Genomic DNA, 129,131 nt, shown 5'->3' with positions numbered 1-129,131 from the left:
TATTTAATAACCTATTATATCATATTGGTTGAAATTAGCTTTTATAATGTTAATTTTCTAATAACACTTTACTAGAAAAAACTATTTTTTCAGAATTTTTTAAAAACTAATTAATATTATATATTTTTTGTTATAGTACATCCTGTTAGAAAAAATTTATTTATTTCTAATGCTTATATTAAAAATGAAAACAAAATTTAAATTAGTGAATTTTAATCTATAATATAATAAAAATATAGTAATTATTTTATATATTGTACGAATATAAATTAATTTTTTTTATTTGTAAAAATTTTAAGAGCTTGTTTTATATATATATATATATATATATATGAATGTGATATATTTTTTTATATAAATAATTTTAAAAAAAATCTAATTGTTAATCTATTACCTTTTTTGTTTTAGTCCAAATTAAATATTTTTTATTATTTTTGGAAAGAAAAATTTTTGAGGAATTTAATAATATGTGATGAGGAACACCGAATAAATTATACAGAAATTAATTAAAATACAACATGAAAACATCTTTAACAAAAGATAAAATAGACGTCTTTATCTGAGTGGCCACCTTAATTTTCATCTTTCGTTGAGATATATTTAATTTCCATAAAAATAAAATAAAAATAATAAAAAAATTAAATTATTCTTACTAATCTAACCCTAATTTTTTTATTTTTTTTCTTTTTTTGTTTTACGTTGAAATGAAATTTTAATAGAAACACGTCTTCTTTGCCTCTTTCCCAAATTCATGGAAACTCCAACGACGCCAGCATTGTTTCACCGTTGATTTGAGTTTGTACCACCATCACGCACTTCATTTTAGAAGGAAAATGTATTTCAATCCTCTTTTTTTGTTCACGTTCATATTCCTTCTTCTATTACTGTTTTTGTGCATTTTGATCTCTTTTGCGTATGTTTGTGTTTCTTTTTCTACCACTATTTCTACACATCTCAATCTCTTTTTTATTCATGTTCATATTCATTGTCTATTTCTTCTTTCATTGTCGTCTCTTATTTCTCTTTTTATCATATTTTAATCAAAATATTTTAATAAATTTAAATATAAAATAAAAAATAATATTTTATTATATTTATATTTATTTAAAAAATTAAAATTTAAAAATTTTAATTAAAAATATTTTAATAAATTTTAAAAAATAATATAAAAAATAATAATCTATTTATATTGTTTAATATTTATATACAGTTTTTTATATATATTTATTAAATTTAGTTATTAATATTTTAATTAAAAATATTAAGGACATAAAGTATACAAAATAATAATAAAAAAGGCTGACAAACTCATCTCACAACACACTTTAAGAAACTAAACAGCAGAACTCCGTTCCAAAACTGACCCAGAATCATCCTCATCGTTGTGTTTATTACAAAGATTTTAGTTGACCGCAAACTATGAAGTGTGGACATTTTGTTGAATTGTCGTGTTCACATATTGGATACATTTTGGATATAATATTTATCGACATTCGGCCGACACACGTGTCTATTGTGTTCAACCATGTTTTATTAAAAAATAAAAAATTCTTTTTCGAACACCAATTAAATACCATCATGTGTTAGCGTATCCAGTCTAATTCTTAATATATATTCTTAAAATAAATTTAAATATAATATATATTATTATTTATTAAAACAAAAAATATTTTAAATACTTGATAAAATTAAAATAAGACATTAAAAATAATTAAAAATTAATTTATATCTTAATATCAATAAAATATCAAAATATCATTACGATTTGTTTCCATGTTACATGTAAGATGTTGGCATGTCTCCCATGTCGTGTCGTATCAGTGTCGGTGCATCATAGACGGCAAAGCTTGCAAAGAACCAAATATTTAAGGCTTCCTTCCTTTAAGCATTCTAATTAGTAAGAGAGTCCTTGAGGGTGTTGGCCACATCAATGACAAATCGATACCTAACATCATTATTTGGGAGCCTCTCTAACGCAGTTCACGTACTCCATTGCTATAACCTCAACCTCCGCAGTCACATTATGATTTGCTGCAAAATCCACCATCTCTTGCATCTCTTCAATACCTCCTATATTACTCCCACCAACCATCTTCCTCCCTGTATATACCATCATCATTTCATTGATTATAGAATTAATTAAGTCCCATTCCACATACATATATCTAACATATGGAGACTTACCCATAAGCAAAGTTTGGGCTGACATCTCAAGAGGCAAGGGAGGTGCTCCCACAAATATGAGTTTTCCACTTGTTTTCAATAAACCAAGCGATGGTTCAACCGAGTGATTACCAGAAACTGTGTCGATAATACCGTCATTGTACACATAGCATCCTAATTAAACACGACAAATTGTTATGGCTACTAGCTATCTATCTGGTTATATTTAGATCATGAAACAATGTCAATAATTTATGTAAAAGAGTTTACCTGCAACTGTTGATGATCATGACTGATCAAGAATGCATCGGCACCAAGCTTCTCCAATGCTTCCTTCTTCTTGCTAGGAGAAGTGCTTATTACCGTGACCTTCATATTAAAGGCCTTAGCAAACTCACAGCCACGTGACCAAGGCTCCAAGTCCAACCACGCCCACGTGCAGGCCCGGCTCAGAAAGCCCATAATATTTCAATGGGCTGTAAACTGTGATTCCAGCACTAATCTGTGTAAGTCGATTTTGTGTCTAGAACTATTTTCATTCGATATCAATATTTTTTCTAATATGTTATTTTTTATTTAAATAGATGTCAAATTCGTGATGAAATTAATCTTTAACCTATTGACTATTGAGTTGGGGATATCGTAGACAACAAAAAAAAATATTGTACATATTTATTATTATTTACTCATTGATGGCATATATGCATTAATACTGTTCACTATTCGTCTATACATGTACTTTATGATGTGTATTTTCGGAAAACGAAAAACGAATTCCAAACACACAAAACTAACCGGCAAGTGCACTGAGTCGTATCAAGTAATAATAACTCACGTGAGTGAGGTCGATCCCACAGGGATTGAAGGATTGAGCAATTTTAGTTTAGTGGTTGATTTAGTCAAGCGAATCAAGAGTTGATTTGAGTGGTTTGTGTTTGACAGAAGCTAAATTGCATGAAATTAAAAAGGAGAGGGACAATTGGCAAGAATTTAAAGTGCAGAGAAATTAAAGAGGCTGAATATTAAAGTGCAAGAAATGTAAATGGCTTGAATTGTAAAGGGAATTGGGAACGGGATTTGCAGAAATCAAACAAGGAAAAGTAAAATGCAATAAACAGAAAAGTAGAAGATGACTTGAATTAAACCGGATCTAAAACGGAATTGAGAAAAAGCTTGGTGTAGCGACGAAATAAAGAAATTGAAATTGAAAACTGTAGATCTTAGGACTCAAGAGACTAGATAGCTGAGTCTAGATCTCACTGCCTTCCTAGATCCAACAAGAACGATGCAATCGGAAATAAAGAAAAGTAAGTTGCAGAATGAGTAGAAGAAGAAGCAATTAACAGAAATGGAAATTCAATTGTGCAGAGATTTAAACAAGATCTCAAGGTGAGATTGAAACAGAATTTCTTCAATTCTCCACCCAAGATCCAAAACAAGAAAAGTAAAGAGTGCTGAGCAAGAACAAGGAAGAAGAGAGATCAATTCTCCTTCCCAATTCTCTAGAATTCTAAAGCAACAATTCAAAAATGTAAAGGTGAGCTCTCTGTAAGTGTTCCCAAATTCTCTCCGGAAAAGCTCTCCTAAAACTTAAATCCTAAGCTATTTATACACTTTCTTCAAATGGTCTTCAAGCCTTGAATTGGGCCTTTGCTCTTGATGGAATTGGGTTGATAAAGGCCTTGGTTGATTGCTCTTGGAGTTGGAGAAAGATCCATTGTAAACCGGGTTGAAATCATGAAAGTTTGAGTAAAAGTTTGAGGCAAACTTTTACTCAAACTTTTTATACCAGATGGCTTCACTTGCTGCTACCAACGTTTGGGCTAAAGTTTGAGGTCAAACTTTTGCTCAAACGTTGGCCCCTTGTGTATATGTGTGGCGCCAACGTTTGCCAAAAAGTTTGAGGCAAAGTTGGCGCAAACTTTTCTCCTCCAGGGTGTGCAAGTGTGGCGCCAACGTTTGCCAAAAAGTTTGAGGCAAACGTTGGCGCAAGCTTTTCTCCTCCAGGGTGTTGGTTTTGTGATGCCAACGTTTGCCAAAAAGTTTGAGGCAAACGTTGGCTCAAGCTTTTCTCCCAAAAGTTTGAGCTAAAGTTTGAGGCAAACTTTTGCTCAAGCTTTTTTCCTCTGGAGTGTTTTCAATTCTTCCAAAAGTTTGAGCTAAAGTTTGAGGCAAACTTTGGCTCAAACTTTTTTTCTCTGGCATGTTTTCAACTCTTCTAAAAGTTTGAGCTAAAGTTTGAGGCAAACTTTGGCTCAAACTTTTTGTTCTCTCTTGCTCCTAGCCATTCCTTCTTCCTTCAACCTTCTTCAAAACTCTTTCCACCTATCATCAATCAATCAAAACAATCAAAGCTATGCCCCAAATCATGAGATTGTGTTTCTTTCATAATATATGACAATTATGGCATAAAATCTCATGAAAGTGCATGAATTCATACATGGTTGATTGAATCAAAGTAAACATGGAAATCTACCCAATTGGCTTGCTTATGGCTTAAGAAAGTGCATAAAATCAATTGAAAACAAAAGAAAAAGGCTAGTGAAACTAGGCTAAGATGACTTGTCATCACAACACCAAACTTAAAGCTTGCTTGTCCCCAAGCAAGAAAAGAATTATTGAGAAGAAAGAATGAAATGGAAGAGGATGTTCATGCTAGCAGAGTATTATTGGTAGTTCATGGGGTTTTATGTGGATATGTAAACACTCACTTCTTATTGACTTTTAGGCCTAGAAAGTCTCCTTCAAGCATCAAGCAACACACTGCTATGACCTCTCATTATTCCTTTGTCCTTGACTATTACTTTTTTCTCTATAAGCTTTAGTTCAGTGTCATGTGTAACAAGTTCTTTTCTTTCTTTATACTTGACGCATTATTCACTATAAACACTTGGCTCACATTCCTTCTTAAAACATTGATGCCCAACACCTCTTTGGGTTACTAAATGCCTTGTAGTTAGGTTGCTCTTGATAGTGGACTTTCAGCTGATGATCCCGGGTTAGTTAACCCAAGTCACCAAGTGTTGATGCACTCCAAAGAACTTAATAATCCAAGCAGATCCTAGTACAAAGACACCACAGGCATATATTCTAAGGTTCAAGCTATTGGTGTCTAGCTTTGTTTCTTTTTTTTATTTTCTTTTGTCTTGTTGCCACTTTTTGGCTATTTCTTTTCTCTTTTTTTTTTCTTTTTAACCAAGGACTTTTATTTGATTGAGAGTCATAGATAGTAGGCCACTTTCTACTTAGAAGGAGACATCCTAGTTCTCTTATTCACTAAAAGTGAGCTATCATACAATCACACATGCATACCACCACTTACTTTTATTGTACTTCTATCTAACAGAGAACTATCTCACTTCACATTCAAACATTTCTTTTATTGAATTAAAGATGCAGACGACAAAGCATGCTTTTTGTTAAGTGAAAGTAAACACACAAGCACACACTTAGACTAGCTTACTTATTGCAAAAAAATTGATTCTACTTGAACTAGATAAACACTTTAGCAAGACATAAATCAAAGCATTTCTTAACAGCAAGAGTTAAGTATAGATACAACCTATTGGTTTGCAGTTCCTTTGTCCTTCCTTCTGTTGTGCCCCTTTTGAGTTATGATGCATAATGTCTTCAAATGGTGGTTAGTTCCCTGCACAATTCTCAAAAGTTTCTTGCTTCTCAAGCCCTTAGGTGACTGGTTAGTATGCATGAATCGAGTGTGGCTTTTGGATTTAATTTGGTGTGGGAACACCAAACTTAATTCCTTGCCACTGTCTCTAATGCAACAGGTTGTACATTTATAAATTCTTTTGGCCTTGCTAAAGGTTATGGAACCAAACTAAGAAGCAATTAACTGGTTGAATAATTTGTCTGATTGCTTGGAGCTATCATTATGCAAGAGGTGAGAGTATGCTTTTAAATGAGATTTTGGTGGAACACCAAACTTAGAATCCTTCATTCTCCCTTAAATTGTTTTGGTGTGCAACACCAAACTTAGATCCTTGCAATACAGACAAAACTACTCAACCTTTTTATTGAAACAGCTATGAAAAGAAAACTACCTCAGGTTGGGTTGCCTCCCAACAAGCGCTTCTTTATTGTCATTAGCTTGACATCTCTTTCTTTGATCATGGAGGCTGAAAAGCATAGTGCCTCAGCTTTTCTCCTCTTACTGTGAACTTCCTTCCGGTCTCCTTTTTGATGATCTCTAGGTGTTCAAGTGAAAGGACCCGGTTCACAGTGTAGTATTCAGATGATTGTGGGGACACCTTCATTGGTTGGGTGTTTAACACTACTTTATCCCCTGGTGAAAAGCCTTCAGTAGGGATCTTCTTGTTTCTCCACCCTCTTGGCCTCTTCTTCTTTTCTTTCTCAAAAGATACTCCCTGCCTTGGTGGTTCCTTATCTGAGATGTTGAATTTCTCATCTGGAGGTTTTGGATCTAGTTCCTCCTTGATTTCTTTGGTCTGTTGCACTATCTCTACTTCTTTCAAGCATGGATTTGGAAGTCTTGGAGCTAACTCATTGACTACCTCCTTCAAACTTTGATCTCTGGCCTTATCCTCCGTACACTCTTCTTCTTGAGTGGGCTCATGTGGGGTTTTAAAAACATGGAATGCTAGGTGCTCATCATGCACTCTCAGCAACAATTCCCCTTTTTCAACATCTATCAGTGCTCTGCCCGTAGCAAGAAAAGGCCTCCCTAGGATGATGGGAGTGTTAGGGTCCTCCTCCATATCCAGAATGACAAAATCAGCTGGGAGAAGGAATTTCCCCACTTTTACCAGTATATTCTCTACAACTCCAATTGCTTGCTGGATGGATTTGTCAGCCATTTGAAGGAGTATTCGTGTGGATTTCAGCTCACAAATTTGAAGTTTCCTCATTAGAGACAAAGGCATCAAGTTTATGCTTGCACCAAGGTCACAGAATGACTTTTCAATTGTTATGTCTCCTATGGTGCAAGGTATATAAAAACTTCCAGGATCATCTTTCTTCTCTGGTAACTCTCTTTGGAGAATAGCACTACATTCCATTGTCATCTCAACAATTTATCCTTCTTTTAGGGACTTTTTCTTTGTCAGCACTTCCTTCATAAATTTGGCATACACTGGCATCTGTTCAAGTGCTTCTAAGAAAGGAATATTGATGCTGAGGGTCTTGAATATGTCCAGGAACTTTGAGTATTGCTTATCCTCATTCTCTTTTTTAAACCTCTGAGGTATGGAAGTTTGGGGATATGTGGCTTCACCCCTTCCTTCTTCTCTTGTAGTTGTGTTTCAAGAATGTCCTTATCTCTCTTTGAGCTTTTTGCATTCTTGATTTCTTGATCTTCTTCACTTCTCTCTTCTGTCTCTTTTTGTGGAACTTCTCTGTTGTGTTCTTCCTGATTGATGGCTTTCTTCTCACTTTCCACTATAATTGTTTTGCACTCCTCCCACTTTGTAGCTTTTCCTTTGTCCCTTGAGTGGTCTTGAGTGGCACTAGGGGATACATTTGATTGCTTCTCATCCATCTCTGCAATTCGTTTAGCCATTTGTTCCATATGCCTCTCAAGATTTTTACTTGTTATGGCTTGATCCTTCCGTGCTGCTTCATGATCTTGTCTTGCCATCTCTTGATTTTTTATGAGTTTCTCCACCATTATCTCTAGATTAGAGATTCTTTGGGAGTCTGGATTTAGTTGTGCTTGTGTAAAGTGAGATGGTTGTTGCTGGAAGTTGTTTGAACTATTTGTGGGGTTGTTTTGTGGGTGGAATGTGGACGTGGAAGGTGGATGATGGTTGTTTTGGTTAGTGACTGAATTATTGGGTGGATAATAGCTGGAATTTGGGTGGTCATTTTGGGGTTTTCTATATGGATTGTGGGTTATGTTTTACTGGTTGTTGTTCTGGTTGCTTCTTGAGTTGTTTTGGTTTGAATTCCTTTGCCATGGTTGTTGGTTTTGAGTGTGGTTATCTCCCCATCTGAGATTTGGATGGTTCTTCCAGGATGGATTGTAGGTGTCACCATAAACCTCATTTTGGCCTGAACCTTGGTTGTGCACATATTGAGGTTGTTCCTGCTGCTGATCTTCTTGGTTTTCTTTATTTTGCCCCCATGTGGTTGATGGTTGGCTTGTATTCACTGCTGCAACTTGCAAGCTATCAATCTTTTTAGCCATCTGCTCAAATTGTTGTTGAATCTGCTCCTGCATTATCTTGTTTTGAGCTAGGAGGGTGTCAACCCCTTCCATTTCTAACACTCCTTTCCTTAGTGATGGTTGGCGTTGTCTCTGATGGCCAAAAAAATATTGGTTGTTAGCCACCATGTCAAGGAGGTTCTGAGCCTCTTCAGCTGTCTTCATGAGTTGCATTGAGCCTCCTGCTGAATAGTCAAGTGCCTCTTGAGCTTTCATTGTCAGTCCTTCATAGAAATTTTGGAGTTTATCCCATTCATTAAACATCTCAGGAGGGCACTTCCTGATTAGAGCTTTGTATCGTTCCCATGCCTCATACAAGGGTTCAGCATCCATTTGTGTGAATGTTTGTACTTCAGTCTTCAATCTAATAACTCTTTGAGATGGGTAAAACTTGGCAAGGAACTTGGTTACTAGATCATCCCAGTTGTTGATGATGTCTCTTGGGAAGGATTCCAACCATTGAGTGGCTTTGTCTTTGAGGGAAAATGGAAATAGCAGCAATTTGTAACTGTCAGGATGCACACCATTGGTCTTCACTGTGTTACGTATCCTCAGGAAGGTGGATAGGTGCTGGTTTGGATCTTCCAAGGGGCCTCCTCCATAGGAACAGTTGTTCTGCACCAAGGTGATGAGTTGGGCCTTCAATTCAAAGTTATTTGCATCGACATTTGGGGTAAGGATGCTACTCCCACAATGCCTTGGATTAGCAAATGTATATGAAGCCAAGACTCTCCTCTGGGGTTGACCATTGTTGTTGGCCATTCTCACTGGTGGATTTGTTGGATTTGTTGAGTGTTCCTCCAATTCATGATATTCTTCATCTGATTCTTCCTCTCTAGCAACATTTTTTTCTCTTGCTTCTCTTCTTAGCCTTCGGAGGATTCTTTCGTCAGTTTCATGAAAGGTAGGGATCTCTCTTCTTGTATCTGACATACAAGCAAAACACAAGAATCACACAATACCAGAAAAGCAATAACACTTCAATCCATGGCTGAAGTGAAATATTAGTTAGCTTAGGCAAAAATTCAAACAGTTAGCGTGTTAGTCAAAAGTTAAAGAAACAGAAAAGAAAAAGTGCTTGATCTAGATCTCCACTTCACTTAATCATTGTCAATCTAATCAATCCCCGGAAACGGCGCCAAAAACTTGATGTGTATTTTCGGAAAACGAAAAACGAATTCCAAACACACAAAACTAACCGGCAAGTGCACCGGGTCGTATCAAGTAATAATAACTCACGTGAGTGAGGTCGATCCCACAGGGATTGAAGGATTGAGCAATTTTAGTTTAGTGGTTGATTTAGTCAAGCGAATCAAGAGTTGATTTGAGTGGTTTGTATTTGACAGAAGCTAAATTGCATGAAATTAAAAAGGAGAGGGACAATTGGCAAGAATTTAAAGTGCAGAGAAATTAAAGAGGCTGAATCTTAAAGTGCAAGTAATGTAAATTGCAGAAACTTAGATTGCAAGAAATGTAAATTGCAGAATCTTAAAGTGTAAGAAATGTAAATGGCTTGAATTGTAAAGGGAATTGGGAACGGGATTTGCAGAAATCAAACAAGGAAAAGTAAAATGCAATAAACAGAAAAGTAGAAGATGACTTGAATTAAACCGGATCTAAAACGGAATTGAGAAAAAGCTTGGTGTAGCGACGAAATAAAGAAATTGAAATTGAAAACTGTAGATCTCAGGACTCAAGAGACTAGATAGCTGAGTCTAGATCTCACTGCCTTCCTAGATCCAACAAGAACGATGCAATCGGAAATAAAGAAAAGTAAGTTGCAGAATGAGTAGAAGAAGAAGCAATTAACAGAAATGGAAATTCAATTGTGCAGAGATTTAAACAAGATCTCAAGGTGAGATTGAAACAGAATTTCTTCAATTCTCCACCCAAGATCCAAAACAAGAAAAGTAAAGAGTGCTGAGCAAGAACAAGGAAGAAGAGAGATCAATTCTCCTTCCCAATTCTCTAGAATTCTAAAGCAACAATTCAAAAATGTAAAGGTGAGCTCTCTGTAAGTGTTCCCAAATTCTCTCCGGAAAAGCTCTCCTAAAACTTAAATCCTAAGCTATTTATACACTTTCTTCAAATGGTCTTCAAGCCTTGAATTGGGCCTTTGCTCTTGATGGAATTGGGTTGATAAAGGCCTTGGTTGATTGCTCTTGGAGTTGGAGAAAGATCCATTGTGAACCGGGTTGAAATCATGAAAGTTTGAGTAAAAGTTTGAGTAAAAGTTTGAGGCAAACTTTTACTCAAACTTTTTATACCAGATGGCTTCACTTGCTGCTACCAACGTTTGGGCTAAAGTTTGAGGTCAAACTTTTGCTCAAACGTTGGCCCCCTTGTGTATATGTGTGGCGCCAACGTTTGCCAAAAAGTTTGAGGCAAAGTTGGCGCAAACTTTTCTCCTCCAGGGTGTGCAAGTGTGGCGCCAACGTTTGCCAAAAAGTTTGAGGCAAACGTTGGCGCAAGCTTTTCTCCTCCAGGGTGTTGGTTTTGTGATGCCAACATTTGCCAAAAAGTTTGAGGCAAACTTTTGCTCAAGATTTTTTCCTCTGGAGTGTTTTCAATTCTTCCAAAAGTTTGAGCTAAAGTTTGAGGCAAACTTTGGCTCAAACTTTTTTTCTCTGGCATGTTTTCAACTCTTCTAAAAGTTTGAGCTAAAGTTTGAGGCAAACTTTGGCTCAAACTTTTTGTTCTCTCTTGCTCCTAGCCATTCCTTCTTCCTTCAACCTTCTTCAAAACTCTTTCCACCTATCATCAATCAATCAAAACAATCAAAGCTATGCCCCAAATCATGAGATTGTGTTTCTTTCATAGTATATGACAATTATGGCATAAAATCTCATGAAAGTGCATGAATTCATACATGGTTGATTGAATCAAAGTAAACATGGAAATCTACCCAATTGACTTGCTTATGGCTTAAGAAAGTGCATAAAATCAATTGAAAACAAAAGAAAAAGGCTAGTGAAACTAGGCTAAGATGACTTGTCATCACTTTACAATTCAAAAAAAATGATACTATTTGCAAACACATAATTACTAAGAAATTCAGTACTATTCACAAATATTGTACTATTCGCAAATACGCCATTTGCATGTTTTAAAACACCATTCGAAATCAATATCTACTTAATTGTTCTCAAGTTTGGTATCTATTTAAAATATAAAAGTTAAGCAATTCAATACACGAGGCACAAAATAGTATTCCCCCAATTTAGTATCATTGGTGGTGACGATACGTTGCAGCAAAGAACAGTGTTCCTTCCGGTGCGTCGAAGTAGCGGAGATTTTTTTTTTGCACAATTCCATTCTCAAAATCAAATTGCTGTCTTTCCTTTTATTTTTGGTGACTGAAAATTAAAAAACAACAAAAAAAAACTTAATTTTTTTTCATCTCACCACCCCCGCCACCCCTACATCTTCTGATCCTCCTCTTCCTTTTCATTTTTCTCTTCATATCACCAACTGGAAATTGTGTTTCAAGTCACCAAGATCGGCTGGGCAGTCCCGTTCATCAGAATAGAGTTGCAAGTTGCAAATGTGGCAGCAAGAAAAAGCCTTGTGTCGAAAGAGAAAGAACTGAGTGAACCCAGATAAAGAAGAAGTTTTAGCAGCAGAGACTATAGCACAAGGTGAAGAGAGCAGCGGACGGTATCCCAGCAACCAGTAGGGTCGAGATTGTAGCTGAAGATTTGAAGTTTATCTTAAAAGTCAGACTAAATGGAAAAGGAGATTTCGAAAGTCCAGAGAAGTAGGGCGACCTAGAGATGGAAGAAGCACGATGGGGAAGAACGTGCTACCGCAGCAATAAACAGAGATGGGAGAAGTGTTGGAATCTGCTGCATGTCATGCGCTTGAAAGCAGGAAAAGATCCTTGTATACTTCTTCTTCTTCCTCCAAATGCATACTGTTTCTACTGTTAGTTATTTATTCCAAAGTGGGATTAACACTATTGGGCTTCATGTTTCAATACTTTGTGTTCTTTTCTTTTGCTGACTTTTTCAAGGATTCATTTTTTTGTTTTGCGGTTTAGGGTTTCACACATATTCAAACGAGTTACAACTTAAAGTGTTGTCGGTAATGGTTCTATAATTCACGGGTAAGCATTGGATTCTTGCATAATTCAAGCGCCTCGATCATGACATCAAATTCCTTTGGGTTCTTTCTTTCTTTCTTATAATTTTGATTTGCTTACTAATAAAATGGAATCTAATTTTATTGCAAGCAAACTTCTTTGCAAGTTCTGAATTATCTGTTATTCGTCAGAATTTCTTGCCAAGTTTATTGCTATCCATTTTTCTTTTAAATTCATTTCCTGTGTTTTCTTAAACTATGCAGGAAAAATTGAAGAGAAAGCAGATAATGTGTATCATTTTATTAATATCTCTGCCTCTCTTTTTTTTTTTTTTTTTGTTCTTGATCATTTTCCTTATCTTCCCTTAGGAGGAACAAGGTGTAGAACATCTCTTCAAACACTTGTAGGATTTTCCAGACAATACGTCACAACATTTTGATATTGTGTGCATTCTTTTTTTATTTTCTATCATACCTATTATTCATTTGTTTGCTTCAAGTCATTCATGTTTGATAAAGATATGTTTCCAATAAAAATTGTGATCAAATAGATATCTATTTAGAATCACTCCTATAGTGTTTTGATAAATCCCAATTCAATTTCTAATTGGTTTGGCTCACATACTTGAATCTTATATGCTTTTTATTGCTCTGTAATACATTCCATTATCACATATAAAAAGTTCTCATCATTTCATCAAGTTTATCTATTTATTTATTTATTTAAATTCTATTATTTTGGTGACTTTGTTTTAACTGATATTGTGCATGCTCTGTTTTCAGGTCCTTTATTTATTTAATTAATTTTGTTCATTGCAAGAGATCCGTTAACCCTTTCAAACCTCTATATTTAGGAGGATAGGTGGAAATATGGTAACTAATTTCATCCATTCTAATAAATTTCTTTCATCAAATCTATAATTGTCCTTTATTTATATTTTTGGTCATTTATTTGTGTTTTGGCTTCCAAAGGTTCAAGTTGGAGGATAACTTTGTACAAAGTTGACAGTAAATTGGGTGAAGGTGAACGTCTATTGCAGCCTCTGAATTTTCAAAGTTATTTGAAACTTTTGGTTTGAGATTAATTTTGGTTTTAGTTGACTTCTATTTTTTATTTCTCAAATGGCACTAAAATTTGGGATAAGATCAGCAAAGGCAAAACATATCTTGATTTGGCAATAAATTTGGGCACTATAACTATAGCCCTTCTTATGAGTGGCAAATTCATTATATATTCCTTTAATATCTTGATTGTAAATATCCTTCATTACACATTTCTATATTGAGGAGGTAGAGGATACTAGCAGAGATAGAGACAATTGACAGAAAAAGGTCAATAAAGTTTGTTGTCATGTCTGTGTATTACAATTTTCTTCAAGATATGTATCTTTTTAAAATGAAATTTTATCCGAAATGATTGTATATTTAAAAATATTAAAAAATACTAATTTTTTTTTCTTACAATAAAATACATAACAGAAAATGAGTGAAAATAGAAAATAAAAATGCCAGATAAAAAGAGATAATACTGATAATTTTTTATCAAGGATCTAATTCATTTAAATTAAGAAAAAACAACAGTAAATATGGAAGAATAATTTGTAACTGATGATGTTATTGCAACAATTGATGAACTCAAAGAACTTGAAATGCCACAATGTGGTTACTATTTTGTTTCATTATTTATTTTTCATTAGTTGAAATTAAAATGATGGCATTGATTATTTTTAACCTTTTCTTCCTACTAGGTGCATCTTTGATTGGTTCATTTGTCAAATCAAAAATTCTTGCTGCATTTTCTGTTCCTACTGGAAAGAATTATTCATGCAATATTTTGAAATACAAGAGTCTGATCTTGAAGTAATTTCAAGACCTTTGCTATCTTTTAGATTTCATTTGATATATACATTTTCTATTTAAGAGGCATAATCTATTGAATTTGCATTTATGCATTATTAGGTAAGTACTTTAATTATTATGTCTCTTTGATAGTGTGATTGCTTGAATTGGTGGCATGTTTTTTGGCTATGATACCCAGGTATTTATTTCATTTCATTTTGGATTTCATATACATGATTAAAAAAAAACCATTATTCCTTCTTTAAATTCGTGTTTATTATGCCACATCTGCCCCAAATGATTCTTTCTGTTTCTAATTGTGTGCATCAAAGTTACTGATTTCATCTGATTTCTTACTTATAGTAGTTCATTGTGAAATTCTAATGTGTGTTGACTGAAGATATGAGAGATATATCAAGGCATTTTTCCCCTTCAATCATACTCCAAGTGTAATTAATAACCAAAATTTCTATTTTACAATTCATTCTATTTTAAGTAAGAACTGAGTTGTCACAATATCAAAACAAGAAAATTTTGATGCAGCTTTATCTTTGGTGCATCTATTCTTTTATAATATTTGTTTTATACATAAAAGAGAATTGTAATCTTACTTTAAGTTACTTACATATATCATATGTCTAGACTGATAATAAGGTAAGTAAGGTGATATAGAGTTTAAAATAGTTAAATTATGTTATTCACCTAAGGTCCCGTACTATCCCATCTAAATTGAACATTGCTAATTGCTATTATAACCGATGCAATTTTCAATTCTCATGGCCGCAATCAAGTTTTTTTTTTTTTTTTTACATTTTTTAACTTCTTAAATATAGTTTGTTTATTTATTGTCATTTTGATTGGTGTCTAATGACTAATATGTGATTAATGACCCAGCTTTGTCAGGTTGAGACTTAATTGGTCACGAACCTCATCTCGCACATGTTTAATGAAAATGCTCCCTACACGTTCACTGTGTTATGATTTGAGTTACGGGCTCTGAAAACATTGTTTAAGTGGCTAAAATAAATTACAAATTCCATAAAAAAAAAATTTTTGTTAATTTCATGGTTTAGTTGCTAGATGCAGAGGATGATCCTTAGTTGATAAATCTAATGGCTTCTTAAGATATGCGCTTTTTTTCTAGAGAACATTGGAGGCCAAAAAACAGGCAGATTAAAGTCCACATGATGCTTCAAATGAGCCTTAGGTAAATATTGCAAGTTTGTTCTTTCTTTTTGTTTCTTTTTCTTACATTTAATTTTTGTATTTTTAGGAATACACGCTAATGCTCTATTCTTGATGATGACTTGATTATAGAGAAGTTCTCCGCAGCAATTAGTGCGTCCATTATTGGTGTAATTGGAATGGAGACATCACTTGGAAGATATGGCATTAGGGATGTTTTTTGTTTAGTTTGTGTATAATTTTATAGGAAAAAATTTGGTAACCAAAATTTTTCAGCCATAATCAGCCAAAACTTTCCATATTTTACTTCATTTATATCACTTAATAACAGTTTTATTTTTTACTTCACTCTCTTATCATTCTACTTATCGTTCATTCTACTTATCACCGTTCTTATCAAATCTGCTAATTAATGATATTAATTAGAAAATCATATCCCTTTTTATTAGGCACTATTGTAATCAATACTTAATATTCCTTTTTATAATTTGATTTTTATATATAAAAATACAATAAAGATTAATAATAATTATATTTAAGAACGATAATTATAATATCAATTACATTAAATAATTGCAATTGATTCTTTGTCCGTTATGGTATTCATTATCAATTATTTAAACTATATTTTATTATGTAGTTCAAATTATTTTACATATATACTAATAAATCATGATTCAAAATATTTTAATATTTTATTTTTGAAGACATTATACATTTAAATCAACCTATAATTTTTTAAATCACCGTCTTTGATAATTTAAAATTTTATTTCATGTTTTTCAAAGTGAAAATGATTTATTTTAATTCACATATATTTCTAAATTTTAATATAATTAGATTTGAAAAAAAAAATGTCAAATACCTAAATTAATTTATTCAATTGACAAATTTATTCATAACATCCACAAGTTCATACACATAACATCCATAATTAAGTAAGATACACATAACATCCAAAATTTTATATTAATAACATCCATAATTTCATACTCATAACATTCATAATTTCATACATATAATATTTATAATTAACAAATTTTTACAATTAATATTACCAAATTTTAAATTATGTGTCTTGTTATATATTTCAAATTATCTTACATGTACACCAAAGGGTTATAATTTTAATATTTTTTATTTACTATTCATATGTATACTTATTTATTGATTTTAATACGACGAATTAATAATTATTTTTTAAATTTTATTTTTTAATTTTAATTTTTTTATTTTATAATAGCCTATATGTAAAATATGAGTTGTATACCAGAAGTTGTTAAATTCTCTAATTTAACATCCATATTTTTATACGTATAATATTTATAATTTTATATATATAATATCCATAATCAATAAATCGGTGCTAATTTATTATTTTATTTTGCAGGTCATGAACCAACAATTTTAGATATTTTTAATTTTCAATAAATAAAAATTGATCAAATTTAAAATATTTTATTTTTTATAAAATGTGTTGAGGTGATTTGAGTTTTTTTTTAATTAAAAATATAAGAATTTGAAATTTTTATTTGGAAGAAAAAAATTATACAATTATAAATACATGTAATAATAATGAAGGAGAAATTTTCGCAATCTGATTCACATTAAATTTAGAATTAACTTTTAGTATAATTAAATAAGGAAAGATAATTAATGATAGAAAGAAATTAATTGCATCAATTAAATTAGGAGAGTGATTCACACTCTCTTATAAACGCAAATACTATTAGTCATATACCTTTATTTATTATCTATAATATTTTGGTTACGTAGCATTGCCCAATTTTATATTCCATGAATTATGTTCTTTTGTTTCCAACTTACAAAGTGACTACACGGAAGAGTATGTTAAACAACAATGTTGAAAGAATGGAGTTAATTTTGAGGGTGTTTGAAAGTTTTAAATAAGTTAGAGTTTAATAAAATGTTTGAGAGAATTGAATTAGTTATGGAGAGAATTCTTTGATTAGGAACCAAAAGAATATAATTGAAATAAAACATGTAGAGTGTGTTTGAAATAATTATTTTGTCCTTTTAACTATTACCACTAACTCTTTAGTAAGGATAATTTTGGTAATATCATAGCTCATGAGAATACAATTGAAAATTAGACTACTTTTTGTGTGATTTGATTTAAATTAAATCATAAAAATTGAATTCTTACTATAAATCAAATTTGCGTTACTTTTTACTACTTAAGTATAAAAAAGAATTCTAACACTGGAGTGAATTGAAATCATAATGGTATTATTCATATTATCACTGCATCTACAAATAACATTAGAATAGTCTAATGTTCTTCGTGTCTTCTTTTTTTTTAATTAAAATGATTACAATTTACTTTAAATTTTACAAATATTTTAAAAATAATAAAGATGATCGTTTCTTTTTTATGCTAGATAAAATAACCAACAATTCTTTTTTCTAATCTTGCTTGTTCTGTAAATATTGAATAATGGGTGAGTCTCTTGTGGCTAACATTGTTGTGGTTAAGTGTGGCTAAGACTTAAGAGTTGACCATTCACTAAATAAACGGCACCTGGTAAGTTGGTTTCAGATATTTTTTTTCCCCTCTTCTTCTTATAAAACAAAAAACATTATCAAGAGAAAAAGAAAACTGTCTTCAAATTTCTGAAATTTCAACCTCATCACTTCCTCTCTGTCAGCATCTCAAATTTCATATACATATTTATCACTAAGGCTTGAAGTTTCGATTGGGATGATAAAAAAGAAGAACATCAAGGGCAGTGTTCTCCGCAAGCAATCCATAACCCCATTCAAAGCTACCAAGAACAATTATTCCTCCAACAGCAGATGCAGCATCACAATCCATATGGCATTGGTATCTATGTCGGTGGTAGCATCAGCAATGGAAGAGGGTTAATGTTCTCTCCTGAAGCCTCTCCAATCATGCAATCACCATGGTCTATGTCTTCATAATACGACTCTTTACGATATTGTACTACAACAAATAAGGGTTTTTGCAACAGTCAAAAATTGTTACCGTAGAATGAAAAACCGTTTCTAAAACTTTAGGCGGCAACGGTTTTTGACCTGTGGTATATGCGGCCGTTGCCAATGCTCATAGGCAATGACAACCGAAAAACCGTTGCCATAATTACTGGAATAGACAACGGTTTTGAAAGAAAATTTTAAACATTTTAAACAACGGTTTTGAACTGTTACTCGATAAGCAACGGTTTTAAACCGTTCTCTTTCATGATCCAACAGTTTAAAACTATAACTGGATAGACAACGGTTTTAAACTGTTGTAATTTTATTATTCACAAAGCCAACGGTTTTAAAGCGTTATCATTGGTGTCATTTTTTGGCAACGGTTTTAAAACGTTATCATTGATGTCGTTTTTTGGCAACGGTACGGTTTTAATACCATTGTCATTTTATAGTCGTCTTAAGACAACAGTTTTAACACCGTTTTTTTTTTTGTGACTTTTGACAACGGATTTTTGTAATGATATAATTCTTTATTTACAATAGTTTTCTCATGTTGCATTGAAATTAGTTCCAACTATTTTTTTAATTTAGTGTCAATAAATAAGCTTAACTATTTAAATCAAATCACTAAAGAAAAAAATACATAATAAAGAAAAGTAGTACTCATTGCTTTGCATCATTTTACAACTTAAAATACACCAAACAAAATTCAAATCCAAATTAGAATCAATTAATTCATTGATTGCACACTCAAAAAACTTCAAAGTTTATAATCTATACATGTTGACACTAGCCAAGCCATTACCGATTAAGAACTTGATGTAGCAAGTAGCATTCTCAATCAACATGTAACTGCTAAAGTAACTAAAAGAACATTGATTAGCATCAAACATAATGCAAACTACAAGAAGCATAGAAGAGAAACATGCAACACAAAGCATATCACAACTTTGATCTTAGCAACATTGTTTGCTCTCTCTTTATCTGATGAGGAACTCCTAAGGATTTGGATCTTAGACAAGCCGCGAAATTTGTTTCCAAGTCTGCTGCCACCGAGAATGTCCTCAGCTGAGTCATCAAACAAATTTATTCCCTGAATATTACCATAATTTAAACACTCATTTGTGAAACACTAAGACATCCATTGAGAGAATCAACTCGAAATTCTCAGCCACTTTACATGCTAACAAGATAAACCAACCAGCAATTAAAAAACAACCATTAATAATAGAAAATAAGCTTAATCCAAAACTAAATTGAATTCAAACAAAACTTCTATGCTTAACTTTTTACATAGAGAGAACATATTCAGCTAAATGACTCTTTGATTTATAATAGAAAATAAGCTTAATCCAAACACACCAAACCTCAGCGGACCAAGTGGGGGACAGTGCAGTGGACGCAAGCAGAGAGGAGAGCACGGAATAGCAGTGGATGACAAAGTAGGAACCGATGACGACGCAGAACTATTTTCTCCTAACATTGCTCAGAACAAAATCTCATTAAAGAAAAAAAATTCAATCAACAAAGTAACTAATGGCAGAATAAACCAACATCATCATAGCAACAACCAACAAAATTCATAATAAGCGAAACCAATTCATAAACCAAACAAAATGAAATCATGGGGTTCTTCCCAAAAGATTTTACCATAATAGAAGAATAGTCTTTATAGTTTATACCTCAAAACAAACAGGGCAATTGTGATGCATTGTTTTTTTCAAACAGTGATGACCAGCTTCCAATAATTTAGAGTAGTAGCACCCTAAAACATATAATGATTAATTTACAAGGATCAAGAAAAAAAGATATAACTATGCAGAGAAAACAGGAAAAAAAATAAGGAACAATGAATAAAACTCACCATATTTCTCACCTCAATTCACCATTCCTAGCAGTATCATTAACCAATTACTCACTTAATCAAATTATAACTCAATAGCTGAATAACTAAAAAAAGCTATACCTGATGCTTATTGATGCAGGCAGGCGACCCACAATCAATTTTATTTGCATTGAACAGTTCCAGCCAAAACAGAATTAATATTTTTCCTATTTTGAATCAATGACCAAAACAGAGCAGTGACCAAAATAGAAAATGCATTCCAGCCAGAGAATCAGTGACCAAAACAGAAAATGCACTTCTAGCCAGAGAACCAGTGACCAAAACATGCAGTATTATACCAAATCAATATTCAAATAAAAACAGAAACTAAATCAATTAAAATAATAGAACAAGAGACACTTATGTTACCTAAACAGAGGTTGAGCCACAATGAGGAGGCAGAGAACCAGTGACACGGCACGATTCAGAAGCAGCGACATGCAGATTGTAATGCCCCCAAAGAGAAATACTTGAAGCCAAATCAAGCATGAAACACAACCAAAAAAATATAATACAGATTAAAAGCCACAATACAATGAACATAACTATTGAAATATCCACATAAACTACACATAACTTCTATCCACTAAAGTTGCTACTTTCATCAATACGTGGGGAGAAGCTAGAAATACCGGGAAATGGTTGTTTCACTTTAATGGTGCTGTTATTTCTCAATTCATTCAATTAAATGAACATATTGTATACCTAACCGCACGCCCAATCAAATTCTAGCAATTCAAACAAGTGATGGTTCTGTAGTAAAATAGCATCCCTTGAGTAAAAAAAGTAGGAACAGCACAATTGCACAACATACCCCTGAACTAAACTGCAGACAACTACAACTAACTTCAATGAACCATATTCTGGATACAATGATGTTTTTTTCTAGTACCTTGTTAGGGGATTACATTCTATCAAATAATCCAACTAATCCTAACAAAAATCATAGACTACCGTTTATGTTTAGACAATAATTTGAACAATATTCGATCCAATGTCACAACACCTAATCAATTTTCCTTTTTGAATTGAAAAAAAAGCAGCTAGTGTAGCATGAGTAAGAAAGGGACTTGCAGAAAATACGGTTACAAAGTAAAAAATGGACACATGAATAACTGTACTAAGCAACAGAGAGAAGAATTAGAAGAAAAAGAAACTCACTCTGCATGAAAGAAACGGGTCTTCGAAAATGTAGGACAGCAGACGACGGCGTGACTGCAAAAGCAGCAAAGCAGAAGCAGAAGAGGTGACAACCCACAAACGACGGCGAAAAGCATCGACGGCCAGGGCAATAACGACGACGGCGACAACACGCAGCAGCAACTCCGTCTTCCTCGCGCGACACATTTCTCTCCTCAACGATGACACGGGTGACGGCTGCAGCAGGACGCAGCGGCGAGCTGGGCGCGACGGGGTGCGGTGGCGGCACGGCTCCCTCCCCTCTTCTCCCTTCTCTCTTTCTTTTCTTTCTTTCGTGGGTGTGTTGCCATGTGTGTTGTGTTGTGTGTGTGAGGAGTGTGGCAGCAATGTGAGGAGGGAGGGAGGGTGAGTGTGAGTTAGAGTTAGTGTCAATTAGGGTTTTGTTTTGGGAGAAAAGTGTTAGAATTAGTAGGTATTTTTAATAAAAATAGGAATAATTTAGAAATTAAAAATTAATTTTTTATTTAACAATAATATTTATAAAAATATTATTTAATTGTTAATTTATAAATTATTTTTAATTAAATACACTAATTTAATAATTAGAGATAATTAGATTAATTTTTTTAAATTATAAATACAATTTAAAATTTAATTATTTAAATTAAAGTATATAAAATTTTTATTATTTTTCAATTAGTAAAATTTTTATAAATAAAAAATATTTAATTAATATAAAAAATTTTGAAAATACAATTTTGAATAAGTACAATAAACCATTTTTATATGTATTTTTTAATTTATATAATTATTTAAATATTAAAATTGTTATTTGATAAAAAAATTATTGTAATGTTTATAAAATCGTTTTTTAAAATAGTCTAAGAGAACGGTTTTATTTTGTTGTTATAACGTAATGAAAAATTGAACTTCAACTGCAACACTATAAAAACTGTTGTCTAAGACTATCTAATAGAACGATTTTAAAGTGTAGCAATTTAGGCAACGGTTTTTAAGCGTGTCATTTGTACAATTATTTAAATAACATTTACAAACCGTTGCTTAAAACAAATCCTTGTAACAATTATAAAACTGTTCTTTAAAATAGTCAAAGAGAACGATTTTATTTTGTTGCTATAAAATAATAAAAAATTAAATTTCAACAGTAACATTATAAAAAATCGTTGTCTAAAATTATCTAAGAGAACGGTTTTAAGCCGTTGCAAATTTTAGTGTTGAATTCGAAAATTTTTCATTTTTTCGATTTATTGCTGTATCGATGATGTCCAATCTTTCTCAGTTTGGATGTTAAAAATTTACAAATGTGTCTCTGATGATTTGTCAATGGGTTCAAATAAATTGTTGACTACTCTTGTTAAGTATGATTTTTGTAACTCCACATATGGTCACGTGTCTAAATTTGATTCGTTTTTGAAATTTAGCCGTCTTAGCCACATTTACTTGGCCACCAGAAAATCACCCTTGAATAATACCTATGTTTTGAATGGTTTGAGAGATTCTAATTAAAAAATCATAGCTAATTACAGTGACGTTAGCGGTAGATGTGTGTGGTTATTTCAGTTAGAGATGATACTAGCCAAATGTATAGGTTACACGCTGTTAATCTACTATATCACACTAAAAAAAGGACTACCAATAATAAAGATGAAGCCGTCCAATATATAATATTAAATTAAATTCGAATCTAAGAACTCTTTGTATACTGAACTAGTTATTAAATTTTAATATACAACTTTGTGGAGTATAGATGTATTGTTTATTTATTTAGTTATAAAATTTATTTTGTTATCTTTTTATATTTTTTAAATACAGATATCGAATCAAATCTTAATCTTTCAGTTTTTTAGTAAATATTGGCTATTTGGTGAGTCTTTAATTTCCAATGATAGTATAATTTGTGTTGTAATTTTTGAAATTCTTAACTCAAATTAATTCTTCATATATGATAGGCAAGATTTGTCATGTTTATTCAATTATGATAGTATTACATATTTTTATAATATAAATTTTGTATCAGTAATAAATAATAAAGGTAACTTAAAATTATATGTTTATAAAGAATTAAAGGTGGATGAAAAAGAAAATGAATAATAAAGAAAAAGATAACTTAGTAATATAACAAACATTTTTATTAATGCAAAAATAAATTTCTTCATTTTAAAACTCATGGACCACTGGTTTTATTTATTTTAATACTTTATGATGCATAATTAAGAAAATAATTCTCCTAAGTTCACTCTTTGATACATGAATCACGTAAATTTATTAAGAACTTGGCTTCAATGTGTTTCCAATGTTGTGAGGGAGAGAGAAAGAAAAAGAAGGCTAAGAAAAGGAAGGCTAAGAGTTATTATAGGAAAGTTTTATTTTTATCCGTTGAAATTATAGCATATAACCACTATATAAACGTTTGTAGAATTTCAATTCAATAATCATCAACAATAACAACTACATTCACATCTTCTTTTCATATTATTATTATTATTATATTTTATTTTCTTTTCTCTTTAGTAATTATATAGCGAGTGCATTATTGTGAGTAGTGTTCAATTTCATATTACTTTGTAGCTATTAGAAGTCAAAATTCCGCTGCAGACTCAACAATTGGTATCAAGAGCTAACGTTATATTATTCATTATTTGAGTGGTAAAATTCAATTTTGAATATAATGGCTTCTACTAGTAGTAATGTCAAAGTAGGCAAATATGAAATCGAGAAGTTCAATGAAAAAAATGATTTTTCCTATTGGAGGATGCAGATGAAAAATCTGCTTATATCACAAAAGTTACACAAGGCACTAGCGGGAAAAGAGAAAAAGCCGGAAGGAATGGAAGATGAGGATTGGGAAGAATTAGATCTTGAGGCACGGGCTGCAATAATCTTATGCCTTGAGAGGGATGTTGCTTTCCTGGTGAACGAAGAAGCAACTGCAGCAGGCGTCTGGTTAAAGTTAGAAAGTAACTTCATGACAAAGACTCTAACTAACAGGATCTACTTAAAATCCAAATTGTATACATGCAAGATGGAAGAAGGCACCTCAATCCGAGAATATATCAATAAGTTTGAAAGGATCATATCAAAATTAAAGGATATAGATGTGAAGGTTGATGATGAAGACCATGCACTCATATTGTTACTTTCATTACCGAAGTCCTATAAAAATCTGGTGCAGACATTGATGCTGGTGGGTGACACTTTGACCATGGATGAGACGAGGGCATCACTTTTAGCAGATGATCTACGTAAGGTTGCTACAAGTGTAATGTCATCTTCAAATGGAAGAGAGTATAATGATCAAGCACAAGGATTGTTCACGGCTAGAGGAAGGACTAATGAAAGAGGAAAAGGTAATAAGCGTGGAAAGTCTAGGCCAAAATCTAGACCTCACACGGAGAGAACATGCTTTAAATGTGGTGAGGCTTGACATTTCAAAGCAAATTGTCCAAATAAGAAGATAACTTTCAAGAAACAGAACAACGACAACCCAAAAGAAAAGCAAGAAGCAAGCTACGTCTCAAATGATGAGGAGGATTGTTACTCTGTAACAGAACAATCTTATGAAATCTCCGATAAGTGGATTCTTGATTCAGGAGCCTCTCACCATATGTGTCCAAATAGGAAGTGGTTTACTACCTATGAAAGCATAAATGGTGGCACAGTTTTAATGGGCAATGATCATGCTTGTAAAATTGTAGGGTTGGGTACTATAAAAATCAAGATGCATGATGGAGGAGTAAGAACCTTAAAGGATGTGAAGCATATTCCAGACTTGCGTAAAAATCGTATCTTCATAGGTTTGTTGGAGAAAAATGGCTGCAAAATAGTTGCGAAAAATGGGGTACTAAAAGTTGTTCGTGGTTCTTTGGTAGTGATGAAGGAAGTTCATCACGGTAATCTTTATTCTCTTTTGGGGACAACAGTCACAGGTGAATTAGCAGTTGGAATCGGTGGAAATAGAGATCAAACAAATTGCACAAAAATATGGCACATGCGGCTTGGACATATGTCAGAGAAAGGTCTATCATTACTTTGTGGACAAGGTTTGCTGAAAAATATGAAGAAACTACAAATGGAATTTTGTGAGCATTGTGTGTATGGAAAGGCACATAGGGTGAAGTTTTCTACAAGCAAGCATAAAAGCAGAGGTTGTTAGACTACATGCATACTGATGTTTAGGGCCCGGCTAAAGTTACTTCCAAGGGTGGTTCCAGGTATTTTGTTACTTTTGTTGATGATTATTCCAGGTATGTTTGGATTTACTTCCTCAAACATAAGAATGAGGTATTCGATACTTTTAAGCAGTGGAGAGCAATGGTTGAAAACCGAACAGGTAGGAAGCTGAAAACTCTACGATCTGATAATGGCACAGAGTACACGGATGGAGCTTTCAAGGAGTTCTGTGACCGAGAAGGCATTACAAGACACTGGACAGTTAGAGAAACACCACAACAGAATGGAGTCGCCGAACGACTGAATCGTACGCTACTTGAGAAGGCAAGGTGTATGCGCTCTAATTCCGGGTTAGGCAGAGAATGGTGGGCAGAATCGGTTGCTACAGCTTGCTACATAGTAAATCGATCCCCACATTCTTCTCTAGATGGAAACACACCTTATAAGGTGTGGTCAGGGGAACATGCAGATTACGAGAAACTCAGAGTCTTTAGATGCACAGCCTATTATCATGTCAAAGATAATAAGCTTGATGATAGAGCTAAGAAGGCAATCTTTTTGGGGTATCCAAGAGGGGTTCAAGGCTATCGCCTTTGGAGTGTAAATGATTCTAAGTTTGTAATTAGCAGGGATGTTACCTTTGATGAACGATCTATGATAACTTTGTCTAAAGATATGGTGCCAGATGATGGTGATGTTGGAAAAACTTCAAATACTCAAGTGGTGGAGATAGAGTCTAAATACCAACAAATAGACTCTAGTAATGTTCAGGTGGAGCATCCTAATGCTACTCGAGATGACGCAGAGGATGAACTTGATCATGAGAAAATTCAGCGAGAAAATGCACATGCATTACAACAGCAGCAGCAGGATTCTTTGGCATCTACTAGGCCAAAGAGGAATTATAAATTTATTCAAAAGTTCGGGTCAGACAAGCCTTTGAGACATTATGGGCAGGTAAACTTGGTAGATTATGCACTCTCAGTGGAGGATGATGAGCCGGTCACCTTCAAACATGCTATCAAAGACAAAGATAGAGAGTTATTTTGTCGCTATGGAGGAAGAGATGCAATCTCTTCATAAGAACAAGACATGGGATGTGGTCCCATTGCCCGTGGGAAAGACTGCAATTGGTTGTAAGTGGGTGTATAAAAGAAAAGAAGATCCTACTAAGTCAGATGGTACAAGATTCAAAGCTAGGTTAGTAGCAAAGGGATTTGCACAGAAAGAAGGTGTTGATTACAATGAGATATTTTCTCCTGTGGTGAAACACACTTCCATACGGGTGCTTTTAAGTCTTGTCGCTCATGGTAATTTTGAGTTGGAACAACTAGACGTGAAGACTGCATTCTTGCACGGTGACTTAGAGAAAGAAATCTACATGTATCAACCTAAGGGTTTCAAGGTTGAGGGTAAAGAAAGTCAGGTATGTCGCTTGAGGAAATCGCTATATGGATTAAAACAATCTCCTCGACAATGGTATAAGCGATTTGACTCCTTTATGTTAAAACAAGGTTTTTTCAGAAGTAATTATGATTGTTGTGTATACATTCGTAAGCTTCCTGGAGGTGATTATATCTATCTTCTATTGTATGTGGATGACATGCTTATTGCCTCTAAGAGCAAGGTAGAGATAGATATGTTAAAGGTTCAACTTGGTAAAGAATTTGAAACAAAAGACTTGGGTGCTGCACGAAAAATATTAGGCACGGAAATTAAAAGAGAGAGATCAAGCCAAAAATTGTTCTTGAGCCAAAGAGGATACATTGAGCATGTCATTGAAATGTTTGAAATGAAAAATGCTAAATCGGTGGTAACGCCGTTGGCTCCACATTTTAGGCTCTCTGGTAAACAATCTCCCACAACAGCAGAGGATAAGGCTTACATGGAAAATGTACCTTATGCTAGTGCAGTCGGTAGCCTAATGTATGCTATGGTATGTACACGCCCAGATATTTCACATGCAGTAAGTGTTGTTAGCAGGTTCATGGCAAACCCGGGTAAGGCACACTGGGAAGCAGTCAAGTGGATATTAAGATACTTGAAGGGCACCATTGACACATGTTTATGCTTTAGTGGAAAATCATGTCAAATCAGCGGCTTTGTTGATTCTGATTATGCTGGTGATCTAGATAGAAGACGTTCTACGACTGGTTATGTATATAAAATACATGGTGCTCCGGTTAGTTGGCGATCGATGTTACAAGCTACAGTAGCACTATCTACTACAGAGGCTGAGTACATGGCAGTAGCAGAAGAGGTGAAAGAAGCACTGTGGCTAAGGGGTCTTCTAGATGATTTAGGGCTGAAGCAAGATTGCGTGGATCTGAATTGTGATAGTCAAAGTGCAATTCATTTGGCTAAAAATCAGGTTCATCATGCTCGTACCAAGCATATTGATGTTAGATATCACTTCGTGTGTGATGTTATGGAGAAATGTGACATTTCTCTTGTAAAAGTACACACAGATGAAAATTCCGCTGACATGTTGACTAAAGTGGTGTCAGGAAGCAAGTTCCAACACTGTTTGAAATTGCTCAATATTGTTCCATGTTAGGCAGTCATTGTCAAATGATGCAACCGAATACGAATACCATTCTTTGATCGTCCAAAATTTGCGTAGATTTCAAATTGTGAACGAGGTGGAGAATTGTGAGGGAGAGAGAAAGAAAAGGAAGGCTAAGAAAAGGAAGGCTAAGAGTTATTATAGGAAAATTTTATTTCTATCCGTTGAAATTATAGTATATAACCACTATATAAACGTTTGTAGAATTTCAATTCAATAATCATCAACAATAACAACTACATTCACATCTTCTTTTCATATTATTATTATTATTTTATTTTATTTCCTTTTCTCTTTAGTAATTATATAGCGAGTACATTATTGTGAGTAGTGTTCAATTTCATATTACTTTTGTAGCTATTAGAAGTCAAAATTTCGCTACAGACTCAACAAATGTCAATGACAAATCTATACTTCACATCCGCTTGGAGGAGACGCTCCATTGCTGCGTTCACATAATCGACAGGGATAACCTCAATGTGAGGTTTAACACCATATTTGGCAGCAAAATCAATCATCTCTTGTGTCTCTTTAATCCCTCCAATGCAACTCCCAGCTACTAACTTTCTCCCTACAAAAACACATATAACATTTGTAATTAACATACATCGTCATTTTAATAATCATGAAATCCAATGTTCTGAGAACTGGATGGATAGGCTAACAAAACTGACGTGATTGAAATTTTGTCATTTATTTGTGTAGAAGTTGGTTAAAATTCAATTGCTAAAAAAGTAAAAAATTAGTCAAGAATTAAAAATATGACATGATCTGTAAATTATTTGAACGAGTAAATGAGCAAATTAGTCCCTGAAAAATCACTTGTTCTCCAAATAGTCTCTAAAAGATTTTTTTAATCAAATTCATCTTTTAAAGATTTTAAATTAGTCATGTTAGTCATTTCGTTACTTTGTTTGTTGATGGTGTTAAAATTTACTAATTAATGTGGCACGTTAAGTAACACTTTAATACACACCTAGAAATCTTAATTGACTATTAACATGATTAGTTTATAAAATTAGATAAAATCAACTCCAAATTGAGGGATTCCAATCCTTCAAGTTCTCTCTATAATTAGGTTTTGATTTGATCTAATTTCATAAAGTGAATATGTTAATAGTCAAGTAAGATTTCTAGGTGTGTGTTGGAATATCATTTAATGTGTCACATTAGCAAATTTTGACTCCATCGATAAACAAAGTGACGGAAGAATTAATATGACTAATTTAAAATCTTTAAAGGACGAATTTGATTAAAAAAATCTTTCGGAGACCAATTTGAAGAATGAATAATCTTTCAGAGACTAATTTGACCATATACTCTTATTTGAACCCTTTATATAGTTGACTAATTTAAAAAATTTTATAAAACAAAAAAATCTTTAAAAATTTATATATTTTATATAAATATATTATTTTAAAATTTAACTAATATGTGTCTCAGAAATATATATAATTAATGTTAATATAGTTTTTTTATATAAAAAAATACATAATAAATATATTTAAAAATTAAATTTTATATATTTTTTATAAAAAAATTTCAATTAATAATTTTAAGCAGTGATCTTAAAAATACATGTTAACTAATTCATTATTTAATTTTTATTATATATTTTCATATTTTGATTAACCTCAGTCAAAATTATAAATTTTTGAAGTTTTAATTTTACCGGCTTTGAATATTAGAGATAGTAGGCATGATTATGATTGTACTATGATAGACTTACCCATAATTAAAGGAAAGACGGGTAGCTCTAGAGGCTTCTCTAGTGCACCAACCATGATAATCTTCCCATGAGAATTCAACAGACCAATCAAAGGAACCAAAGGGTGAATCACAGAAACTGTATCAATAATACCATCCAAGGTGCCCATTGCAGCCTGGTGGATACACAGAACAAAAGTTCCATCTATTACTTATTCACAATAAATCACGTTTCAAAGAGTTTAGTTAGTTAGTTAGTTATTTACCTTCATCTAATGTTGGTCAGTGCTAAGCAGAAACGAATCGGCTCCAAGATGTTCAACGGCTTCATTTTTCTTACCGGGAGAAGTGCTAATCACACTCACCTCCATCCCAAAGGCTTTAGCGAACTTCACGGCCATATGGCCTAACCCGCCCAGCCCAACCACGCCCAAATGCAAACCGGGCTTGTTGAGCCCAAAATATATCATGGGGCTGTACACAGTGATGCCGGCACAGAGGAGAGGAGCGGCGCCATCAAGAGGCATGGCATCCGGAATTCGGATCACAAAGTGTTCGTCGGCAACCATGAAATCTGAGTAACCTCCATAGGTGATGGTGTCATCAACGTTCTTGGCGCCGTACGTGAGGACCATTTGTGGACAGTAGTTTTCAAGATCGTGTGCGCAGTTTTGGCAGTTGCGGCAAGATTGGACCATGCACCCAACTCCCACCTTGTCTCCAACCTTAACTTTTCTACCTTACTTCCCACCTCTGTTACTATCCCCACAATCTCATGCCTATATATAATTTGATACTCAAATTAGAATTACAATAATCCAATATTATTTGTTTTATTTATTCGTAGATAGATACCCAGGTACTAAGGGGTAAGTTGAGTTGCCCCATTCGTTCTTGAGCATGTGGAGATCTGAGTGGCATATCCCACAGTAGAGCACTTTGAAAGTAACATCTTTGTCTCCAGTTTCCCTGCAGAGAGTAGAGTGTGTTAGCAGGCATGTTACCGTGAAATGAACATAAAAGCCACAGAATAGTACCTTCTTGAGAAGTTGAAGGGGGAGAGAATGCCAGATGCGTCCCTAGCTGCCCAACCAAAAGCCTTTCTTGGATGCTCCATTTCTGTCTGAACCAGAAACACCTTGCTTGTTTAATATGTATGTTGGTTCTCGAGGATTCACTTTGATGCGAAAGCGAAAGAGCAACACAAATTTATTAGCTCTTTCTAGTTTCTACACAACATGGTGAATGCTAGCCTACACCTGTCCAATTGAGGTGGATGGTACGCCTGCCACTTTTTGCTGTTTCGCCCCCAGCACATATTATCATTTTATGCATTCCTTGTGGGGGAATTGTTATGTGATGAAAACTCAGGTGCAGTCGACTTCACATGAGGTGGATAGTTGAGAGCCGTTAGATGATTTGATTGATTTGACTAAATTTTCATCTAACGGTCCTCAGCTATCAATTTACGTGAAGTTGACTGCACTTGAGTTTCCACCTTGTTATGTATGGCACTATGGCAAAAGTGGAAATAAATGAGAACATATATTTTTTATTAATACTGGGCCACTCGGCTGGGATTGTTAATGGGCCAATATGTTGGGTTGTGTATTGTGGAAAATAGTTTGAAGAAACGCTATTGCAACATTTGAATTAAATTTTGAAATCATGGCGCTGCGTCCAGGCCAGATCCCGGATGAGAAGATCTTTGAAGTATTTTGACAGAGCACCCACTCTTTTGGGACTCAATCTATTCATACAATAAAGTGATAAGTACCGTGTCAATTAGCCGTGAATTATTAGGCGTTAAAAGGGGATAAGAAGTTGGAACTACGACAAAGAAGATGAAGATTGCGGAAGGTTGGGCTGCCCAGCCTGGACATTGTCCAGACAAAAAAAAAGTAATTTCATGTGTATCAAAGCTTCAAAGCAAACAGGACCAAATGATCAAAACAGAAAATCTCATTTTATTTGGGGAGTTTTTGTAGTGTTACTAATACTAACTATGCTGGTCATAATAAAATAAAAGAAACGTATAGGGGTTAAATCAAAAAGCAACATAAAAGTCACAAGCATGTGCCAGCCGGTGGCAGGCGTGCCAACCACCTCAATTGGACAGGTGTAGGCTAGCATTCACCAGTACAAGTGTAGAACACCTCATAAGCCAGAAGAATCGTGTTATCGTGGTGGGGAGCAGACCACTTTTTTATGCTCCAATTCGTACTTTTATATTATTGCAAAGTTGATTGTTCCTTCTCCATTGGCTTTAATAGAGTGAAATTTTGGAAAAGCAATGGAACATGGAGAAGGAATAATCAACTTCGGAATAATATAAAAGTATGAATTGATAAGAAAATTACGCCCAAATTTGAGACCTTATATTGAGTTTCAACTATTTTTTTTATTAAGTTTGATAAATATATTTAAAAAGAAATAGTATTGGAAGCCTATATTATTATGGTTCCTGAAATTCTTCGTGTTGTATCAAGTAAGTTATAATTATCACAAGATAACAATTCTGTATTGACAGTTAAAACTAAGTTGAAAATTAAAAATCGACATTTTTATTATTCTATTGTACAAATTAATTGCAATGCTAAAGTCTAATTAATTACAAAGCTCCATTTACTGTGTCCACAAAAAGGTGGAGACACAATAAATCAATTGGTTGGATTTGGTGGTCTTTCTAAACGGATATAATCATACATAACTCCTTGAAATTGGTTTATAGCTCTAGATTGTCTTAGATAAATGATATTCTTTCCTTTCACAAAATGATGACTAGGCACATCAATACTATACAGCCTATGCAATCCATGGATTCCATGTCTTGCTATGGCATTGTCTCCTCCTATTGGCCCTGTTCCAAAGTGGGCAGGATAAACACTTGGATCATTGAACCGAACCTGATCATCAAACATAAAAAAACACATTACTAATAGTGTGCATAGCATAAAACAGAGCCATAATTTGGTCACAGAAAACCATGTACCTGAAGTTCAGCATCAGCAGCAGATGCTAGGGCTAATTGTAGTGTGTAGTTCCCTTCTATTATGTCATTGCGATGTTCAAATATAATTTGCCACGTTGTTGGTTCGTATGTCTTATTCCCCATATTCCTGCATTCATCGTCACATCAGTATTATTCGCTATAATCTATATAGTTATGGACAGAACTTAATTAATTATTACCTTGTAACATGGGCATAAAACCAATCTCTATTGTACTTGTTGACACCAACAGTGAAAACAAGATCTTCATTTGGATACATGTCAGAATAACGTTCCCACAACCCATATTGCCTAAACCTGCCAAAAAAACAGACACTTAAATGGAGAGAAAAAAGAATGTCCAGAATATATATATTTTGAGCATGTTATGAACTAACTTGTCTTTGCGTTGTTCAGTGTATAATTTGTTCATGAGAGTAGGGTAAGGATCTGGTACGTAGAACTCTACGGCTGTTCTATCTGGGATACCAATTTCCCATATGGTTGGTCCATTTCTAGGAGGACTATATACAAGTTGATCCAATTTGATGACTCCTCCTAAATGTTCAAAAGATCAATTCTAATTTCTAGTTGAGGTAATCATCATAATATACATGATGATAATGTAATAAGATAATTTAATTGTACCTGGTGTTATTATGATTGTAGAATTATATTTGTAATCACCAAGAAAGCCAGGTACCCAAGCATACAAGTTATAATCCCCAGGTACAACATTTTTAATTGCAAAGTATCCTTTGGAGTCAGCTTGAGTCCAAAATTGGTAACCCTGCATGTGATAATTGAATGACATATTTATTCATTCAAGAAATAAAATTCGAATAATGGAAATGTACCTTGCTCTCTTTCTGCCATGATCCTGCATCTCCAGGTAATGCTAGGCCAACATAAGCATTGTTAGCATACTGCAATCTCCCACCCTTAACACACCTGCTACATTTTATATAAGTTATGGTGTGAAATTAAATAGGAAAATAAACATATGAAAAACATTGTATCAAATTGTTGTACCAATCTTGGACTAACAATCTTCCTAACACTGTTCCTCGTTGATCGGGTGGAAAGTAATCTGGTGATAGTGGAAAATCGTAAGGCCAGGCTTTGACTTCTTTGGAGAGCTAATAATAAAAAGACAAATTATTAATTATTGAAATTATTTTCACCCTCAAATAATAATTAATAGGTAAGACTTAAGAGAGAAACCTGGTTAATAGCATCTGACCAGAGAGACAAGGGATCATCGGAGATTGAAGCAGAGTTAAGATAGAGAAAAACAGGTCCAAAAACCTTTTTATAAGTGTCGCCTTGTTGGAAAGACATGGTTACTTCTTTGCCGGCATAGTGAGTGCTGACAAACATGGAAAGAGTGAAGGGGCCAACGTGAGAAGTGAGGTCTTGTTTGATGGGGCCACCATTGCGGAACTCATTGGAAGGAGTAATCATCCAGAAACCCACGGATTCATCAGGTTGAAGGCTAATCCATCCATGAACGTTGTTTTCACTGTTCTCACATGAGTATTGGTATTTGTCATCCACCTGAAACCAACACAAATAATTACACAACAAAACAAATCAAATCATTTACACATTCACGGGTCCTTTTTAAGTACCTCTCCTCTAAATTGAGGGTTGCTTGGTTTCGTTAAGAGAACAGCTTCAGGGTAAGCCAGAGTTTGTCCCATTTCTCTGTCTCTCATTGTTGGCATGGTTCTTTGTCTTGTACTAGATAGAGCCATATAGCTGAACCTATCTTTCAGGAGCTTATAAACAAATCTAATTTGATCAACCTCAACACCTGGAAATCCTTCATCAGGCCGATCAAATATTGCATATGAATAAAATCCTGAATCACCTCTTCGCAAAATGTACCTGTATATGTAAATATTACTACTACTACTTCATTCATTCATTCACAACATTATTAACTCACAGTATAGATACCTTATGTCTATATTAATGGGGACATTTGAGCCCTCCATCGAAGTTGTCCATGTCCTTAAAAATGAAAGCTCCACCGTATTCTCGTCAGAAGCTATAACCGAAAAATTTGTTCCGTGGATTCTGCACTATGCATGCATCAACATGTTTTACTCAATTTTAATTATGATGTGTTTGTTTATTGTTTCAGAATAATGAAAACATAAATACAAAGACATAGATTTTGAATTTTTTTTTTTTGTTTCATGTCTAATATGTGAGTTCTAATTTTTCAGTACAATACTAAATATATGTATTTTGTATGTAGTATATCTTTTTAAATTTGAGTCATAAACATAGATTTGTAGGTATAGACAGTGACCAAATACTACTCTCTTCTCATACGTTATTTTATTTTATAAAAAATACTATATTTTTATATAATATAATCAATTAAAAATAATTATTTAAAGATGACTTTGTGTTCATACTAAAAAAATAAATAAATAATGTGCACAAAAATAAATTAATATGAACATATTTTTACCTTTGAAAGGTACTGGGTTTTCCTGGTTCATTCCAAACAACATCGAAGTACCTGAAAATATAAAGACATTATATTTGTTTATTTGATTTGAAGTAAATAGCTTGCTTAGATTTGATTAGATACCCTCTATCTTGGTCTTCATTTTGAGGTTCAAGTACATTCTCAATTCCGTTATAAGATATACCAATGATATAGCCTTCCGGTATTGACAAAGTTACCGAAACAATGCCATTATCAACCACCAACTGAAAATAAGTAAAATTCAAATTCAGTTATGTTAAAGTCAACACATCAATTAATTAAGTATTTTTTAGCTTTTTTTTATAAAAATAAAACTTAACTAATTAATTAATTTAGTTTATTATTAATTCACCTGCTGATGGCTTTTTTCATTAAGCTTGACTGCAAAATCGGAAGATGATGGTGTCTGCATGCTGTTTCTCCCCCTTAAACCTTTTCTAAAATGAAATAAGTACAGGACATTAGAAAAAAAAATGTTATAACAATAATAATAATAAAAGTGAAAGCAATAACATTATATAGCATTGGCTTGCGTTTTCAACAGGGCAAAAGAAAATAAGAGAAATTAAAGAATTTGATGACGGCCAATTGAATAGCAATACATATTCCAGTTATGGTCAAAGTGCCCATCATTTTCTTTTTTCAAAAGATTGCTTCTTGTAACTTGTATTATTGTTGCTACTATAGTTAGTTAATGGGAGAAAATGTAGTCTCTGTTATTGAATGCACGTAGCTAGCTGCTAATTTCTATTCCTATTCCTAGATAGTAGATACTATATATCCTAACCAATATGGGAATTGGCTAGTGTAATTTCACTTTCACAGTTGAATTATGAGAAATGATTATGTTATGCTATGTTGCTAACTTTTTATATTGCAATATCCCACATTACATAGAATAAGTTTAGATATACCATAAATCTAAAGAAATAATAACAAACACACAACATAAATTTTAAACCTCTATTTTTCTTTTTTAATTTTGAAAGTATATTCTTTTCTATAAATTATTGGTTGATAATCTTCATAAAATTAGGTAACCTTTTACTTGAAATCAATTCATGTTTAAAACAAAAGTTGTACCTCTTAATTTTATTGCAGTTTCAAAAGCTTAGTAAGAAGGTATTTACAAATCATAAAAGTCTTATTTTAATGATAAGATTCGTAATGTAGAATTGATAGATAATAGAAGAAACTATAAGATTCCTTCTAAAATTGATAGATGAGGAGTGTTAGGGGTTAGTACTTTTGTTAAATTCTGGTTAATATTTAACTATTAAAAAGAAATTGAATGATTTTATATCATTAGATACAATTTCACACTATTAAAAACATCATTAATAATTAATTGATGACTAAAAATTACAAAATCTGTTAGTCTCCTAGATTTTTTCGTAGATATATAGCTCCTTAGAACAATTGCCATCGATGAGAATTGAGAATGCAGTATACTGAATTTTATTTTAATTCAGGAACGTAATAGTTAGTTAATTGCATTTTCTAGATAGAAATTATATGTGCAGCACGTGACAGCAGAAGTGTCAGAAAGTGCAGGGGAAGATGTGTAATATAATATATAGGTTCCTTTCTTTTCATGGCCCCAAGAGAATCACTAACTTGCAAAGTAGCTTTTCAATTGTGATTACGGTAAAAGTAATGAAGACACCACAAACAAAATTTCTATTTCAGAAAAGGAATTAGATAGATATTGTTGTGGTGACGTCATCGTATAAAAATAATATGGTAAATTATTAGATGATTTAATATATTTAATTAAATTTATTAATTTAAATTATTTATTAATTTATAATATTATATTTGTATAAAAATGTCATCATATGAATATTTTTTAAGATACTATCAGTCATGAATAATTATTGGATTTTTTTTGTTCGAAGAATAGTTATTGAATTTGGATTAAATGATAGTAGAACATCTCTATAAACATAAAAATAAAAATCAGTTTTAGAGAATTGGCATGTATATTGGTCAAATATATGTTCTCATGCTATATTCATATGTAACATTCCTTCAAGAGATTAATAACATAATTTAAGGATATGTTTGGATGGGTCATAAATAACTTTTTTTATTTTTAATTTATGAAAAATTATAATATTAATTTTTGATGTAATTTTTAAAATTAAATTGTAGTTTTGTAAGAAACTATTTAAATACTTATGCAAAAATTAAAAAATATGACTTCTTTCGTAATAAAAAATTTATTATCACATTTCTTTTAAAATAAATATTTTTAGAATTAAAAAATTAAATACAAAATATCTTATTTATAAACTACTTTTATATAAATATTTGTTATTTAAGTTATTTTTTTTAATTAATTATACCATTTTCTTAAACTGGACCTACATGTAACAAAAATTTTTTGATTAAATAAATGTAACAGACTTACTAAAAGTTATAATGCATGAACGAATTAAGTATTTTGTTGATTAGTAATTAAAAGTTTTTTAGAGAAAAAAATATGATTGGTAAGTTATCAATGCGTAGATTATTTGAAGATGTTCATTTCCATATATCCTTCAATGCCCTTCAATTAAATATTATTTGACTTTCATTGCTTACGTGTCAAAATTTAATTTAATGATATAACATTTTAAGTAATATCATATTTATTACAATATACACCTTATTATTTTAATTGATTACTAATATAATAAATTTATGAAATTAGATTAAATGATGAGAGATTATAAATATTAAAGTCTCTCATTTTAGTATTAATTTTATAGACATATTTAGTAATAAAAAAAATTAGCCAAAAATAGTTATAACTTATCTTATTTAAGATTCATTAATTGTTGCAACAATTAATGAATATTAAATAGGATAAATTTAGACTATTTTTTGTATCTCTAGTATTATCGTTAATTTTATCTAAATTTATAAACTTATTATGTTAATGACTCATGAAAAGTGTCAGTTGTAGTGTCAACAAAATTGTTAAAAAAAAAAATTGATGTGACTAATTTAAACGAATATAATTAAAAAATTATTTGAAGATAAAGACGAATTTGACTATTTTCTCGTAAAAATATTGAAAAATCATTCCTAATATAGTACTTGTTAACTTATTTGTTTTATATTTTATTACATATATTTTATGTACTATTATATTCGTGATTAAAACAATAAATATAAATAACTTTTTTAAAGAGGGAAAAACAAAAAAGAATTCAGGAGATGGAAGTCCTAAAAAGTTGTCATGTGAGAAGAAAAGAAATGGTTACAAAAAAGACAAAGAAACCGTGACCTTTTTTATTTTGCTTATAAGTTTTTTTTATTGTTTGCTTATAACCTATAGTTGTCATGGAAAGAATAAAAACAACATCATCAACATAGAATGTCTTCATTTTAAAAAACATTCATACATACTCCTCTCCACCTTGTTTTATTTTCTTTTTCCTTTTTATGTTCTCTCTGACACACGTAAAGATTATTAAGCACCAAATTAAAATGCAAAAAATGCTATATAAGCCAAAAGTTGAGAGATGAATTGATGATACAATTACCTTAATGTTGTCTTATCAGAAGAGGAGGCACCAAGCAACAACAAGAAGAAGAAGAAGAAGCAGAGTTGCATAGTCATTCCAAACCACCACAACAAGAAACCTTGTTTCCTCAATGTTATTACCCTTTAAAAAACCATACATATTAATTAATTAAAAAGAAAAAACAATAATATTAATATTAACAAGCTTCATTCGAGAGATACAGAGATTACAAAATGGCATAATGAACCAAGAAAATGCTGTTTGAATGGTTGGAAAAGTAAAGAGCACTGTGAAACTACCTTAGCATATGTTGATAATTAATTAAATTAAATGGAATTTAAGAATAAACAGAGAGTTTTGTAAAAGACATGGACGAACCTTTAGGAAAAAGTGTTTGTTTTTCAGTTGAAGAAGATGAAGGTGAATGAGCAACAACAGAAACAGGGTATGGGAAATATAACAATTGTTTTGTGTTCTCTCTCTCTCTCTCTTTCTATAACTCTCTTCGTTACTTTAAGTTCTCTTTGGAACCTTAATAATTCGCAGCTTAAAAAAACGTGCTGACATTAACATAATGGCAAGTGATTGGCCTGTATATATATATATAACTGGAAACTCAATCACCAAAACAAGTAAACAACTCTGCCTTTTCTTTCATGCTACTACATTATATTTTTTCGGCTATATATTCTATTATTTAATTTATCTTTTTTACTTTGCCTAAATGGGTTGGGAAGCCACATACAGCTACCTCTATTTTTTCTATGATTTCACATTAAGGAAGTCTTCCCTTCAGCGTAGGACATTGTCCACTCTTCAGGGTCATATCGGTCTTTTACAAATACTCTTCGAGTTTCAGAAAATCATTTGCAGCCCCTCATATATGGTGTGGTTAGGTGGAGACGTAGAATAAGGTAAGAATCTCAAAAGAAAATGTAGTAATAATGATTAATTTCTCTGTGTTTACTGAGAAAATCAACAATAATTAATTCTGAATAAAGCAAATTGTTGACCAATAGTTTTTTCTTTTAATAAAAAAAAATATATAAGCTTATGTTAATGAAGTTGTTTTGTGGCGTTATACCAAAAGGTTGACGAAATAAGAGACGTGACTGGTGGTAAAATTGATATAATACTTGCCCCGAATAACTTCTAGTCTAGTCTTCTAATTATAAATGGTACTTGGTAAAATAATGGAGGCGTTGGTATATACCTAATCCTTCTTGTTAGAAAACCATGACATTTAGTTATGATCATTTGATAAAAAATTGCCTAACATGCATACAAAGTATATTATAGTTCTGTTTTACTTAATACATTTTTTTTAATATCATATCTATTATCTAGGCCCGAACCATAAAGAGAATAGGTAAGAAAAGAATAGCCTCGAATTCAATATTATTTCGTCAACACCACCCCAAAATGGAGAAAAATTAATATCGTTATTGGAACCGCCACCTATAACAATTGACAAAGTTATTGACAACCAAATAAATCCAACATTGGTGTGAGTTGACGCTCCATAAGCATAAGGTTATAAACTAACTTAAGTTGATCCAGTAATTAGTTTATTCATTTGTTTAAATAAATGTTGGATTTGAATTTTGTCTTGTACATATAATAATTTATTGACTAATAACAATCGTTTAAATAAAATTCATATCAGTAAAGATGTGTTTGTTTGTTTACAGAGAGACATTGAGATAGGGACACTGAGACACAAAATCGTGTTTGGCAGAAGAGACATGGACAGAGACAATGTGTCCAGAGACATTAAATTAGTGTATTTTGTGTCCATCCTAATAGGAAGGACACGGAGACACTAACAAAGAACACAACTTATTTTTTATTTTTTCTTTCATTATTCTTGTTAATTTTTCATAATTATATTTTTTATTGTTATATTTTTCATCTCAAAATTTTTTGAATGAAAAAATGAGAATAAATTGAATTTTCATAATTTGTTTTAGTTTATCACCAAACAAAATATAAGAACACAAAATATTTTGTGTCTCTCTTTATCAATGTTTTGCCCTATACTATCCTGTTCTCAGTATCTTATCCTATCCTATTCTTAAAAACAAACACAATCCAACTGGTTAGTCCTTGTTATTTGGACAAGGAGATAATGTAAGCAACTAAAAAAAAGGCATATTTCTGTGTATGTGTGAATATGGCACCCACTATTCCTTGTTGGACGTGGTTTAAGGGCAAAAGTAACTCCCGTGAGACCTTTGCTTAGATCATTTGTACGATTGTAAGAATAATGATTGAAAATAATTCCGAGTTTCTAACTCATCATATTAATGATCCTTTTAATATATAAAAAAATAAAATTTAAATATATATTATTTCTTAAAAATATAAAAGAATGATATTATGTACTAAAATTTTAAATTTTAGATTTTAATAATATAAAAATAAAATATTAGGAAAGTGTTGGATAATATTGATAAAAATGATTGATCTTTTAATATTTCTTAATATAAAAAGGATAAAGCTTTAAAATTTTATTTATTTAAAAATTTTAAAAAAATTAAAAAATAAATTAAAATTTTTAATTATTCTTTAATTTGTTTTGAAAGTAAAAAAAATTGATGAAATAAAAAATAATAGGTACTTACTATAGAATTAAAATAATAAAAATTATAAAAATTATAAATGTAATAATAATATTTTATTACTATTTTTATTTTAGAAGATTTCTTTTCACTTTATAAACTCTAAAAGCTTCTGAAATTTTTTTTTTATGGGTAGATTAGACAACTCCCAATTCTAAGTACCCCAATAAATTAAATAATTTTCATTCTTCTCGGTTGCAACTGGTAGGACTCGAATCCGAGACCTTTGAGATGGAGAGAGGGCGGAAAAAGCCTCTGAAGTCTGAACCACTACTTTTTTGTTTATGTGGGGCACTTCTGTTTTAGCCTGGGATGTTTCATGGTAAAGTACAATATCTAGAGAACAGGACCGCAGATTAGAAAAGTGGGACAACAACATTTATTTTTTTTTATTTTTTGGTAAGGGGGACAACAACATTTAATTATGCTAATTAATACTTTTTTCGGCCCAATTGTGGAAGCTTTGGTCACCATTGGATGGATTATATAATTAATACGTTTTAATAAAAATATTGGATACTATGTAACACTAATTTGAATTTTTTAAACTTTATTTTCCATTTTTATTTAAAAAATAAAATTAAAAGTGGGGTTGGCCTAGCAAAAAAATTGTATATAACCAGTTTTCAACTAATTTGTGCTATTAAAATTAAGTATGATTTGTGTTGTAGTAAGTATCTCAACTTTTATATCTATCAAATTATAATTTTATTATTCACAAATCATGACTAGCTAACTATACATCATAAAAGCTTTGTATAAATAAATGATACTCTTTGTTATCGATTATTAAAAGATAAACATAAGAAATAATTAGTCGACCACTTAATCACAGCACAAGCTAGGCTTGTGTATATATATATATATATATATATATATATATAAGTGACACAACCTGTTAACTAGAACCAAAAACCAAAGAGATTAAATAAAACGTGAGAAATATTATTATAATAGATAGATTGCACCTGGCAAGGACATTTGGTGCGGTCTAGATTCTAGAAAGTTTAGCGACGATAATTATTTATCTTCTCTAAAGACAATGGCTCAATGGACTTAAGCCAGGTGCACTTATTAGAGGATTATCCACGGACCCTATAGCAAGGATGACTCACCAGGTCTCTGCATTTAACAAAGTTGGTCGTTAATTTATTCAATTAGTTGAATCTGTAATGTTCCGTGAATGAGAATATTCTACCATTAAACTTTGACAACAATTATTGTCTGCTCAACCGAAAGGCCAAACACAAGAAAATAAGGTAAAAAATAAGGGAAGTGCTAGGAAAACAATAAAAATTTTGAACAACATAAATAATTACCAATCAAATGAAAATATATTACATTCTAATTTAATGTTATTAATTAAATTTACTCTTTTAATCCTATTAATTCACATTGTTTACACATTGTTCAAAAATTTTGTTGATTACTTATACTTTTCCAAAAAATAATCCCTTTGCATTGGTCACTTGTGGCCTGTGAAAGATGAAGTCATGCAACCAACAATAAATTGTTGAATTCGTAAATTGCTTTATTCCCCTTAACTAAGATTTCAAATTCAAGCAAACTGATAATGTTCAATAAGGGTTGGTATAAGTCGAAATTCTTTTTATTTTTAATTTTTTTTTACATATAAAATCGTCCTAACATTTAATTTGATTTTAAAATCGTTCTTACCTTAAGGACCAAAATCGTATAGAAGTGGCAGCAGAAGCAGAGGTGGAGGTAGATCATAGACAACTTTTTCTTTCTTTTTTCCTTCTTTTTCTTTCCTTCTCCGTTCGCAGGAGCAAAAATACTCTCTTTTTCTTATTTTTTTATTTTATAAATTTTTTTATTATGGATAATTTAGTCCAAAATTTTAATATTTAAGTAAAAATGACGAATTTTTAAAACTTGATTTTAAACTTTATGGATGATTTTGTATGCAAAAAAAAAGTTGAAGACGAAAAAAACTTTCGACCTATACCTTAAGGACCAAAATCGTACTTAACCCTGTTCTACAATAAGGCGTAAGAGATCATTTAAATTAAGAAAAACATGTGTCTTTGGTAGCATTGCTGATTAGTCTAACATGACATGGGTTGCGTTGGCGACGAAATCGGGTGAGGGTAGAGAAATCAAGGATTTAAGGCCCATCAGTATAGTGGGAAGTATTTATAAAGTGGTATCTAAAGTTCTGGTTGCAAGGCTGAGACCTCTAATAAGTGGATTAGTTGGAGATACCCAAATAACGTTTGTGCAGAGTCGACAAATTTTGGATGGAGCCCTAATCGCATGTGAGACATTAGCGTGGCTTAAAAAGACAAGAAAGGAAAGGGTGCTTGTAAAACTAGATTTTAGAAAGGCCTTTGACTCGATAAAGTGGTGCTTCATTGATCATGTCCTAGATGAAAATGGTGGACACATGGAATGTTAGAAACAGTAATGATGTCGGTCTTAATAAATGGCTCTCCAACAAAGTCATTTGCAATGGAGAGAGGACTTAGGCAAGGTGATCCAATAATATCACCTTTCCTATTTGTGTTAGTAGCAAAAGCCTTAAATAAGATGATTCAGCGAGTAGTGGGAAACAGTTGGTTCAAGGACTAGAAGTGGGTAAGAAAAAAGTGTCATTAACGCATCTCCAATTTGCGAATGACACAGTTCTATTTTGCCCAGCTGATCCAGCGGTTTTGATATGCTATAAGCGCATTCTACAGTGTTTTGGCATGATGTCGGGGTTAGAAATTAATTTTGAGAAATCAATTGTCATCCGGTGAACTGTGAACCTTAGCTGGTAATCAGGTTGAGTAGCGCAATGCGATGTAGTGTGGGTTCATTACCAATAACTTACTTTGGTATCGCCCAAGGAGCAAATCCAAAGAAGGTGAGCACGTGGAAACCATTACTTGATAATATTGAGAAGAGATTGGGAGCGTAGAAGGCTAGCCTACTGACAAAAGCAGGGAGGGTGGTAATTATTAAGTCGATTAAGCAGTCTTTCGATGTACTATTTGGGATTGTTTAAAATGTCGGTTCAAGTAAAAAAGAATATGATCTCTCTGCAAACTAAGTTCTTTTGGGGAGTAATAGAGAAAAGAGAGTTATGCCGACCATTAAGTAGAGCACCATCCATAAGCCTAAGGAACACGGGGGGATTAGGGGTGGACAGTTTGGAGATGAAAAATGCAGCGTTGTTTAAGTGGTAGTGGAGATTCTCCGATGAATATGAGCCATTATGAAAGAAAGTAGTAAGCTCATGCTATAATATTGATACAAATACGTTTGTGGGGGATCAGAACTTCCGTGGATCTAATGGACTTTGGAAGGAAATTGCGGGAATGATAACCAAAAATAATATCATAGGAGAAAATGTGTTGGTGATGGTAAAAAAGTGAGATTTTGAAAAGATGTATGGATGGGGGACAAAACGTTGGAAGAAAAGTTTCCTAAACTCTTTAACATCTCAAATCTAAAAGATAGCTACATCAGCGAGTGTGGTGTGTGGATTGGTACTAGTTGGGCCTAGAACCTTCAACGGTGGAGAGAGTTCTTTAAGAGAGAAAAAACACTTGCTAGTGAGTTACAAAAAATGTTGGATTCTATTTTTTTTGTGTGCAGGATAGTTTGGTATGGACGTTCAATGCAGATGGAAAGTAGTCAAGAGAATCCTTTAATACTATGGCAACAGAAAAAGAGTTTGAGATATCTACAATGAAGCATATTTTGATGATATTTGGTGTGGATTAGTGCCGTCAAGAGTGAAAATGCTTGCATGGTTCGCCTTAACAGGGAGACTAATACAAAAGATACCTTGTTGAGAAAAATATTATACAATCGGAAGAAGAAAAATGTGTCACGTGTGATACCAAAGATGAGACGGTAAATCATTTTTGTATACATCGTCGTTTTGTGAGTAAATTGTTGTGGCTGTCTTTATGTTGGAAAAATGTATGGTAAGTAGGATATAATAATATGAGGTTATGGTTTGAGAGTTGGATGAATCAAGAGACTCACAAACTCAAAAAAAGGAGATGAAGTATTCATTTCTTTGCAGTTATATGGATAGTGTGGAAGAGTCGTAATGTAAAAGTATTTGAAAATAAAATGACAACATGAAATAGTGGGTGAGAGCAAATAAAAAATTGTGTTGATCAATGGTGTGTTACAAAATAAAAGGCAATGACAATACCAAAAAAATAGAAGACAAGATAAAAAAAGAACATGTTAAGTTTGGTGGCAATGTGTATATTTTTATCGAAAATAAATAGCTTTGTGGTAGGTAGGTACTTGACAACTAATGATAGTGAAATGAGGTGGTTTATGGGTAACATAATGAAGGAAGATACTGCGGGAGAGGCATTACTTAAAAAGTTACAAGTGGTAATTCAATTTTTACCGAAAGAAATTAGTGTTGTTGAGGAAGATATTACAATGGTGGTAAGCCAAAAAGATATTGTCGATTGGATTGAAGGGGAGGAGGAAATAAATTGAAAATCAAGATTCTTAAGGAATAAAACACAAAAATTTGAACCACTTGTTTCAAAATACGGAGGTGATCTGATACATAAGGATGAGAGCAAATACTAAAGGTTCGTTTTGGAAGCTTTAAAAGTAATTTTTTTTTGAGCTTTTGACTTATGAAAAGTAGTAGTATTAATGTCTGGTGCAATTTTTAAAATTGAATCGCGGCTTTCTAAGAAACTATTTAGAAGCCTATAGAGACGTTAAAAAAATGACTTCTCTCATAATATAACTATTTTTTATCACATTTCTATGAAATAAGCACTTTTAAAGTTAAAAATCCAAACACAAAATAACTTATTTATAAGCTACTTTTAATCTAGCTATTTATTGTTTAAATTATTTTTTCAAAAAAGATTTAATTAAACTGTTTATCCAAACTGGACCTAAATAAGACAAGCATGAATCAAATGACCGTGAACAACAACACTTAGTGGACATATTGGTGTCAAGAATGAGCTTTAAGAATATAATATAATGTATTGCTTACTTCATTATTAAAGTGATGCGTCCTGGTGGTCGGGTTATGTATGTACATTAGATGGTTATCATGGAGTAGGTGTTTTAGTAGTAGAATAGTGATTTATTACATAATAGCATTGAGATAAATTGCAATAGGAGAATGTATACATATACTACTGCAGGTAGATTATTTTAAAATTCATCGGGAACGTTCTCTCTAATGGCAATGCTAAAGGGGAGTAACTAATTTTTGTATGATGTCTTGTTTAACTCTCTCCGCTTAGATCGAGTGTGTAACAACTAACAACCAATCTGGAAAAAAAAAATCTAATTGAATTATCTAGCTATTGGTATAAAAATATTATTAATGGTTTTTTTCCTTTAAAAATATTTTGCTGACTCATTTTATATTTTAGCATATTCTTTTGATGGTAAATGCTTCCATAAATATCTATTCACATGTCAAACGATCTAATAGTTTGTAATATCATCTTGAGGCCTGCTACACATACAAGCCTTTTTGGCTTACAAGTTATATAAGTTGCTCCAAGTCTAAGAAAAAAACACGCGCTCCTTCAACAACACATTTACTCTTCGTCTTCTTCCTCAATCAAAACGCAAACCATCAAGAAAAAAACACGCTCTCTTTCCACCCACGTTCACTCTTCCTCTTCTTCCTCAATCAAAACGCAAACCATCAAGATTCAAAACAAACTACTACGATTATGCAGAAACGTTCCAACTCTTCGCGAAGAGTAGAAGAAATCAAGAAGAAAAGATACAAATCTCCATAAAAAATTACCAGAAAAAAGGAAGAAACATTATTCAAGGTACTGTTTTACTGTTCTTCTAGGTTTTTCTTCTAGATTGTCTCTGTCATATGCCTCATCCTTAACCAGCAAAACATTAAAAGATTTCAAGAAGAAATATACTGTCTCCCCCTATTTTGGGTGTATTTCTTAAATCCTTTGGGTGTATTTCTGTAATCCTTTGGGTGTATTTCTGTAACCGTTTGGGTGTATTTCTGTAATCCTTTCTGTAATACACCCAAACGATTACAGAAATACACCCAAATGGTTACATGAATTCACCCAAACGATTACAGAAATACACCCAAAATTCGTTGAAGTACACCTCATGCATATTTCAGAACTTTTTCTCTTTCTCCTCCTCATCTTCTGCTGCTTCTTCTTCTTCAAAAACGATTTCAGAGCTTGATGTAAAAAAACAATGGAAATCGAGAATAACGAAGAAAGAAAACAGAGAGAAAAGCACGTAAATGAAGAAGAAGAACAGAAAGAGAAAGACGAACGTGCAGCAAGAAGAAGAAGAAGGAGAAACAGAAGGAAAGAAACGAAAGAAAAGAAGAAGAAGAGGAAGAGGAAGAAGAACATGCAAGAAGAAGAAGAACGAGAAAGAGAAAGCAAGAAACGAAAGAGAAGAAGAAGAAGAAGAAGAAGAAGAAGAAGAAGAAGAAGAAGAAAAAGAAGAAGAAGAAGAAGAAGAAGAACGTACCTTGCATTGCGTTTTGGGGGGTTTATTCGTTAATTAACTTGTAAAGCATACAAGTCCTAATGACTTGTATGCGGAGCTTTTCTCTATCATCTTTATGTGAAAATATATTTACGAGAATATCCATCTTTTTAGGTTGTTAGATGCATAATGTGAAATTTAAATTCTAACACTTATTTAAACAAATGAGTAAACTAATTAGTTGATCAATCTAAATTAATTAGTCTTGTTACATTATTTTATTTGTTTATTTTGGTTATTGTTTTTTTTTTCTCTTTGGTCTAAGAATGTGTCAATTTAAAAATTTGATCTCATGGTATTTTACTATTTTTTTAGCAGTCAAGGTTGGTACTGGTAGAATACTCCTTTAGATTGGGCTCTGCAAAACAATTCAGCAATTTTCTGGTTCAGAATACTTAAACTATGTACAATTCGTCAGTAAGATCCAATAGGACCCAAGAAGAAAGAAAAATATAATAAAAATAAAAAATAATCTTCTTGACCAAAAATAATTTTCAAAATACAAAAGACTGACATTTTTTAATAATAAAAATATTTTAATAAATATTTTTATTTTATTTTTATATTTATTATGAATCAAATAAAATATTAAGACATAATTTAATTTTATATTTTTTATACTAAACATAATATAAAAACTTAATTTAGTCGAGTTTCACCACACTCAACTTTTTGTCCATTGCAATGTGGTAATCATAGCAGAAAGCGTATTAATAATATATAAGATTGCGTTTAATTAGCACAAGTGGTATGGATATCTTAATTATTGAGGCAATCAGGCCAAATTCAGAACCCCAAAGCAAAACAAAAAACCATATACAAAATATGAAGAACTACATCTGCTGAGTGTTGACAATCATCACTTACACAAAAACAACGAACTTGTTTCGTTCGCCATGATACAAAAATACACGATACATATTTGCAAGCTATAATAGAGATTTTCTGGACCCTGCTGACATGGATGAGTAGTTTGAGGAGTCTTTAGATGTGGCTGTGGTTCCAGAAGAAGTGTAGGTGAATTTGCACATGTCCATGGGAGGTGCGAAGTACATAGGCACAGGTAACTGTGATGGAAGTGTTGGCAAAGGAGCTTCAAAATTAAGCACATTTATGACTTGCTTTATAGAAGGCCTCATAGTATAATCAGGGTGACAACACCACAATCCAACGGTCATCAAGCACTCCATTTGCTTCACATCAAATTCCAAATCTAACCTCCAATCAGCGGCTTCTAGAAGCTTCCCCTGTCCATACAAGTTCCACACCCATTCTATCAGCCTCACTTTGCCGGGCTCTTCTTTAACTTGAACCGGCCTTCGCCCGCACGCTATCTCGAGCGCCACGGCGCCAAAGCTATACACATCAGATTCCTTACTTGATTTCCCAGTGGTGACACACTCCGGGGCTAGGTATCCCATGGTGCCGGCCAAAACCGTGGTTTGAGTCCCCAGTTCATGGTCCACCAACCTTGCTAGACCGAAATCGCCGAGTTTGGCATTGAAATTGGCATCTAACATGACATTACTTGACTTAATATCCCTATGCACCACACATTGTTCCCATTCTTCATGAAGATAAACAAGTGCAGATGCCAAACCCAATGCAATCTTGTACCTTACAGCCCAAGAAAGCATGACTCCTTTTCCAAACAAATGAGAGTCAAGGCTACCATTAGGCATGTACTCATAAACAAGAAGAAACTCACCTTTCTCATGGCACCAGCCTATGAGTTGAACCAAATTCCTGTGCCTCAGCCTGCTTATTACTCTTACTTCTGATATGTACTCCTTTTTCCCCTGTTTTGATCCTTTCGATACTCTCTTCACCGCAACTTCCATTCTTGGATTCCCTACTGCTCCTTTGTACACACCTCCAAATCCTCCTTCTCCCAGCTTTCCTTCTTCCGCGAACCCGTTCGTCGCTTGGCTTAGCTCCTTCTGAGTGAACCGCTTCGGACCCGTTCCTCTTTCGAATTCATCTTCTATAGAAGCATCGAACCCCGTATCGTCGTCGTCTTTCTTGGCTCGGTTTCTTTTCTTCCTCCAAAATACAAAACAAATAACACCTATTAAACATGCTAGAGTACCGAATCCAACACTCAAACCACTGGCCAAACCAACCTTGCTTTTCCCCGTGCTCGAGTCCAAGGTTGAATTGAATGACCAAGACAGAACGTTGTGTATTTCGATCCAATCACCGGTGGCGGCGGAGAATCCAATCCTAACAAATTCCGGCAAGAATTCCCTGAGATCAATGACATGTGAGAGACTAAAACTGCCGTTGAATGTTGGATTATCTGCATAAGTAAGGAACACGGAGAGATTCTTGGTGGTGGAGTTGTATGAAACCCAAGCATTAGCAACGGATCCATTCTTCATGTTCCTATTCCAACTCACGTTTGCAACAGATATTATAGAATTAACATTGATCCCAACATGATTAGGGTTTGGATCCCATGGATTCTCAAAGCTGTCAAACTCGACAGCGACTATTTGATTGGCAGTGGTGTTGAATGCAGATTCCCCGCTGAAGAGCCCAAGGAACCCTCCAACTGAATTGTTTGGGATGGTTGATTCAAAAGGTGCAATGTAGAATGATAATCCATCACCGAACATGTTGGGATTGATAGCTTTCATAATAAAAGAGAAATGTGTGGTGAAATCAGTGAGCTGTCTTGTTCCTTTATCCCAAAGCTTCACCGGTTGATCAAACGAGGCGCGGCCCACGCTTTTTGTAATAGGGCCGTCGATTCTGTTCTTTGTCAGCTGTAAAACTTTTTCCGACACAAATGCATCGCCCTCGAATTTAATTAGGTATAGATTTGGCATGAAATTATCCAAGTTGAATGAAACAGACTCTACAGTTTTGGTGTTATAGAGAAAAATCAACCAAGTGAAGATCATAAACATAGAAAACAAGGCCATTTGAGTTATGAAGGACACAAGAAGAAAGGCATATGTTACGTTTTGTAAGGCGAGAAGCAGAGAATAATAATGGTGGTGAAGTTTCCCAAGACAGTAGTTGCCTCAACTATATGCAACATGGAATTCAAAGATGAATAATTAAATTGCTTCAATTAGTAGTATTAAATTATGATTGTCATATGTTGAAATGTCCCTAGTACTTGATCACTAGCGACAACCCAACCCCAAACCCCAGGTAGTGTTTATAAACACGGAGAGTGACAGAAGCAAAGTTGGTTATTTAGCCAACTAATAATTATAACAATATTTCGAATCTTGAGGGTTCTTTTCTTTAGTTTTGTTTGTTTATTGGAAGAGATACTCTCTCTCGATTAATTTTAAACATAGCTTGACCTGATCAACAAACTTTACGGCCTGCACTTTGTTTGTGAAGACATGAGGATGAGAATATTGAATAGGACAAGCATATGTTGGCCAAACGTATAGTCATGAAATTAAGAAACTAAGTAACTCAGGCAACGGGAAGATACAAGTGATGAGCTCACCAAGTCATCATGTATGGTACGTGGTTACAAAAGAAACAACTATATGCCGATGCCGGCGTCTTTTTTTTTTTTTTAATATATATTTCTCTTGGAGGATATGCCGGCAATTTCTATCCCCTTCTTAATAATCTCTTTTTTTTCTAAATGACTTCTCAACCATTTTATTTAATCATATTGAAAAAAAAAAAAGCAGTCTTAATTGTGATAACTAATGCTATTCAGAGTACTAGCATGCAGTTCTTGTGAATATATTACTTAGCTTTACCTTGACAACTTTAGTATTTAATTAACTTGGAATCGTTTGGAGTTTGCATTAGAGAATGATATTTGTAGTGTCTGTGTTGAACTCTTCATTATGCCAATAATTACCTTTCACATCTCTTAAATCGTTAACATCCTCCGAGATTTAAATGGTTTGCCTGATGAGTTGACCCAAAAAAAAAAAAAAACCTAAAATGGTTTTTTTAAGTTGCAGGTTTTTATGCAACCTTTTAAGTCTAATCTTTTAGACCTAAAAGAAAAGCAGGCGTCTCTAACGGAACCTTGTAACATACTCGTAAACTAAACAAGATATTCATATATAAGAAATTAAGTGGATTTAATTCAATTTTAAAACTAATTTAAGAGATGAAAATGATCAAATTTTTATTTTAGACCATGTGAGATATTATAAATATTAATTATTACTTAGCTTCAAGAAAAAATTAAATAATTTAATTGGATTAAAAATTTAAAAAGGTAAGTTCATATAAAAAAGGTAATGTTAATTGTTAAGGAGCTTTGTTCAGCGAATCTTATAAAATTATTTTATTTATCTTAAATTTTAGATTTTTAAATCATAAACGCTTAATGTTAAATTCTAAATTACTATAAAATAAAAATTAATTAATATTTATTTAAATATTGTCACAACAATTTAGATCGAATGGATAAGTTATTTGTTAAATATAAAAATTTTTGTCATTTATAAGAAATATAATATTTATTAATTTTTTTATCATATTTTTAAATTATTTAAAAATTATTTTATTAATAATATTTAAAAAAAATTTTTTGTCAACCCCGGAATTTTTCGAATAGTGAATTCTGTTATATATTACCTAGAGATGTCAATGAGGCGGGGCGGGGCGGGGGCGGGAGGCGGGGCGGGGATGCCTCCCCGTCCCGTTCCCGCCCCCAAAATTAATCCCCAATTCCCGTCATAGGGGGATAATTGTCCCCATTCCAATTCTCTGTGTTCGCCGTGTTTCTCGCGGGTCCCCATTTTCCATCCCCTTATATTTATTATTCATATGAAAATTATAGTAAAAAATATCAAAAAAATAAAAAATAAACTACAAAATACTATTACAAACACACAAACATATCTTATCCAAGATTATAAGTCCAGAAATACAACATAGCAAATTATAGTCCATAAAATAAAATTTTAAAATATAACTTTCATTCTAAAAAAACAAAAAGATATAGTCTTTAACATCAAGTATTCTTTGATGGCCAGCATACTCTATATAGCTTCCAACAAATATCTCCATGTTCTCTGTTAAAATAACACAAATATAAATATGTTAACATACATCATAAATAAGAATTTTACACATTAAGTAAAAATTTGATGCTGTGAGACCAAGTGGAGACTGAAGAGAGTTGGGACTGTGGGAGAGAACGGCGTATGGTGCTGTGGGAACTTTGCAGTTTGAATAAAGTGGAGATGGAAGAGAGTTGGGACTGGGAATAGAAAGTAGATGGCGCAGCAAACAACACAGTAAATAGGGAAGACTGAATAATAGGGTTAGGATTTTTTAATTGGTGAAATTACTAAAAAGATTTTCTATATTAAAAATAAAGTAATGTTATTTAAGAAATTTCAAACATTTGAAAAATTATCGGGGATGGGCAGAAATCCCCACTCAGGTCTTTACACCTGTCTTGGAGAAATTTTGCTCCTCATCTCTATTCCTGTGAAAAAATTTTTTCCACCATTGGAACCCCATTCGAGACGGTCTCCGCGAAAATCCCCGCTTACGGGAGATTTTTGACACCACTAATATTACCAAACTATAAGTTTTTTTTCCCCCCTAAAAAACGAAAGCTTATTAGGCGGATATGCGAACCAATTAACACATAACCTAGTTACGTTGAAACTTTTTAACAAGTTGAAATCGTAAGAGAATAATAGGAATAAAAGAAGCCAACATTTTCAGTTTAAAAAAAAATAGAAAATGAATTATATTAAATTTAGGTATAAGACAAATATAATAGTAAATGTTGATCATCACCTCACTATATATCATGAAGTGTTTCAATAGCTTAACTATCTTCAATTCTTCACGTACCCAACTCTTTTATTTCTTTTTTATTGCAGAACTGGTTAAATGTGAAGAATTATAAATGATGAAGAAGAAGCTAATATAAGCACGCGACGTGCAATTATAACGATTCACAGTCCTACTTTTCAGGGCATTACAGCAATGTCATTCAATTTGATAGAAGTAGAAATGCCAAGTTTAATAGACTTACTTTCAACATTGAATGATAGTGAAGACATAAATAAAGACCACAAACAATAATAACAAAAGATAGAAAAGATGATGCTTCAAAGGCAGCTAGTAGAAAGTTGAATTGAAAGACCAGGAAAGAATCCTGTGTACTTCAACAACTTGTCCAGTTGAACCAGAGAATCCAACCTTAACCCATTCAGGCAGCACAGTCCTCAAATCAATCACAAACGAAATACTACTCGAACTCCCATTCAAATATCTCACAGAAACGCTTAAGTTTGTGCTTACAGGCTCATAATCAATTGTGGCAGATGCAACATTCCCCGGTTGCCATGGCGTTGTTGTTACTGAAGCAATGGAATTCACATCAATCCCAATATGAGCAGTGTTAGGGTCCCATGCATTGCTAAACGAATCAAACTCAACACCAACTATTTGATTTTTGTAGGAATTCAAAGCAGTGTCGGCGTTAAAGAGCCCTAGGTATCCGCCACTTGAATTTTTGGGCAGCTCTGATACGAAGGGCGCAATGAAGAAGGCGATGCCATCACCGAAGGGTTTATAGAGGAATGGTTCCACGGTGAAGGAGAAGGTGGTGGTGAAAGCGGCGAGGTTGCCGGTGTTGGCGTCCCAGAGGCGCACGGGGGAAGAATAGGAGGCTCGGCCGGCACTGTTGCCAATGGGAGCACTGTTTACAATCTTTGTGAGAGTTAAACCGCCGTTTGAGTAATCGGCATCACCCTCGAAGACAATGTCCTTTGTGGGTGACCAAAAGTTTGGGAATGTGAATGATGCTGAATTCACATTGTGGATTAGCATAAGGAATGCAATGGTCATTATTTGAATCCATGAATTAATGTGGGTAATAATGGCCATGGTTATATATGATTAATTATTCTAATTGAGTTTGTTATTGTTGTGGATTTGTGATAATAGCAATGTATTACTAAGGTATATATAAGGAGCTCTCAACTCTCAAAGCCTGCCAAAAATAAATAAATAAAGAAAAATCAAATGTTATATGAAGAAGCCAAATGACTTGCATAGAGCACATGAGGCGGTAGTTAGCGCTTAGACAAAAATGTAAAGGGTGATCAAAACAATGAGATTTTGGCAATATTAATTAGCATCATATTCTTATTGCCTACAATCAAGCTTGGCAATATAAAAGTTAAAATTGATTGAATATATAGACATATGACGTCATGAATTAAAGATAATTTTTGTTTGACCAAAGTTTATTTTAGAACATATGATTAACACAGTAAGTAATAAGATGTCTTATAAGTTATAACAATCACATCATTTAATGGTTAGTTGGATGTGTAGTTTTTAGATTTTAAAATGAGTAATTTTTGTCAAATTACATTTTATAATAAATAAATTTAAAAAGTTTAATTATTCTACTAATTCGATCCTATAATTTTATTAAATTTTTAATTAAATTTTTATATTTTTTAATTAAATCTTTGCACTAATTTTTATTTTTTTAATTAGATCTCTTGAATTTTGATAATTATAAAAACACACTAGAGAGAAGATCATTCTCTCATCAAGTTCTATTACAAATCCAAAAATAAAGGGTGTAAAAATTAGAGAGAAAGCATCAAGCTTCATCTATGATGAAACAAGATGAGAGAGAATGTGTTGAGAGAGAATGAGAGAAATAGGAGTATACGAAAATTGAAAAATACTCAACTAGTGAGTGCATTAGTTTTACAAGATGTTTATATAGAAGCTATATGTAATAATTCAGAGTCACTAACTTATTCACCTAATCATACTCTCTAACTAACTATGTCAGGTAGGATTCCTAATTTCTATTTATAAATATGCAATAAATTTAGCTACTAAAAAGTCTACTCAAGTTATATTTTTGACAATAAACATTACAAAATACACTAAAGATGAATAATTTACTATTATATACATTTTTCACTCTATAGTCTATACAAATCACTAATACACAGATTCACATGCGCGCACACACATGTATATACTAAAACCTTTCACTTCTATAACAAAAAATAACTTTTATTATCCTCTCTCAACTATTTACCAAAAATATTTTTTTAGAGTTTTCAACCATATCCAAACTGGTGGTGAAATCCTACAAAGACGTTAGGAAGGTACATTGAAAAATGAAAAGACTTTGGTAAAATTTTATGAAAAGGTAAATTTGCTTCTTAAGTATTTGGACTCTTTTGATGAGGACATAGCTCATTTCGAGAAAGAAAAAAGATATTATAGAATCTGATACTGAATCTTTTTATGCCTAAGTTTGTTTCTTGTTGCGCTGCTGAATACTTCTTTAGTTTGCTCTTTTTGACTTAACTAAACTATTTTTCATTTGACTTGGATGACTATACTAAACTTAAATTTGATACTGTCTGTTTTATGCATGAATCATTATGGATTGTATTATTTAATCTTTTGTGCTTGTAGATTCCTTCTTGATGACAAAAAGAGGAGAAAAATAAAAAAAAAAAAGAGAAAAAAAAGGACTAAATTAAAACTGTTTTGTTTCAGCAATTTAACTGCCTTGTTTTGATATACTTTGAGCACTCTGATTCATATTTGTGTTCTATTTTGTACTCTAATTTGGCTCACTATTTTGAACATTTTTATGTTAGAGGATTAATTTCAACTTGAACCTTGATTTTTATTGATAAACTTATTTACTTAAGTGTATATGTACTGTCTGGATTGTAGAATTTTATTAAGGTGTTTGCTAAATTTTTCTTGATGAAAATCTGGCACTATCCTAAAGGTTCTATTTTTTTTAAAATCTTTATATTAGAAATTCTTTAGAGCTTGCATACAGGGTGTCGTTTCTGTGAATATTTTTGTAAATTAGGCACACATTAAAAGGGAGCACATTGAACAAAAAAATGGGAGATTTCGGCACATCTTCAAAGGAAATTTTTTTACCCTAACTCTTTCAGCTCAGTTTAATAATGTTTGCCATCAAGAGAGAGATTGTTGAGTTTGAAAAACTGAAATGATGATAAAATATTATTAAAATATAAATTAAGAAATTATTAAAATATTATTAAATGTTCAAAATGCTTCCAATAGTTTGTTTGATATTTTCATTAGTGTGCAGGAAGAAAAATAAAATTGTTTCTTGACCCAAGTGATGAAAGTTCAGTTTGATTACTAAACAAGTTTAGCCCAATAATAATTATTCACTTCAAGTGGCTAAACAATTAAAAGGCAAAGAAACTCAAAGTGGCCCAAAACGTTCATAAACCATTCGGTGATCACAAGAAACTTTCTCAAGTAACCAAAAGTCTAAGAAGTGACTGCATGTCTTGATAACTGAAAGATAAAATTCAATTTGATTTAATTACATTAAAAACTTCACACGTCACTACACTCCTTGGTAACAGAAACTCCCAATTCAATTCAATTTAATTTGTATTGAAAGCTTTCACCGAGAGCTTTTCTTTTCTCTTTCTTCTTTCTCTTCTCTCTTGCTTTCGGTCACATCTATCACTCAAGAAGAAGATAGAAGAAAAATGAAGTCTCAGAAGAAAAGTCTATGAAAAAAGGTTAAGAAAGATCTTTATCACAGAAGGAAAGATTTGAAAAAAAGTTTAAAGATTTGTTTCCAAAAAAGAAAAAGATCGGCCTCGGTCAGGAAGCAAATCTATCTTTGTAAAAAGCTTATTTCCGTTTTAGTGCCACAAAGAAGAAGATAGCCTCTGAGTATCAAGAAGGAAGAAGCAAAAATGAAAATCATGAAGTTGTCCTGGGTCAGATGTTCATCAACGCTGAGAATTAATTTTTGGGGCCAAAGTCAAGATCAATGACCAAGATTGAAGAAGATGCATGAAAAAGGATGAGAGAGGTACATGCAAGCAGGTTTGGTTTCCCTCTCTCTCCTCTCTATTCGAATCGCTGCTACTCTAAGGTTGGAGAATAAGTTGTTGGGTTGGTTGAACCGGTTTCAACCTTGGAAGCTTCCCCTTATATATTAAGGGTGAACGACCAAAGGTTGAGATTAAGGAGAAAAAGTGAAAAAGCACAGAGTTCTCATAGCTACCCTAAAGCTTCCTGAGTTCTTCTCCTTCAATGAAGTTCATTTAGTTTCTTTTTCTTAGTATTGTTGTATGAGTCTCATGGTAAAAGACAAACATGGTGAGATTTGTAAGAAAAAGCCAGTGAGAGGTAAAAGACAGTAAGCAATATTAGAGAAAAAGCCATAGATGTCTCAAAGTTTCTTTGTACATCTTTCTGTTGTGTGTCATGATCTGTGGAGATTCCCTTACAAGTTGGGTTAGCATTTTGTTGTTGAAAGCTTAGTTTGAGTCCAAGTCAAATTCATATTGAGGTTAGAATATAAATTTGTCCCAAATAAGATTGGGTAGATCCTAGGAAAGCATTGGTGTTTGTAATCTTGAAAAAGATAGTGAAATTCTATCACTGTTATGATGGAGACTGAATGTAAGCTACATTGCGCCTAGTAGTTGAACCAGAATATATCTGGTATCAATTCTTCTTCTCTGCTTCTTTTCTGATTCTAGTTCTCAGGAAACAAAATAAAAAATATATCTTAACTTGTTATGAGACAAAAATAAAAATATCTCTGCAAAAAAAGTAGTTTAGATTTAACCCCCTTCTCTTAGTCATTGTTCAAATTTAAACAAAATATAAAAAAAATTCAAAAACCGCATGTCACAACTTTCCTCTAATGCTCTAATTTACTCTCGATGTCCCTCTTCTCTTGAGTCTCTTTTTTTTTACTCTCTCTCTCAAACTCAAGCTCTCTCACCTCTTTCATGACTGGTGTTGTTGTTGCACTCACTCGTATCTCTAATCTCGCTCGCTCATTAGCTGTTTTGCACTCAAGTTTGTCGTTGCGTGCTGTGTAGTCACTACCTCACATTCAATTAACCTTTTATTTACAATTATGTTAGACTTATATTAAAATTAGTTTTTTTTTTACTGGAAATGGAAATGTTCATTCAATTGGAGCCAGTATGTCGCACATGGCCAAATTTGTTACATGACCTGGGGCCTCCTCCATCCATACATAATTTGGAGTGGTAATTGCCAATTGGGCTAACTCATGGGCTACTTTATTTCCATTTCTTTTCACATGACTAAAGGAAACTAATCTAAATTTCTTGCATAAATCCAAGGCATCAGCAATGAATGATCCAAAATAAGAGTCTGAGATTCTTCCATGTTTTAACGCTTTCACAACCTCTAAATTGTCACTTTCAACAATAATCTCCGTGAAACAACACTCTGAAGCAAAATTTATCCCCCATTGAACTGCATATGCCTCTGCTTCGTGGGCTTCCAAAGGAAAAGGTAAAGACCAGGTTGCCGCTGCCATTATTTGGCCCCAACAATTTCTAGCAACCACACCTACCCCTCCTTTATTGTCCCTGTCTTTTGCAGCATCCACATTAATCTTCACCATCGAATTAGGAGGTGCTTCCCAAATTTGTTGATGAGGTCGATTATCTACCTGAGCAGTGCGGAATTCTTCTTCTTTCTTCTGTGCCTTCCAGTGCTCTTTGAACACTCTGGTTGCAGTTTCAATTTCCTCTATAATTGGCCGCTCTTTGTTTTCAAACACGAGTTGGTTCCTGGCTTTCCATAATTGGTGAATTAAGGTACAGAAAAATCCCTTCTCTTTCAGTTGGAGTTTTCCTAGAATATCAAGAAACCATTTTCTTAGTGTTAAACCCTCTTCTTGCTCAGTTCTCAGATTTAGGGGTGAGGCAAACCAGAATCTTCTCGCAAAGTCGCATTGCCTGATCAGATGCTCTTCGGTTTCCTCACTTTCCCAACAGCGCATGCAAGTGGGTATGCACCTAGCCCCCTTTCTGCTCAGATTCTTCTTAGTTGGCAGGGACTTATGTAGCAGCCTCCAGATAAAGTTGAGTGTCCTTGGATGTGCCTTGGTCTTCCATAACTCCTTCCAGGTATTGTCCTCTCTCTGTTCTTCATAGTTGTTGCTAGATTGGTGTCTGTTTTGAGCTTTAATTTGGTGGTAGGCTAATTTGACTCTGAACATTCCGTCTCTTGACTTTTTCCATATAAAAGTATCTGTCTGCTTTGATCTTGGGATTGGAATTTCTTGAATTTGTCTGGCTTCAAATGGGGCAAAGATCTGGTTAATAAGATCTGTATTCCAGGCCTTTTCTTCTTCCCTTATCAGTGTCTCTACAGTAGCGTTAGGGTCTAAAATTTTTGGGGGAGACCATATTCTGGAACCGTTCTGTTTGGGGAGCCAGGGATCCTTCCAAATCTTGATCATTTTTCCGTCTCCAGTTCTCCAACAGCCTCCTATCTCCACAACACCCTTTGCTTGCCAGATGCTTCGCCATGTAAAACTGGGGGAGAACCCAACTCCTGCATTCAGAAAATTCCTCCTATTGAAGTACCTGCTGCCGATTGTCCTGGCTGCTAGTGATTCTGGGCTCTTCATAAGTCTCCAACCTTGCTTTGCCAGGAGGGCTGAGTTAAATGCTTCTATGTCCCTGAAACCCAGTCCCCCATTCTGTTTTGGTTGACAGAGTTTGTCCCATTTCACCCAATGAATTTTTCTCTCTCCATTTTTAGCACCCCAATAAAATCTGTTTATCATTGACTCTATATGATGGCATAGGCTATTTGGTAGCCTAAAGCACCCCATGATGTAGGTAGGAATAGATTGGACTACAGCTTTTATTAGCACCTCCTTTCCTGCCTTGGACAAGAATCTCTCCTTCCACCCTTTTAGCTTTTTCCACACCCTTTCTTGGACAAACTCAAACACTTGTTTTTTGGATCTCCCCACAAATGTTGGAAGCCCCAAGTACTTCGAGTGTCTTTCCACAGCCTTTATTCCCATCCGTTCTTGGATAAGCCTTTGTCTGGTTGTTGGTACGTTTTGGCTAAAAGAAAACTCGGATTTTGCCAAGTTTATGCGTTGCCCTGAAGCTTGTTGGTATGTAGTCAAAGCATCTTTTGTTTCCTGGATGTCCTGGTCCGAGGCTCTAGTAAATAGTATGCTGTCATCCGCGAAGAATAAGTGATTAATCTCTAGCCCATTCCTCGAAATTCTGATCCCATGTATCAAACTTCTGTTCTGAGCTGTACTAAGTAATCCGGAAAGTACTTCAGCGCAAAGAATGAAAAGGTACGGGGATAGTGGATCCCCTTGCCTCAAGCCTCTAGTCGGAGTGAAAGATTTAGTGGGAATACCGTTGAGGAGGATGGAGAAGGATGTTGAACTGATGCAATTCCAAATCGTATTCGTCCATCTACTTGGGAATCCCATAGAAATGAGGACTTCTCTAAGGAAATTCCACTCCACCCGGTCATATGCTTTCTCCATGTCGAGCTTTAACCCCACATAACCTCTCTTTCCCACTGTTTTCTTTTTCATGTAATGAAAAATTTCAAAGGCAATCAAGCCATTGTCAGTTATGAGTCTCCCGGGGACGAAAGCACTTTGGTTTTCCCCGACAATTTGGGGGAGGATTGCTTTTAATCTATTAGCCATCGTCTTGGTCACAAGCTTGAGGATGACATTGCATAGGGATATAGGCCGGAAATCTCTTGTGTGCCTGGGCTTCGCTACTTTTGGAATCATGCAAATGTAGGTTTGGTTTATCGGTGTTGGGTCTCCTTCTTCATTCAGAATTTTTAGGACAGCATCGGTTACTTCCTCCCCCACCTTCTTCCACATCTTTTGGTAAAAGATTGCGAGCATTCCGTCTGGGCCAGGAGCTTTTGTAGGGTGCATTTGTTGGAGAGCTTGATAGACTTCTTCTCTAGAAAAATCAGCATTGAGAAATTCGAACATGTCTTCCTTAATCCTCCCTTTGACCACTTCTACCGTTTCTTTGATATCTCTAGTTTCTTCCGAGGTGAAAAGGGTCTCGAAAAAACCTCTCATGATCTCCTCAATCTGCTCCTCATCTTCATGTTTAACTCCTCGATCATCTACAATTGAGTCAATCCGGTTCCTCTTCTTCCGTTGGGTGACTTTTTGGTGGAAGAAACTAGTATTCTTGTCTCCATATTTTAGCCAGCTCACCCGGGACCTTTGGCACCATCGGATCTCGTCTATCCTCAGAAGCTCATCTAATTCTGATTCCAATTCCCTGCCTCTCTTTACTACTTCATCAGTTTGTGGTGATTCATTGATGCTGTTTATTTCTTCTTGTGCTTTTCGTATCCGTTTTGGGATATCTCCAAAAGTTTCTCTCCCCCAGATTTCCAGCTTTTCAGCGCAAACCTTTAGTTTTCCTTGAATCCCCCCATTGCTATTTTTCCAGGCTTCTTCTATGATGTTCCCGCAATCTTCATTTGTTAACCATAATTCTTCAAATTTGAATTTACGGTGTTGTTTTCGCCTTTTCCCCACCTCCCCATTTAGGTCTATGAGAATGGGGCTATGATCGGATTTGTATCTTGGAAGGTGTTGGACTGTTGTTTTTGGAAACTTCTCTTTCCAATCCAGATTTGCCATTGCTCTGTCTAAACGTTCTTGAATGTTTCTCTGCCCTGCTTGTCCATTTGACCAGGTAAAGGGGTGTCCCATGTAGCCCAGGTCCAGGAGTTCACTAGATTGGACAGCCTCTTGAAAGTCTTTGATCTGAGACAGAGTAATTGGATTTCCACCTTGCTTTTCTTTTTGGCATAACACCTGGTTAAAGTCACCAAACACTACCCATGGAGTGTTTGAATTTTGTCCCAGATCATTAAGGAGGTCCCAACTTAATTTTTTATTTTGGATCTCCGGCCAACCATAGAAGCCAGTTGCCCTCCAGCAGTTTGTCTCCCCTTCCCTCTTCACTTCCATATCTATATGGTTTGTTGACATTGATAGAAGCTTTACCTCAATTGAGCTTTCCCACAAAACAGCAAGCCCACCCCCTCTTTGTCTTCCTTCACCGCTACAATCAACTCCAATCACATTTTGTAGACCTCCTTTGTGTCTCAGTCTCATAATCTCATCTGCCTTCTTCCTTGTTTCCATCAGAAAAACAAGGTTGGGAGCTTTTTGTTGGATGAGCTTGGTAAGAGCTCTCATTGCCCATGGGTTCCCAAGCCCACGGCAATTCCAACTTAACATCCTCATGGATCTCGGCAGGGCTGCTCAGCAGCCTCTGCCGTTCCCTGGTTGCTTGTTGTTGTTTTCTTCTTTTGCAGTGATGCTTCGTCTTCTATCTCCATGTCCTCCATCATGCTTATCTTTCTTTTCTGGGCTCTATTCTCTATTTCTTTCTTTGGCTCTATTTTACCCGTCCCGGTTCTGGCCTGTTTTTTCCATTTCCTTCCCAAGCTTGCTTTGTCTTCCTTTTCTGTGTTCGTGATCTCGTAGAGGATACTGTTTTCGTTGCCTTCTTGCTCCCCTTCCTCTATTTCTTCCCCGTTTTTTTTTGTTTTTGCAGTGGACTTCTTTTGCTTTTCCTTGCTGGCTTAGTTCTCCCCTTTCATTGTCATTGTCTTTTTTTTTACTCTCTCTCTCTCAAACTCAAGCTCTCTCACCTCTTTCATGACTGGTGTTGTTGTTGCACTCACTCGTATCTCTAATCTCGCTCGCTCATTAGCTGTTTTGCACTCAAGTTTGTCGTTGCGTGCTGTGTAGTCACTACCTCACATTCAATTAACCTTTTATTTACAATTATGTTAGACTTATATTAAAATTAGTTACTAGTATAAAAATATAAAATATATATTAAAAATGAGTTATATATATACAAATATATAATGACAACATTTTTACATTATTTGTTTATTAACTAATTCCTTAACACAATTTGATTAACTTATTTGTTTTATTATTATTGCCTAATAGAAGGCAGAACTGAAACTCCAAGAAAGAATATTGTTTACTTCAACAAACTGTCCCGTGGCACCGGAGAATCCAACGCTTACCCTTTCCGGCAGAACGTTCCTCAAATCAATCACATGCGACAGTGAGGCGTTCACCGTAGTCCCACCAAGAACGCTTCCACTGTAGTAACTCACCACCACGCTTAAATTTTGTGTTACTGCCTCATAGCTTACAGTGGCAAATACTGTAGTGTTCAAACCCTCAACCCCATTCAGCCATGGCACACTAGTTACGGAAACAATGGAGTTCACATCAATGCCGATGTGCGCAAACGCAGGATCCCATGGATTGGAAAACGTGTCGAATTCTACAGCAACCGTAGGATCTCTGAAGAAGGGAGCTAGTGAAGCGTCGGGATTGAAGAGACCAAGGTATCCACCTTGTGAATCTTTGGGGATTGGAGAATGAAAAGGTGCCATGAAGAATGAGATTCCGTCTCCGCCATTTGGTGACACAAGAAAAGAGAAGCTAGTGGTGAAGCTTGCTAGCTTCTGGGTTTTCAAGTCCCAGAGGCGCACTGGTAGGCCATAAGAGACTCTACCAACACTGTTAGGGATTGGTTTACCGTTTTCGATCTTCGTGAGTTGAATGGAACCGTTGGATGATGCAGAGGCATCACCTTGGAAGATGAAGAGTTCGTTTCTGTATGGACTAGAAAAGTCTGAGAATTCGAAACTAGTCCTTAAATTGCGGTGCAGCATGAGAAGAGGAATGAGGATCAAGAAAACGGGCTTTGATTTGTATAAGGACATGGCTTCAATAAACATGCTAATTAAGATAATCGATATTTGGATAATGTCAAAGTGTTATACCCACTATATATATTTATAGAGTTTTTGTTTCTAATTCAATAGACTAGACGAAGCCAAATGAACGCTTAGTAGTTGACCACTTGACCTAGTAATAATAACGTTGGATAAATAATGGTGACTTCAACAATGTCATTTTGACTTTTGCATAAAGCTTCCATTGTCTTGTTTCTCATAGGAGAAAAAGCATTTACATTTTCTATGAGCGCGGAAAGAAATTAACAATTCATTACACTCCACGCTGGTTGTGTGGAAACTAAATAGGAAAATGAATTAGAAATATTAGTGTGTTAATTCGATTGGGAGTTATTTAGCAGTTGATTATATATATCGTAAATTCTACTCTCCTTCCTATAATAACATGTACATTACCTTCTATGACGTGTTACTCTTTAATTAGTAGTTATGTTAACTATAGTTAAATTATTGGTAATTAAATTATAACCCAAAGTGAGTAATTATATAATTTACTAAACTATTAAAAACCCAATTTTTGTTTCTTCCCCAAATCATGCTCCCAGAAAATGAACCATAATTTTCTGCATCTCCTCACCCGTTCCGTCGCCGTCGTCACCACCCGAGTATAACCGCCTCATTGGGTGCCCCATTCTCTCCGTCTGTCGTGCCGTCTCCGTCCTACAAAACGACGTTACCTTTGCACATTCTTATGAATTCTCAATTTTAATTTTCATTGTAGTGCCTTGTTAATTGAGTGTCAACTAAGTTTTGTTCGTTTGTCTCCTTTTTTGAGGCAGTTAATTGCGTTGATTGAGAAGGAAGGTATAGCGGCGGGAAAGAATCAACGATGCCTTATGGTACTAATGCATACAAAGATCTGCAGCATCAACCCAAGAAGGTGGAGGAGGAGGCTGTGGTTTGGGAAAATCTGTCTCTGTTTCCTTTAATTTCAGCGTGGATCTTCCACTGGGTCGCATGCACGCTTTGGAGTTGGATTCCAAGATTCATCTCGTTGGAAGTTTCAAATATTTGTCCGTACTTGATTATTATTGTGATGATCCTTGCTATCCTTCCAAAAAAGTCTACGAACTAGACCTTGACAAGGAGGTGGAGGAGTCGAATCCAATAGATGATTTTTCAAAGTTATTGATACCGGGTTCTATGCTCTTCACAAAATCTGAAGTGTTTGTTATTTTATAAGGATGTGTGGTCTCGATCATCTCGTACATAAGGCTAGTCCTCCGAATTTTTGGGTTTTATGCGCTGCGACCAAGGTTTGGGCCCCTGATCATCCTGACCAACACTCACATTCCTTACTTGATCACATGTATTTCTATGGTAAGCTATACCTCCAAATCTGTTTTGAAGATGGAAGAGTTTTCATCTACTCTTATGACACCTATAACTCACATTGGACCAGTGAGGGTGGCAATAATTTTACGCGTTCTTTTTTGTGTCCAAGTGGGTGGCCAGCGTCGGTCCTTTCTTCCAAGTATGTGTACTCCAGGTATCAGGTAATTTCCTGCATCTTCATGTTGTTTACTCCTGAGTATTATTATTCGTATTGGTATTGCTATTGTTACAGACTTGTTTTATCCTGGAAAATACCTGGCACTTTCATGCAAATACATTGGAGAAAAATACTTGATGTGTGCTTTCCAGGTGGATGAATTGGGTGTCTGTTATCTTCCAAAGACTTTAAGGCTGCTTAGATAGAATGCCATCCTTCAATCATGAGGAAAGGTCTGTGCTTGTTGATCTTGATGGCAAAGGCACATTTCTCGTTATGTTACCTGGCTTTGCAAAGGAACGAAGACAGGACCCAGTCCTGTGCGTGTTGGTTCTTCAAGTCATTGTGAAGAAGGTTGTATCCCATCCCTCCCGGATCCCGCATAGATCTGTGAGGTCCCCAATGGAGTGTGATTTCTTAGATTGGAAGGTCCTTAGCATGAACATGTACAGCATAAATCGTGGCTTCGATGATTGGTTTAGGGTCTCTCTTTTTCCTGGCATCCCCTGCAACAAAGCCATTGCATACAAGGTCCCAAGGGAAGGAAAAAGAAAATGCAACCAAATTTGAGTTCCAAACATGCTTGCTTGCTTCAAAGGTAATGTTTGTCTCTCTGTTTTTTGTCATCATTGTCTTATGTACCTTAAAGTAAAGTAGCTTTGTTATTTGTTGTTGTCTCATGTTGATGTGAGTAAGTTTGTCAATGCATGTCATTCTTGTTTCAATTCATGAATAGAGGAAGGTTCTTCCTGGTGATTTGATTGTTAGTTTGGAATATTGTATAGATTCATGTCAAGGACAACTATGCTAGCCAGTTTTCTTAAAATCTCTAATCTATCTTATGTATAGATTATGATGTCAACATAGTAAACTTCTGCATGCCTTCTTGTTCCAATCCAATGGGAAGAGCACTACTTTTTGGATGATGATTTCTTTTATGTTTTTGATTTTCTGTGATTTTCTATGATTTTAATAATGAACTCTATTCAATTAGTCAGTTTTTGAGTTGTGTTTCTACCTTAGCTTTTTTATTGTTTTAGCTATATCGAATTATCGATCATGGTTGTTGGGATGTAAATGAATTAAAAGGCTATCTTTAATTAATTTTAAGATGCCATTAATTTGTTCTATTTTATTATATAAATAGAAAAGATCACTCAATTAAAAAATGATAATTTGTTTAAAAAGAAGATTTTCTCAGTATCACATTAATTATGTTGATATGAATAATTACTTTTTAATAAATACTTGTTTTACAAATTATATTCAAATACTTCTATAATTAATTAATTATATAAAAGTATTTTTTATTAAAAGAAAAAAAATTATCAAAAGAACAACTGGACGGCTGGACACATGAAATGAAAGTATGAAACTAATGCTCCTGAATCCTTACGATGGCAATTGGTTTGGCATTTAATTGAATTGAAAAAATAAAATAGGAAAATTTATGTCATAAATTATTAAAAACATGAGTCACAATTTAATTGATTTTTTATTAATAATATGTGGAGAACTTTTTTTTATCCTATAAGAATTTATTAGACTCTTAAATTCGGCTGAATTATGTATCGAGTACATTATATTAATACAACAAACAAACAAGTTAACCAAAAACAAATAAGGAACACATTGTTATGCATTATTCTCTTGCAGGGCTCCACAATTTATATGTCTTGTTTACCTATGATTCTAAATCCGATATCTTTCAAGCAAGGTAATTGTGAAGAATGACCTTAAGTGTCTAATATTGAATTTCTATGATAATCTACAATAAAAGAACATATTGTGCACCTAATTTTATATATTTTTTATTGCAGTTGGCATATGATCAGTCTCAAAGAGTAATACTAGTATATAGTTTTTTTATGGAACGTGCTTTACATGCCTTAATTTTTCTTATTAGCTTTTGGCCTTATTTTTTATTTTTAATTTTAATGCCTTTAATAGTGTATAAGTTAAGGACTTAATGAGTTTCTTTGACCGTATTAGTAGTTTTGAATTTTGAGATATAATCTAAATAAAGAAGCTAGTATTAGTGGTTTAGAATTTTGAGCCAATAACAGGAATCCATCTTGCATTGTTTCTTCTAGAGTTCTTTCGGTGCTTATTAAATTCTTATTCAGATAGCATATGAAAATATAATGTCTTTTGGAGCTAAATTATGAAGGTTTTAATTAAGCATCAAATAGGTATTTTACTCTAACTTAACTATGCCTGGATTTAATCTATTGGTGGAATGATAAAATTATATTAGGAAATATTCGGAAAGCTCATGAGCAATGCTGGGAATTGCACTTTGTGTATGTAGCTAACATTCTAGCCACTCTCAATTGTTATTGTGACTGCTACAAAAGTTGTGTTCTTTGGTGATACTCTGCACATTAGAAGGTACCATTTGTTCAATTTTGACATGGAATAACAAATATACTAATGCATATGAGTAAGGAAATTGCTTTGTGTCATTTGTTTTGTTAGTTTAAATCATTCTTGAGTCTTAGTGATGGAAAAATATAATGAAGAAAAACATATTTCAAATAGATTTATCTCAAAATGAATTGTACCTCAAATCAAAATAGTTGAAATCGAGTAGACTCTTATACCAAACTAAAAAAAAATCAATAATAAATCAATAATTTGCTCTCTAACGTACTCATACTTGTTATAATAGACATAAGTGGATCAATTTGTACCCTCCACGACGTTATACAATGAGTTCTTATATTTTATCATTATTTTATTCATCAAACTCATAGTTGATTACGTTAGTTTGCTTAATTATTTATTTGCTTTAAATTTTTTCTTGTTTGTATTTTGCAGTATAATTGGATCTGTAATAATATCAATTAGCTTTTACAAGCTATTGATAATGTTCCTCTTTTACAAAGCTATAAAATTGTGCATCAAAACATACATAATAGTCATAATACTAGTACAAACCCTTATATTCTAATTCCATTGACTTGCATTCTAATTCCTGTATGCCAAAAGCTTTAATGGAAGATTATTAATTTTAATAATTCCTAGGGTGCATTCAAACTTGGATGCACATTTTTCTCAATAGCCATCAAGTACAATAAAATTTTATAGATGCATTTTGAAATAGTCACAAGTAACAAATCTTTCAATTTTTTTGTATTTTTATTTTAGAATTTCTAGTTTTCATGCATTGTCAGGTAATCATTCAGTAAGCTGTAATTATTGATATCTTGAGCTGTGATGTTTGGTACTTGGGGCCATAGAATCAGAAGCTATGAGAGGCATCCATTGAATTTGTCTCTGCGATGATATGCAGTATCTTTGTTTAGCTTCAAGGAGTTAAAACTTGAAACAGTGTTTAGTACTTTATTTCAATGGTTGTAGGGTGAGATAATCTCAAAACGTGTTAGCTGGTTCATGGGATGGATATCCAAAGTACAAATTAAAATGTTAGGAGGGCTTGCTTCTCTCATGTTCTATTATCTGTTTTGTTCTTGTTCTTTATTAAATTGGTTTTATTTTTTCATCAATCTTTTGATCAATGTAATTTTCATGACTAATTGTGAGAATGAAAGCATATTGTTTTAAAACAGATGTATTTGGCTAGTTTGTTGGATATAATGTATGTCTGAATTTGTTATGACTTTTTTTTTAATATTGGGTCGCTGATTATATGTTGAATATAAGAAGTAAAAGTTGAGTAATTACTCATAAATTAATTAGTATTAATTTTCTTATGACTTAAAATAGTTAATAGATAATTAATTAATAATATATACCAATTGAATAATTGTATAAATAAAAATTTAATTTATAATTTCGCAAAATAATTTTTAAAAAAGATAATTATGTATATATTAAGAGTACAGTACTCACAAAGATGCGTAGTGAGTACTAAATCATATAAATAAAGATTATTTTTTTAACTTATTGTCATTTTTAAAATCTAACAAATAATAAACCAATTTATTTTTATTAAAAGATTTATTAAAAATTTTTTTACTTAAAAATTACTAAACTTTTTATTATTTATTCAAATTATATTATTTTAGCTAAATAAATTTTATCTTTTTAAGTAGCTCAAGTATTAGAATATTTAAATTATCTTTATAATTTTTAATTTTATCTAAATTTAATTTTTTATATTTTTAGATTTAATTTTAAAAATTTATGTTAATGTTAGAATATTTTTAAGAAATAATATTATAGCTTAATAAATCTATTAAAGACAGGTCGGTTATGGCACGTCAATGTGAGCCAATTTGGTGATAAATAGAATACACGATTTAGCGTTCGTAGTTAAAATTTGGTGGCTAAACTCTATTTTTTGGTAGTGTACGTGACAAGTTTTTCAGTTACATTTTAAACATCGTATTTTTATTCTATGTCTTATGTTGTCCTATTTTAGTAAACGAAAAAGGTGATAACATAAAAGAAAAGAAATTTAAAAAATTTAATAGTAAATGAGTAAAATGACATAATCTTCTTAGTTCAATAAATGTCAAATCAATTAATGAATGCAAACTATACAAAACAAAGGTAATTAGTAAATGGTACAAAATTACCAATCATCCTAAAATTTGAATCATCTTCAATCTGCCATTCCAGTTTCAGGGGCCACAACAGGAGACTCAGTTGTTCTGGAATTCATCCCGGACTCTTCGTTACTTGTAGATGCACAAACCAGGATATCGGGACCAGGACTTGATGTTTTCACTTGATCAGTAAAAGCCGATTTAGCTGCTGAGGTTGGTGTTGTTCCACCACCAATGTTCCTATCTTTTTCCATCTTCTGCAGATTTTTCATACTGTCATGTCTTTTGTGTTGATCACAAACCAAACGTCATCTTCCGTTACAAAAGCATAAAAATAACATAGTTTATAAATCCAAAACACAATATGCCGAATCACCATACAACGAAATTCTAAACATAGTTATAGTATGAGATATCTTAGTGAGGATGTCAAGATGGCTGCTGATATTCTTTTTTGTATCATCGTCTACCGGCTCCTTTGGGATTCTACCAGGAACATTAGGACAATTTTTGTTGTAGTGCCCTGTCACACCGCAGTTTGAACACCTTCTACGTTGCTTAAATTTTGAGTTTTTCTTGGGAGCTCCCTTACTCTTCACCACCAATGGGTCAACAAAGTAGTCATCGTCTAAATTACCGTTGCGTGGATTTTCACCTCGCTTTTGGAGTTTTGTAATTGTGTTGACAACATCATTCATTGCTTCGATAAAATCACTTGAGGGAAAAACAGAAGCCTATAATTGTTCAGAAAATTAAACATGAAGGTTATCTCTTTCAAGAAGGCCAAAATGCAGCAGGACCGAATGCAACATTAACTCCAGTGACAATTTCTCTGAAGGGTTATGTTGGCTATTTTGAATTAATTAACTAAAAACAAATGCAAAAAATGGCTATATCCTCAAGTAACAGAAGAACACAAGCAAACAGAGGGGATCATCCCAAGTCCTTGGGATATAATTACTATAAGTGGATTATATTAATTTCACTGTTTCGAAGTCAAATTCTATCTACTTGGGCAAGGTCCCAATTCAACAAAGTAACCATTGCTTACCTACTTTTCTTTTTTCTATTCAGCCACTCCCTGACAAATGCCCTCCATAATTCCATATAATCATCTTTAAATATTTGGTACACCACGCTTACTCTTTTAATCACTAATTAATTGCAAGAAGATAAATTAAAAAAACAAAACAAAACACCAACAACAACACAACATCAGCAACTATAACAAGATGAAAGGTTCGAAAAAATAACACAACAACATCCAAGGTGTTTCTGATCAAAATTAAATCTACTCTTATTCCAATTACCTACTTCAATTCCAATTAACTCAGTTCAGAACAAAATTAAGGGACATCAAGCAAACAATGAACAGCACAAAACTCAGGCTAGAATACACAAATAAATACTACAAAATGATTCCAAGTCACAGCAAACAAAATTCAAATTCCAGCTAACAAAAATTATGAACAAAATTAAGTAATTAACCAAAATAAATTATTCCTATTTCCCAGTCACAGAAGATAAGATATTCAGAACTAAAAATCATGAACTTAAAAATTTCAGAATCAGTAATCACAAGAATGAACAGCGCAAAACTCAAGCTAGAATACACAAATAAATAAATACTATAAAATGGAGAAAAGGAGAAGACCTACTTGAAGTACGAACAGAACGAACAGAGATGTCAGCGGCGAGGGAAGGTTTCAGCTAACGGATGAAGACAGAACGAACAGAGATGTCAGAGAGAAACTGAAGGCTAAGTTTGCTATGAAGAATATGGGAGATTTACACTAATGTTGATGGAGGTCTAATGTTAACACGACTTTTGGAAGTTCAAGCTTTGGTGATCCAAAACTATTTAGATAAGTAATTGGCAACTTACAATATCTAATAGTGACCAAACCTAAAATCTCTTATAGTGTGTACAAGTTTTCTCAATTTATCCAACTTCCTTTAATTTAGATTCTTATTAAAAATTGTTGAAACGGGTATTGAAATACTTAAATGGTACAATAAGCTATCATTTATATTTAAAAAGAAATAATTTTATAGCAGTTATTTTTTATTGTGATTCAAATTAGGTTAAGGATTTTAATGATAAAAAGTCTATTAGTAAATAATGTGTATTTCTTGATTCGAATTTGGTGTCTTAGGCATCAACAAATTAACGACTGTGACTAGGTCAAGTATAAAAGGATACTATAGGAGTATAGTAGATATAGTAGAATAATTGATCTGATTAAAAACTATGATGAGTGAGTTAAAATTCTCTTTAATAGAAGTTCTAATAATATACTATGATAACTTCAGTACAGTATTATTAGCTGTCAATCTTATTTTACATTCTAAGTCCAAATATTTTAAGATATACTTGTATTATTTTAGAAATCATGTAAACAACAAAGAAATCGGAATAAACCACATTTCAAAAATTGTGCAAGTGGCTGATATTTTCACAAAGGTTATACACTCATAAAACTTTCTACACTTCAGAGACAAACTTAGCATTAGTGATCAAGGTCAAATCAGCATAGCAACAGCAGTCTTCAAGAAAGTATAATTTAGAGATGATGAAGATCAAAGAAAAAAGAAACCGCTTAAAAACTAAGAAAATTAGAGATAATGATAGGAGTTATGGTATGTATATATATTAGTAAGGACTTACTTAATTATAATTAGTAATGAGTCAGCACAAATTAGTTATAATTAGCTTAGTTAAAGCTAGAGATTAGTAAGAAGGAGTACATGCTAACAACTTTTGTTAGTTAGTTTATAATAGTAATTTCCTTTCTCATTGTAATTCACTTAGCTTTCACCTCATGTCATAACAGCATCATCTCATTTTGATTGATTCAACGTATCTCTCCTTCAATTCCTCTTCTTCTTTCTCTACCCTCTAAGGCTTGGGGTTTTTTATTTCAAACAAAATAATTCTAAGTTACAGTAAACAAAATTTAAAATCCAGCTAACACAAATCAGGAATAAAATTAAGTAATTAACCAAATTAAATGATTCCTAGTCACAGAATATAAGATATTCAGAACTAAAAATCATGAACAAATCAGAAATTTCAGAAACAGTAATCACAGGAATGAACAGCACAAAACTCATGCTGGAATACACAAATAAATATTATAAAATGATTCCAAGTCACGGCAAACAAAATTCAAAATCCAGCTAACAAAAATCATGAACAAAATTAAGTAATTAACCAAAATAAATGACTCCTATTTCCTAGTCACAGAAGATAAGATATTCAAAACTAAAAATCATGAACAACTTAGAAATTTCAGAATCAGTAATCACAAGAATGAACAGCGCAAAACTCAGGCTAAAATACACAAATAAATGAATACTACAAAATGGAGAAAAGGAGAAGACCTACCTGAAGCACAAACAGAGCGAACAGAGATGTCAACGGCGAGGGAAGGTTCCAGCTAACGGATGAAGACAGAACGAACAGAGATGTCAGGCGGCGAGAGAAGCACGAAGAAATTCTTGACAGTGACGGTTACAATGACGGTGACGGAGGCACGGTGAACACAGAGATAGCGCTCTCGAACAGAGGAGACGACTTCAAGCTCCTGCGATGGCGCCGACCTTCCACACACGATGCCTGTACATGCGACGGAGCTGCGGGGTTGAGGTGGCTGCAGTGGTTGGCGTGGCTGCGGGCTGCGGGCCTGCGAGGCTGGGTCAATGGGCCGGGTGGGTACAGGTTGAGTTATTTTTTCTTTCAATTTCAGAGAGGAATGGGGCAAAGGGGCATTGAGCTTCTGAACAATGATAAGAAATATAACTTTACTTTTTAATGTTTATAGAAATTATATATTCTTCCCTCTTATAAAAATATTTAATTACAAAGTTACTCTACTTTAGTTAAGATATTAACTCTTATTGAATTAAATTAACTCAAACTAAAACTAAACATCTAATTAAAATATGCTATATATATATATATATATATAATAATGTTAAGTGCATATTAAAATTAATATAAAATATATATTAAAATACAAAATATACATTAAAATGAGTTAAATTATTTATATATTTATATATAAATATATAGTAGTTAAAATTTATAGCTGATTTTAATAATATGTAAATAACATTTTTGATATACAATAAGTATGCTAAACATACGCTAAAATTAATTATTAATATAAAATATATATTAAAATATAAAATACACATTAAAAATAAGTTAAACTACACGCATAATATTTTTATTTACAATATAGTCGTAAAGAGTATATTATGTAGTTTCTTTTTTGAAAAATAATAGGCCCTTTTAATTTTTGGTAAATTTTAACTCAACATTATCACAACGAAGCAACTTAACCTGGGTGGAAATTCAAGGAAAGATTTTGAATTGAATGAATGGAAAATTATTGGAAACACCGACTGTTAACAAAATAATAATGCAAGGATCTTGAGTGTCACTTGTCCTATAGTACATGTCTCCTTGGACACTAACAACAGAAAGATGAGGAATGTCGAATAGATACAACCAAATTCGCATTGCCATTACAAGGCTATATTATCAATGCAAAGACAAAAGATTACAATTTTCATCGAATCATGTATACTAGATAGAAGAGTCTCTGTCAAATTGGTACACTCTTGTAGTGGGCTATAACATTTTGTAGAGACATTTTGTGGCTGCTAAAGATGTTATAGTAGTTAAGTAGGGTTTTTTTATATTCTACTTTATTCAGCAACAAAACATGGCTGCTAAATAAAATTCACTATACTATAGCAAAAAAAAAAAAAATTGTAGCAATGAGTATAGATTAGAAATGAAGCTGAAAATTTATATCTTTTGGCAGCGAATCAAAATGTGGTTAAAATGATCTTTAGGAACAAATTCTAGCCAATGCAGCAACGTGTATGTGTAGCAACATTTTTTGCTGCAAAAGTATTCAATTGCAAGCAAAGTTATTGTTTGCAAATTGCAACAACTTTTTCGTTGCAAAAAATGTTATCCCGTATATTGAGACTAGTTAAAACTTGGGGTGAATTAATATGTGCTTTTCTATTTCCTTTTTCCAAGGCTCGAATTAAATACTTTTGATTTTAATAACATTTTTTTTTTTTGTTTAGGTGGTTTTATCTCTGGTAGATACTCTCATAAGGTTGACATCTTTACATATAAAGATATATAGCATTATCGATCGTTAGATAGCTTTATATATTTAATTAAATATATTTAATAAATTATTTAAAAATTCACCATGTCATTTTTATGTGAAAATATCATTACATTAGTATTCTCCCTTATCTTTTTATTAGAGAGTTGTTAATTATACATTATATTAATTATTTGCAAGTATATATTTCAGATTTTATATTTTGTTTGATCTATCAATTAAGTATTTATCATTAAATATAATAACTAATTTTTCATTAGTTTGTAGGCACCTAAATAATTATAAGTTGAAAAAAATATTTTAAATTTCTTTTATATAAAACTTGCATATTAAATATCAAGAGTAAAGTATTAAATTGGTAACGTAATTCTGTTTTAATTCTTAAGGTTTAAAGTGTCCTATTTGAATCAAAAAAAATTTTATTTAGCTTCAATTTAGTCTCATCGGAGGACAAAGATAAATAATTAACGAAATGTCCTACATGACAACAGTATAAGAACAAGGTCGATAATTTAGAGAATAAATACAAGCTCCAAAGGCATAAAATTAACTGTGATGCATCAATACATTTATTTACCATTTTTCTTATAATTAAAATGAAATATTTTCTATAAAACTAAAAAAAAATGTTAAATACATGTATTGATGCATCCACGGTTGATTTTGTGCCTCTAGAACTTGTACTTATTCTCCAAATTATCGATTTTGTTCTTATACTACTGTCATGTAGGATATTTTGTTAATTATTTATCTTTGACCTCACGGTGGGACTAAATTGAAACTAAATAAAACTTTTTTGGATTCAAATAGGATACTTTAAACCTTAATGACCAAAACAGGATTACGCAAAAACGTAGAGAATTAATTTAGTACTTTACCCTAAATATCAATTATTAAACATTTTTAAAAATACATATATGCGTAAGTACTTTATTAATCAAAGCAAGTGAAAATTAAAATACGTTATATAAATAGTATTAAAAATAATTTATACAGAGCGAAAGTAGATAAAATTTTTGTCTTTGTATATTAAAAAAGTTAATAAAAAAATAGTATGGATATATTAATATATATCATTTTTTTAAGCATTGTTATTTTTCCATTATTAATGAGTAGAGCTTACAGTTCATACAGATGTGTGCAGCAGGTCGCTTATATGCACCACACTACTCACTTTATTCTTATCCTTGAGAAAGGATATGATGATTATTTTGTTATACATGACACTGATATAAGATAAGAACCATCAAGGCCTTAGCTATTGAATGATGGTGTATGAGAGAAAGCAAATTAAAGCATGCAATCAACAATATATTGTTGTGTCTTTCAATTTCCATGCATGCATATATATGTCCCTAGCTAGCTAGAATTTAGAATGGAAGGACCAAGAAAGTATGTCATGTGTCTCAACCAAGTCACCAGTGGCAGCAGTGAATCCAACAAAAACTTCTTCTGGCAAAACCTTAGTCAAGTCAATATCATGCACCAAACTCGAATCCGCTACCTTATCATGAAAAAACACGTTCACGCTCAATCGCTTAGCCCTAGAATCATAGCTTATGCGTGCAGTCACCTTGGTTCCATCAGGCTCAAATTCAATTAACCATGGCGCAGTAGCCACCGACTTAATGGACCCAACATCGATTCCCATATGAGATATCTGGTACGCTTCAATCGGGTCCCACTCGTTGTTGAAGCTGTCAAACTCAACAAGCACGATCTTATTATGACCATTATTGTCATTATTTATTAGGGCGTTTTGATGAGTGAAGATTCCTAGGAATCCACCACTGGAATCTTTTCTATCTGGGAGTTTGAAATCCGGTGGCATGAGGAAGAAGGCGAGACCATCGCCGTAGTTTGTTGCGCTATTCCTGTTGACGAGAAAGGTGAACTCTGTGGTGAAGTTTGCGACTTTGCGGTTGGGTTTGTCGTAAATGCGGATAAGTTGGAGGAATGCTGCTTGGCCAACACTGTGTTGGAGAGGGAATCCAGTTTTGTTCTTCTTTGTGAGTTTGATGACACCGTGTTTTATAGTGCCATCGTTGGCGAAACCTATGAAATCATCTGGGGTAAAACGGGGGAAGTTGAAAGACACGTCAAATGCTGATGATGATGATTTCACATTGATCACAAAGGAGAGGATTAAGATGAACGAAACGGCCGAGATGGGACTTACAGCCATGTCTTTTTTTTTAAATGGTGGTTTCTTTGGTTCAATGATAATGGTGCATGTTGAGAGCAGGTATAATATAAGGTTGAGTTATGATGTACGCCAAAATCAGTCATCAAAATCAGTTATCAGTATATAATATATACTAAAATATAAATATATATTGAAAATAAACTAAAACACATATATATTTATATACAAATACATTAGTGGCTAATTTTAATGTATAAATAATATTTTTGTATAGGGTTACTAGCTTACTTATTAATTTTCAAAAAGAAAAATACTATTTGAACACCAAAATTAGCCACCAAAATCAATCACTAATGTATTTATGTATAAATATATTTATAGTTTAATTTATTTTCAATGTGTATTTATATTCTAACATGTACACGTACCATAACCCTTTGAAATTATGTGAGACACAGCTAAGGAGAGAATTGAACATGCATTCGTTTCTGTATTTTTGTTTTAAAGACAGTTTCTAAATGTAGTTTGGGATTATAGTTATTAAAATCCAAATTATAATCAATTTGGTCAAAATATTAGATTAGTGGATAAAAAGGATAATTAAATCGTTAGATTGAAGGTTTAAGATACAGAATTTTCGACTATTTTTAATTTGCACCGGTCTCCTAGTTAATTTCAACAATTTATCCTACAATGAATTATTGTGATCTTGTGGATCGGAGCGACGTGGCTAACATCTTCCATTTTTTGTTGTACATTGCAAGACAAAATCTATAAATGCATCCAATTGCGCCAAAATTAGGGAGGTGCGCCCTTGTTAATTACAGCTAAAACTTGGAATTTCGGAATTGTTAATGTTATTTACTACGATAAAATTAAAAGCTTGTGAACAAAAAAGTAAGAACAAATTAAACAAAACCAGACATCAACTTACACAGCCCAATGTCGGAAAAATTATAGAGCACGTATTGAGTAAGCAAAACTCTAGTCCTGCTACTTCTTTGGATCAGAATTCAATTTAACCAAGGTATTAGCTTGCTTGTCTCATATGCATGGAACAATAGAAACGTAGATATTTTCTATGAATCGGAGATAGATATTAGATAGATAAAGCCAACTAGAACATCGACATCAATTATATTACAACTTACACGCTTATTCTTTTTACTAAACAATGTGTAGTGTTCTTTGTAAATAGAAAATAAAAAATAAAAATTATAGTTTATGTTTGCAAATTGCAAATATTATTGTTCATTGTTTAACAAGTGAAGACATTAGTTACATGATGAACAAGTGTAGACAAAATCAACGGCCAGTGTGAAGGCTCGTGGTTATAGAATCTTGCACTGATGGTGTTGGTGTTGGTGTTGGTGTAATAGTAGGATCATGGTATGTTGCAACAGGCCTCTTTGTTGGAAGGTTGATTGGCATGGCAGCTTCAAAATTAAGCACATGAACTGCTTGTCTTATTGACGGTCTCATAGTTGCATCAGGGTGAGCACACCATAGCCCCACAATCATCAAGCACTCTGCTTCCCTTTCATCAAAATCTTTCCCCAACCTCTCATCGACTGCCACAACCAGTTCTCCTCTTCCATAATGGTCCCAAACCCACTCAACCAACCCCTTTTCACCATCACAATCTTCCATCACATCAAGGGCTTTCTTCCCTGTGGCTATCTCCAATGACACCACACCAAAGCTGTACACATCAGATTCTTTACTTGCCCTTCCTGTGCTCACATATTCTGGTGCTAGGTACCCTAATGTTCCAGCTATCCCTGTTGTTTGGGGACCAAGTTCATGGTCCATGAGCTTGGCTAGTCCAAAGTCACCTAGCTTCACATTGAAGGTGGAATCCAGCATGACATTGCTTGATTTGATGTCCCTATGCACCACACACCTCTCCCATTCTTCATGAAGATATAGCACTGCAGATGCTAATCCAAGCCCTATCTTGTGCCTCACATTCCATGGGATTGGTGACTTTTTGCTACCAAATAGGTGAGAGTCAAGACTTCCATTCGGCATGAACTCGTAAACAAGCAAGAACTCCCCTGAAGTTATTAGAAGCTAGTTTAACAATTCTCATAATTAAGAGGATGTTTTAAGTTTAGAGTTTTAGTTTTTAAATTGGGTTTCTGAATCTTGATGTTAACATTTGCTACTTTCTTTCTTTGAGAGTCAAGTTGTATGCAAGAACTCACCTTTGTCATGGCACCAACCCAAGAGTTGCACAAGGTTCCTGTGTCTAAGTTGGCTAATGACTTTGACCTCAGTTACATACTCTTTCTTCCCTTGTCTAGATCCCCTTGATATCTTCTTCACAGCAACTGATAAGTCTTGATTTGCAAAGTAACCTCTGTAGACAGATCCAAACCCTCCTTTACCCAACAACCTGTCTTTGGAGAAGTTGTTGGTAACCAAAGCAAGTTCTTTGTACGAGAACCTTCTTGGTCCTGCTCCTCTTTCAAGGTCATCATTCATTGAGGTTAAATTCATAGCCTCTAATTGATCTTTCTTGCTTTTCTTCTTCCTCCTATTCCAAAGTACTCCAAATGCTGCAATTGCTCCCACTGCTAGAGCACTACAAGAAACAGTTAGAATCACTACTAACCTTGTCTTCTTTGAATTGTTTTCTTCAGCTCTGTCCAAAGTTGAGTTGAACTCCCATGACAGAAGAGTGTGAGTCTCTCCAAAGTAACCTGTTGCAGCAGAAAATCCAATTGTAACCCACTCAGGTACGACCCTTGTCAAATCAATTGCAAGAGAGAGACTAGTGTGTTCTTCAGGATCATATGAGTTTTGGTACTTCCAAGATACACTCAAGTTCTTAGTTGTGGAGTTGTAACTAATCCAAACATCAGCAGTATCTCCACTGTGTAAACTAGTATTCCAAGGGGTCCACTTTGTTGAAACAATTGAATTGTTGTTGATCCCAACATGCTGCACAGTTTCACCCCATTCAGAGTTTGGGTAAGAGTCAAACTCAACCAGGACAATTTGATTCTGTGCTGAATCCTTTGTTGTGGTGTTGAATAATCCAAGAAATCCACCAGAGGAATTGGGTGGGATTTCAAAATCAACAGGGGCAAGGAAGAATGCAAGACCATGGCCATAGGTGGTTTTATTTCCTGTGTCAATGATGAATGTATAGTGAGTTGTGAAATCAGTTAGTTTACCAGTTCTTGAGTCCCACAGTAACACCTTCTTGGAGTAAATGGTCCATCCAACTTGGCAAGTGTATAAGTCATTCACATTGAAATCAGCAGAACCATCCCTTGTTGCTGCAGATCCTAGGTAGAGTATGTTGGCATCACCAGGATTGAAAACAGGGATTTGGAATTGAATTGAGTAAGCAGGATGAAAAGAGAAGAAAATGGAGTATAAGATGATTAGTGGAATAAGGGTATGTGGATGATGATGGTGGAAAGTGGAAGCCATGCATTAGTTCCCTGAGTTTCAAGGAGATCAGAAAGGTTGAGTTTGGACATACGAACAAGACAATGCTGAGTCTTTACAGATAAATTAAACAATCTTATAACAAACAAAAAAGACAATAGAATGATAGATGATACTTGCGATAGATTTGACGAGGTTACATTATACTAATGTAGTAAATTAGTTTTCTTTGGACACACTTTAAAATTTAGCTTTAAGTGAAGGGTTACAACATGAACCGTGCACTGCACAATGAGATAATATTTTTAATGATGTCTTAAAGAACTTGGAGATAAAACTAAAATCACAACAAAACATAAAGAAACAACAACTAATGGAATAAGTCAATTATAGTTTTGTCAACGTTTGTGCCTGGAAATATATATAAAGGAACTAACTTCGAAGAAAATAAGAAGATCCGGCAGAGGTTGACTATGAGCTGCATTAAATTCTCGAAATTAAATAAATAAATAAAGGAATAAATTTTATTTGGAATAATTTATCTTTTTGATAAAATTGTAATCATCTAGTAATAAAATGTTAATCCCTATAGTTCAGAAAAAATTCAAATTATAAAACATATTTATATACTAATACTAATTGAGAGCAATGAAAGGGAATTAATATTATTTTTTCACAAGGACAACTTATATGATCATTATCACAGGTACCCTGATAATATAAAAAGATTATATGAAGATGATTTTTTTAGCTGGCACTATATATTTTATATACAGTCAACATTAATGAAATATTAATTAGTAGCAAGGAAACAATTCTGCGTTTTCTCAAAGTTGTAGTTTAATTTTCTGGTAGATTATACTTGGTTTGCAACAGTTAACATTTGAAGATGCAAGGAAATTGTTGAGAAACAGACTGCTAAGAGTAACATCATGAAAAAGTCATAATCTGACTTAAAAATCCAAAAATACTATTCATACACTAAAATGATCAACTAAAATCAGCTATCAACGTATTTGTGTATAAATATATGTGTGGTTTAATTTATTTTTAATGTATATTTATATTTCAATATATATTTTATACTAGTAGCTGATTTTGATGTACACGTAACATAATCGCTATAAATTTTAAGTCACTTTCTAATCAAGGTTATAAATTATTACTTATATCAATAAACACCATCAGGTAGAGTTGCCGACTTGCTGCTCGGCCTGCATTTTATATAAAGATAATTTTTTTTACAGTATATAAATATAATATTCACACTCGTTAAAAATCTTGAAAAGTGTCTTTATTATTTTGAATTCTGAAAAGATAATTTATTGTTAGTATTTAGATAAAATAAAAATAAAAACTCAAAGCATATAATTCACTAATACACTTTTTTTTTTAAACATTAATAATTTATTTATTTTTTTTCAAATGTGTTTGACAACTTCTAACTTTAGGCACTATAATATCACAAATTCAGTCACATTATAGTCTTATATACACTCATACGCATTATATTTTAAAAGTTTCTATTTACTATTTCTCAGTTAGGATTTTTTTTTTTTTTTTTTTGTGGTGTACGATCTCAGTTAGATTTTGATTTTGGATGATCTGGTTATTCACTGGACAAATTAATTATCATTGTACAAAAGGCCTCGACCACAAGATTGAGGTTTTTAGATTAGCTTTTTTATTTGGACATTGGGCTTTGAGTCTAACTTTGTCTTAGCATTTGTCCAATTTATTTTTGGGGAGAGCAGGTATATTTTTTTTCCTCTAACCCATCTTGTTTCCTATTTGGTAACTTGGGCTATATACTATAAAAATGGGCTAAAGATTATTTCAATATTGAAAACACTTAAATACAATAGCAGTATAAACCTGTACTATGCAGTTGAGGCATAACTCTACAGATAAATTATATGCCCCTTAATCTGTTATATTTGAATTTAAACTTTGGTGAATACGTCAAATATTGAATATCAATTCTTTAGTGTTATATGAATGAATGTATAATGTGAGTATGTTGTGATGTTGTAATATTTAAGATTGAAGATTGTCCAATTCATCTAATTTTAAAAAAAAAAAGCATGTACTATGTGTAGATAAATTATTTCATTTTTCATTTTCTTTTTTCAAAGAAAAAAAAAGACAGAAGAAGAAGGAAAAAAAAATGTTCGGTTGGATTTGTAAACAATTAGCTCACCAGTCACCAATAACACAGTTAACTTCAAGCTCCAATTAGTGCTAATTGCAGCAAAATAACCGTAGGATACTTTCAAGCTCAATGAACAAATTAAATACACTTCATAACGTATCTCAAGCTTGCTTAATGAACAATTACAAATATATTTATAGATCATTTATCAAATAATTGAATCTCTCAAACACTAGGGAGCATATTATAACATAAAAACATAAATGATATGTTTGAATGAAGCGATTTACAAGTTCAAATAAATAACAAAAAAAAAGAAAAAAAAAATCTGGATCATGATAATAATGGTGTAGATCCAGTTTATAAAACCGTTGAAATTCTTAATTTATAGAAATATAATTTAATTTACAACCTTTAAGATATATAGATTTGTACATATATACCCTCAGATCCTTTAATTTGGTACTTGATAAGAAGGAAAAGGGAATACAAGTTGTCCTTCTTAGATAGTCAAAATTAATTAAACAAAAGTTTAATTACAGTATCACAAGGAATTGAAGCTAACAAGGAATATGTATATATAAGTAGTACTAATTAATTAATAATCCCACCTCTAAAATCTTGGAAGACATGGGAAAGCCTTCTAGCTTCCTCATCAAAATTCTGAGCGTAGCTGATAGGATCATACTGAAACGACAGAGCTTTATTGTTATTATTATTATTATTGGATCCACATCCACTAATGCACATGCTTGTCTTCTTGCTCTCCTTCATGAACCTCCTAAGGATTCTCCTCCACCTTCTTCCTCTAATCTTGTTGCTGGTTGTTTTGTTGCTTTTATGGTGGATTCTTGAGTACTGAAATTCATCGTGCACTGGAAAACATGCCGGTGACAACATGCACCCTAAGTACGAACCTCTCTTTGATGCTATGACATCCTTTTCCATTTTAGCTTTCTCTTATGTTTTTTGTTCGAAATTATTCACTCTTTGTTTTTAAGGTGGGTTTATATGTATGATTTTTTTTATTCCATCTTCTCTTTTTTTTTTTTTTAGTTTCTTATTGAATTGGACTGAGGATTAATTTATTACCATTTATATTTAGATTCTTAGTACTATACATATGTATTAGTTAGAAATAAATAACTATTTTATGAAGCTTTTTTTCTTTTTCATAATCTGAACATTGAACATGTATTAATTGTTTGCCATATTCGGATATTTTGTCTCGTTAATTAAAAACAATAGTTTGTCACTTGACACTTTTGTGGTTAAAATTAAGCTTATAATAATAACAAACTCAAGTATTTAGGACCATATTCATCTTATATGTATGTATGGACCACACTAAAATAAATGAGGGACAAGGGTCCTGCCAGTCTCACTTGCCCATGTGTTATGTACTTATGCATATTTCGTTATGATTGAGTAGTCAATTATTGATAATTTATATGTGAAGGCATCTAAGATCGCGAGAAAAAAAATATGGTACAGCCAATAATGATGAGTTATTCACGTCAATCTACCACTTCATTATTTATTAAACAGAGAATAAATATAGACAACTCAAGGATTCTCTCAATAGGAGAGCTTCTCTTCTCTCATTAGGAGAATTTTCTGTAAACTTTTAGGTTCTTCTTTAATAGAGAGTCTTTCTTCTCTCAATACACACAGTCATATCCTCACAAATATAGCATTAAATCTGAACCTTCTACAACGCTGAGAAACCTGAAATAGACAGTCATTTTACTCAGAAAATCACAATATGAACAGCATTGAAAGAAAAGTCATCAAGTTCAACAAACCTAGAGAGCTAGGGTACAAGAAAAATTGCTTAAATGTAGTAAGGAAGGTAATAAGTGAGAAAGAGATAAATTTCAAAACATACAAGAATGCGCTACTGAAAATGTAGGAAAACCCACAAGAAGTGGCAGTTATTGATATTGGATCAAAAAAGTTGTTATTCAGTTTCAAGGACAGGAAGAGAGGACTGCAGATTATGCAGAATGGCCCTTGGAATGTCAAAGGAAACATGGTCAACCTCAGATTATGGAGGGAGGGGGAATCGGTGTTTGAAGTGGATCATGACTTCATGGAATTTTGGATCCAAGTGCATGGTATCCCACATGACCTCATGGAAAAGGAGACAGACATTGTTATCGGAGAGATGCTGGGGGTTTTGGCTGAGGCAGAAGATCCAAAAGTCGATGGCGTTCTTAGGAGATCATATCTGAGGATAAGGGTTAGCATCAACATAACCAAGGCTCTGCCAACAGGATTCTAGCTCGACAGAGAGAAAATGCCACCACTGTGGGTCTTCTTCAAGTATGAAAGGCTACCAGATAGCTACTGTTTCAATTGTGGTATATTAGGACACGAGAAGAAATCGTGCAAAAACCCAACAGCAATGGCTTGCTGGGACCCATCCAAGAAGAAGTACTCACCAGGATTGGGAGTAACCCAATTTAGACCAAGTCCAACCATGAGAGGAGGAACTTCAAAACAATAGGGAGGGAAGGAGGCAGAGGAGGAACAGGCGTGTGAGCAAATGGGCCCTAGACGGGAGAGTGGTGATGAACAAAGCTCTGAGGAGAGTAGGATAAGGGCTAAGCAGGCACCGCAGCAGAAAATCAGGGAAGAAAGCGTATAGGAAAACCAAACAAGGAGAGAGGAAGAAATGGCAGAAGCAGGAGAGCAGGTAGAGGGAGTATCGAAAATCCCCGAATTTCAGGATGATAGGGATATGCTGTTTGACCTAGGAGCAGCGTTTAAATTTAAAAATCTTATTATGGATATAAGAGAAAGAAAGAATGAATGAGCCAGCAACACAAAGGCCCAGAAGGGACATAAGGGGAAAGAGGCCCAGAAGTCAAGTGGAAATGGACTAAGGAAGGATTTTGGGTCCATCCTAGACTTAAATCCTTTGAAAGCAGAGAATATTGAAGGGAGTGGGCTGAATAAAAACCCAAGAGAAGAAATGGAGGTGAACAGCTACAAAATTGAAAACTGGAAGTTGGGCCAGGAGAATAAAAGAGAAAAAAAATCATAGGTCAGGAATTAAAAAGACTCATGTTAGGAAGGAAGAAGGATGAGCAGGTTAGTAAAGGTAGAATGGAGAGTATGAATCACCAGGAAGTGAGGAGAAGAGGAATGCAAAATGATGAACTGAGCAAGCCATCTAAGGAGGCAAAGAACAGAGAGCTGGATTTGGTTAGTCAACATGTTAATCAGGGTGAAAATGTCTACTTTGTGGAATTAGCAAGTGATGAAGATGAAGACAAAGCAGTTGAAGAACAAGCTGAGTGGAAAGCACAGTTAGCCAAGAAATTGGAATTGAAGTTGAGTCTGAAAAGGAAAAGAGAGAACTGGTAGGTGCCAATGCTCACATACAAGGACAGGAAGGAGGAACAAGAGGACAAGGAGCTCAAGGAAATGAAGAATGGCAATACAGCTGTGGATACAGGGGAGTTTGAGTTAGCTATGCATGTGTCTAGGCAGAGTAGGGGAACACATATGGCTGAGGAGGCGGGCCTTAACATGCCCCAACCTCAGCCATGAGTATTATAAGTTAGAATTGTCGGGGAATAGCGGCTGCCCCGACAATTTCTGAGTTATATGAGATATGTAAAAAAGTAAGGCCGCTAATAGTGTTTTTAATGGAAACTAGGGCTAGAAAGGAAAAAATGGATAGGGTTAGAAGAAAGCTTAAGTTTGACTATATGTTTTGCGTGGAACCCCGGGGCTTGTCCGGCGGTCTAAGTTTGTTATGGAAATCTAATACTAATATTAATGTTTATGAGTTGTGTGATAATTACATTAAAGCAAATATTAACATTAACAATGATTTGAATTGGCAGGGTATTTTCGTGTATGGGAATCCAGTTTTTCAAAAGCGAAGGAGACTATGGCATGAGCTTACGGTAAGCAACATGAGTAAGGAAGTACCTCAAGCTTATTTGGGGGATTTCAATGATATTTTAAATCAATATGAGAAGGTAGGCATTCATCCACAACCTAGAATTTATTTAGAAACGTTTAGAAGGTTTGTAGATGATAATGATTTAATAGATATTGATCTTAAAGGCAATAAGTACACATGGTTTAGTAATCCAAGAAATAATGTTATCACTAGGAAAAGACTAGATAGAGTGTTAGTGAATTGGAAGTGGTTGCAAATATATCAGAATGTCAATTTAAGAGCCTCTCCAGCCGTTACTTCGGATCATTGTGCTTTAATTCTGGATACACAGCAGCGAGTTCGGATAAAAAAGGATTTCAAGTTCGAGGCCTATTGGGTAGAACATGAGGAGTGTAAAGAGGTCATCCAAAGGAGCTGGAAATGGGAAGATGGTAGTAGAAACTGTTGGAATCAATTCACAAAAAAGAGGAACAGATGCATTAGGGAGTTAATGGAATGGAGCAGTAGGAAGTTCAAAAGAGCAGATAAAAAGATAGAAAGGAAGAAAATAGAACTACATCAAATTCAAGAGGCAGGTATGACAGAAGAGGAGCAAAGAAGGGAGAGAGAATTAAAGAAGCAAATATCAGAGCTATGAAAACAAGAAGAGAAATATTGGGGGCAAAGATCAAGGCTAAAATAGTTAAAGTGGGGCGATAAAAATACAGCCTTCTTTCATGCGACAACTATTCAGAGAAGAATTAGGAATAGAATTGACAAATTGAGAGATGAGACAGGACAGTGGATTATAGGGGAAGCAAATATCATGAGATTGGTAGAAAGACATTTCACTAAGCTGTTTACGTCGGAAGGAAATAGGAACCTGGAGGAGTGTGTAACAGAAATTCCTAAGAGAGTCACAAGAGAGATGAATGAGGAGTTAATGGCGAACATCACTGATGAGGAAATAAAGGAAGCGGTGTTTATCATGGGATGCTTAAAAGCTCCAGGCCCAGATGGACTAAATGAATTATTTTTCAACAACACTGGGATATTTTGATAAAGCAGTGTGTGGAGTAGTCAAACAGATTTTTAGGGAAGGCAGCGTACCGGAGGACTTGGGAGAAACAACTGTTGTGTTGATTCCTAAAACGAGTCAACTAGAAAGCCTGAATCAACTTAGACCCATAAGCTGTTGCAACTTCGTGTACAAGATAGTGACGAGGGTCTTGGTGGGGAGGTTAAGGAGAGTTTTAGATGCTATTATATCTCCAGTCCAAAGTGCCTTTCTAAAAAGAAGACTTATACAGGACAATATAGTAATTGTGCAGGAAGCTTTTCATAAGTTAAACCAAAAAGGAAATCATGAAAGCAATGACATAGCCATCAAATTGGATATGAACAAGGCATATGACAGGCTGGAATGGAATTTTCTACAAAGGGTAATGGAAGAGTTTGGTTTTAGCAAAGATTGGGTCAAATTGATGATGAGTTGTGTGAAGAGTGCGAGTTATAGATTCAAAATAAATGGCAAGCTATCAACCAAGATCATTCCACAGAGAGGTCTCAGACAGGGAGATCCCCTATCGCCCTATTTATTTATTTTGGCTGCTGAGAGTTTTACTATTCTCATGGATAAGGCGAGGAAGGAAAATCTTATATCTGGAATTAGGCTTGCTCCAACAGCACCGGTCATTACTCATCTACTTTTTGCTGATGATTGTATTATTTTTGAAGGGGCACAAGAAGATGAGATTTATCAACTTATCCAAATTATAAATAAATATACAGAGGCATTAGGACAGAGAATTAACACTGACAAGTCCGGGCTGATATTTGGAAGGCAGGTATCAATACAAAGGAGGGTGAACATTGAGGAGATCACTGGAATGGCATCATGGGATGATCTGAGAAGATATCTAGGGCTACCAGCAAGATAGGGAAGATCCAAGAATAAGGCATTGGAGTGGATACAGGAGAAGATGCTGGACAAGTGCAAGGATGGAAAGAGAAGCTATTAAATCAAGCCGGAAATGAGGTTTTGATAAAAGCAGTAATACAGGCGATTCCTGTCTATGCTATGAATATCATTAAATTTCCCAAATCCTTTTGTAAGAGAATTGAAGCAGCAATAGCCAGATTCTGGTGGAGAAGCAATGGTAAGGAAAGAAGCATTCACTGGAAGAGTTGGGTAAAAATGACAAGGAGCAAAATAAATGGAGGTTTGGGATTCAAGGATTTAGAATGCCAGAACATAGCACACCTAGCTAAACAAGCTTGGAGGTTGTTAAAAGAGGAGGATGCTATATGGGTTCAGACTCTAAAGGCCATTTATTACCCGAATTGCAGCCTATGGGAGGTGGGAGTAGGTAGGAACGCTTCATGGATATGGGAGAGCTTGCTAGAGGGAAGGGATTTCCTTAGAAGGAAAGGAAGTTGGAGTATAGGGAATGGAGCGGAGGTAGATATTTGGGAAGACAATTGGGCGCTAGGGATAGGAAAATTGGGAAGAGGCGGAGCAATAGGTATTAGAAAAGTGAGTGAGCTGATTAGAGAAGGGGAGGGTTGGGATAGGAACAAGATTAAAGAAATATTTCATGGAAGTGTAGCTGAACTAATAACTAAGACTCCTATTAGCCTGATCAACAAGAAGGATCACTTTGTTTGGCAGCACAGAAAGGATGGACAGTACACTGTGAGAACCGGTTATCATGTCGCTAAGGAGGAGAAGGATTCGAAGGAAGAGGGAAGAATCTGCAAGGCTTCGACTAGTCAGGATTGGAGGGAGATCTGGGAAGCTATTTGGAGATTACCGGTGCCTCAAAAAGTTAGAATGTTTCTATGGAAAACAGTGCATAGAATTTTGCCAGTAAACACGAATCTGCACCAGCGGAGAATTACAATGACGCCCACATGCAGCATATGCCAGAAAGAGAATGAAACAATTGAACATGCGCTATTATTGTGTCCGTGGACTAGAGCAGTGTGGTTCGAATCCAGTATTCAAATTGTTCCTACGGCCTATAATGTAAGATCTTTTAGAGAATGGATAATGGATAAAATCAAAAGAATAAAGACTGAATCAGGGAGTGAACAAGAGAAAACTTTATGCAAGCTAGGATGTGTTTGTTGGTGCATATGGAAAGCAAGGAACCATCATATATTCCAGCAAACAGAAATCATCCCACAAAAGGTAATAACTCAATCAGAATATCTAACAGCAGAATTTCATAAGGCAACACAGGAATCCAGTAAAGCAAACATTCCAGATACAGGCAGGGGCGGTGTGAGAAAAAGAATTACCTGGAGACCGCCGCCAAAGAATAGGTTGAAAGTGAACACAGACGCAGCTTTCTACCAGGATACCGGTACAGCAGCTCTAGCAGCAAAAGTAAGGGACTGGCAAGGAAAAGTCATAACTGGGACAACAGCAACATTCAAGACAATATCACCATTAATTGCGGAAGCTCAAGCATACAGAGAAGCACTCGTACTTATTAAGAATCTTCAGATACCCAATTGCATAATTGAAACTGACAGCTTACCTCTGGTTCAGGCAATCAAGGCTAGAACGCTTATAGCGAAAGCAGATGCTATCATTCGAGATATTCTCCAACTGCTGGAAGAGGCTCCAGATGTGGGAGTTACCTGGACTCCAAGGGGTGGCAACAAATCAGCTCACCAACTGGCAGCGATGGCAGCGGGGAATAATCTTGGGAGACAATGGACAATGAACCCACCTACTCAATTAAGGAATACAATCAGATCAGAAGCAAGTCTCGCAACAATTCAGCATATTCAAGATATACAGAATCCAGCCAACAACAATTCCGATTCAATCACCCATCAAGAATTGCATCAAGAATTGCAAATTGAAGAGACGTTACCTGGAGGGGTGAAAACGGAAACCCGAGACAAGCCATCAGCGATAATCAAGGAGCACCATCGCCTCAAAGCAATGCACCTATCCACCAATGACAGCCACAAGATAGTCTCTGATAGAGCAGATAAGGACAGAGGAGGAGGCGCAGTCGATCGGGCAGAGATTCAGAAGGAGGTATGCCGGAGAGTGGGTAGCAATCTTCAACCCAAGGATCCGACGGATGTTGCAAGGCAGATCCGATTGAAGGCTAAGGATAGAGGAGCAGCGCGTGAAATGGGGTTTGGAAGGAGGCAAAGGGACGCAGATCAGGAGGAAAAACCCGTCGTGAGGCGCAGCAACGGCCTACTTCAGCACGAAACCTTCAAGATTAGAGACGATAGAGGCAATGGGAGAGGAAGAGCCCGGAATCATGAACATGCACAATCGCTGGAGGAGGAGAACACAACGCTGGATAGCTCGTAGTGAAGGAGGGAGAAGACCAGGCTGAGGCGTTGAGGGTCAGATTGTATCCGGGTCGGGCACGAGTTTGGGTGGGTTACGGGTCTCTTAGCTTCAGGTGCCTTGGGCCGGGTTGTTTGGCTGGTCCAAGGCCACGTCCAAAAAAAAAAAACAGAGAATAAATATCTCTATTTCTTTTATGAGTAATGCTAGAGACAGTAGAGAGCGAATTTTTTAATCAATAATACTAGTCAATTATTTTTAATTTATTTTATTTATTTAAAATTTTATGTCATAAATCATAAATTTTTAATTCAAAATTAAAATTATAAATTTTAAACCTAAACAACTAAAAGTTGGTTCATCGTGTTTTTTTCTTTTATATTTTATGTGCATTGTGTTGTTCAAGCAAAGAGATAGTGTTAATAACTTCTTACATTATCAACAAAAGAAAGAGAAAGTATAGCAAAAGAAATTATACTGGATCCAAGTTTTTGGTATTATTATTAGGATTAAGTACTTTTTTCGCTCTTAATGTTTTGGGTAAAAATTAAAATTGTCTTTGACTTTTTTTGTTATTAAAATCATTCTCAACGTTATAAAACATTATAAAATCATCCTTTTGTTCATAAACAATATTTTTTAGACAATTTTACCCTTAAACAAAAATTGAAAAACCATCTCTACCCTCACCACTAACCTTTGCATCATCATCACCAATGCTATGCATCTCTTTCTCTCTTTTCTTACGGCCACCACCACTGCCACCATAACCATCACCATTAGCATCATAACTATCACACCTTTCTCTCTATTACCAATTCATCATCCTAAATCACTACCATCCACTCACTACCCCCAACTCTTTTCTTTCCACCTAAACCCTTTTTTTGTGCAACAATTCAACAATTTAACAAAAATATCAACCGCAATCATCAACAAAACAAGTTTATCAAAAATTTCAAATTAAAAAATAATTCAACAATCATCAACTGTAATTTCAAATAAAAAAATCAGCAACAACGGAAATTAAAAAAATTAGAAAGAAAGAAACGATGTTTATGTTCTTCAAAAATTAAAAAAAAAAAACATTAGAAAAGGAAGAACGAAACTCTTGCTAGCGACAGTAGAGACAGAGCAGGTGTACAGCAATGATGAGGGAGTAACAAAACCCTTGCCCAGCGACGATGGAGTGGTTGAAACTCTAACGATAGCGGCCCAGCAGAACATAGCGTGACGGGAGAGGAACCAGAGCTCAAACCTCACGACGACGAAAAGAAAGCCCGCGGATACATTGAGAAGATGAGGGGAGCAGCAAAGGATTGGCCTAGCAGCGACGGAGCGGCTGAACCCCGGTGACGGCGGTGGTGGAAAACACCAGCGACGGTGGCGCGACAAGCCCCAGCAGAAAGAGAGATGAAGAATGATAAATCCATCGCGACAAGTCCTACAGCCACAATGCGACGGCGGCGCCACCCTCTTCCTTGCCGTTACCTCCCTCTTCTTCCCTTCCTTTTCTTTCTTCTCCCTCTTTTGTTCCTTTTCTTCATTTTGGTTTCATTTTGGTTTTTCTGTTGTAGGTGGAAAGGGGTGGGGATAATGGGGGTGGAGGTAATGGATGGGGTACTGTGGGGGAAAGGATTTTTATATCATTTTAAAAATTATTATGGACAAAAGGATAATTTTATAATGTTTTGTAACGTTGAGGATGATTTTAATAATAAAAAAAGGTCAGAAATGATTTTGATTTTCACCCAAGACGTTAAGGACGAAAAAAGTACTTAACCCTTATTATTATTATTATAATAATAATAATTATTATTATTATTATTATTATTAAAACAATAATATTAGAGAGACAATAACTTAAAATTATCTTATTTAATTTAATATTTATAATTTTATGTATATATATTCGTAATTACACATATTTACATGTAAATATTATTCAATTATTTTAATGATAATTAAAAAATATAAAAATAAGATGAACAGTAATTAACAAATACAAAATAGAATAATTTTAAATTGTTCTATATTGTTTTTTATTTTCTCACAAATATTTTTATAAGAAAATTTGGTTTTATTTCTATTTTCACATCCATGCATTTTATTTAAGTGAGCTTACTAAAACAGAGTCATAAATGTTGATCACCATCTATATAACTACATATAGGGTTGGCAATTCATACCCTATCCGCAAATACCCAACCCAATCAAACCCGTTCGGATAGAGTAGGCTATCCGACCCGCTGCGGGTAGGATAGGGTACGGGTTTAGAGTGTACCCTACCTTACCCTACCCGCACCTGATATATTCGTAATTACACATATTTACATGTAAACATTATTCAATTATTTTAATGATAATTAAAAATATAAAAATAAGATGAACAGTAATTAACAAATACAAAATAGAATGATTTTAAATTGTTCTAGATTATTTTTTATTTTCTCACAAATATTTTTAAAAGAAAATTTGGTTTTATTTCTATTTTTACATTCATGCATTTTATTTAAGTGAGCTTACTAAAACAGAGTCATAGATGCTGACCATCTATATAACTACATATAGGGCTGGCAATTCATACCCTACTCGTGGATATCCAACCCAGTCCAACCCGTTCGGGTAGGGTAGGATGCGGGTTTAGAGTGTACTCTATTTTACCCTACCCGCACCTCATATATAACACATATTTTATAAAAATTAGGTATATAGTAAAGGAAGTGAGAGTTGAACCCACAACTTCCCTTATGTAATGACTTACAATAAATGAACAACCACTAAAACTAGTTAGTTAATTTAGTAATTTTGAGCATTAATTTTTTATTTTTTATGTTATTAATATGTATAAAATTCGAAATGATTGAATTTTATATTTACTTTGAAAATATTTGATATTTCTGCGGGTAGGGTAGGGTTTAGAATTTTAGGGTACGGGTAGGGTTAGGATTGAGAGATTCTCAACCCGCGAGTAGGGTAGGGTAGAATTTTAATAAAATTTTCAACTCGCGAGTAGGATTACCCTACCCTACCCGTTGCCAGCCCTAACTACATAATAAAGGAAAAAAAAATCACATTCATCAAATAAATGTTGATCAAATTCAAAAAAAAAAAAAAGTACAAGATATTAATCAAAATAGTTTTATACGTACGTTCAATTATATAATGCTACTATATTTCACATTGACCACGTGAATAATTATCTAAAAGAACGGATGTAATTACATAATTGTATAAAATAGTACAATAAAATTAAACTCATTAAACAAAACAAAAATATTTCTTGCATATTAATAAAATCGGACAAAGAGCAGAGAAAGAGTACGTACTCCGTACTCAAAGAGAATGAGAGAAAGAGAAAGCGGAGGCGAGCGGTTGAGGGTGAAACACAGTGAGGAAGATGGCCATGCCATCGGAAGAGATAAGGGGGAGAGCGTGGGTGGGTGTGCATCCGGTGTTAAGGAAGGTTCTTCTCGAGAGGGGTTAGGAAAGCCATCCAAGGTCTCCTTTAGAGATAAAGTCATTGGTGCAGAAAAGTCTAAGGCCTTTGCATTAGTAGGGTCTTTATCTGAGGATGGTATCGCGACGGTGACAGGTAAGCAGGGTGATTCTCGTCCACCAAGTGTCAGTTTTACCAAGGAGGCAAAGAGCTGTCTAGCTGAACCTTATAAGGAAGCCATCGTGATCAAGGTGCTGGATAAGTATTATGGCTACACGGCTCTCATGCATAAGCTCCGGATAGTATGGCGCATCAAAGGAGGGTTTGATTTGTTGGATGTGGGATTTGGATATTTTTTGGTTAAATTTGATATTGCTGGGGATCGTGAGAAAGTCATTCTTGGTGGCCCGTGGTTGATAGATGGTCACTATGTTGCAGTAAAGCCATGGGATGTGAATTTTAGGCCATGCGAAAAATCCTTTGGATCAACGCTGGTATGGATTCGAGTCTCGGGACTTCCAATTTGGTGCTACTAGGAACAAGCAATGCTGCGAATTGCTTCTGCAATTGGGATTCCGGTGAAAGTAGATTTGGCTACTAAGCTTGCAGAAAGAGGAAAATATGCCCGAGCTTGTGTTCAAATTAATCTTGAGTTGCCTGTAATCAAACATATTATAGTGGAGGGTGTGACTTATGAAGTGGAGTACGAGAGTTTACAGTTGATTTGTGCTACTTGTGCACGGTATGGGCATGATAAATCGTTGTGCATGGAGAAGGAGTCCTTGGAAGGAAACATAAATTCCTTTGGTGATGGAAAAAATAATGAAGCCCCAACACTAGTGCCACACAACAATCATGAGATTCAAAAAGAGGCTGAATCAGAAGCTCGTGATTTGGGTGAGAAATTAGGAGTTGTTAAAGGGAAGGATGTGGTTACGGAATCATTGGCTCCTCACGTGCCTGATGGTCTTGTTAATGAGGCATGCATGGATGATGAAGAGGGCTGGCAACAAGTGCTGCGTAAGAAAAAATTTACAATGGGCCAGTCATCAGGTTTGAAGGACCAAGATGGAAAGCAGCACAAGTTTGGTTCGAGAAGGGTTCCAAGGCCCAATTTGCATGGTGATGGAGGCAAATCAACTGGCATTAGGATGGGGAAGCAAGAAAAATATGAAATTGCGCCATCTCCATCGCGCAGAACTCCTGCACGTCGTGGAATTTCTCTACGGAAGCGTCCTCGGCCTTCCTCCTTGCAGAACTCGCCAGTTGATAAAAATGGTGGCACAACGGAGGAAACCTTAGTAGATGGAAGCATGGCAAGTGCAGTGTCAGGGGGTCCAAAGGTGGCAATTATTGAGGATCAGAGTGTGCCAGTACCGCAGGACAAACCACCTATTGAGGTTGGTGATTCTGTTTAGAGTTTATGTTCTTATTTATTCTGTCCCTATTATTTATGGATAGTTTAAATATGATTGTTTGGAATATTAGGGGTGCTTCTAATAAGTTAGCCCGGGTGCATTGTAAGGAACTTGTTAGGAAATTTAGACCTGTTTTCTTTATTGTGGTTGAAACTCACTCCCCTTTTCAGCATTTAAAATTATTTTGGGAAAGGTTGGGGTATCACTCTGTTGGTATAGTGGAGGCAGAGGGGCATAAGGGAGGTATTTGGTTTCTATCCTCTATGAAGGGTGTTTGTTGTAAGTTCATTGATGCTTTTGATCAAGGTGTTACTGTTGAGGTTCACTTTGATAATTTAATTTGGAGGTGTAGTGGTATTTATGGCAGTCCTCAATTTAATAAAAGGGTTCTCCTTTGGGATTATCTTGTTGCACAATCCATGGTTTTTCAAGGACCTTGGATTGTTCTTGGTGATTTTAATGAAGTCAAATTTTCTCATGAATCTAAGGGCTGTCAATTTTCTCATCAAAGAGCAGACATGTTTGCTACTTCATTAGGGGATAGTGGTTTGTTTGATCTGAAGACTATTGGGAGGCAGTTTTCTTGGTACAGGAGGGTGAAAAATTATGTTGATGTGGCAAAAAAGCTTGATTGAGTCTGTATAAATAGTAGTTGGTTATCTATCTTTCCAGAGGCTTATGCAGAAGTTTTAAATAGGCTTCAGTCTGATCATTGCCCTATTCTGGTGCGTTGTAAAGGTCGTCCTCAGCCTAAAGGGAATCGACCTTTCCGATTTGTTGCTGCTTGGGCTACTCATCCTGGGTATAAAGATATTGTGAACCAGTCATGGTGGTCTGGTAATAGAGGAATTCATGGCAAGCTTTCAGAAGTACAGAAGAATTCACTAGAGTTTAACTCGAAGGTATTTGGTAACATTTTTGTTAAGAAATGTGAATTAGAGCAGCAGATTAATTATTTACAAAAGCGTTTGGAAGTGGTGGATAGTATTTATTTGCGTCAGAAAGAGCAACAGTTGTTTGATGATTATAATAATACTCTAGTGCAAGAAGAGCTCCTATGGTTCCAAAAGTCCAGAGAGCAGTGGGTAAGGTTCGGGGATAGGAATACAAGATTCTTTCATATTCAAACTCTTGCGCGAAGGAAGCATAATAAGATTCATGGCCTTTTTCTCAAGGATGGAGTGTGGGAAACTGATCCAGAGGTTCTGAGTCAAGAAGCAGAGTCTTTCTATAAAAGCTTATTCTGTCATTTGGATGATGTTGATTTGGGTTGCCTTGGTGATGTGCCTCTTCCTTCTCTGAATGAGGAAGCTTGCAATAATCTTACAGCACCAGTTACTATGGAGGAAGTCAAAACAGCTGTTTTTCACATGAACTCTTTTAAAGCTCCAGGTCCGGATGGGTTTCAAGCTTTCTTCTTCAAAGAATATTGGGAGATCATTGGTCTTGATGTTTGGAAGATGGTTAAGCAGGCATTCTCCGGTGTTACTCTTGATTCGAGAATGTTGGAGACTTTACTGGTTCTCATTCCAAAGGTTGAATCACCGGTATCTATGAAAGATTTCAGGCCGATTAGTCTCTGCAATGTAGTTTACAAGATCATCACAAAGGTCCTTGTTAATAGGCTTCGTCCTCATCTTGCGGAGATTGTTGGCCCGCTTCAAGGAGGATTTATTCCGGGACGAGGAACTCCTGACAACATCATTATTGCTCAAGAAGTCCTCCACTTTATGAAGAAGACTAAATCAAAGAAAGGCACACTGGCCTTTAAGATTGATCTGGAGAAAGCTTATGACAGAGTTGACTGGAGGTTTTTAGCTCATACCCTTAAGAGCTTTGGTTTTCCTATTCCTACACTTAATTTGATTATGAATTGTGTCACTGCTTCTTCCTTATCTATTCTTTGGAATGGGAGTCGTCTGAATGGCTTTACTCCTAGCCGAGGTCTTAGACAAGGAGACCCTATGTCACCCTATCTTTTTGTGTTGTGTATGGAGCGACTGGCATGCTTTATTAGTCATCAGGTTGATTTGGGCTTGTGGGAGCCGGTTGCTATTTCTAGAGGGGGACCAAGAATATCCCATTTAATGTTTGCGGATGACTTGCTTCTATTCTGTAAAGCTACAAAGAGACAAGTGCAAAATGTGATGTTGGTTTTAGAGACTTTTTGCAAAGCATCTGGGATGAAGATTAATGTGGAGAAGTCTAAAGCGCTTTGCTCCAAGAATGTCTCTGCAACAAGGAAAGAGATTTTCACTGGGGTATCCTCTATCAGATTTGTCCAGGATTTGGGCAAGTATCTTGGAGTTACCCTTAGCCATTCTAGGGTGACTCGTTCAGCTTTCAATGGTGTCCTGGATAAGATTCGGAGTAGGCTAGCAAGCTGGAAAGGGAGTTTACTCAATCGGGCTGGTAGACTCTGCTTGGTTAATTCTGTTGCCGCTGCTATTCCCACGTACCAGATGCAGGTCTCTATTTTTTCCAAAGGAATCATTAGTAAATTGGAGTCTATGATGAGGAATTTTCTTTGGAAAGGACAAGTTGATGGAAGAGGATTGAATCTTGTTAGTTGGAAGGTACTGGTTACTCCAAAAAAATATGGAGGTTTGGGGATTAGAGATCCTTATTGTGTAAATATTGCTCTTCTTGGGAAGCTAGTTTGGACTTTTTTCCAGCAGCCAAACAAGCTATGGGTCCAATTATTGAATGCCAAATACCGATCATCTCTATATGACTGTTTTAGTTATCCTAAGAACAAGGACTCTCCCATTTGGAGGTGTCTTTGCAAGGCTTGGAAAGTGTTGAAGGATGGGTTTGCTTGGTGTATTGGAGATTTGAACAAGAATTTTTGGTTTTCTAGCTGGAGGAGAGAAGGACGGTTATCTAATGAGATGGATTATGTCCACATTTCTGATTCGAATCTCCGGATACAGGATATTTGGTCGGTTGGTAGGTGGCATTTGGATACTCTTTATTCTCCTTTATCTCAAAATCTGAAAGATAATATTCTCTCTTACAATCCAGATGAACAAGCAGGTCCGGAAGTGGGTTGGTATTGGAGTGGGTCTGCTGCCAAAGTCTATGACTCACGCAATGGTTACTTGTGGTTGTGTAAGCAGCTGTTTGGTTGGGAGGAGAGGGAGAATTGGCTTTGGCTTTGGCGTCAGCTTGTTCCGGAAAAGCATAAGTTTTTGGCTTGGTTGTGTCTTAAGGAGGCTCTTCCTACTGCAAGTTTTCGCTTTAGAAGAGGGATGTCGTCATCGGATAGGTGTCCAAGATGTCTTTCTAGCCAGGAATCGGTTATACATTGTATTCGGGATTGTCCAAAAGCTCAGCTTGTCTGGCAAAGGTTGGATATTCCTTGTCATCCTTTGGATTTGAAGAACTGGTTATTGTATCATAGCAGAGAGCACCCGTTCAAGTTCTTTTCGGGACTTTGGTGGATATGGCGAGCAAGGAATAACGACATCTTTAATCCCCACGAAACTTGGCCTCTGGAAAAAGTCATTTGTCTGGCATTAACTTCAGAAAAGGAGCTTAGAAATATTTTTGAATTACAACGTATGTCCCTTCCCTCTACTCTAAATGGTTTTTGGAATCCCCCATCCATTGGTACTTTTAAGATTAATTGTGATGCTAGTTATTTTGGTTCGGGTGATAGTGTTGGTTTTGCTTGTGTTATTAGAGATTGTAATGGGAGCTGGCAAAGGGGGTGTTTGGGAATGATTGAGAGTAATAGTATTCTTCAAGGAGAATTGTTTGCTATTTGGAGAGGATATCTCTTAGCTTGGGATGTGGGTCAACGAGATGTTATTTGTGAGACAGATTGTGTGGAAGCATTTAATCTTGTTACTCAAGATGGTTTTGGGTTTATTGATCCACTGGTGCTCAAAATAAGAGATATCATGCATTGGAATTGGCGTGTTGACTTTCGTTTGATTATGAGAGATGCAAACACGGTGGCAGATACTATGGCAAAGATGGCGATGAAGTTACAACTTTCGCATGTGGAGCTTCTTTCACCTTGGGAGGAGTTTAAGAGTAGTCTTAAACGGGACTGTCCCTCTATTTAAGCAGTTTCTTGTTTTGTTTCTTTTGTTTTTCTTTGTTTAATTTATTTCAGTCACCAAAAAAAAAAAAAAATCGGACAAAGAGAGAAAAAACCACTTTATTTCAAAATGCAAGATATATCAGTATATCACACAAAACTAAAATATGTGTTTCATAACCCAATAATAAAATAAAAAGGTTCGAAGACAATCTTGGCCAACTAATTAATGGAATTAAGTAGGAGATTTGACTGAGCATATTACGACAAAAAAAAAAGTAGAAAGTGAGTAACGGTCAAAAAAAGAGCAATTCATGGAATAAAAATTCAAAGAATCGAAAAGCATTCATTTACTACTTGCAAAGACCATTGTCAATAAGACACCAAAAAGAAAGAAAAAAAAACATTGTGAATAATAGAGTGAAAATTGAACGTAAATTTTATATTCAAAGTCAAACCATGGGCATAATAAAATGCGTGGAAGCTACACCTTTCAAGGAATTAAACATCACAAATAAATTAAACAAAAAAAGAGACTAAGAGAGAACAATATTTGTAGGTGGTAATGGGATATATGTATATGATTTTGGTGCAATCAGTCACGAGCTCCATATACATTTCCACCATTTGCTGCATGTGAGGCTTGCATTGCATTCCATCGACGTATTTATTTATGAAAATAGTTTAATTAGAAAACATGCAAAAGATTCTAAAATTTGGAATCGAAAACAGTATCAATGGTTGAAAAATGAGTTTTTTTTTTCTATTTTTGTTGATAATCTTTCTGAAGACATTTCGAAGAATGAATTATTTCATCTGTTTAATTGGATTGGACGCATTAACGATATTTGATCTATCTATCACGAAAATAAAAAGGTGGTAATATTATTTTTGCATTCATCCGATACACAATGAAAAGTGGGGCTCTGAAGGCTATAACAAAAATGAATCGTATGAGATTGAGAGGGAAAGTTGTGTACGTGAGAGAATCGAAGTATAGAAGGACAACTGAGACAAAAGTCCGAAAGACAATTTAGGAAGGAAGTGATAGTCGGAATAAGGCAAATTCTCAACCTCATAGAGGAGATAACCAAAGGCAGGTAGAAAAACTAACGAGGCACCAAAAAGAACCAGACACGCATGGAAATGGGTGGACGAAGAAAGTGGAAGTATTGATGATGAAAGAGAATCTGAACTAGCTACAGAGAAGTCTGGTCGGCGGTACGACGAAGGCAATTGATTTTAGTTCGTGGAAGGAGATGATTGGAAAAAAATCTGTCTCAAGTTGTCCAAGTACGAGAACTGGGAGTGTATAAAGTTCTTTTGACTTTTGATTCTGTATTGAATGCAGAAGAAGCATATGCGTTTAAAATGAATAGTCTCTTGCAATTCTTCCATAGTATATGGAGACGGGATGAGATGGAGTGATGTGAAACTCGAACAGTGTGGTTAAAATGCTACAGAGTTCCGTTACATGCGTAGTCAGTGGATACCTTTAGTATGTTAGAAAGCCAATGAGGGGAAATAGTCGGTGATAAAGTGACAGAATCGTACATGTCTTTTAGTGTTGGACGAGTACAAATTGATACTTGTATCATAGATATGATTAATGAATGGGTCCATATCACAGTAGGCATCAGTGGATTCGATGTGCTAGTGAAAGAAGTGGTACGAGAGACTTTTGGATTAAATTGTTATGAAGAAGCTAATGAAAAAAAGACTGTGTGTGTGCGTGTGTGAGTACGAGCTTAAAGAGTACACGGGCTACAAAATTGACGGTTTTCAACGATTAGGCAGCCAATGTGGTGATGGGGGAGCTGAAGGAAGACAAAAAAGATAAGCGCAGATTGATAATTCCTGAAATTATTTTGAATGAGTGGATTAATAATCATTCAAAACAAAATCAGGTATAAACGATAACATATCAACCAATTTATGAAGGAATGGAAGGGAGAGCGGATTGTGTGGGATTTGGTTATATTAATTATGAAGCTGAGTTTGAAAATACAGTTACATAAGTTTATGAAGGTAACTTTAATGGGATGAAAAAGATGGGCAAAAGGAATAAGAAAAAGAAGGTTCTTTGTAGGTTTGGTGCTAGACCTAACAATTTAAGGATGTCAAAAAAAAAATAGGGAAGGATCCTTGGGCCGGGTTTCCTCAATCAACCGGTTCGATGATGTTGGAATTGGGTCTAGAACTCAGGTTAGGCTTGATGAAAATGGAGCACGGTTTTCACGATAGAGATGGGCACGCTAGAGAAAGGTCTACGGCAAGTGTGCAAGAAGCTGCATCTGCGACACTTGCGTTGGAGACCGGCGCGGAGGTGACCTAGGGAGAACAAATCGATGTTGAAGGAGGGAAACTGAAGGCTGGACGCGGCAGAGGAGGCTCAACGTAGCAAGGGAGATGCGCAACCCTGACGTCGCCTATGTTGGTTCGTGAAATCGAGGAGGAGTTGGTGGTGGAGAAACAAGCCGCTGCTCTCCCAACGGTGACATTGAATGGAGGGATTGGTGGGTTGGGTGTGTATGTTGATGATGATGGTGCGAAAGACGTTGATGAAGCAACGGGTGATAGGGATGACATTATGAATGATAGTGGCATGAGTTCCAGTACAAAGAGAAAAACATTAACAAAGGGAGAGGGGGAGCTTTCGGAACACGATGAATAAGTAGCTAGGAAGAGGGTTGTTGATGATGGTGGTTTGGATAAGAATGAAGGAAGTAAAGAAAATAGAGATAGTATTTTGGAAGACCAGATGCTTGAAAATAGAAAAATTTGAGACTTTGCCTTGGAATTAGGTGCAATTTTATACAATGAAGAAGATGATATCATGTCTATTCTCCAAGCACAGAATGATAAAATTGCTCAAAAAAGAATATTGGCAAAACATAAAGAGAAAGTATGACGCTACAGACCCGAAAATAAAACTAAAGGTGTGTAATAATTTATTAAAATAATTTTGTTCTTGGAATGTTATGGGTTGAACGGTGATAGAATATTGAGCATGGTCAAAAACCTCAAGAAAAAAATTTAAATTGAATATGTTAGGCTTGTTTGAAACTAAGAGGCAGGTAATGACAAAGTTTGATGTAATAAGAATTTGGGGAATGATGCTGGGGATGGGAATATGTTGGGTCAAAGGGTGCTTATGATGATTTAATTTGAGATGAAATAATGTTTAAAATGAGTCGTTGTCATACGCTGATTGTGTGTTGAAGGAGTTTTATTAAAAATAATTTCAATTGTGCTTACTTTGGTGTATGTGGCTCATATAAGAGAAGAGAAATTTACTGTGTGGGAAGAATTGAGTTATATTACAGGGTTATGTTAATCTCTATGGGAGACTTCAATGAGATTGTACAGGTGGATGAGAGATAGGATACTGTCAGATTAACAGCGACTAGACGATTCTAAGAATTGGATACAAGAAGATATGCAACTGGTGGACTTCCGTACGATTCTAAAAATTGGATACAAGAAGATATGCAACTGGTAGACTTCTGTTTAGATATCGAAAGTTTACATGGTTCAGAAGTCGATCTTGCAGTCGGATTGACAAAGTTTTAGTAAGTTTGGAGTAGTTGGAGACATAGTTATAAAAACCGAACCGGACTGTTCGATTTGACCGAAAAACTGGTGAACCAGATTCTAATCCAGTTCGGTTTACTCCTTGGACCGTGTAAGGAAGAAAATCGGTGTGAACCGATAAGAACCGAATCAAACCGGTCAAAACCGACGAGAACCAGTACAAACCGGTCTAACCGAACCGATTTGCTTGAAAAATTTTTTAAAATGTCTCCACCAAGTCCGAACCAAGAACCTCTGAGCAAAAGCAGCCTCCACTTGCCACTCGGTCAGTGCTCTTCTTTTTACTATATGTGACAAATATTAATTATATAGTATACATAAATATCTAATTTAATTTAATTTTTGTTTTTTCTATTTTTCAAATTAATTATATTTTAATTATATACCATTATTAATATAAATATAAATTTCACTAAAAATTTATTAATTTACTTGATCTATTTCAATGTTAGTATTGTGATTAAGGTTATTTGTTTTGATATTAGTGTTAAAATCTACTAATATTATAGTTAGATGATAAGATTTGTGAATTAATTAATTTTTTTATTGTGTCAAATTAAGATACTATTGTAGTATTACTGATAAATTTTATGGTTTTTTTATATTAGTTATTTTTAGAAGTTGAGACTTGATTCTTCATAAAATGTTAGTGAAAATATATATATATATTTCAAATTTTAATTTTAAGTTTTTAACTATTTTATATTTTATATTTACGTGAGATCCGTTTTATTGGTTCAACAATGATTTATCGGTTGAACTAATAAATCAGTGAACCAGTAGCTTGATCGGTTCGGTTTTGACAACTATGGTTGAAAATGTTTCTACGAGTACAAAATTAGGAGTAAAAAATTAAGAGCATACTATAGGAAAGAGAAAGACAAAAAATAGCTAATGAGCTTGTTTGCGATTATTTCTTTTGTTTTTTTTTTTTTTTTTTGTTCTTTTTTTATTTTTCTATTTACTTATTGTTCTTACTCCACTTATTGTGTGGAGCTTTTTTGTTCAAAAAATAAGTTTAATTAAGGACAACAGAAGTCAATTTTTTAGTTATATTAATTAATTTTTTAAATTTTTTATTTTAAATTTTAAAGTCTTAAATTTTAGATTATAAACTCTAAATTCTAATTCTAAGTACCAACTTCTCCAAAAAAAATTAAAATAAAAAAAATAATTTTATAATTAAAAAATTAATTAATATTAGTTAATTATTAAAATTAATTTTCTATATTTATTCATATCAAAATATTATAAATAATTAATATTTTATATTATTTTATTCAATACTAATTTTTTTATTTTTATTTATAAATATTGATCTCAATTAATATTCTCTTAATATTTTAGATAACTTTTATTTAATTTGTGTATCCAAATTCGGCTGTTGGATGGTCTATCTTAATTGAATAAGTAGTAACGTAATAATTTGAAAATAAACATAAAAAATATTTGATAACAAAACAAATTAATAAAAATAATTAAAATTTATTTTATCTACTTAGCATTATCGAATAGCTATTGGTACTGTGTGTTTGAGATTTTAGGTTTGTATATCTATTTTGCAATGGACATGCATGATACATCATGACGAATAATAATGCAAGCTAAGTGGGTAGATAAGGGTTTGACTTGGGCAATGTACAATGCACATGTTGAGTTGAGGGAGTAGGGATGGCTCAAGTGTTTGCCCCACATGCATGCAAAATTGCAAACTAGCCAGCCGGTAACAGCAAATTCGGCTAACTTAATTCTCTTCAATTTTCACCCTAAAGCCATTTTATTACCCCAAAAATCAAGCACTATTGCAGCTACATGTATCAAAGTTATCAGAGTTTAAATTTTGTTTTATATATGTAATAATTTATTGATTAATAATAAATTTTTAAATAAAATTTTAATATATAATAAATTAATTATTGACTTACTAAATTAAAAAATACTATGTACAATTTAAAAAAAATATGACATAGAAATAATGTAACATTATTGATGTGATAATTAACAATAATCTAAAAATCTTGTATTACTAAGTTATTGGACCTAACACTTTTAAAATGTACTTTTTAAAATTATCTTTAATATATAATTTGATTTTTTTAAATATTTAAAATAATTTTAATTTTATCTTTATTATTAAATTTTTATCAAAAACAATTTTAATTAAATTGTTTTTTTTTTTTTTACTTTAACTGCAAATTCAACTCTATTCATAATTCTAACTTAACCCCAATTTCAATCCTAACTCAAAACTCTAACCTCAATTTAAAATTCAGTCATAGCATGCCAATTCTCTCATTACTAACAATCCCAACACTACTAGCAACCTTATTTCATTCCCATCTTATCCCACATTTTGCTGTCACCATTCTAACCCAATCATATAGAAGTCATATTAGATAGCATTTAGAAGAGAGACAGAAATATAAAAGTAAAAGTAGAGATAAAAAGGTGAAAAATAAAGAAACATGATAGATGTGGAGGTGACATGGACAACGACTTTGAGAAGCAAAAGAACAATGGATAGGGGGTATGCGCTCTTCGATTCTGTCCTTCCAACAACCGTCATCGACCTCAAAGATACAAAGCTAAGGCTGATGACAAAGTGAGGGAAAAGAAAAACGGTAACAGAAAAAAACGATGACAATTATGATGCGTAGAGGAAAGATGCGGTGAAAGGAATATTAATATGAGGAGGAGGATGAAGTAAACATGACAGAGGCGCGAGGGTGGTAGTGGTGGTGCTGATATGCGTTGAGAGAGAGTGAAAGGGAGAGATTTAGAGAGTGTGTGGGAGCCGCAGGGACGGATTCATTCACAAGGGAGTGGGGCAAATGCTTTCGGTGGAATTTTAAATTTGTTTGAATAATTCTTAGTAAAAAAAATTTTTTGTCCCCACTATATTATTAATATTGATCCCATTATATTAAATTATTATAAAAATTATTTTATTAAATTTAACTCTACTAATATATAAATTTATTGTGTTAATTAATCCCAAATTAAAAAAGTTATCTTATTAAACTTATTTTAATATTAAATTTAAAAAAATAATAATAAAAACATAAAAAATTAGAAGTCAAAATAAATTATAGCTTTATAATTACTCTAATTATCTTAACTCTCCAAGTCCCTAACTTTTGATTGATGTTCTATTTTATCTATTAATTTTTTTTTCATTTAACTTTTGACATTTGATAGTCAACTTGAGAATTTCATATTAAATGTGCATTTTGACGATCAATTTTTAAATTTAAAAAGAATTGGTGTTTATTTTTCAAAAATTAGTTGAGACTCGAAAAAATATTGTTTATTTATTAGTATTTTTCTTTTGAAGTTAGTTTTAATTTTGCTCGTAGTAACTGCATCAATTGAAAGAAGTCAAAGAACTATCTCTATTATGAACATCATAAAAAGTTGGCTTCATAATTATATGGGAGATAAATTTTTAAATGAATATTTAGTAACATATATGAAAAGAGATATTTGATTGTATTGACAATAAAAAAATTATTTAATTTTTGAAAATATAAAATTCGAAAGAATAAATTTTAAATTATTTGTTATTATTTTAAATTAGGGTTAAGTACCATTTTGGTCTCTAATGTATAGGCCGAAAATTTTTTTCATACAAAATGGTCCCTAAAGTTTAACTTGGTTTTAAAAATGTCCCTAAGATTTGACTTGATTTTAAAATTTTGGCGACAGAAGTGGAGACAGAGGTGGATCGTAGACAGCTTCCTCTTCTTCTTCCCTTCCTCCTTCTTCTTTCCTTCTCCCTTCGCAGGACTAGAAATACTCTCATTCTCTTATTTTTCTTTTTTTTTAATTTTATAATTTTTTTGTTATAGGTAATTTGGTCTAAAATTTTAAGATTTAAGTAAAAAGAACAATTTTAAAACTTGGTTTTAAACTTTAGGGATGATTTTATATAAAAAAAATTAGGGACGAAAAAAATTTTCAGCTTATATCTTAGAGACCAAAAAGGTTTTAAATTATTATTTTATCATTTTAATTTGTTAATTAGATAATTCAAAGACTAATTATATTTTACAACAACATAACATAATTATAAAAATTATTATTATATTATGTATATTTTGTCTCTATTATTAAAATTTTTTAGATCCATCACTGGTGAGAGAGTTATAAGGAGGTTGCTTCGGGGGAATTTGGAAAAAAAATTCTAATTATTATAAAGAAATTAAAATTTATTTTAAATATTATGAAAAATTGAAACAAATGAAATGTTAGGAGTGAAAAATTTTGGAGTGTAATGTTTTATTTTGTATTTCATAAGATTATATTAGTTTTATTTATAAATAATATTAAAAGCTGGAATAGCTCAGTTGGTTAGAGCGTGTGGCTGTTAACCACAAGGTCGGAGGTTCAAGCCCTCCTTCTAGCGATATTTTTTACTTTTAGTCGTCGAGAAATGTATTTCGTTTGCTATGTTGTGGGCTTGTGGTTTTAGTCCAATTTAACATATTATAGATCTTATTGGGCTTAGACCAAATAACGGAAAAGCAAAAAGAATGTCCACCCTTAAAAAGAAAAAAAGAAATGTATTTCGTTTGCTATGTTGTGGGCTTGTGGTTTTAGTCCAATTTAACATATTATAGATCTTATTGGGCTTAGACCAAATAACGGAAAAGCAAAAAGAATGTCCACCCTTAAAAAGAAAAAAAAGACACCAGTTATCACTTTTGCTAAAAAAAAAGGAGTATCTAATGGGTGTGTGAGTGGAGTGTGGGTGTGTGTGTGTTCTGTCTTGTATTGAAAAAAAAAAAAGTTAAAAACAAATGGTTAAGCTTTGTACTGAAAATATTGTTTATACTGTAATGTTTTATAATTATAGAAGAATCAGTTACTTATTTTTTTTTGAGACTTTTTAATGCATTACAAGGTCTACTATTTTATACTCTTGAAAACATTAACCTCTTAGCTAAAGTATCAATTTGGTTTGAAGGTGTATATTGAATTCAGGGAAACAAGAAAACAACCATGCTTGAGTTTGGGATTATCTATGCTTTGTTATGACTCGTGAAGAATTTGAATGGATTTGTGGCAAGTGGCAGCATCACTTTCAAGAATTTTGAACACCCAATCCGCCTTTTGAACGCACCCAGACAGACTTAATCAAGTTGTGGCCAAGAAGCGAGGATTATGCCATTGTGGATAGGCCTTTCATGGCCTCTTTTACTTTCCAATGTGTGTGCATAAATATCTCAATTTTCAAGTTATGTTCATTTTATTTTCACACAAAATAATGAAAATAATCAATATGAATGACAATGAGTTGCACATACATACATGCTAACATGCATGCTCCTGTAAATGCAGGTACCAGAGAATTAGGTGTCTCAAGTCTAAGCTAAAGTCTTTTTTCTCCCTATTTTATTCATCTTATATATATTAGTAATGTAAATTATTTTTTATTATTTAAAAATCAGTATTCAAAATTTAAATGTTAGAATTACTAACGTATAACATAAATAAAATAGAATAAAAACTTTCGTTTTTCTCAGAAGATCATAATACTAAAAAGCAAACTATATATCAATACAAAAATATTATGTATACATAAAAAATAAATTATTATATATTTATTTGTATATATATTTTTAGTATATAATTTATATAATAATTAATTTTTTTATGTCCACGAAATATGATGGATATAAACGTAAAAAAATGTGATAGTTAATGAATTAAAATTTATCAGCAAGATCTGAATACTTAAACATAATGATATTATAAATAGAGCGAATGATTGAAGTGCACGTGTGAAGGGTGGGTCCCAATTCCCAAACCGTGGCGCCATGGCTCTCCTTACTGAGTCACACAGGCACTCTGAAGACGGATAACAATAACAACTAACTATCACACAAATACACTCTCTGTCCGAGAGAGAGAGATGGCGATGGCAATGGCGCTTCGGAGGCTCTCATCTTCCATGGACAAACCTCTCCGCCCTCTCTTCAATGCCACTTCCGTTTGCTACAAGGTCTGTTCTTTCTCTCTCTCTAGTTGCTACCCTTTTTATTCACTAATTTCCTTTCTTTCTTTTATTTCTTTTCCAAAATTGGTTGTTGTAGTCATCGTTGCCTGATGAAGCTGTATACGACAAAGAGAGACCAGGAGTTACAGTAAGATATCACTTCAATTCATTTCTACTATAGGAAAAAAAGAAGGTTAATTGTGGTTGTAGTGTGATGGTTTCGATTTCAAATTGTTGGGATTTTCAGTGGCCAAAGCAATTGAATGCCCCGCTTGAGCTTGTTGATCCTCAGATTGCTGATATAATTGAGCTCGAAAAAGCTAGGCAATGGAAGGTAATTTTATTTACATACATGTTATTGGTCATGAGACTCTTCATTTATGCAGCCACAATTGTTGCGTGCAATGTGATTGCAGAGACCATGGAACAACAAAATTATTTCTGTTTTAATCGTGGTTCTGTTCAAAATTACCGCACCTAGGGAGAACATTACATAAGGAATGGAACTCGATTTTTTTTTTCTTTTTTCAGTAGCTTGTACTTATTAGAATGACTTATCTGAATATCACTGTTTTGGGGTGAAGGGACTTGAACTGATACCGTCAGAGAATTTCACTTCAGTCTCTGTAATGCAAGCTGTTGGCTCAGTCATGACAAACAAGTACAGTGAAGGATATCCTGGTGCAAGATATTATGGTGGAAATGAGTATGTCACTCACTTTTCTTCTTTGTGTTCGTTCACCTCTTGATAATACAACAAACACAATAATATACAGTGGCTAGCATTTTTGGATTTTATTATTGGACTCCTGCTTCTAGTCCAATTAAAAAATTGTTGCCTTTCTTCCTCAAGGTACATTGATATGGCAGAAAGACTATGTCAGAAGCGTGCCCTCGAGGCATTCAGGTTGGATCCAGCTAAATGGGGAGGTAACTGCACAATAACTATATTGGTATACCCTTTTATTTGGCTTTGTTGATTGCACATTATTTCATCTTGTTGGTCATTGGCCTGTTGTTCTAATTGTTCTAAGCTTGCAGGTGGACATGATCTATTCTTTGTGATTACCTTTTTTTTATTTTTTTCCCGTTTCTTCTTCTACCACTTGAGGCACACGAGTTTTTGTTCAGAATTCAGAAGTAGCATTTAGGTTGAATTCTCTTGTAGACTTTTTGCTGGTTACATTTCAAAATGAATGCTCATGAGCTTTCTTGATATTCAGTAGATTCTTTTAAAATATTTAGGTGTCAATTTTTCTCATATGTTATTACCCATAAACTGCAGTGAACGTTCAGCCTCTATCTGGGTCTCCTTCAAATTTTCAAGTTTATACTGCATTGCTAAAACCTCATGACAGAATCATGGCACTTGATCTTCCTCATGGTGGACATCTTTCTCATGGATACCAGGTATTTTCAACTTCCATCATCCACCATTTCCTGTGATAATGAAATCTATCACGTTCATGGGTTATTGGTAATTTCTTTTGGCAATTTCTTCAAGGATTAGATAGAAATCACTTTGTAGTTATTCATAAAAATTTAATGCTTTTATTACATATCTATTTATGTATAATTCTTATTAGTTGAGACTTTGTGTTTACTATTGGCATTGCTTAGTGTGATTGTGACAGTAAATTAAGATTCTTTACATGTGTGAACAAACTTTCTTTGTTTCTTCTCTATCCAAGAAGGTCTCTTCATTAATTTGTTCTGCCTTCTGTTTAATTATATATATGATAGACTAACGTTGTTGCTGTTGTTACGATGCAGACTGACACCAAAAAGATTTCTGCAGTCTCGATTTTTTTTGAGACAATGCCATATAGATTGAATGAAAGCACAGGATACATTGACTATGACCAGGTATTGATTTGGCTACTTCCTTAATAACAGATTATTGCTATTTGCATAATTAGCTTGATCATATTTATTTCAACTGCCACGAATTAAAGTATTCATCTGATATACATATAGCAAGTTTAGTTACAGACTGCATGCATATAAATTAAAAATCAAACAATTTTACTTCATCGTAAATAATTGTTTGAACCTCTTAAAATCAAACTCTAGCTAATCCGATATTTTTTGTACCCTTTTGTGTAATCTTATCATCGTTGTGATATGAAAATCTCAAAATGCAGATGGAAAACATGGCTAAACTCTTCAGGCCAAAATTAATTGTTGCTGGAGCTAGTGCTTATGCACGCCTGTATGATTATGCACGTGTACGCAAGGTAACATATTGTATGTTAGTTTTTGTAGATTTTATGTTGTACATTAAATGATTTTCAGGAAGGCCCAAGGTTGAATTCATGAGCATGTTGTAGGTGTGCGACAAACAGAAAGCTATACTGTTGGCAGATATGGCACACATCAGTGGATTGGTTGCAGCTGGTGTTATCCCATCACCTTTTGATTATGCAGATGTAGTGACTACCACCACTCACAAGTCACTTCGTGGCCCCCGTGGAGCTATGATATTCTTCAGGAAGGGAGTTAAAGAAACTAACAAACAAGGACAGGAGGTAAATTGCTTAGATGCATTTAACTTTGTTTTGTTCTTTTCTCAATCTGAAATTTCACTTTTATTTATAGGTCCGGTTTATGCTGTTTTAAATTCATGACATTGGCCAAACATCGATACAGTAATTCCTTTTTTCTTTTCAGGTGTTGTATGACTATGAGGACCGAATCAACCAAGCTGTCTTCCCAGGACTGCAAGGTGGTCCACACAACCACACCATTACTGGTTTGGCTGTTGCATTGAAGCAGGTATGCTATTTGTTTCTTGATTCATATTTTTTCAGTTGTGACAGATTCTGATGGAAAGGGTCTATTTTTATTCATATTATATTATTATGGTTCGCCGTTTATGTATATATTTGCAAGTGCCAGAGACAATAAATTGGATTTGTAGTAGCCTGCTTTTTCATCTTAGCATAATATGAAGGTTTCTTGGGGGTGGATTTGGAGATTGACCTAATTTGAATGATATCAATTGGATAATGCAAATGGGTGGGAGGAGTAAGTTTCAAAATCTTTAGATGATACTCTTGAAACCAAATTGTCTGAATCCATACTGAGTTCTTTATTATTTTAACTTTGTAAAATATTGCTATTGCAAGAATGTTCAGATGTGCTCTGTGTGCAGTATTTATAATTCATTTCTCGTGTGAATGCAGGCTACAACTCCAGAGTATAGAGCATATCAAGAGCAAGTTCTCAGCAATTGTTCAAAATTTGCACAGGTGCATTACAAATGACAAATATTTCTTGTTGTGTCTAATTGGATTCTATACCACAAAGTGTTCCAAATATATAGCCTTTGTTATGTACTGATGGAATCTTTGGCATTTTGCAGGCTCTTAGCGAGAGGGGCTATGAGCTGGTTTCCGGTGGAACTGAGAATCATCTTGTTTTGGTGAATCTTAAGAACAAGGTAATGCACACATCTGGCTTGCTTTCATAGAAGCTTAGATGGGTGTACTTTGAACACAATAATTATCGCATCTAATGCTAGTTGCTTGTGTTATTAGATATCACTTGGTAAGCTTTTGAGAAAGTGAGACTATTCAGAATTGACCTTATGGGAGGAAACTCCTACCTATTTTTTCAAAAAGAGTCACTTCTTTTATCAAACAAGTACACACCCATAGTAATACCACACAAACACGAAGTTACTAGCTTTGCTTGTGCTTTAATTCTGGAACATTTTGTATCCCCTTGAAAAAGGCCTATATTATGCCAGATCCAAAAACTAGAGCTGTGACTGCATTTTATCCTAAATAATCTTATCAAGTAATGTTAAAGTGAGACCAATGCCTTTCCCAAATATTTGTGCAGGGAATTGATGGCTCCAGAGTTGAGAAGGTGTTGGAAGCTGTTCATATTGCAGCAAATAAAAACACTGTTCCTGGAGATGTCTCTGCTATGGTTCCTGGTGGCATCAGGATGGGTACAGACTCTTCAATTGCTTATATTGAGATTTCAATGTCTTTTGTCATTAACTTGATAGCTCTTGTTGATTTCAGGAACGCCTGCCCTTACTTCTAGGGGATTTGTTGAGGAGGATTTTGTCAAGGTAGCAGAGTTTTTTGATGCAGCAGTAAAATTGGCTGTGAAGATAAAGGCAGAGAGCGAAGGTTCTTAAAACTTTCAATATGCATAATTGTTTTCTATTCAGAAAATTCTGGTTTAAATTTTAACTTGTTGCTGAGAGATTGCAGCTGCTTAATTAAGCTAACTTGTGGTTTGTTGTTGAATATTTTTATCAGGAACGAAATTGAAGGACTTTATGGCCACAATCGAGTCATCTTCAACCTTTCAGTCAGAGATTGCAAAGCTCCGCCACGATGTTGAGGAGTATGCAAAGCAATTTCCAACCATTGGTTTCGATAAAGCAACCATGAAATACAAAGATTGAGGAGAGAAGATGTTCCAATAGGTATGCATTTTTGACGATGTAACCATGTTTTCAGGCATTCTAGTTCCTTGATGATTTCGTACTGTATTTTAGTTCTTCAAGATAAAGAAATCTTGCATTTGACATTTCTAACTGAAGATCAAGTTTCTTAAACTGGCACATTCAAAATCCTTGTTGAAATTTCTCTCACGGGTTCAGTTTGCATTGTGACAGGTCACACCGTGGTCTTATTGGCATGCAATTCAAGATGATCAGGTTCTTGATTCATGTTACAGGACGATAAGAGGATAACTTATAAAAATTTAGTCTACGTATGAATCTAGAAAAACTTGATCATTATCTTCTTAATGTATCAATGCATATCATATGTAATAAAGGCTTCAACTACAAAATTTCCAGAATAGATGCTTGTTGACACCTCCCTCCTCATTTTACGTGATTACAATACGATTGCAGGAAATAAATATATCTCTTATAAATCAAACTAGAATGAGACCCGCCCGATGCGCGGGTTAGTAAATTAATGATAATATATATAAATATTAAAAATTGTTATGTTTTGTAGAATTAAATTAAATGTGTAAACTAAAGTTAAATTTAAAAGGTATTTTATTTAAAATAATTTGTAGTACAAAAGATTTGGATATTAGAGTTGTATGTACAAAATAACATTTTTATTTCGTGGTTTGATTTTTGCATTTATTTTAGTTGATAAACTTAGGCCCAATTTGGGTAAACAACTTAATTAAGTTACTTTTGAAGAAATAACTTAAATAATAAATGTTTATATTAAAAGTAGCTTATAAATAAGTTATTTTGTATTTGGTTTTTTAGTTCTAAAAGTACTTATTTTAAGAGAAAAGTGATAAAAAGCTTTTTATTATGAGAAAAGTCATTTTTTTTAACTTCTCCTTAATCACCAAAATAACTTTTTAGAAAGTTACTATTTTGTTTTGAAAATTGTACCAGACATTAATACTACACATTTTCATAAGTTAAAAGTTAAAAAAAGTCACTTACGAAGCTATCTAAACGAGCCCTTAGTCTTCTTATGTGGCGCTCGTCCTCCTTTTGTTAGAGTTGTTACTTTCTTTTTTTTGTGTAAGTTCTTGTGAAAGCATGTTCTTTATGAATTATTGAGTTATATGCACTTTCTATTGTGTTGTTTGTTCCATATTTGCGAGTATGTTCTTCTTTTGAAAATGTGTCTTGAATTTGATAGTTTTCTTTCTCCTTAATCTCTTGATGGGTATGTGATCTTCGTCTGATGATATTAGTGCTGGCTAAGTTGGTTCCTATAATCAATGAATAATTTAAATTAGAAATAAAAATGATGTCTAAAATAACTAAAATAAGTGATTTTTTTTAGTATTACCTGTTTTATTTGTTGTAATGGGTGTTGAAATTTAGTTTTTTTGTTGGAACAAATGTCTTGGTAACAAATGGGTGTTGAAATTTAATGTTTTTTGTTGAAACAAATGTCTTGGTAATAGTATATTGTTGAGAATTTTCTTTAAGATTCAAATCATTTACATTGACTTCAAATATAAATGAGGTTGTACAAATTTTTCAATTGGGGTGGTGTTTCAATGTCATTACTTTTCTGGAGTGCCATTAGATTTAAAGCAGTTGTACCCAACAATTTTTTTGCTTCGCCATCAAATAGTACAAAAGTTGTTGTACCACTTTGATCTGAAACCTTTAATTGAATTTTGAACCTAATATAAGTATTGTGTTAGTAACTAATAATTTGATAGATTGGATTATGAAAAGTATATAGAGTTACCTTAAGCTGCCTTTGTTTATAAAGACAGGACACTGAGATAGGGACACAAAGACATAAAATCATGTTTGGCAGAGGAGACATGGACAGAGACAATGTGTCCAGAGACACTGAATTAGTGTATTTTGTGTCCATCCTGACAGGAAGGACACAGAGACACTAACAAGAGACACAACTTATTTTTCATTTTTTCTTTCATTATTCTTGTTAATTTTTCATAATTATATTTTTTATTATTATATTTTTTATTTCAAATATTTTGAATGAAAAAAAATGAGAATAAATTATATTTTCATAATTTGTTATAGTTTATCACCAAACAGAATACAAGAACACAAAATTTTGTGTCTTTGTCCATTAGGTAGCGTTTGGTGGAGAGACAGAGACGGAAAGACTGAGACTGAGAGACAGAGACTAAGAGACAAAGATTAAAATAAATTTCAGTATTCTGTTTGGTGCAAAGTGGGAGACAGAAATTGAAATAAGAATGAAATTCTAATTTAATTTGTACAAAGGGTAAAATTGGAATAATTAATTGAAATGAAGGTATTTTAAGGATAAAATGTTATTAAAGTTTCAGTCTCCATCTTTAAAAATTTTAGTTCCCTGTGTCTCCACTTTTTGGAGGTACTGAAATACTAAAATTTTGGAGACAGAGACAGAAATTTTAGTACCAGTCTCTCAACCAATAAACATGATACTGAGTCTCAGTCTCCCAGTCTCTGTCTCAATACCTCAAAATAAACGCTACCTTAGTGTCTTGTTCTGTCCTGTTCTCAGTGCCTTGTCATGTCCTGTTCTCACAAACAAACGCAGCCTATTGTTGGATATTGTGGTGTTTGATTATATGTGCCACAAATGTAGTTATCTCATTTTTCATATGCTTTTTCCATACACTTTTCACATTCAACACATTTATCTCCATTGAGTAAGTTTGAGATGTTGTGTAGTTCGAAAATCCATTTTTGGGTTTTTTACTTAAATAAATTGTATGCGTTTCAAAATTACCTGATTCCCTTGAAACAGATTCTGCAACGTGATTATCCTTTTTGTATTATTATATAAATTGTCCTAGGCTGCAAAGGGTTATATAAAACATGAATCATCTCACCCTAGGACGATTAATGCATGAACTTGTGAGGCAAATTAAGAGTAAATCGTGGCAGGGCCTCTTGGGTTACAAGTAGAGTATAAATCGTCCCAGGGTAGTAGGTTTTACGTGTTCATGGGCTAAACCAAACTGGACTGCCACGATTTATGTGTTATTGGGACCCTCTTCAGCCTGGGACAATTTATGTGTTACTTTGTAACACTCACAGGGCTGGGACGATTTATGCCCAAGTTATAACCCTAAGGACTCAAGCACGAGTCATCTTTGTTGTTGCTGCGGCGTAAAGGGTTTAGGGAGGTCTTGGAGCCACCATTGTTGACCGGAGAGGAAGTTTGGGGGGAGAAGTGTTTTTGGGTGTGGGACCAGCCGGTGGCGGAGGTGCAACTGGTGGTGGGCAGAGGCGTCTGAGTGGCACCGGGGGTGGTGGCAGTGGGCCGCCGGTGGCCGGCTGGTGGAGTTGGGGAATCTCTCTGGTGGTGGTAATGGCCGCAAACCAAGGAGATATGTACCGCCTGAACGGCATTGCGCATGTTGCCGGATTTATCGATCAAGAGGTAAGTTTTTAAATTTTGGATGATATAGTATGTTGGATGATATTGTATAGGGTGAATATGACATGGTAGAATATTTTTTGATTAAGACGTTGCCGGATACCATGTATAGTGATTTAGTTAGTTTTTGGTTTAGTATAAGACGTTAGAAATCAGTGTTCTTAATAGATTATGGAATTCGCTCATGATAGGGTGATGGTTCTGACGGTAGAATCCCATGAAATTTGCTGATTCTACTATTGAGTTCGGACCGGACCGGACCGGACTGGACCAAACCGAATCGGTTCGAGGAAAAAATCGGGCAATGGGATCCTGAGCCGATCCAATCTGATGATCTGACCGGATGAGAAAACGAACCGGTTGTGTGTGGTCAAATCCGGAATAAAATGGTTTAAACTGATATCACTCGGTAAGACCGGTTCGACCAAACCGCTTGAGTTTCAAATTTTTTAAAAATGTTGAAGTTGGATTATTACTGAAAATATGTATTTACATTTTAAATTTGAGAATTTTTTATATATTTTATTTTTTAATTATATAGGACCGGGTCAATCGGTTCAACCGGTGAATTTTCGGTTGAACCATTAACCCGTTGACTTGATCGGTTCGGTTGCGACTTTTATGGTTCTTACATTATATTGGTAATGTCGATTTGAACATGAAATGTTATTATGAACATATCCATTTTGATGGCATCTGTGAGTTGGATATTTGTCATGGACTAAGTTATTTTCTATGTGTGTGTGTATAAGGACCCGAAATAATGATGTGGTTATGCTTGCGTATTTTCAGCCAACCCGGTGCGTTAGGAGCGTGCATCGGCAACAGAAGATGATACTGCATGATCGTATACTCCCGTACTTAGATCGTGCGAACCTATTACATGTTGCTCGGTTGAATGATTATTGGTTCAAGTTTGATGAGCCGCTGATCAGTGCTTTTGTGGAGAGATGGCGTCCCGAGACACATACATTCCACATGCCATTTGGGGAGTGTACCATAACACTACAAGATGTGGCATACCAGTTTGGCCTTCCAATTGACGGTCATGCAGTGAGTGGGTGCCTCAGTGACTTCGAGCAGTTGATGGAGGGTGGCAAGCCTGCATGGGTGTGGTTTGGAGAGTTATTTGGTGAACACCGGAGGACTGCATCGATGACTTCACAGTTTCTTTTTCTTGGTTCCAGAACAAGTTTAGAGTATTGCCCGCTCATGCATCAGAGGAGACGGTACAGATCTATGCACGGGGTTACATTATGATGTTGTTGTCCGCCGCGCTATTCACGGATAAGTCTGGTGCCAGGGTACACTTACGGTGGCTCCCGTATGTTGCAGACCTCAATGGACTCGGCAAGTACAGGTGGGCTTCGGCCACCTTGTCTTGGTTGTACATGTGTCTCTGTAGGGTTGCGAATCGGAATGTAAAGAACCTCGCTGGACCGCTGTCGCTACTACAGTCTTGGATATTTTGGCGTTTCCCGGCATTCAGGCCTAGAGGGTTTGATGCTATTCTCTGGCTGCTTGCTGCGAGGTATATCATTTTGATGCATAATCATTGTCATGCACATGTTTGTATCGTATTTTATAAGCTCACTTCTGGTCGCTTTGTAATGGATCAGGTGGGGTCGGTTTCTTCCGTCGTCGGATGAGAAGGGACCCCGTGTGATTGCTACCCGACACAGATTAGATAGGCTGACTGGCGATGATGTAAGTTTGAATGTCTATAATGCTATTTTTTGTATTTCTATTTTCATATACTCGGTTGGTAATATTGACTGATTTCCATGTTGCAGTTCATCTGGATGCCATACAGCAGTCTTGAGGTGATCCAAGTAGTCCATCCTGACATACTCCGGCCTGACCACACGCTTTTATGGAAGTCGACCACTACATTGATATACTTTGCGTCAATAGAGTGGCATCAAGTAGATAGGGTTTTATCTCAGCTCGGGGGAGTTCAGCACATCCCGAAGCCACCCATCAACATCGACTTCTTGTTATCGAAGGATGGTAGAGGACCCACTAGGTTGTTTCCTGAGGTGTTCGCCACATGGCATCAGTGTTGGGATGAGAGACGTCAAAGCGTGCTTTCCTTTCAGTTGGTTCCAGATCCCCGTCCCTCTGCTGAGTATCTTGACTAGTGGTTCCGTGTAGCACGTAGGTTCCTTTCACATGATCATCTACTGATGGATCCTCGGGCGGGTGGAGTTCCCATAGATGCTCCAGTTCGGGGTCATGTTGCTGCACCTGCTAGGCAGCAAGGACCAAATGTGCCTGACAATAGGCAGAGAGCGACCCGTGCGCGTGTGGGGATTCGATACAGCCAGCCTGTTGGGGCAAGACACGAGGATGCTATTGGGATGGATAATGATCCAGAGCATCACGATGATGATGGCGGGGGTGGAGATGACGGTGGCGATGACGGGGGAGATGATGGTGGGACTGGCCACCAGGGTCGTCGAGGGGGTTGGGGGCATGGTGGGGGCGGGTCTGGTTGGGGTTGGGGTGGTGGAGATGGTTGGGGAGGAGGCGGCGGTGGGGGTTCTGGTTGGGGAAGGGGTGCGAGTGGATCTGGGTGGGGTGGCGGTGGTGGTGGGGGTAGTTGGGGTGGGGGTGCTAGCGGATCTGGTTGGGGTTGGGGTGGTGGTAGTGGGGGAGGACGCAGTGGAGGAGTAGGTGGATCAGCACGGGGATGTGGTAGTACCTCCAGAGGGCATGTTACTGGGCATCAAGTTGATGCAGATGTTGTAGGGGTTGAGGGCAGTTTATTCCATTGTACTACTGAGGGTGGGAGTGGGGGTGTACAGGCTGATGCGGCCACGCTGTTCTCCGACTTCGGCAGCCCAAACCAGATGGAGTAGGTATTCGGTGCTGGTTCAGAGTTTTTTGCAGATTTTGCCCAGTTTGGGAGCCCAGCTGGTGATTACAGGCCACAGTTTGATGGTGTTGCGGTGGATCTCAACGTCGACTTGAATGAAGTGCCGACTGGTTATCAAGGAGGCGAAAAAATAATTGCTTCACGCGTTTTTTTACCACACTTTCCAGCCTTCTCTAATATACTACTGTGCAAATCCATCAACGTCGTTGACGGAGTTATAAACACACCTATCTGCTTTTTGCTAGAAAAAGTTACACCCTCACTTGTGTTTTCATCTATTTTTCCCTGGTGATGCACTAATAGGAAAATACTCTCCGCCATCTCTCACACCCTCAACATATGTTTTATGTGGCTCGTCTGTTTGAAACTCGTTTATTTATAGAGTTTCTGCCTGCATAAATTGTGCTTGAGTCCTTAAGGTTATAACTTGGGCATAAATCGTCCCAGCCCTGTGAGTGTTACAAAGTAACACATAAATCGTCCCAGGCTGAAGAGGGTCCCAATAACACATAAATCATGGCAGCCCAGTTTGGTTTAGCCCATGAACACATAAAACCTACTACCCTGGGACGATTTATACTCTACTTATAACCCAAGAAGCCCTGCCACGATTTACTCTTAATTTGCCTCACAAGTTCATGCATTAATCGTCCTAGGGTGAGATGATTCATGTTTTATATAACCCTTTGCAGCCTAGGACGATTTATATAATAATACAAAAAGGATAATCACGTTGCAGAATCTGTTTAAGGGGAATCAGGTAATTTTGAAACGCATACAATTTATTTAGGGTTTTTTATTTAAATAAATTATTTGCAACCCTATTTTACGTGAATCCCCTAAATGGTTTTCTTGAACGTGAATCCCCTAAACCATATAATATATAAATCGTCCTAGGCTGGTGTGTGTTAATTAATATATAAAATATTGTACCCTGGGACGATTTATGCATGAATTGCATAGGTGAATAGAGCATAAATCGTCCTAGCCTAGTGGGTTTTATGTGTTTTCACCTAAAACTCACTACCCTGCCACGATTTACATGCATCTATGTAACCCTCAACCCCCTAGCACGATTTACGTGCAAATCCCTAACCCCCACCAACCTAGCACGATTTATGTGCAAACCTAACCCACACCAACCTAGCACGATTTACGTGCATAAATACCCCTCATCAGCCTAGAACGATTCATGTGTTAAGACCAAAACCCTACTTACCTTCCACGAGTAAAGTCTCATTTGTGAGAGACTCCATTAGCGGCGAGGAGGGGCAGCGGAGGGGAGGAGAGCATCGGGAAAAAATTCAAGGAAGGGTAGTGGGCGGCGGCAGTGGAGGATTGCTAAGGCGTCGGAGGAGGTGGCCTCCGGTGGACGGCGTTGACGGCGGCTGAGGGTGGCTTCTGAAGGTTGTGTTGGCGGCGGTAGGAGGCTGATTTGGTGGCTTTGGGTGGCGGTGCAAGATGGCGAGGAACGACATGTACCGATTGAACGGCATCGTGCACGTGGCAGATTTTATCGACGAAGAGGTTAGTAATTAATTTGGTTTACAACTGATATAGTCAATGTCGTTGATGTGTTTAGTTATAAGAATGTGATTCATTTGGAAAAAAAAGTGGTTGTTGTGTTAGAAATTTGTGAAACGTTAAGGTTAACATGTTTAGGATAGGTTAGGGTCATGTTTGGTTTAGGAGTGAGGTTGATTTTTGATACATATTTTTGGTTGTTGTGTGATGTTGAGTTGTAACTGTGCTTGTTATTCTGTTATCAACCAATCCGGTGTGTACGGACTATCCGCAGGCAATAAAAGATGATATTGCATGACCGTATTATGCCTTACTTAGATAGCGCCGGACTGCTGCATGTTGCTAGGCTGAATGATTATTGGTTTAAGCTGGATGAGCCACTGATTAGTGCCTTTGTTGAGCGATGGCGTCCAGAGACACACACTTTTCATATGCCATTTGGAGAGTGCACTGTCACTTTACAGGATGTGGCATATCAATTCGGCCTCCCTGTTGATGGATTTCCAGTTAGTGGTTGTCTCAGTGACTTTGAGCAGTTGATGGAAGGTGGTAAGCCTGCGTGGCAGTGGTTTGAAGAGTTGTTCGGTGAACTTCCTCCTGAGGACTGTATTGATGAGTTCACCGTGTCATATGGGTGGTTCCAAAACAGGTTCAGAGTAATGCCGAATGATGCTACAGAGCCCACGGTACAGGTCTATGCTCGTGGTTAAATCATGATGTTGTTGTCCACGATGCTTTTTGGCGACAAGTCTGGGGCCAGAGTGCACTTACGCTGGCTCTCGTATGTTGCGGATCTCGATGGACTCGAAAAGTATAGCTGGGGTTCGGCCACGTTATCTTGGTTATATAGGTGTCTCTGCAGAGTGGCCAATTGGAATGTAAAAAACTTAGCTGGGCCACTAGCATTGCTGCAGTCCTGGATATTCTGGAGGTTCCCCACATTCAGGCCGAGAGGGTTTGATGTCATTCTCTGGCCACTTGCATCGAGGTGAGTGTAATGCTTATTATTTAGTCTGATATAATTTAGCTCTAAACATAACGTATATTATTAATGACTGAATCACTTTTACCGTATGTCTAATGGTGCCGTTGAATATTGCAGGTGGGGTAGATACATGCCGTCATCAGATGAGAAGGGTCCTCGGGTCATTGTTACCCGTCACAGATTAGACAGGTTGAGAGTAGATGATGTAAGTATAATCTCCCATGATATTTGTTAAAGTTTCACGTTTTAGATGGTTAGGTGTATGCATCACGTAGTATCTTCTGACATAACGACTCTACATATTGCAGTTTATTTGGATGCCATACTCGGCACTGGAGGTTATTCAAGTTATCCATCCTGATATCCTTAGACCTGAGCACATGCATTTATGGAAGTCGACAACTGCATTGATTTACTTTTCCTCCATCGAGTGGCACCAGGTTGACCGAGTCCTGTCCCAGCTAGGAGGAGTTCAGCACATACCTGAACCAGCAATCAACATTGATTTCTGTTATCGAAGGATGGGCGGGGACCTACCCACTGGTTTCCTGAGGTCTTTGCCACATGGCATGAGTGTTGGGATCAGAGGCATCAGAGCGTGTTGACGTTTCAGTTGGTACCAGATCCAAGACCATCGGTTGAGTATCTTGATTGGTGGTATCGGGTAGCCCGTAGATTTCTGTCGCATGACCGGGAATTAGTTGACCCTCGCCAGGCCGGGGTCCCTGCAGATGTTCCAGTTCGAGGTAATATCGCTGTGCCCGCTAGACAGCAGGGACCAAACTTCCCGGACAACCATAGGAGGGCTACGCTTGAGTGGGTTGGTACGCGATATAGCCAGCCACTGCGCCAGGGGGGCGACGATGCCTTGGAGTTGGATGAGACACATGGTGGTGATGAAGACTATGGGGGATCCGGCTGGGGTTGGGGTGGTGGTGGTGGATGGTCTGGTCGAGGGGGTGGTGCAGGTCCCTCTGGCTGGGGCAGTCAGTCTGGAGGCTCTGGTCGAGGTGGTGGATCGGGGTTTGGTTGGGGGGTGGTGCGGGAGGGTCTGGCCGGGGAGGGGGTGCAGCTGGATCTGGCTGGGGGAGTTGGGCGGCTGGAGGGTCTAGTAGGGGGGGTGGTGCAGGTGGGTCTGGATGGGGTTGTGGTTCGCTACCTAGTGGGTTCGGAGGTGGGGGTTTCGGAGGGGGGGTTGAGACCACGACACTGTTCGCTGACTTCTGCAGTCCGAACCAGATGGAGCAGGTTTTTGGTGCGGGGAGTGATTTTTTTGCTGAGATACGGGAGTTTGCCAGCACAGATGGTGATTATAGGCCTCAGTTTGAGGGAGGGGCAGTGGATCTTAACGTCGATCTGAATGAATCGCCGACTACTTATCAGGGAGATCCGTTTGCCATGGGTGGTACTCCGACATCTGCCGTGCAGGGACACACACACACACAGTTGCCTGACGAGCCCGATCGTGCTTCTGGTATGGAGGTTCATCCACCTGAGACATATGTACCGGTCACTTAGAGGAGGAAGCGCATCATCAGGCCAGCCAAGTGTGGCATCGGGTCACATATGTGTTAGCTAGTGAGGTATTGTTATGTTGTTATCTACTACTATGTTGTTATGGTATTCATCTAGTACTTCTCACTGTGGTTGATGTTATGTTGTTATTTAGTATTGTTGTGGTTTCGATATTGTTATGTTGTTATTAAACACATTTGCCGTTTCGTTATTGTTATGCTATTATCTACTACTATGGTAATATTAAAGGACTATTTTGCAAGTAAACCAAAAGTGAAATTTAAACCGACTAACACGAGTTATTTAACAATAAGAGAAGTGAACGACAAAGAACAACATTAAATGCAAAGTGTAAAGGACAACATCAAGCAATAATCTAACTATGCTAAGGCAAAAAAAATAACATAAACTATAACGGTGCTAGAGGGCCTACGCATTACTCCCTTCATGATGACCGGATGCACCTGCGCGAAGGGGACACTGTCTCCTAGTATGACCTGGAACCCTACACATACCACATCTCTTCGTCCTGTCCGGTTCGGGCTCATCCATACTGTTTCTTATCCGTGTAGTTCTAGGACGACCCACGGTCGCTCGCATCACGCCGGGGTCTGGGATAACTTGAGGACCCTCGTACAAGGGAAGCAAGTCATCTGCCATTGGAGGGGAGAAACCCATCTTATAAACATTGAAGATGGTTGTCAAGCGATACACGTCATCCACGTAAGTCCTCCAATCCAGTCTGCAATACGAACAAGCTGCAAGCACATGACGACATGGGTAATGGAGGGCCTGAAAATAGCCACAGTCACATGTCCGGGCCGATAGCGATACCCTACATGCAGTCAGAGCGATTCTCCCTCCCGTCGGAGCAATCTCGTCCACAACAAACTCTGTGTTCCCTCTATCATATAGCTCAACCCGCATGTTTCTGGAGGCCTGTTGGTTCTTCTCAATCGCCCTCATAAGCATCTGCGAAAATTCCTGCCTTGCCCCGAGTTGCATCTCCGCTTCCTTTCCTTTCCTAACAAAGAGCTCAGCCAATCGCCCATATGTTGACTTCACAAGTGACCCCACCGGTAAGTTCCGTGTACACTTCAAGACGGCATTGATACACTCAGATATGTTGGTTGTCATGTGACCGTACCGGCGCCCACCATCCCGATATTGGGTCCATAACCCTAACCCAATCCGGTTACACCACTCAACCATAGTCGGGTCTTCGGACCTCAGGATCTCCATGTAATATTGATGCTCCTTTTCAGACTTTGCGTAGGCTGCGTTCACCAGAATCTTCCGTGCATCCTTGGATTTAAAATTAAGCGCAAAATTAGCAGCTATGTGCCTGGCACAATATGCACGATAGGCGGCCGGTGGGAGCCACCCACCGTCCTCTGCAACTAACGCGGCCTTGATTGCATTGTGGTGGTCAGATATAACAAGAATGCCCGGCTGCGGGGTCACATGTTGGCGAAGGTGAGTAAGAAAGAACTTCCATGACTCAGTGTTCTCACTCTCGACTAGTCCAAACGCTTCTGGGAGTATGTTCGAGTTTCCATCTTGTGCAATCGTCATGAGTAATGTTCCGCCGTACTTGCCATACAGATGGGTACCATCTATGGATATCAGTGGCTTGCAATGCTTGAATGCCTCAACGCATGGCGGAAACGTCCAAAACAATCGATGAAAAAACACCCTCGACTCATCAACCGCATTACCAGACCTTACAGGTGAAGTACGCAATACTGCAATACTGCCGGGCATGTACATCTGAACCCCAATTATCCACCTCGGAATTATGTTGTAAGATTCCTCCCAATCACCATAAATTTGTGCAATCGCCTTCTGCTTAGCCATCCAGACCTTCCGGTAGCTGGGCTTGAAACCATATGTCGTTGACACCGCATTCTGCAATACTTTCACCGAGATTGCCGCATCCGCCCTGACCAGCGATAGAATTGACGCACATATCACATGATAATCAAGCTGCCTGTGGTCGGTGGACAACTCGGTTGCAAGACATGTGTGAGGCCCATTGTACTTCCGGACTTCCCAGTATCCTTTTCGCTGCCGCATCGTCACGCGTATCAGCCAATTACACCCATTCCCAAACTGGACGCACTTCCCGTGATACTTCAACTGGTCCGACTCAAACACCTTATACTGAACACCACGACGGATATTATAATTCTTCACCATCAACACTGCCTCCTCCTTGCTCTGGAACCGCTGCCCGACCTCAAACTCCTCTGCCCCATGCATACCGTGCTCGTCTCTGTGAATACTTGACATTTGTCGACCTGGAAATGCTGGTTGATTCATCGCCTCAAGATCCAATGTAGAGAAGTGTGGAGGGTACTGTTGTGTCTGAGAACTTGTTTGGCCTTGCGATGGTGCAACTGGTCTTGTGTCATCCTCATCGTCAGATTCATCATCGATAACGGGTGGTTCCGAATCTGAATCATCAGCACCAATGGCCTCAGCAGCTGGATCCCCATCTCTGACCTCCATAAACGTAGTTGCACCATCCAACACAGGTCCCTCTCTGATTGCCGCTGCAAGCTCCCCGAAGGTTCGTACATCACCCATGCAATCCCCATCTTCGGCATGAACAGCCAGATCGGCTGCAAATGACGGAGATGAAACGTGGGCGGTGACGTCGTGACGAATTGGAATGGCACTTGAAGCACCATCTACCCCGATTGTGGGCGGATTTGGAGCAGATCCACCGGAGCTACCCTCCACATCAGCCATTTTCGTGAACAACTCCATAGCTCCCAGATCTGGAAACCTGGCTTGACTGTGAAATATAACGCAAATGTCATCATCACCTAACATCTCATATTTTCCAAACTTCACGTAACCCTGCCTGAGTGAGATAGGGATCCTGAAGAACATCTGCTTGACAAGCCTTTTACCGCACTTACCTAACTTTTGTAATATGCTATTTCGTAAATCATCTAAATTCGTTGATGGATTTATGAACACTCCAATCTGTTTCTTGCTACTGAACGTTACACCCTCACTTGTGTTTTCATCGATCTTTCCCCGATGATGAACTAACAAGAACACACTCTCAGCCATCTTCTCACAACCCTCAGTGGAAATATGGCTCGACATTGATGTTCCTCCTGTATTTATAGGCTCTTCAAGCACATAAATCGTTTCATGGTATTTGGTATTGTGTTTTTACACGTAAATCGTCTCATACTAACGTGTCTTATCATATAACACATAATTCGTTCTAGGGTATTGAGGGATAAAGATTTGCACATAAATCGTCTTAGGGGGTTGGGGGTTAGGGATTTGCACGTAAATCGTGCTAGGGGGTTGAGGGTTACATAGATGCATGTAAATCGTGGCAGGGTAGTGAGTTTTAGGTGAAAACACATAAAACCCACTAGGCTAGGACGATTTATGTGTGACTTCGAAAACACATTAGCGTGGGACGATTTATGCTCTATTCACCTATGCAATTCATGCATAAATCGTCCCAGGGTACAATGTTTTATATATTAATTAACACACACCAGCCTAGGACGATTTATATATTATATGGTTTAGGGGATTCACGTTCAAGAAAACCATTTAGGGGATTCACGTAAAATAGGGTTGCAAATAATTTATTTAAATAAAAAAACCCATTTATTTAAGTAAAAAACCCTAAATTTTTTGTGCTAAATTTGATGTAATTTGAAGGAATAGTGATAAAAAAAACTTATATAAGTAGTTCAAATAGTATGGAATTTGAATATTTGTAACGTAAAATTTATTATGATTAATAATATTATTATGACATTTGTGATATGAATGTTTATTACATTGAATGAATTATTTATAGAAATTAATAAATTAATTATTGGAGTTATAAATTTGTTGTATTGTTTACAACGGTAAGATATAATAAATATAGGAATATGAATTTAATGTTTTTGTAAGTTATAAATTTGGTTAGACATTATTAATTTTTAATTATTGTCATTGGTAATTATTGTATTATTTTTTGTATATTTTATTTTTTTGCTGATTTGAAAATAATAGATAATTTGACAAAGATTAAGTGATTAATTCTAAAATTTTGTCAAATAAGTGATGTTGCTGACATAGCGTTAATAGAAAAGAAATAATTTAAAAGTAACA

At 34.9% G+C, this 129,131-nt stretch overlaps 8 protein-coding genes, 1 non-coding gene and 2 pseudogenes across 11 annotated transcripts; 3 read left to right on the top strand and 8 right to left on the bottom strand.

The window, feature by feature from the left end:
- Positions 1-1,890: 1,890 nt before the first annotated feature.
- Positions 1,891-18,284, bottom strand: LOC112735500 (mannitol dehydrogenase-like; annotated as a pseudogene).
- Positions 18,285-28,331: 10,047 nt separating this feature from the next.
- LOC112733817 (probable mannitol dehydrogenase) lies at positions 28,332-31,131 on the bottom strand (annotated as a pseudogene).
- A 1,305-nt stretch (positions 31,132-32,436) lies between these two features.
- Positions 32,437-39,480, bottom strand: LOC112733816 (uncharacterized). Of its 2 annotated transcripts, none has more exons than XM_025782904.3 (15): positions 39,286-39,480; positions 38,926-39,048; positions 35,745-35,829; positions 35,495-35,616; positions 35,372-35,422; positions 34,849-34,968; positions 34,518-34,776; positions 34,111-34,443; positions 33,919-34,025; positions 33,744-33,837; positions 33,535-33,676; positions 33,285-33,444; positions 33,088-33,204; positions 32,888-33,014; positions 32,437-32,801 (listed from the first exon to the last, which is right to left on the bottom strand). In XM_025782904.3, exons 2-15 carry the CDS (start codon positions 39,000-39,002, stop codon positions 32,556-32,558), a joined length of 2,040 nt encoding a protein of 679 aa, XP_025638689.1. In that variant the 5' UTR covers positions 39,003-39,048; positions 39,286-39,480; the 3' UTR covers positions 32,437-32,555. The 2 variants fall into 2 exon arrangements, with proteins under 2 accessions (XP_025638689.1, XP_025638690.1); XM_025782905.3 differs by having other exon boundaries at positions 35,745-35,824; positions 39,286-39,472.
- Positions 39,481-48,782: 9,302 nt separating this feature from the next.
- On the bottom strand, positions 48,783-51,028 carry LOC114925044 (L-type lectin-domain containing receptor kinase IX.1-like). The gene has a single exon (XM_029291339.2). It carries the CDS (start codon positions 50,954-50,956, stop codon positions 48,959-48,961), a length of 1,998 nt encoding a protein of 665 aa, XP_029147172.2. The 5' UTR covers positions 50,957-51,028; the 3' UTR covers positions 48,783-48,958.
- Positions 51,029-54,000: 2,972 nt separating this feature from the next.
- On the bottom strand, positions 54,001-54,899 carry LOC112735499 (lectin 7-like). Its single transcript, XM_029291270.2, has one exon. The coding sequence runs from the start codon at positions 54,876-54,878 to the stop codon at positions 54,108-54,110; it is 771 nt and encodes a 256-aa protein (XP_029147103.1). The 5' UTR covers positions 54,879-54,899; the 3' UTR covers positions 54,001-54,107.
- An 8,907-nt stretch (positions 54,900-63,806) lies between these two features.
- On the bottom strand, positions 63,807-64,604 carry LOC112735498 (lectin 7-like). Its single transcript, XM_025785033.1, has one exon. It carries the CDS (start codon positions 64,602-64,604, stop codon positions 63,807-63,809), a length of 798 nt encoding a protein of 265 aa, XP_025640818.1.
- Positions 64,605-77,162: 12,558 nt separating this feature from the next.
- LOC112735497 (lectin 11-like) lies at positions 77,163-77,984 on the bottom strand. The gene has a single exon (XM_025785032.1). The coding sequence runs from the start codon at positions 77,982-77,984 to the stop codon at positions 77,163-77,165; it is 822 nt and encodes a 273-aa protein (XP_025640817.1).
- A 1,036-nt stretch (positions 77,985-79,020) lies between these two features.
- Positions 79,021-81,537, bottom strand: LOC112733815 (L-type lectin-domain containing receptor kinase IX.1-like). Its single transcript, XM_025782903.3, has 2 exons — positions 80,153-81,537; positions 79,021-80,002 (listed from the first exon to the last, which is right to left on the bottom strand). Exons 1-2 carry the CDS (start codon positions 81,387-81,389, stop codon positions 79,251-79,253), a joined length of 1,989 nt encoding a protein of 662 aa, XP_025638688.1. The 5' UTR covers positions 81,390-81,537; the 3' UTR covers positions 79,021-79,250.
- A 5,645-nt stretch (positions 81,538-87,182) lies between these two features.
- LOC140177756 (uncharacterized) lies at positions 87,183-88,457 on the top strand. The gene is made up of 2 exons (XM_072210917.1): positions 87,183-87,993; positions 88,126-88,457. Exons 1-2 carry the CDS (start codon positions 87,183-87,185, stop codon positions 88,455-88,457), a joined length of 1,143 nt encoding a protein of 380 aa, XP_072067018.1.
- A 20,094-nt stretch (positions 88,458-108,551) lies between these two features.
- TRNAN-GUU (transfer RNA asparagine (anticodon GUU)) lies at positions 108,552-108,625 on the top strand. Its single transcript has one exon. It is a non-coding gene; the product is annotated as a tRNA-Asn (tRNA).
- Positions 108,626-109,540: 915 nt separating this feature from the next.
- LOC112733814 (serine hydroxymethyltransferase, mitochondrial) lies at positions 109,541-115,128 on the top strand. 2 transcript variants are annotated; one of them, XM_072212675.1, is made up of 17 exons: positions 109,541-109,560; positions 109,982-110,224; positions 110,316-110,366; positions 110,466-110,552; positions 110,803-110,924; positions 111,072-111,148; positions 111,504-111,628; positions 111,992-112,084; positions 112,363-112,455; positions 112,549-112,746; positions 112,889-112,993; positions 113,404-113,469; positions 113,583-113,660; positions 114,065-114,176; positions 114,253-114,363; positions 114,496-114,665; positions 114,858-115,128. In XM_072212675.1, the coding sequence occupies exons 2-16, from the start codon at positions 110,135-110,137 to the stop codon at positions 114,642-114,644; spliced, it is 1,557 nt and encodes a 518-aa protein (XP_072068776.1). In that variant the 5' UTR covers positions 109,541-109,560; positions 109,982-110,134; the 3' UTR covers positions 114,645-114,665; positions 114,858-115,128. The 2 variants fall into 2 exon arrangements, with proteins under 2 accessions (XP_072068776.1, XP_025638687.1); XM_025782902.3 differs by lacking the exon at positions 109,541-109,560 and having other exon boundaries at positions 109,923-110,224.
- The last annotated feature ends 14,003 nt before the right edge of the window (positions 115,129-129,131 follow it).

The sequence above is a fragment of the Arachis hypogaea genome, chromosome 13 (assembly GCF_003086295.3).
Source record: "Arachis hypogaea cultivar Tifrunner chromosome 13, arahy.Tifrunner.gnm2.J5K5, whole genome shotgun sequence".
Classification (NCBI taxonomy): domain Eukaryota; kingdom Viridiplantae; phylum Streptophyta; class Magnoliopsida; order Fabales; family Fabaceae; genus Arachis; species Arachis hypogaea.
This window is presented reverse-complemented; position numbering and strand designations above follow the sequence as displayed.

Excerpts from the sequence above, each read along its gene's own strand:
- LOC140177756 (XM_072210917.1), top strand. The coding sequence starts at position 87,183 with ATGGATAGGGTTAGAAGAAAGCTTAAGTTTGACTATATGTTTTGCGTG. Across the intron at positions 87,994-88,125 it reads ACATCAAATTCAAGAGGCAG|CCTTCTTTCATGCGACAACT; the intron begins GTATGACAGAAG and ends ATAAAAATACAG.
- LOC112735497 (XM_025785032.1), bottom strand. The coding sequence starts at position 77,984 with ATGGCTGTAAGTCCCATCTCGGCCGTTTCGTTCATCTTAATCCTCTCC.
- LOC112733814 (XM_072212675.1), top strand. The coding sequence starts at position 110,135 with ATGGCGATGGCAATGGCGCTTCGGAGGCTCTCATCTTCCATGGACAAA. Across the intron at positions 110,553-110,802 it reads AAAAAGCTAGGCAATGGAAG|GGACTTGAACTGATACCGTC; the intron begins GTAATTTTATTT and ends TTTGGGGTGAAG. Across the intron at positions 111,149-111,503 it reads GGATCCAGCTAAATGGGGAG|TGAACGTTCAGCCTCTATCT; the intron begins GTAACTGCACAA and ends CATAAACTGCAG.
- LOC114925044 (XM_029291339.2), bottom strand. The coding sequence starts at position 50,956 with ATGGCCTTGTTTTCTATGTTTATGATCTTCACTTGGTTGATTTTTCTC.
- LOC112735498 (XM_025785033.1), bottom strand. The coding sequence starts at position 64,604 with ATGTCCTTATACAAATCAAAGCCCGTTTTCTTGATCCTCATTCCTCTT.
- LOC112735499 (XM_029291270.2), bottom strand. The coding sequence starts at position 54,878 with ATGGCCATTATTACCCACATTAATTCATGGATTCAAATAATGACCATT.
- LOC112733815 (XM_025782903.3), bottom strand. The coding sequence starts at position 81,389 with ATGGCTTCCACTTTCCACCATCATCATCCACATACCCTTATTCCACTA. Across the intron at positions 80,003-80,152 it reads GGGTTGGTGCCATGACAAAG|GGGAGTTCTTGCTTGTTTAC; the intron begins GTGAGTTCTTGC and ends TAATAACTTCAG.
- LOC112733816 (XM_025782904.3), bottom strand. The coding sequence starts at position 39,002 with ATGACTATGCAACTCTGCTTCTTCTTCTTCTTCTTGTTGTTGCTTGGT. Across the intron at positions 33,677-33,743 it reads CATGGCAGAAAGAGAGCAAG|GGTTACCAATTTTGGACTCA; the intron begins GTACATTTCCAT and ends TATCACATGCAG. Across the intron at positions 32,802-32,887 it reads CTGCTGATGCTGAACTTCAG|GTTCGGTTCAATGATCCAAG; the intron begins GTACATGGTTTT and ends TTTGATGATCAG.